Genomic DNA, 144,179 nt, shown 5'->3' on the forward strand with positions numbered 1-144,179 from the left:
TGGTCTATAACACATTATGCCGATCATGAAGGGTTAACCTCATTGGCGGGAGAAGAGGGAGCACCAGGTCCCTGGGCAAATATAATAATCTCCCCACACCCATTGCTTGGACTTCTGTGGCTACTTGAAGGAAAGGAACTTTTCACTTACAAATTATAACTGAATCAAAAAGTGGAAAACAAACAGCTCACTGAGGTCTGAGCATGCTCAGCAGTAGGAATGTCAGAGAATTCCGATAAAAATGGAAGTGGGAACAGAAATGGATGATATTTGCTTATTCATCCCATGTCCAGAAAGGAAATCAATCCAATGAATACAATCAGTCTTCACTGTTGTTGTTGTTGTTGTTGCTGCTGCTGCTGCTGCTGCTGCTGTTGTCTGTCCTCATTTGCATTGTGTTTCCTTGCATTGAAATGGATGGTAGAATAAAATAATGATAATGTAATTTATGAAATTTATACATTTACACAAGTTATGTAATTTTGCCAAGGCAGACAGTGAGACAAATAACACAGATTTCCATGGAAGATGAACTGTCTTTGAACTGAGGCTATGCTGCTGCATGCAACAAACATAGGACAGAATGGAAAATGATGCCGTCTTACATGCACTGAGAAGTCACAGAGAACTGGGGAAGGGCAGGGGAGGCAGCATCTTCAGAGAGGGCATGGCTGGCCAGCCAGCAAGATAAAACCAACAGAAGCATCTGGGGAGCAGGGAGTGAGAAGAAGTAGTAACCATTTCTTCTATTTCTTAATATTTCACTATGTATTGGCATGGTGGTTGTGCTCCACTTGTGAACCACATTGGATCAGGCCATGACCCACTAGTAAGTCCTTACACACCTGGTGAAGACCAGTTGAAGTCATCTATTTGATTGTATTGTGACTTTAAAAAACCCCACCAGTGCTTATTGTAATAATTTTACAGAAACTGCTTTGTGAAAACAGTATACAAGAACTTTACAGCTTCTTCTCCAGAGCGATCTCGGCCCTGAATGGGAAACCTGGACTTTGAAAGTCATCTAATCTTCCTTGCTGCATTATACTGTATTGTTTTAATTAGTGTTTTTATAGTTGTTCTGATTTTGAGTGGAGTGCCCTACCTGGGTGGATGGAGCAGCCAAGTAATTTCGTTGTCCCCGAGAGGGGGCAATGACAATAAAGATATTATTATTATTATTATTATTATTATTATTATTATTATTAACTCTACGCAGGAACACATTTGCTAACCAGTGAGGCTAGCAACATTTTGCCGCAGTTCTCTCTTGTGCACAACTTGAAAACTGACCGCAGAGGAGTCTACAGATAGGAACCTAGAAAACATAGGTAACATTAAAATCACAGATGACGCCCCAGTAGAAGTTACCCTTAAATTAGGAGAGAGAACACAAACCACCCCATCATGGTCCTTCAGCCCCATCCTAACCACAAATAAACAAATTAGAGAGAGTCTCACAAAAACTCTCCAAAACTACTTCAAGGAAAATGATGTAGACCATATAACAACTCCCCTCCTATGGGATGCAATGAAAGCGGTCACTAGAGGAGTTTGCATAAAAGAGAAAGCATTCCTTAAAAAACAAACCTCCTCAAAACTTAGCAAAATAGAACAAGACATCACAGCCCTCTCATCACACTACAAACAAACAGGATCTAAAAAACTCAAACTTATTGAACAAAAGAGAGAACTAGACTTCCTAGAAATCAACAAAACAATGATCAACATTCTATACTCTAAACAATGCTTCTATGAGTATGGAGGGGGAAACTCCAGACTATTAGCAAATAGGTTTAGGGAAAAAGCACTTAAAACAAGAATACACTGCATCACCCAAAAAGACGGCAACATAACATTCTTCCCCAAAGAAATAACCTCAGAATTTGCAGAATTTTACTCCAACCTATACACCTCCCATAACCCACCTGAGGAGGAAATCTGAAAATTCCTAGAGGGACTGACAATGCCTACCTTAACTGATGAGGAACAGGAATTCATGGACAGTCCTATCGTCCCAGAGAAAATAGATATGGTCCTCAAAAATCTGAAGCCCCACAAAGCCCCAGGCCCAGACGGCTTTGCAGCAGAATTCTATAGAAAATTCAAGAACCCCTTATGCCCTACATGACCCGCCTATTCAATGATATCATAAAAGGGGGAGCCCATCCCCAAAACATGGACCTACTCCAAAATAAAGTAGTCTCCATCCCAAAACCACTGAAAGACAGCCTCAGAGTAGAACCATACTGCCCAATCTCATTAATAAACCAAGACTACAAAAAAGGGGGGATGCGAGTGGTGCTGTGGGTTAAACCACAGAGCCTAGGGCTTGCCAATCAGAAGGTCAGTGGTTTGAATCCCTGTGACGGGGTGAACTCCAGTTGCTTGGTCCCTGCTCCTGCCAACCTAGCAGTTCGAAAGCACGTCAAAGTGCAAGTAGATCAATAGGGACCACTCCGGCAGGAAGGTAAACAGCGTTTCTGTGCACTGCTCTGTTTCGCCAGAAGTGGCTTAGTCATGCTGGCCACATGACCCAGAAGCTTTACGCCAACTCCCTTGGCCAGTAAAGCGAGATGAGTGCCACAACCCCAGAGTCATCTGCGACTGGACCTAACAGTCAGGGGTCCCTTTACCCTTACAAGATATTCACAGCAATCTTGGCCAACCGCCTAAAAATCTTCCTACACAAGTTAAGAGCCCCAGACCAGACTGGTTGCAATATAACAGACCCCATCAGGAAACTACTGAACCTGATTGAACACAGCAAGGCAAGTAAACTCCCACTGACAATTATGTCCCTAGACATCCTCAAAGCTTTTGAATGTTTAAAGTGGAAATAACTATTAGCAGTACTAACATGAAATTTGGCCCCAACTTCCTACAAATCCTCAAACAAATATACTCCCAAGCCTCAGCAAAATGCCAGATTAACAATATGGAGTCTAATACTATAGCAATCCAAAGAGGCACAAAACAACGATGCCCACTGTCTCCCTTCTTATTCATCCTGAATCTGGAACCTTTAGCAATCTGAATCTGAGCAGCCACAGACATCGGACTACATTTTGTACGGACTTAAATACAGCATGTCAAAAGAGTCATGTTTCCAAGCATGTCTAATAACATCCCAATTTAAACTTATTAAAATGAAATTGTGCTTAAGGTTGGAAAAAAAGTAGAGAGTAGTCCTGGGCCATCTTCAATTCCAACACAAGTTCAGCCAGAAATTATTTATTGTTAAATTTCTATTCCCCACCCCCACCCCTTTTTACCCTCAAGGAGCTCAGTGTGACCTGAATGGTTCTCCTCCTCCTCCATTGTATCCTCACAGCACCCCTGAAAAGTTCAGCGAAAATTTAGGAGGGTTAGGAGTTGAAATTGCCTTCTCTTTCTGCCTTTTGGGGGATCAAGAACCCCATTTCAAGGGGGTGGGATTCAAGAGAGCTCTGTTGCTGTGATTATTTCATTTCCTTAATTTTATTTTGTTCCATCTATGAACTACTTCCTATAAAACACTGCAGAGTGATTTAACAATAAGAAGGTCAATAACCAAAACAATTTCAAGTGTAAAATCAATTTAGGATCCAATACAGAGACAGACTGGCATAAAAAGAATTTCCAGCAAAGCAAAGGCTTGTTGAAAAAGGAAGGTCTTCAATGAGCACTGACAAGGCAATAGAGGAGCTCAAGATGGCCCATGTGGTTCTCTCCCACCTCATTCAACCCCCACAACAACCCTGTGAGGGAGGTGAGGCTGAGAGGCAGCGAATGACCCAAGGTAGCACACAGGAGCTTCATGGTCAAGGAGGGATTTGAACCCTGGTCTTCCTGGTCCTAGTCTGACACCCTAGACACAAGTGGTTTTTCCTCCTGGTGGTACTCAAGGGTACGCAGTACCGAAACCTTTATTCTAGAAGAAAAGCACTGCATAAACACTACAAATTAATTATAATCGCAACAAAATAAATTATCACAACAATTAATAATAAAACAGGAGCTTCACGGTGGGAGGAAACTCATTGGGATTAGCACCTCCTGTCCGTGTGTTTGCTTCTGCACCCCCTTAAAACTTGCTCAAACTAGGTGGTCATTTCTGTTTTTCATGCTCATTGTTGCAAAGGTACTGTAGGTGGGTCTGCGGTGTTTTCTTCTCTAAAGGACACTGGCCTTTAAAGTTGCCATGAACTCCCCGCTGCTTAGGAAAGGGGGAAGCGACCAGGAATGTAAAAGTGTTGTCCTAATTTTGACCAGGGCAATCCATTACCCACCAAGGCTGTTGCTCCTGGCTCCCCTTCCACCTCAGTGCTGAAGATGATTTCCTGCCTCCTGTGTGATGCGGGCCAGTTCCCCAGCCTAGGATTCAGGAGGGGACACAGTTTTCCCCTCAGGAAGAAGTGTTGCTTGCTTAAGTCTGGCAAGAGTATGCTGGGCCGGAGCCAATTCCCCAGTAGTCCTTGGCTGCAAAGAATTGGGGGTGGGGAACACTGCCTCCCTCCCAGATCTTCAAGTGCATTCCCAGGCTTTGGGGGACATGCTTTATGTCAGGAAATGAAAATAAATCTTCGGCATCTACTTCCTCATTCTGGCGGCAACTTGCCTACCAACTTCAGTGCAGAGGAAAGTAGCTCCTTTTTGCAAAGGTGCCAGTGCTCCAAGTGTGAGTGTCTGAAATGGGCCTGGCATGTCCACACAGGAGTGGTGGCCCTGCCAAGAGGCCAGAAGAAGAAACCATCTCAGGTGGTGGGTTGGGGAGGCAGTTAAAGATGGCCAAGTGGAAGTGTCAGGCAGCCCTGACCCACAGGGTAGGGCTGTAGCTCAACTGTAGAAGAGCATCTGCTTTGTGTGCAGAAGGTCCCGGGTTCAGTCACCTGTATCTCCGGTTTGGGCCAGGAAGGACTTCTGCTTGAAACCCTGGAAAGCTGCTGCTGCTCAGTGTAGACAGTACTGAACTAGGTGGGGCAATTGTCTGACTCAGTCCATGGCAGCTTCCTGTTGTTATAGGTCAGACAATTGTTATTTGTAAGATTTTGGCCTCAGCTGGCCAGTTATGTACCACCCTTTCCATGTCGAGAGACATGTTGCCATAGAGACAAGTGGGCGGGCCTTTCCCCACCTCACCTGACTGTCATCCTAGAATGGAGGCTAAGGGAGTGTGAGAGAGTTTTGGCTGGGGATGAAAGGTATGTCTTGCTCTGTGCTGGACCCACAGCTGTGACTTAGGTCCCTGGACCCTAATGGGGAAGGAGGATCTGTGGGAATGTTGATGCTGTGAGCCCCTCCATCCAATGCTCAGCTTGTATTTTTGTGTAAATAAGACCATACAGTCTAAAGTCTCCATAGTCTCCACTGACTTTCATTCCTAGGAAACCAAATTCTGGTGAAGCACTGGAAGCCGTGGGGTCTCTCACCACTCAGAGATTAGGGTTCATGGAACACTGTGCTGTGTTCCTGTGGAGCACGAAGAATCAACCGGGAAATGCTGCTAAGCAAGAGTATTGGAAAGGAATGGAAGCTCTTGTTCAGGACTGGCCCCAAACATCTTGCTTACTAAGAGAGAGGGTGGCACACAGGTAGCACATGAAGTGGGGGGAAGCTTGCCTAGTTGTTCTTCCCAGCACTTGATATTTAGTGGTCTAGTGCTTCTGCTCATGGAGGCTCCATTTAGCATTCATCAATAATAACCATGGATAGTTCTCCCTATATCATAGGTCCCATCTAGTTTCTAATGTAGCTTGTGGTAGAGTCTTGACACAGTTATCCTTAAGGTCAGAAACTGAGAAATGACTAGCACAAGAATTCAACAAAACAAATGTTACATGAGAGAAAGAGTGAACATTGGTGGTCAGCCCATGTCACACAGAAGTTGTTTTAATATGCCATTTCAACAATATGTTCCTGCCTGAAAGGATGCCACGCCAAACGGAAACTCACTTGATAAGCGACTGGAGCTCAGAAATAGGTCCTATCCTCATCTAAACCTTTTTTCTCTTTTTTAAAAAAGCAGCTTGTCCAGTCAGAACATATGTACAAAATAAAGCAGGGCTATTCAGAGAGATTGTGACAGGCATTTTCAGGAACCGAACGCTTCCCAAAAGCCCAAGCTCATCTGTTTTCCAAACCATGGAGACAGGGGAATATGCCACATTCTGGATTGTGCTGTTGCATTGTAAAAGAACTTTAATCACTCATGATTTATGACTTCAGGAGCCCAAGAGTTCCAAACATCATGAGTTGTACTTTTGACAACCAAATGGATTCTTTCTGGTCCTTATTCATGCCTTCTTTAAAATTCTGATTCTTGGAGGGTAACCAAACAACATTGATATAAGATGCTAAGAGAGAATCAATTAAAAAATATCTCATTAGTAATAACCATGGATAGTTCTCCCTATACCATAGGTCCCATCTAGTTTCTAATGTAGCTTGTGGTAGAGTCTTGACACAGTTATCCTTAAGGTCAGAGGCTCAAACTGCACATGACGTCAATCATGTGCAATTTTTCTTCTGTTTTCTCTCTTCTTTCTGCTAAAGTGCTGCCAGAAATCAGAGACCAGCAGAAGGACTGTAGGTGAAAGCAGCATCTTAACCTCTTCCTCTCCACTTATTTCATACCTCCCGCCCCCATCTGCTTTTCTCCCAATGAGAGAAAACAAGCAGTTACCAGCAACAGTTTTCCAAGCTCAGTTGCATTTTTGCTTCTTGGTTTTGACCACACAAAAGGTTTCCAGATCCATCCTGGTATCTCCAGGTGAGGTGATAAAGGACTCCTGTCTCTAATTTTAGGGAGACAGTACTGCCTTCAATGGATGGATGGTCTGCCTCTTCATAAGGCATCTTTTTCTTTTCCAGATGAAGGGTAGGAAGTTGGAAACAGAAAACTAGTGGAAAGGAAAGGGTTTATGAAGCCCATTCTCCCCCTGCTAACCTGTGAAGAAGGCCTTCATTTGGAGACTGTGGCCATGGGCAAAAGGTGTGGGAGACACTGCAGGGGAAAAGAATCATGAGCCAAGATCTGGTTAAGTTGTGCAAGGATGGTGTAGGGCAGGAATTTGATTAAGTTCACATTGAAAGGTCAGCCTACCTGATTTGCCATTTCCAAAACTCCTGCCCCTTCTTTTCAAACAAGAACAACTCAGAGACAAACGAAGTGCACAGCTGGCCTTCCTGCAAATAAAGAGCTTTAAGTGTAATTACAGGCTGTATAATCAGCATGAAGAAAAGAAATGCATTGTAATTGATGTCATATTTTATAAATATTCTGGCTGCTTCAGAAATTGAAAAAGCCCTTTGTTTTCAAAAGAAATACTTTAGCATAATGATTATAAGGGATTTAATGGGAGGAATCTATTCTCTGAAGCTGGATTTTCGGCCCAATCTCAGGAAGATAAGTAGGGTTTAATTGCCCTGGTTTGCCAGCAAGCTCCCCAACGAAGCACACACCCCTCCGGTGAGGTGCTGCTCCCTCCCTTAGTGAGCACGGCATATATAGAATCCCTCATTAGGTTGGCCACGTTTAATGGGCTAATCAGTTAGATCCATTGGTTTAAGGGATTTTAATCAGCTTAAACCACTGCTCCCAATTAAATCAGTCAGTGGTTGTTTTTTTAAGTATCGTTTTCAAAACAAGCACTTATAAAAGCTGCAGGTGACAGTTTTGGAAGGAAAGGCTTTTCTAAAACTTAGGAACAGAGCCTTCTTTTGGCCTGAGGGACACGGCAAAGGCAACGGGGGGGCACGATTCTTACTTTATACAGTAGGTTACATTCCAGCCACACAAAAGTCAAAGGTCTCCAGACACCTCTCTATTCTCCATCCACGCAACACACACTTCAAGGACACATGTAAGGGGTGTGGTCTGAGGGGAATCCCAAGGGCCACCTAAAGAAGACTCAAGGGCCACATTTGGTCTCTGGGCTTGCCCCCTTCTGTTCTAATATGTTGTCATCCATGGCTCATGGGAGCATCATCTTTACAAAGGGCAGTCTCGTGCTCTGGTTACTCAGAAGTTCCACTGGGTTTCATGGAGCTTACTCCAAAGTAAGTGAGCGTACTGAACACCATATAGGGTTGTACCCTAATTAATGGATTAATGGATTAGTTGATTAAATCTCATGCTATTAATTAAGTCTATAATCCTTTTTAAAAAATTGAATTTAGAAAAAGGTAAACAGAATTTATTATCAAACATCTTTTTTGTCAAAAGTAAACCATTAATCTAGATAAAAGCACAACCCACGATAAAAAAGAAAGAAAAGGAAAATAGAAAAAATGTGAAAAAGAGAGAGAAAGAGAATGAAGAAAAAGAGAAGAAATAGTGGGAGGAGGAGAAGGAAGGAAAATAAAGAACTTCCAATTCTTCATCTATCAACTATTTGTAAACATTATTGAATTTATCCACTCCAGTATTATACCTAACGAAAGCACTTTGTATAAACCAACATTCTCTTCAGTCTTCAAACCCAAATTTCATTAGTTTGTTTTCTTTTTTACACAGGTGGTAGCACATGCAAGATGAAAAGAAAGAAAAATTAATATGGAAAGAATGTGATGATCTAAAGTGGATAGGCAAGGGGATTTATAACCTCATTTTTTAAAGGGAATATGATACTGTTATGTAAATATATGAGCAGGAATTGATAAATTGATAGCTGATGGATAATGGGAAAATAAAAAAATAAAAAATAAAAATTGTAAATTGAATATAAGAAAGGAAATGTGAATTAGAGATAAATATGTAATATCAAGCAGAAAGGGGGAAAGAAGGGGTGCATCTAGGATGAAGAGCAGGAAGTCAACTTTTTGGGGGGGGAATTGTAATAAATTTGATGTAATTTGGCATTGATTTGTTAAAAAATTGGAAAAATAATAAATATTATTTGGCAAAAAAGGGGAGCGTTTTTTAAAAAAACTTCAAGAGGATCATCACCCCACATTTCACTCCTTTTCTTGGAGTGCATTTCTGGCAGCTGGGATTACTGGATTACAGCTCTCTCCTTCAGTGGGAGTCCCTAAAAGAGATGGTTAGGGTGCCGTCACCTCCCTGGAAGTCCCCTCTAAGTCTACAATCCTGTGTTCCCTGAAAGGGCATCCTGGGACCAATAGATAAATCAGATCTCCCTCCATGACAGCGGAGATTGATTACTGAAATCAGCAAGGAAGATCTGATGTCAGATCTCCCCTCCCCACGGCCACATCATCTAAGCTATGTCTGAGTTCTGACGTTGGTAGGGCCAAAAATGGAAGGATAGCTGCTTTTTGAAAGGAGATAGAACAGGGCAGAAGAACATGAAAGCATTTCTCCACCAGTAACTTCCGCCTTGCACAGCTTGGGCTTTGGGGAAGTTGGATATGGTAGCTGAACCATCTTTGGATTTCCAGAACCAAAGTTTTAGGATTACAGCCTATGCTATACTACTGTGCTATTACTTTATAGTTTGCTTTCCAAGGTGCCCTAAAATGGGCCACATCAAATTATCACAATCAACACCATTGTTTTTCTGCTGCTGCTGCTGCTGCTGCTACTTATTATTTATAAAGCAGCTAAAATCTACTAGGCACTGTTCAAAAATTAAAACAAGACTGTCCCTGCTTGCAAGTTTAGAGTACGACAGACATGACAGAGAAGGAAAAGGTGATGATGGGGAGAGAGAGAGAGAGAGAGAGAGAGAGAGAGAATTAAAACCAGGCACCATTTTTGAAAGTTACACAATTGTTTTTTCTAATGACCAGCAATAATCGGGCACCCAACATTTGTACTTTCCAGAAACAACTGAAGATATTTTTGTTTCCACAAACTTTTCCATTTGGAAGAAAAAGTTTCTCTCTGCCTTGTTCTGCATTGTTTTTAAATAAACCTTGGGTTTTGGTATTTAAGTTTTAAAAGCTGCTTTGAAATGTACATGAAAAGCGGTTAATTTGTTAATTAATCAGTCCTGGCCCAAGACATTCAGCTGTTTGAAGTCCAAAGTGGTGTGGAGGATGGTGGTGAAAAAGAAAATCAATCCTCCTGTCAGACTGGGAATATCCCCTCACTCACCCAAGTTTAGGGTATTCCACCATACTCACGTATATGCTTTAATAATAAAGAAAACGGTAACACAATAACACACTGTGAGAGAAACTGAAAGAACATCATGAGGCCAGAAGGACCTGAAATATACTCAGAGTCCTGCAGTGATTTCATGCTCTTTATTGCAGCTTGTAAAACAGTGATTGAATTTCCTCCCAAACCTCAGGCTTTTATATACATTCTTTACACAATGAGTCCCATCTGATTGGCTGATTCTGCTTCCCTCCTGGAGCCTGATTGGGCTGCTGCTGCAAGCCAATCAGTTGTTGCATTCTAGGATCCTACTTGCCTATTGTTCTAGGATCCAAGCTTAGTACATAACAGGACCCTTGGCCTCTCAAATGGAATGGGACGCCCAAAGCACAATAAAAAATCCCCGCCTACCAGATGACAGACATTCTACTAATCCCATTAGGTCCCAGTATTTTCCTAACAAAAAACACTCCCACCCCCACTGCCCCCTACATCGTCTCCCTGGTTAAGGGTCCCTTTTTAAGTGCTTTGGCTGCCCCCTTCAGACACCCTTTTGGGCCTTCCTCTATGCCCTGCCCCTCTCCTTCCCATGGTACCCCCTTCTAGCTGATCCATGTACCACTTCCACTGGCTGCCTGGGAAGGCTGCCTGGAAGGCGATGGGTGGCCCCTGCTCCCTCTGCTGCACCCCAGTCCAAGGGCAGCTCGGAGAGGAGAAGCCAAAGGACAGCTGGTGTCTGAGCCAGGAGGGCAAAGGGGCTCCAAGGTCTCGCCTTTCCCATAACTAACAGGCAGACGCTGGATTTGTGGGCAGCCCCAGCTCCCCTGATCATAGAATCATAGAATCATAGAATCATAGAATCATAGAATCATAGAGTTGGAAGAGACCACAAGGGCCATCGAGTCCAACCCCCTACCAAGCAGGAAACACCATCAGAGCACTCCTGACATATGGTTGTCAAGCCTCTGCTTAAAGACCTCCAAAGAAAGAGACTCCACCACACTCCTTGGCAGCAAATTCCACTGTCGAACACCTCTTACTGTCAGGAAGTTCTTCCTAATGTTTAGGTGGAACCTTTTTTCTTGTAGTTTGGAACCATTGCTCCGTGTCCGCTTCTCTGGAGCAGCAGAAAACAACCTTTCTCCCTCCTCTATGTGACATCCTTTTATATATTTGAACATGGCTATCATATCACCCCTTAACCTCCTCTTCTCCAGGCTAAACATGCCCAGCTCCCTTAGCCGTTCTTCATAAGGCATCGTTTCCAGGCCTTTGACCATTTTGGTTGCCCTCCTCTGGACACGTTCCAGTTTGTCAGTGTCCTTCTTGAACTGTGGTGCCCAGAACTGGACACAGTACTCCAGGTGAGGTCTGACCAAAGCAGAATACAGTGGCACTATTACTTCCCTTGATCTAGATGCAATACTCCTATTGATGCAGCCCAGAATTGCATTGGCTTTTTTAGCTGCCGCGTCACACTGTTGGCTCATGTCAAGTTTGTGGTCAACCAAGACTCCTAGATCCTTTTCACATGTACTGCTCTCAAGCCAGGTGTCACCCATCTTGTATTTGTGCCTCTCATTTTTTTTGCCCAAATGCAATACTTTACATTTCTCCCTATTAAAATTCATCTTGTTTGTTTTGGCCCAGTTCTCTAATCTGTCAAGGTCGTTTTGAAGTGTGATCCTGTCCTCTGGGGTGTTAGCCACCCCTCCCAGTTTGGTGTCATCTGCAAATTTGATCAGGATGCCCTTGAGTCCATCATCCAAGTCGTTGATAAAGATGTTGAATAAGACCGGGCCCAAGACAGAACCCTGTGGCACCCCACTAGTCACTCTTCTCCAGGATGAAGAGGAACCATTGATGAGCACCCTTTGGGTTCGGTCAGTCAGCCAGTTACAAATCCACTGAGTGGTAGCATAGTCAAGACCGCATTTTACCAGCTTCTTTACAAGAATATCATGGGGCACCTTGTCAAATGCCTTGCTGAAATCAAGGTAGGCTACATCCACTGCGTTCCCTTCATCTACCAGGCTTGTAATTCTGTCAAAAAACGAGATCAGGTTAGTCTGACATGACTTATTTTTCAGAAATCCATGCTGACTATTGGTGATCACAGCATTCCTTTCTAGGTGCTCACAGACTGTTTGCTTAATGATCTGCTCCAGAATCTTCCCTGGTATTGATGTCAGACTGACTGGGCGGTAATTATTTGGGTCCTCTCTTTTCCCCTTTTTGAAAATAGGGACAACATTTGCCCTCCTCCAGTCTGCCGGGACTTCGCCTGTTCTCCAGGAATTCTCAAAGATGACTGCCAGTGGTTCTGAGATCACATCTGCCAGTTCTTTTAATACTCTTGGATGCAGTTCATCTGGCCCTGGAGACTTGAATACATCTAAACTAGCCAAGTATTCTTGTACTATCTCCTTAGTTATTCTGGGCTGTGTTTCCTCTGCTGAATCATTTGCTCCAAATTCTTCAGGTCGGGCATTGTTTTCTTTATCGGAGAAGACTGAGGCAAAGAAGGCATTGAGGAGTTCAGCCCTTTCTGTGTCCCCTGTTTGCATTTCACCATCTTCTCCTCTGAGTGACCCCACTGTTTCTTTGTTCTTCCTTTTGCTGCGAACATACCCATAAAAGCCTTTTTTGTTGCTTTTAACCTCTCTAGCAAGCCTGAGTTCATTCTGTGCTTTAACTTTTCTGACTTTGTGTCTACACGTGCTGGCTATTTGTTTGAATTCCTCTTTGGTTGTTTCCCCCCTTTTCCATTTTTTGTACACATCCTTTTTTAATCTTAACTCAGTTAAAAGTTCTTTAGATAGCCACCCTGGCTTCTTTAGGCACCTTCCATGTTTCCGTCTCATTGGTATTGCCTGAAGTTGTGCTTTTACTATCTCCCTCTTAACAAACTCCCAGCCATCATGAACTCCCTTTCCTTTTAGTATTACTGTCCATGGGATCTCACCCAGCACTTCCCTAAGTTTTATAAAGTCGGCTTTCCTAAAGTCAAGAAATTGAGTCCTAGTATGCTTGGCTGCTCCTTTCCGCTGTATAGTAAACTTCAGAAGCGCATGATCACTTGCGCCTAATGATCCTTCCACTTCTACCCCACTAACCAGGTCATCAACATTGGTTAGGACCAGATCTAAAATGGCTGTTCCTCTTGTTGCTTCTCCCACTTTCTGGACAATGAAGTTGTCTGCAAGGCCAGTGAGGAATCTGTTTGACCTTATGCTCTTGGCTGAGTTTGACATCCAGCAAATATCCGGGTAATTGAAGTCCCCCATTACTATTATCTCCCTTCCTTTTGCATGCTTGGCCATCTGTTCCAGGAAGGCATCATCTATGTCCTCCGTTTGGCTTGGGGATCTATAGTAAACTCCCACAATGAGGTCCCTGTTATTCTTTTCTCCCTTAATTTTGACTCAAATGCTCTCACTTTGGCTCTGAGGTTCTAAATCCCTGACATATAACGCCACTCCTCCTCCTTTCTTTTCTGGTCTGTTTCTCTGAAATAGATTGTAACCCTCCATTATTACATTCCAGTCGTGGGACTTATCCCACCAGGTTTCAGTGATGCCTATTATGTCATATTTAGTTTGCTGTACCAAGAGCTCAAGCTCATCTTGTTTATTACCCATGCTTTGCGCATTAGTGTACAGACATTGAAATCCATTAATCATTCCCCCATGTCTCTTATTTAAGGATTTTTTCCTCCCACCACTAGGTCTGCGTGCTGTTTGCTCCATTTGGTCTAATGGCTTGCCCAAAGCAGAAAACAACCCTTCTCCCTCCTCTATGTGACATCCTTTTATATATTTGAACATGGCTATCTCCAGGGTAAACATGCCCAGCTCCCTTAGCCGTTCCTCATAAGGCATCGTTTCCAGGCCTTTGACCATTTTGGTTGCCCTCCTCTGGACACGTTCCAGTTTGTCAGTGTCCTTCTTGAACTGTGGTGCCCAGAACTGGACACAGTACTCCAGGTGAGGTCTGACCAGAGCAGAATACAGTGGCACTATTACTTCCCTTGATCTAGGTGCTATACTCCTATTGATGCAGCCCAGAATTGCATTGGCTTTTTTAGCTGCCGCATCACACTGTTGGCTCATGTCAAGTTTGCGGTCAACCAAGACTCCTAGATCCTTTTCACATGTACTGCTCTCAAGCCAGGTGTCACCCATCTTGTATTTGCGCCTCTCATTTTTTTTGCCCAAGTGCAATACTTTACATTTCTCCCTATTAAAATTCATCTTGTTTTTTTGGCCCAGTTCTCTAATCTGTCAAGGTCGTTTTGAAGTGTGATCCTGTCCTCTGGGGTGTTAGCCACCCCTCCCAGTTTGGTGTCATCTGCAAATTTGATCAGGATGCCCTTGAGTCCATCATCCAAGTCGTTGATAAAGATGTTGAATAAGACATCTCCTATACCCAGATCCAAGGAGTTGCTTTCAAATCCCTGTTTGCACAGGACAGCGGGCTCTCTCCAAGTGAGAGGGTTCAGTGGTTGTTGAGTGACAACAATGCATTGGCCCTTTTTTCTCTGGCAGCAAAAAAGATCAGGAAGAAGAAACTGGATAAAATAGCCATAAACTGTAAAGTAGATTCAGAGTGCAGTGGTACCTTGGTTCTCAAACGCCTTGGTTCCCAAACACTGAAAACCCGGAAGTGAGTGTTCCAGTTTTCAAACATTTTTTGGAAGCCAAACATCCAATGCAGCTGTCGACTATTGTTTCTGGGGCACCTGCACCAATCAGAAGCTGCGCCTTGGTTTTCGAAAATTTTGGAAGTCAAATGGACTTCCGGAACAGATTAAGTTTGGCACTTTTGTTTTTGCTATTTATTTTGTGTTTATGTTTTTGAGGCTTTCTCGGTTAATTTGTTTTTGTGACTGTGTGGAACCCAGTTCAGCTACTGATTGATTGATTGATTGATTGTGTGACTGCGGAAATGGATAAAAAAAAAAACTCATCCAAACAATGAGTATCATCAGTGCAAGTAAGGAAAAATAATAATTTTAATTTTTATCATCTACAATACTGTCTTATTTATTTTTATAGTACAGTACATTGATGACCTTGAGCCAGACATCCTGGAGAGTGAAGTCAATTGGGCCTTAGAAAGCACTGCAAATAACAAGGCCAGTGGAAGTGATGGTATTCCAGCTGAACTATTTAAAATTTTAAAAGATGATGCTGTTAAGGTGCTACACTCAATATGCCAGCAAGTTTGGAAAACTCAGCAGTGGCCAGAGGATTGGAGAAGATCAGTTTACATCCCAATCCCAAAGAAGGGCAGTGCCAAAGAATGCTCCAACTACCGCACAATTGCACTCATTTCACACGCTAGCAAGGTTATGCTTAAAATTCTACAAGGAAGGCTCAAGCAGTATGTGGACCGAGAACTCCCAGAAGTGCAAGCTGGATTTAGAAGAGGCAGAGGAACCAGAGACCAAATTGCAAACATGCGCTGGATTATGGAGAAAGCTAGAGAGTTCCAGAAAGACATCTACTTCTGCTTCATTGACTATGCAAAAGCCTTTGACTGTGTCGACCACAGCAAATTATGGCAAGTTCTTAAAGAAATGGAAGTGCCCGATCACCTCATCTGTCTCCTGAGAAATCTCTACATGGGACGAGAAGCTACAGTTAGAACTGGATATGGAACAAGTGATTGGTTCAAAATTGGGAAAGGAGTACAACAAGGCTGTATATTGTCTCCCTGGTTATTTAACTTATATGCAGAATTCATTATGCGAAAGGCTGGGCTGGATGAATCCCTAGCCGGAATTAAGATTGATGGAAGAAATATCAACAACCTCAGCTATGCAGATGACACAACCTTGATGGTAGAAAGTGAGAAGGAATTAAATAACCTTTTATTGAGGGTGAAAGAGGAGAGCGCAAAATATGGTCTGAAGCTCAACATCAAAAAAATGAAGATCATGGCCACTGGTCCCATCACCTCCTGGCAAATAGAAGGGGAAGAAATGGAGGCAGTGAGAGATTTTACTTTCTTGGGCTCCATGATCACTGCAGATCGTGACAGCAGCCACGAAATTAAAAGACGCCTGCTTCTTGGGAGAAAAGCAATGACAAACCTAGACAGCATCTTAAAAAGTAGAGACATCACCTTGCCAACAAAGGTCCGTATAGTTAAAGCTATGGTTTTCCCAGTAGTGATGTATGGAAGTGAGAGCTGGACCATAAAGAAGGCTGATCGCCGAAGAATTGATGCTTTTGAATTATGGTGCTGGAGGAGACTCTTGAGAGTCCCATGGACTGCAAGAAGAACAAACCTATCCATTCTTAAGGAAATCAGTCCTGAGTGCTCACTGGAAGGACAGATCGTAAAGCTGAGGCTCCAAGACTTTGGCCACCTCATGAGAAGAGAAGACTCCCTGGAAAAAAACCCTGATGTTGGGAAAGATGGAGGGCACAAGGAGAAGGGGACGACAGAGGGCGAGATGGTTGGATAGTGTTCTTGAAGCATGAGTTTGACCAAACTGCGGGAGGCAGTAGAAGATAGGAATGCCTGGCGTGCTCTAGTCCAGTGTTTCCCAACCTTGTGCCTCCAGCTGTTTTTGGACTACAATTCCCATCATCCCTTGCCACTGGTCTTGCTAGTCAGGGATGATGGGAGTTGTAGTTCAAAAACAGCTGGAGGCACAAGGTTGGGAAACACTGGGGTCACGAAGAGTCGGACACGACTAAACGACTAAACAACAACAACAACAACAACAACAACAACAACAGTACATTGATTATTGCTTTCATTTTATTGATCAATATTCTGGTTAGATAGTAAAATTCCTGTTAAATTCTTGTTTTAGGGGTTATTTTTAAAAGTCTGGAATGGATTAATCCCCTTTGCACTACTTTCTATGGGAAAGTGCACCTTGGTTTTGGAACGCTTTGGTTTCGGAATGGACTTCCAGAATGGATTATGTTTGAGAAACAAGGTAACACTGTACTAAATTGAAACTCAGTTAGTGTAGAAGCAGAAGAATCCCTGTTGTTAAGTTGTGGGTGAACATATCAGACGACACAGTGATTCTTCAAACAGCTCTTGTTTATTCAGAGGCCAGAACAGAACTGAGCTGAAGGGCTCAGTCAGCCAGCTTATATAGAGCTCCAGTACACATAATTGTAACAACTTTCTAAAACTATCCAATCACTGAACGTCCCTTATTTGCATAACTATCTACAGTATCCCCCTGCTAGCCCAGGGTGAGAACTTCAGTACACCTGTTATTGGATATCTTGCATTAAATGTCTACTGTTTTTATTTGCAGATGTCTGAGTTATATTTTGTGATTGTATGAAATTGCCATGGCCCTCCGCTAGTACAATAAGCCCCATCATCCAGCCCAGACATTGAGGTCCACCTCCAAGGGCCTTCTGGTGGTTCCCTCACTGCAAGGTTACAGGGAGCCAGGAAGAGGGCCTTTTTGGTAGTGGTGCCCACCCTGTAGAACGTCCTCCTGTCAGAAGTCAAGGAAATAAACAACACTCTGACTTTTAGAAGATATCGAAAGGGACGTTTTTAATGACTGATGTTTTATTTTGTTTTTATATTTACTGGAAGCCTCCAAGAGTGGCTGGGGCAACCCAGCCAGATGGACAGGGTATAAATAATAAAATATCATCATCATCATTATCATCATCATCATCATCATCATGATCATCATCATCCAATATTAGGTGAAGCCAGAGCCAAAGAAAAGACAAGTGGAGCCAAATAATGCTACTTTTGTCCCGTTCTTTTGGAGTCTGCCAATGACACTCCCAACTACCCACACTTGCATTATTCCATCAGGAGGCACCTCCAGTCCACCCAACCATCCACACTCCTCACACAAGCAGGTCTGGATTGCTCTTCCTGAATATCCCCAACATTTAGTCACAATAATAGCTATGGAAATGCTGCTACCCACTGATGGGAGTTGCAGTCCAAAATGTCTGGCGGGCACCAGGCTGAGGAAGCCTACATCTTATGCACAGGAAAAAGCAGCCCCCCTTTCTGGTTGCAAAATGAAGTGCCCCTCAGGCTGGGCCTTCAAGAAGACTGTTCCCTATTTTTAATATTTGTTGTAACCTGTCGGTGACATTTTTCTTCCTCCCTATGTAGCCAGGGCAGGGTCTGGATTTAATCAAGGCTGTGGTCCAAGTGTGTTTGGTTTGGGCGGGCTATTTTAGCAGAGCCATGGAAAGAGTTTCACCAAATGTATCAGCCCCTAGCAGATGGCACCTTAGTGTAAATATACATGATGAAAAGGGGCTTACACAGAGAAGCCACTCTCTGCTCTCTGCACTTAGAAGCTCCCCCATCCACTCAAGCGAGTGACAAATGATGAAGGATGATCGCAAGCGGTGGATCTTTCAGCTGATGCTAAGTAAAGCTTTCAGGATGAAATGGCACAATTTCCTTTTTGTGCCAACTGATGCTTCAGATGGTCAAAGTCTTGCTGGACCTGGTCAAAGCACAGAGTCCTTTGTAGCAGCCAAGCGACTCTGGAAGCTCATGCACAGAGCAGGAAGGAGATGGCCTCCCTTTGGGGCTCGTCCCCAACATCTGTCATTTGGGGATATACAGCAACTGCTGCATTCATTTAGCCTGGCTCATAGCAATCCTATGCAAATTGGTAGAATCATTCATTCATTCATTCATTCATTTATTATATTGACAGTCCACTTTTCTTCCAAGTTGGGATTCAAGGCAGCTTCCAACATTAAAAAATTATGACAAAATGCTAAATAAATACTGTAATAGGTTAAGATCTGGTTAACGACAACAATTTTTTGTAATGTATACAAGTCTGTTTTGTTTTCTACATGGGTTCTTTCTTTCTTTCTTTCTTTCTTTCTTTCTTTCTTTCTTTCTTTCTTTCTCTCTCTCTCTCTCCCTCCCTCCCTCCCTCCCCCTCCTCCTTGTTTAAAATAAAATAAAATGCTAAATAAAACACATGTTTTTACAATGTCATATACTTACTAAGTTTTGGGAGAAAGTAGTGGATTATATAATAGGACTGATTGAACTGCATGCCTACTATATGGAAGTTGACATCTGGACAATGTAAATGGATTTTCTGTGTCCTCACAATGGCCAAAAGACTTGATAGTGCTGCATTAAAAATATAAATGTAAGATCTGACGACACTTGCCACCTGTGAGCAGACTGCTTATAGATGCAGACTTTGCATGGACAAGTATAATGAAAGTTGGAACTCATGTATACAAAATACAGTAGTAAAAAAAAAGAGAGAGTTATATAAGTGTATTAGAAATAACTATATATCTTTTTGTATAACGTCTATATTAGATAAGGATATATGGAATTGTAACTGTTAACTGTTAACATTTACGGCAATATACTATATCCTAAAATAAATAATAATTTAAAAATGCTAAATAATAAAAACAAACTAAAAACAATAGTTAAAATACATCACAACACATTTAAAATCAGCAACTGAAATCCAGTTTGCCAGTGGTTAGCATCACCTGCTCCTTGGTTCTCAAAGGCTTGTCTGAAAAGGAAGGTCTTAGGGTACAGGCAGAAGGGGAACAAAGAGGGAGCCAGTCTAACTTCTCTTGGGAGGGAATTCCACAATGTGGGAGTTGCCACAGAAAAGGCTCTCTCTCGTGCTTCTGGATTTGATGGGACCAAGAGAAGGTGCTCACCTGAGGTTATTAGGGAGATACAAGAAGTAGATACTTCCGGGCTGCAGTAGCCCAAGCTATAGAGCTTTAGATGTCATAACTTGGGACTAATGACAGGCTAGGGATGCATTTTAATTTGCATTTCAAGGCAAAGCTTCTTACTGCAGACTTCCCAGCTCAAGGTCATATTGTTGATATCACTGCCTGAACTCTCTTAGCCAAAATGGCTGTTAGTATTTTAGAACTGATCTTCAGACTGGGGAAATGTTTTTGAGAAAATCAAAAACATCAACAAATTCACCTATGGATCTGTTCAGTCTATAGAACCACTGCCTGAATCCTGACTCTTGCCAAAGCTTGAGGTGTGTGTGAGCATGTGTGCATAATGGTGTCATTTCACTGTTTGATGGCCATAAAATTTAGTGACACAAGATAATTTAGTGTTGTGGATCAGGAAATAATATCTCTCAGAAAGTTGTAAATGTGATGGCAGCTCCTTATACCGAGGAGTATGACAATATCTTACAACATGTGAAGATTTATGGGTCTATAATAATAAATATCACCATGAAAATATCCCTCTTGGAGGCTTTGCTGAAGAGTCCTGAAAATGCTGGTGCTAGATGTGGTCTCTGCTACTTCATCACACACAATGTGTGTCAGGTTACAAGGTTAAGTCAAGAACAAGTTCAAGAATCAGACACATCACCACCAATCCATTACAATGGCAATAGGATGGTGGGACAGATGGCTTGAGTAAATAGCAAGGGTTTTTTCCAAAACAAAGAGGGCAGTTAATGCAAAACTGCTCTTTATATTCAGTATAAACACTTCCCACGTTCAGTAATGCCCTTTGACCTCATGGAAATGCCAACATTTTCTTAACAAAACCTTACAGATATTCCTCAGCCTTCTGCAGACATATGTCTGGTGGTATTTTCATTGCTTAAGAAAACAGGTTGCTTGCACAGAAAATGTTCCATATGCAACTAGGACACCCTGGAGAAACAGCCACTCAGGGGTGCCTGACTGAATGAGCCAGGCTGCCTCAAACCTTTGCTAGCAAGCTGCAGAAGAGAACACTGAACTGTACTTTTTCTAATTTAATTCCCTTTCTCAATACCTGTTTTTTTTTCTAATGAATTGATGCTCTTATATTTTGCAAATGTCTTACCTTGCTGCAAGTTTCTCATTGGCTTCTGATCTCTACCAAACAGCAATGTGGGCAAAGAAGAAGGAAAATGCCACTGAGAGAAAATATATATAAATCAGGGGAGCAAAAGAGTGATGAAGAGCACCAAACCAAGACAAACAAGATGAATATTTGCCTAGGTGGATGTAATGCTCAGTAGTTTGGCTGCATCCAATGGGCTGCTTCTGAATATCAAAACTGGAGATTTTATGGCACAGTCTTCTTGTGACTGGCTGGTCTGGTAAAGACATGTCCTGCTGGCATCAGACATCTTCACCAGCTCCCAGCAGAAATCCCAGGTGATTCACTCCTGCTTTCCTTCTCCTTCAGGTAGTTGCTTAGCAATCAAACCCCACTAAAGTAAACATTAAATTAGGACATTTTGCCCCAATATTCAACTCCAATATTCACTGAATTGCAGTTGCCATTTTACTCCCCATTTCCCAGTCTGGAGAGATCCTTTCAGAGTTCTTCACAATCCCTGCACACATATCTCAGTACAGATCCTTGGAAGACCCTGGTCTCAACATCCCTCGCTTGGGAGAATAGATCACTTACCTCCAGCTTTGGTTGCAGTCTGGCGCAGCAGCAGACTGGGGGAAGGTGTCACTTCCTCCTCCACCAGGCATGATGGGTGCTGGGGTTAGCTGCCAGGGAGGGCGGGATACAAATAAAAGTTGTTGTTGTTGTTGTTGTTGTTGTTGTTGTTGTTGTTGTCGTCGTCATCATGGTTGTAGCCAATCACGGGTGAGCTAGGAGGCGTGGCTTGGGGAGCAGACCAGAGGGATGAAGTCTTCCCTCTGATCCACTCTCTGACCATAAAAGCCAGCTGTGCCCAGGCCCTGGCTGTGCCCCCTCATTGCTGGATTCCCCACCTACCCTCCCTGCTCTTTAAGTGGTTGGGCTGCCCAAGGATAAATAGACAGCCCCTTCAGAGGACCTTGCTACAGAAGTATCGTATTTGGTTGCCATATTTGGAGACAGGGAGGAATTTGCTTTTAAACAAATTGGGCCTGTCTGGGGGTTTTACCTACCTCATAGCAATTGTCACAGCTTGATGGCAGATAAGGCATTTGGTTGCATCATTTGTGGACAGTGGGTGGATGGGGGCCCACTCCAAAGGACCAGGGTATCCCCTTAAAGGGATCCAGTGGGGTGCATTTGTCCAGATGTCTCAGATGGGGGGTGGATGGGCCATGGCACCCCAAAATCCTGTGTTTTTTTATGTACACCATAGGATAGATCCTCACCCTTGGTTAACCCTGCCAAAGTAATCAACTAGCAGATAGGTTGGTTGATTCAGGATACACACCTATTGCCTTCAACAAAACCTGCTGATACCTGTAATCAATAAAGTTGGGGTCTTGGATGTCCTGTGGTGGGTGCTTCCGGACCAGCAACATCCATGTATTCCTGCCATCTGCCTCCCTTTTCTTAAGCAGTTACTGATATACAAGAGGACTTCTGCACTTATTCCATGGCTGCTAAGCTTTCTCAAGAGTCTTTGGTGAGGCATCTAGAGGCTTGCATCTATACAGTGGTACCTTGGGTGACAGACGTTTCAGGTTACAGACGCTTCAGGTTACAGACTCCGCTAACCCAGAAATAGTACCTCGGGTTAAGAACTTTGCTTTAGGATGAGAACAGAAATTGTGCGGCAGCGGCAGCAGGAGGCCCCATTAGCTAAAGTGGTACCTCAGGTTAAGAACAGTTTCAGGTTAAGAATGGACCTCCAGAATGAATTAAGTTCTTAACCCGAGGTACCACTGTGCATACAAGTCAACTTTTTTGTTTGGATACATTTCACACGGGGGGTGAGGAAGTAGCTGCCTTACTTGCTTCTCTGGCTCAGATATATAGCATATGTAGGCTACCCCAGCAAAATGAGCAATAACTGGTTTTATTTCTTAGTTTCTGGTACCCAGCTTTTCATCCGGCATCCATCGCAGAGCCACTTCCAAGGGCAAAGGCCTCAAGCATGCTCAGTTCCAACAGTTTCCTCAAAAGAACACATTTGCCTTTTGGCCAGTGGGGGCAACCACATAAATATACGTTACAGGAGGTTCTTGGGCATCCCACCCACTGCTTTTCCTTTGCTCAAGATCCCTTAGCCTCACATCTGACTTCCAGGGCAGCCCACAGCTGTTTGGCACTCTGCAGTGACATCCCATTCAGGCACCCCAGGGCACTCCTGAAGCACAGCTGCTCCAATGCCACAAAGACTTATGGGCTGGGTGAGGGTCTGGCCAGGCTGAGGTCACAGCCACTCATATCACAACAAAAAAGTAGCAAGGCTCGGAAGACCACACATGTTCTGATTACGGTTTCTCTCCTACAGTCTTCACAGGCCAACCTCATCATCAATCTTCCTCTGAAAGTCATCCACATCTTCATAAATAAATGCCACTTAAGGGCTGCTGAGTTTCCCCTTTCTCAGCACAGTTTACATTTGGCACTTATTGGGCTGTAAAATTTTTCCAAGGAAGGAATCAAGCACTTTCTCTATTTGCTTTCTTTCTCTCTCTCTCTTTTAAAAAATACCTTTATGTAGTAGATGAAGATCCTTACATCATACATGGGGCTGCTGCTCACAATCCCATTGGTTGCCAACCCTGCCTATCCCTGGCTTCCGGCAAAGCCATTATTCTGAGGAAACAGACAAATCCCCTCATGGGGGCTGAGTTGCAAATCCAGGACCCTAATGGGGAACTACAAGCTTATGCATTTGGGAAGATAATGGAATGTGAGCTTACTTTTTAACTGCAAGAGATAAGATAAGTCACATGGCCTTATGTTCTCAAGACACAAGGTCAGTCGTGGCTAATTACCAAATGCCATGGCCAGCTCTTCAAGACCACGGCCATCAGGGTGACCAGGGGTCCCATGCTAGAAACAGCAGGGGCAGCTTGTCAACCCTCTGATGTACCTGAGAGTCCTATCCCTGGGGCTTCCCCTGGCTGACTACAGGAACAAGGTCAACCATATAAATAGGGGAATCGAAGCACTGCTGAGATCAGAGACCAGAGGCAGATGACGATCCCAACCCAGATAGAGGTTCCAGCTCAGACTTTGTGATGGCAGGAGGAGACCACCCAGCTCTAGGCATGTCCATTTGTTGTTGGGTCTGATAGCACAGACAGAACATGAGAATGAAGAAGCCTGGGAAGGCAACGCTAAATGCTTAAGAGTTTGCCCTAGGGATTGTGCGTGTGTTTTATGTGTAAAAACTTGATGAAGCTAATAAAACTTGTAAATCTTCACCCCAAAGTACGCTTATTGCCTCCGAGTCCAAAAAGAACATCTGCCCTTGAGCAGAACACCATGCAAGGCAAGGATGGCAGTGCACTTGGGATTGTCTGGCAGCCTCTGAAATGGCCAGAGCTGCCCCCACTCCCCCCACTGGAGCCAGGCATTCAGGCTGCAATGCTGCCAGCCTTGACTGATGGGGCTTAACAGCTGCCAGACAGTAACGAGAATTCAGTTCTGTGCAAGATGCTTAGCCAGCCCTCAAGAGCGTAAAAGCAACATCAATCTCAGAAACAAATTTTGGTCAGAGCCTGGAGCTGAGGCACAATGAAAGCTGGTTTTGTACCTCCTGCCAGAGATTTTGCAACCAGAGACATCTTAAGGTGGGTCGTGCACAGCCCCATCATGTGTAGGCAGGCTGCCCCGTGCCATTTTACAGATAGAAACAGAGACCCTCTTGGATGGTTGCAATATTCCTGTTCTTCCTCTCTCCAAGGCTCTCTGCCCCCATTATACATTACGGAAGACCTTTTGCTTCTTGTACTCTGTATACATTTACTTTGCCATAGCCTGTCCTGAAGTGATTTAAAAACCAAAAGGACTTTGGTTTTGGAGTAGAAGATACACCTAGAATTTTTTTATTACAGTATTATTATTATTAAATTTGTACCCCACCTTTCCTCTCCAAGAAGCGCAGGGTGCCAGATATAAAAAATTTAAAACAGCACAATTTAAAATAAAATAAAAGCATATTTAAAATATTTAAAAACAATTAAAATCATCTAAAACATTTAGAACATCTCAAAATATTTAAAAGCATTCACATTCCCTCACAATTATTTATTTCATGGTTGTCTTGGCTGGTATCTATCAGCCATCAAACGCCTGGGCAAACAGGAATGTTTTAAAGTTTCTCCTTCTGAAAATCAATAATGAGGGAGACAGATGCACCTCACCAGAGAGAGCATTCCACAGATGGGGTACCACCACCAAGAAGGCCTTGGCATGAGGCAACGCCAACTGGGCGGCACCATTATTCTTTAGGAATATGCCATCAGCTGGTTAACATGAGACACAGCTGCTGCAGAGTGTGAACTGTCAGGCTGTACATTTCATAGTGTCTGACTTATAACATTTATATCCTACCTTCCCTTCCTGAAGCTCAAGGAAGGGGGGGGGGGGGCTAGAGAAATAAGTTCAGCTTCCATGTTAATGAGAACCAGCTAAGTCACACTTTCTGAACCAAAGCGTGAGCTGAAACAACTATCCTTTGAAAGTAACAGTTCTTCAAATTTTACGAAATCCATATTTAAAGTGTATGTTAGGGGAATGCGTGCAAATCTGTGTGTATGAATAAATCTACTTTATTAGACAAGATTGAGAACACAAGTGCATGCATTAAAAGAAATGTGCACCCAATATATGCAAATGTTTGACCATCTTAGCTCAAGGTAATGTGGCCTCTTGGGCAACCTCCATCTCCCCCCACCTGCCTGACCTGTGGCCAGGACCTGCCTGCAGCTGAGCAAGTAGGGAAGGGACCAGGACCCCAGGCAGGCAGGCAGGCAGGCAGGCAGGCAGGCTGCACCAGTGGTTTTATTGGGAGTGGAGCTGTTTTAAATTGTTTTAAAATGTTATATGTGGATTTGTATTTTGTATTTGAATTTGTGAGCTAGGATATTATTTAGGGGATTATGTTGAGGAATGTATTTTTTATTAGAATCATAGAATCATAGAGTTGGAAGAGACCACAAGGGCCATCGAGTCCAACCCCCTGCCAAGCAGGAAACACCATCAGAGCACTCCTGACATATGGTTGTCAAGCCTCTGCTTAAAGACCTCCAAAGAAGGAGACTCCACCACACTCCTTGGCAGCAAATTCCACTGTCTAACAGCTCTTACTGTCAGGAAGTTCTTCCTAATGTTTAGGTGGAATCTTTTTTCTTGTAGTTTGGATCCATTGCTCCGTGTCCGCTTCTCTGGAGCAGCAGAAAACAACCTTTCTCCCTCCTCTATGTGACATCCTTTTATATATTTGAACATGGCTATCATATCACCCCTTAACCTCCTCTTCTCCAGGCTAAACATGCCCAGCTCCCTTAGCCGTTCCTCATAAGGCATCGTTTCCAGTATTAGTTTGTATACATCAGTATTGCTAACTGATTTAATTATTGTTATTGTGCACTTTGTGCTTTTTATATTGTAACTTTAAGTTGTGAACTGCCCTGAGACCTACGGGTATAGGGCGGTCTACAAATTTAATGAAGTCCAACTACCTAGGTGGTCTCCTCCCTTTTTTGCATCCCATGTGCAAAATGGCCGCCCTAGCCCCCTGTCCGTTCTAGGGCCATAGGGTCTGCCCAGAGCAGAGGCGGATTCTGCCTGCAGGCAGGGACATGTCAGGACCTCTTCCAGAAAAAGAAAGAAAAAGGACAATGCATGGGAAATGTTCCTCCTACCAAAAAACAAGGCCAACTTCGAAAAGTTGAAAGCAGACCACAGTTATAGGGGCGTATCGTCTGTAATGAAAGAAAGCTTTTTTCCTATTAATTTCCTTTCTTTCAATTTCCCATGTTACTGCTCCTGCCTAATGGAATTAATTTGTCATTGCAGCATGTTCTGGCAGTATGTTGTTAGTCTGATAGCAACTGTGACTCAAATGACCTGATTATTTTCTTGCGCCATGGAGCAAGCTTTTTGGCAAAGTTCCATAAAGTGTTGTCCAGAACATATAGGATCTGGATGGCAAAACCAATAACAGTGATGTGGCCTTTTCAATGCCTTCTGAATGCCTACATTTTGTGCAGTCAGAAACTGTGTGGGCTGAAGCAGGACTTCACCCAGCATCCATGCGATTTACCTCCAAACTTTCCCTTGTTTCTTGTGCACCAAGCAAATGAACATGTGGAGGTGAAGAACGGGCAGTGGGGGCAATACCACTCTCACCCATACATCCAGGCAATGCCTGCTCTAGGTTTCAGAGTACCTTTGGGGGAAACCTCCTCCAGGGGCCCTAGGGTTGCCACACCTTCAGTGCCAGGTAGGTGTGAGTGTCTTTTTTTAAAAAAAAAAAAAAAGGTCCGTGCAGCTTGCAAGATTCAGGATTAGGCAAATCCATGGAGCAGGCTGCAAATTATTGTATAGACGTTTTGGCAAGCTTCCCCTTATATATTCTACCCTCTCGGACACAGGGCTACAGTTAGAGATTAGGATCCTGGCACAGCTACCTCTTTGCTCATCCCTTACAGAAAATGACTGTTCTCCTGCACTGTCAAACCCTGATTTAGCATTATGAGGATTAGTTTATCTTGGGCTCTCATGTTCCCCCCCCCCCCCCCCCCACGCTAGCATGGCCACATGAAGCAAATCAGAAGCTTCCACTTACAAGCCAGCTACATAAACCACACCTTGTTTTAATCAACCAAAGTTAAGACTAACCACAGTTCATCCAGGTTTGGATGTCACAAGATACAAGGGTGAGCCTAATATGGAAAAGAAAGCTTTTGAACTCTGCCAGAAGAGCTGGAAGGAAGGGCACACCAGCCTGAGGCTTGCACAGACTCAGCCCCCCCATGAAGCCCATAATGCCAAGCCATAATAATAATAATAATAATAATAATAATAATAATTATTATTATTATTATTATTTATTATTTGGGCCTCCCCAGCCACTCTGGGCGGCCTCCAACAGAGATAAAAAATACACTAAAATGTCACATATTAAAAACTTCCCTGAACAGGGCTGCCTTCAGATGTCTTCTGAATGTCAGGTAATACATGGACATGCAAGGCTCGCTGTTCAGGAGCAAAATGGCTAACCTTGCAGTAACAAGGCCTCTGCAGCAAACTCTTTGTGGCACATTCAGCTGAGATGGATGTCTGCAGCCAGCCGAGGGGTTATCTGTCCAGTTCATCTTGTTTGTGGCCCCCTCCTCTTCCCCAGAGGAGCTGTGGGGCGAATTGTCCCCATCATAAGAGAAAGCCAGATTCTTTTCAATAGTTTTTATTTTATTTCTCTCTGTGTGTGTGTGTGTGTGACTTAAGGAGCTGTGAATTGATAAAGGCTTCCTACCAGTCTATAAAATCTGCTGATACTTTAGCTTGGCCATAAACTCATAATCGCATGCAGACTATGCTGTGCCTGTAAGTGCAAGCAGATGTATCTCATTGCTGAAATGCTAAATCAAAGCCCAAAGGCCCTCGCTGTTATCTCCAATCATCAATTTACATGAAAAGCAAAGGACAGATTTTCAAATTTTATCTTTTGCAGAGCAGAACTGAGAGATTACATTCCTGAAGAAGCAGGACATTGCAAGAAAAACAAAACAGCACAGAGAAAAATAAAGTTTTGTTACTTGGGGTTTGTTTACTTGGAAGGTTTTTATCTCTTTTTTTTAAAAAAACAACCACCACCATCACCACCCACCCACTCTGAATCCCATACCAAAAGGAATCCCTTCCCACCAATGAATTGTCTCTGTATTGTAGAAGAAAGTACTGACTCCTATGGAAAACTGCCACTGATGCAGAGTGTAAGGATGGAGGGAAACATGCTTTGTTCAGCCTTTTTCCTTTCAGTGTCTGATAGGGAATTTCTGCAGTGGGAAATTCTGCTTTTAAAAAATGCTGCCTTCCCAGGCCTGTGGCAGGTCTTCTGGGGCTGAAGTAATGCTCAGCAAAGGTTAGGTTATCAAGCTGACATCTTTTTAGCATTAGCTTTCTTGCCCTACACAATGTCTAAGCAGTGTTGGCTTTCAGATGTCTATATTAGCATGTTCCAAGCAGAAGGCTACCTCCCAATGTGCTGTGTGTGGGATTTGGGCAACCCCCAGCGCCAGGGAGCTTGCAGGCCTCTTGTTCTGTCTCCCCCAGGGCCCTCCTGCCTTTCAGCAAGGCTCTCAAAAGCCCCGGGCTTCCCTTGGGACAAAGGCGGCTGAAGAGCCTTCCAGCAAGCAGGAAGCAGGAAGCCATTCAGGGGCAGTCACCCAGCAAAAAAGCAGGAGCAGAACCTAATCTCCTCACAGTTACCCAAGGAGATTAACCATTCTGTGCAGTTTATTGTGACAGAAATTGTCTGTGTTAGTGACAAGGCAAATTGAACCCAGAAGGCTTGGGGGCCGCCAAGGTCCAGGGCATTTTCTCCATCCAAGAGAGAGAGGGAGAGAGAGGGAGAGAGAGAGAAGCTGCCCCCTTTTCAGCTTGCAGCCTGGCAGATTCTGGAGATGGATGCTCTTCTGCTATTCACAAATTTTAGGCATCTGGGGCTCCAGGCAAAGAGTCTGGCCCAATGGCCAGTTGCATTCTGCTCCCATGGACAGACAGGTGAGACTGCATTCTTGGTTCTTGAGGGAGACTTCCAAAAGTGTTTTAGTTTAGAAAAAAGCAAATAAGCAAATAACACTGGAATTCATGGACATCCAATGAAGTTGAATGCTGGAAGATGGAGGACAGATAAGAGAAAGTCCTTCCTCCTCCCCCAGGAGGAAGTGATGGCCTCCAACCTGGATGGCTTTCAAAGAGATTAGGACAAATTCATGGAGCCCAGGGCTATGGATGCTCACTGGCGATGAGGGCTTTCCTCTGCCTCTCTTCCTCCTTGTATGTCCCTTTGGCCCTGATCTGCTTTCTGTGGCTTCAGCCTTGGCTCTTTGGCCAACACCCTTATCTCAGCATCTGACCACCTAGAGCAGATCCCTGCTGAGACCAGACACAACTATACCTCTCAGATCTGATCGCTTCCACAATCAAATTCAGTTGATCCTGGCAGAGATAAGTTCCATAGGTTAACTCTGTGCAGCATGAAAAGGGACTTCTTAAAATCTCCCTTGTATCTTCCAACATTTGGCTTCATTGGATTTCTACAAGTTTTAAAGTTATGAGAGAGGGATGAAAACTCTTCTCTGTCCACTTTCTCCAGGCCAGGCATAATTTTCCTTGCTCTTCCTTGCCTTTTCCCTCCACTAAGAAGCCCCAATGCTGCAACATTTCCTCATAGAAAAGTCACTCTGCCCCCTGGATCATTGCAGTTGCCCTTTTCTGACTCTACAATGTCCTTTTTGAAGTGAGGTGACCAGAACCCATCACAGAATTCCAAGGGTGGTTGCACCATAGATTTGAATAAAGAAAGATGAGTGAGTGGAATGTCCTTTGTCAACCTTGGGCACAACAGCAAATGACCAATATCACTGCTGTCTAGAGATGGTCCTAAATTATCATCATGCCAAAGAATGGAAAGCAGTTCCATAAATGATGTTACCGGCCACCTGAATCCCTGCCGAGCCATTCACAGGATTCCAGGGGTTCTGGCCTTCAGTCAGTGTCTGTGCTCCTTTGCAGAAATGAAGACATGGCTGAGGCTGCAGTAGCTTTAAGAAATATGATGTATTAACCTATTTACTCCTGAATTTAGATGGAGGGAATCTAGATCTTACAGCATGGTCATCTCAGGAGGGGCCTGTTCCCCACAGCAGGGCAGCGCTGGAGTCCAAGGTATCTCTCCCAGGCAGCCTTCAGCCATCCTGCCCAAGATGGATCTCTGTCTTTGTTCACCCCTTTTCTTACCAGTACACATGCTAAAGACTCTCTTTTCCTGTCACCTCACACCCAGTTATACTGGCAACCTTCCAAATCTGCTGTCTCTGTTCATACCTTGGAGCAAGTGAGAAGGATGGTTCTCTTGCCTTGCCAATGGCCCTCAATGCTTTCTTAATGGTCCTAAGCTTGGCCAGGTCATCCTGCATAGGCTAGCTCAGGAATTCCTCTGCAGCTGGTATTTTCCCCTTTTGATCCCAAATAATCAGAATCCTACCATTTATTGATTTCTAGGGTTTAGTGGTGCCCCTTCTAAGCCTATAACATCAGTCTAAGAGAATGCCTTCTCCCATGGCATTGAGGTCAGAGAAGGAGGCCTGGCTGGCAGTCGTTACACAGAATGACTCATGCAGTGCCTGGTTCCACAGAAGGGCCTTTTCAGTGGTGGCTTCACATCTGTGGAGCACTCTCCCTACTTCAGGTGCATCGAGCTACACCATGGTTTTCTTTTAGGAAACTGGTGAAGGCGTCACCTTCTAGCCAGCTTTTGGGTGAGATCATCAGTGACTGAACAATTCATGAATAATTTGGCACTGCTGATTATTATGAATTGCAGTGTTTCAACTATCATCATCATTACCATCATCATCACTTCATGGGAACTGTGTTACATATTTCTAGGACTCAATTTCTTGACTTTAAGAAAGCCGACTTCACAAAACTTAGGGAAGTGGTGGGTGAGATCCCATGGACAGTAATACTAAAGGGAAAGGGAGTTCATGATGGCTGGGAGTTTGTTAAGAGGGAGATAGTAAAAGCACAACTTCAGGCAATACCAATGAGACGGAAACATGGAAGGTGCCTAAAGAAGCCAGGGTGGCTATCTAAAGAACTTTTAACTGAGTTAAGATTAAAAAAGGATGTGTACAAAAAATGGAAAAGGGGGGAAACCACCAAAGAGGAATTCAAACAAATAGCCAGCACGTGTAGACACAAAGTCAGAAAAGCTAAAGCACAGAATGAACTCAGGCTTGCTAGAGAGGTTAAAAGCAACAAAAATGGCTTTTATGGGTATGTTCGTAGCAAAAGGAAGAACAAAGAAACAGTGGGGTCACTCAGAGGAGAAGATGGTGAAATGCAAACAGGGGACACAGAAAGGGCTGAACTCCTCAATGCCTTCTTTGCCTCAGTCTTCTCCGATAAAGAAAACAATGCCCGACCTGAAGAATTTGGAGCAAATGATTCAGCAGAGGAAACACAGCCCAGAATAACTAAGGAGATAGTACAAGAATACTTGGCTAGTTTAGATGTATTCAAGTCTCCAGGGCCAGATGAACTGCATCCAAGAGTATTAAAAGAACTGGCAGATGTGATCTCAGAACCACTGGCAGTCATCTTTGAGAATTCCTGGAGAACAGGCGAAGTCCCGGCAGACTGGAGGAGGGCAAATGTTGTCCCTATTTTCAAAAAGGGGAAAAGAGAGGACCCAAATAATTACCGCCCAGTCAGTCTGACATCAATACCAGGGAAGATTCTGGAGCAGATCATTAAGCAAACAGTCTGTGAGCACCTAGAAAGGAATGCTGTGATCACCAATAGTCAGCATGGATTTCTGAAAAATAAGTCATGTCAGACTAACCTGATCTCGTTTTTTGACAGAATTACAAGCCTGGTAGATGAAGGGAACGCAGTGGATGTAGCCTACCTTGATTTCAGCAAGGCATTTGACAAGGTGCCCCATGATATTCTTGTAAAGAAGCTGGTAAAATGCGGTCTTGACTATGCTACCACTCAGTGGATTTGTAGCTGGCTGACTGACCGAACCCAAAGGGTGCTCATCAATGGTTCCTCTTCATCCTGGAGAAGAGTGACTAGTGGGGTGCCACAGGGTTCTGTCTTGGGCCCGGTCTTATTCAACATCTTTATCAACGACTTGGATGATGGACTCAAGGGCATCCTGATCAAATTTGCAAATGACACCAAACTAGGAGGGGTGGCTAACACCCCAGAGGACAGGATCAGACTTCAAAACGACCTTGACAGATTAGAGAACTTGACAGATTAGAGAAATGTAAAGTATTGCACTTGGGCAAAAAAAATGAGAGGCACAAATACAAGATGGGTGACTCCTGGCTTGAGAGCAGTACATGTGAAAAGGATCTAGGAGTCTTGGTTGACCACAAACTTGACATGAGCCAACAGTGTGACGCGGCAGCTAAAAAAGCCAATGCAAATCTGGGCTGCATCAATAGGAGTATAGCATCTAGATCAAGGGAAGTAATAGTGCCACTGTATTCTGCTCTGGTCAGACCTCACCTGGAGTATTGTGTCCAGTTCTGGGCACCACAGTTCAAGAAGGACACTGACAAACTGGAACGTGTCCAGAGGAGGGCAACCAAAATGGTCAAAGGCCTGGAAACGATGCCTTATGAGGAACGGCTAAGGGAGCTGTGCATGTTTAGCCTGGAGAAGAGGAGGTTAAGGGGTGATATGATAGCCATGTTCAAATATATAAAAGGATGTCACATAGAGTAGGGAGAAAGGTTGTTTTCTGCTGCTCCAGAGAAGCGGACACGGAGCAATGGTTCCAAACTACAAGAAAGAAGATTCCACCTAAACATTAGGAAGAACTTCCTGACAGTAAGAGCTGTTTGACAGTGGAATTTGCTGCCAAGGAGTGTGGTGGAGTCTCCTTCTTTGGAGGTCTTTAAGCAGAGGCTTGACAACCATATGTCAGGAGTGCTCTGATGGTGTTTCCTGCTTGGCAGGGGGTTGGACTCGATGGCCCTTGTGGTCTCTTCCAACTCTATGATTCTATGATTCTATATCCACGCTATGTTGCTTTTTGTGTTACTCTGTTGTAAACTACCCTGCACAGAGACTCTTGCACCGTGAAAGCCAGCAGATGACCCTTGCTGCTTGACTAGAGACAGATCTGGCCAGGCCAAATCCCTCCATTGCCCATTCATTCTATTTGAGGAGCTCACAGAGTCCCAGGCTGTGGGGCTCCTGGACCCACATTTGGGGAGGGGTGCATGTTGGGGGCAGGTCTGCCAAGGAACAAGCAGATTTCTTACCATTCCCTAAAGAACCCAAGGCTTGGACTGTCTCCCCACAGCCCGGGTCGTCTCAAGCGAAGTCGAGCTGACAGGGTGTTTAGCAAACATTTAAACCCAGGAAGCTTAATAGCTCTTTCAGGGTTATTAAATAAACATTGAGTGAGGAGGCAGGCAAAGGAAATGGTGGTGGGATTGGGGGTGGGTGGGGGCTAACATAAACTTTCCAAGGCTTGAGGCCAGGGGAGGTGGAGCAGGGCAGAATCCTGCCAAGTCACGACGGCCCTCTCATAATTTGAGAAATGCCACAAATTCGTGAAACTTTGCACTGCTGTGTCGTGTTAATTTTGGGAGGGAGAGCCATGCAAATGTTTAGTCTGGCGTTAATATTTCATTCCAGTCAAGGCCACCTTCAGGTGGGAGGCCAAGGCATCTGTTCCCAGTCCTGTTGAGGGGGCTGCGTTAAATTCAGTGACACAGCATTTTACACACAGGTGTCACGAGATCTGTGATGGCGGATGGTGACCTGGACATATCGGGATATAATGAACCTTTCAATCAGCAGCTGGGTGGGTATGCTAGAAGAGATTTGGGGGGCAGCACACACACACCCATGTTCAAAGGCAGCCAAGGAGGCTGAGCGCAGAGCCAAGCGCAGTGTGGCTTCAGTGGCTGGCTCCTTCTGCTCTTCCTGCCATGGAAGGGAAAGAGTGGGGAAGCAGTCCCCGATCAGTGGTGGCGGCAAGAGCAGCAGCAGGAGGAGCCACGGCCACTGAAATTCCATGGCCACCACATCCAGCTCCACCTACAGCTCTTTCCGCGTCGTGATATTGCACACACAACACCCCCACAATTCTCCTTCGGAAGCTGGCGCCTCTGGACCAGAGAGAGATGGGACACTTTCCTCCAAAGGTTTTCATTCTCCTTTCCATGGTGACCCACAGAGGCATAAATAAGATAATGCAGCATTTTTAACAGTCAGAAGTATGGGCACATACATTTTTTTTGTTTTGTCCTGCTGTCACTCCTGATCAAACAGGTTTTGCACCATTATCAAACCATGCAAAGAAAACCCATACAAAAACTTTTAACCAGAGATTGAAATGTGCTAAGAGCAGTCATCCCTCCTGAAAACTGTTTTCCGATTGGGGCGGGAGGGGGGAACTATTATCTGTCTCAAGCCCCAGAAAAGGCCCTTAAGTTAAAGGAAGGGCGAAAACTTAGATACAGATACAAAACCTAAATATGGATTTATTTACAGGTGATCACTCAGGTCGCTTGAAACACAACAAACTAGGGTTAGAAAACAACATTTCTTCATAAAAACACTCATAAAAACTTTAGTTAAATGAACGTGAATAGACACAGGGAAAGCACTTGAGAGGGAAACAGAAGAAGTATGAGGCTGCACATGGAAGTGAAGTGGTTCCATCAAACAGTGTGTCCAATTCTGGGCACCAGCTCCGGCCACTGATGTGCTTGAGTCTCTTCTTCCTTGAAAGCCAGATCCTCGGAAATTGGCCTATGCCCTAAAGTTGCAAGCCTGTGCCTGCTTCCTTGGCAGTGAGACCCAATCAACTCTCTTCTGTGCAGGGTCAGGCTGCATGTTTTGCAAACACCCGAGGTGGCCTCATCCTCATCCTCTCTTGACTCCATTGGTTCCACTCAACAGCAGACCTCCAAGGAAGCAGGCAAGGGGCATTCCCAGTCCTGCTAGATGATATCCCCTTAGCTGGAGATGCTGGGGATTAGACTTAGGACCTTCTGCCACTGACCTAGGAAAAGGGGGAGCTGCCATCTGCCTTGCCAGATCATGGGCCCATCTTTCCCCATATCATCAACACTGACTGACAGTGGCAGACCAGGATTTCAGGGAGAAGTCCTTCCCTTGTGCAATGACCTGCACACAGATAATCACTGGTCCCAATGTGTTGCTGATAGTGCTGATATGGGCGGGGGGGGGGAGGCCTAGTGATGGCCCCCAAGAGAATGTGCTGGAGCTTCCAGAACATCCCTGCACATTTATTACTTTGCTGATCCAATGACCTCTACTGACACTCCTTAAGAGACCCAGAGCCACTACATCGCAGGACTGAGGGAGGCAGCGTGTTAACCAAATGCAGGTGGTTTGTTTTCCCCACTCATCATTCCCCTTCACTGGGGAGGTGGGGCAGAAAATGAAACTTGCCACTTGAAAAGATAGCACAGAAAAATGTTGTGTGTGCAGAAACCAATAGGTTGCCTTCAGTATTCCGACAAACGAAGGTCACCCCAAGAACTCAGTGCAGGACAGCCTGATCCCATGCATGCTTACTCCAAAGTAAGTCCCACTGAGTTAAGCAGGGCTTACACCCAAAAGGTGTGCATAGGACTGCAGCCATTGGCAGGAAATCCAAACGTTTTATTCAACACCCTTATCAGTATTGAGCACAATCTATGTGAACAATTCTCCTGCTCAAGCCCCATTGGAAATGGGCAAGACAACAGCAAAAATAAGCATCTGAGTTGGGCCTGACTACATGGAACAAATCCGATTCTTCTGCCCAGTAGTCCCACAAAATGGAACTGGAAAAGCTTGATTCTGTGATTGGGAGGGAAATAGGAAGAGACCAGGCAAATTTGCCTCGAGCATGTCTTACCTCTCTACTCCCTGAGAGGAAATGCATTTATAGTATCCCTGCTCTTCATATTCTTGCTCTCTCCACCCCACCCCACCCCGCATTTCCCAGAATTGCCACTGGCAAAAAGCTCCCCTCATTTTTGGCTTGCCAGTTTTATGTTGGGGGGAATCTTATACACAATTTCCGTTTTTCTTTATAAAGCCACAATAAAAATGCATAACTTTTAGATGTGACTCCAATATGCAAACTGGAAATATTTGCATATATTTAGCCAATTTGTAAATGTCTCATATTGCCTCATATAACAATGAAGAAGAAGAAGAGTTTGGATTTGATATCCCGCTTTATCACTACCCAAAGGAGTCTCAAAGCGGCTCACATTCTCCTTTCCCTTCCTCCTCCACAACAAACACTCTGTGAGGTGTGTGAGGCTGAGAGGCTTCAGAGAAGTGTGAACAGCCCAAGGTCACCCAGCAGCTGCATGTGGAGGAGCGGAGACGCGAACCCGGTTCCCCAGATTACGAGTCCACTGTGGTGTGGTGTAGTGGTTAAGAGCGGTAGTCTCGTAATCTGGGGAACCGGGTTCGCGTCTCCGCTCCTCCACATGCAGCTGATGGGTGACCTTGGGCCAGTCACACTTCTTTGAAGTCTCTCAGCCCCATTCACCTCACAGAGTGTTTGTTGTGGGGGAGGAAGGGAAAGGAGAATGTTAGCCGCTTTGAGACTCCTGAAGGGGAGTGAAAGGCGGGATATCAAATCCAAACTCTTAACCACTACACCACACTGGCTCTCACAATGGATATTATGCCTGTTTCCAACCTGGTGTCCCGTCCCCCCACATGCTGTTTGACTACAACTCCTATCATCCCTGACTACTGGCCATGCTAGCTGGGGCTGATGGGAGTTAGAGTTCAAGAACACCTGGAGGGCACCAGGCTGGGGAAGTCTGGGATATTGTGGCAGCTCTGGTTTGGGGCGGGTGGTGAGTCAAGGTACCTGGGAGCCATGGTTGGGCAGAATTTGGCTGCGCTGAGTGCAGAGGCCCCAACCAGGCCACCTGCTTTCTCAGCTTTGAACAATGGATGTGTCTTCTGTCCCTTCCCAGCATCCATGAGGAACTGATACCTGATCCCATTTTAAATGGTATTGGAGAAGAGGAGGTTAAGGGGTGATATGATAGCCATGTTCAAATATATAAAAGGATGTCACATAGAGGAGGGAGAAAGGTTGTTTTCTGCTGCTCCAGAGAAGCGGACACGGAGCAATGGTTCCAAACTACAAGAAAAAAGATTCCACCTAAACATTAGGAAGAACTTCCTGACAGTAAGAGCTGTTCGACAGTGGAATTTGCTGCCAAGGAGTGTGGTGGAGTCTCCTTCTTTGGAGGTCTTTAAGCAGAGGCTTGACAACCATATGTCAGGAGTGCTCTGATGGTGTTTCCTGCTTGGCAGGGGGTTGGACTCGATGGCCCTTGTGGTCTCTTCCAACTCTAGGATTCTATGATTCTATGGAAAGAGAAGTCTGTGTTTTGTGTCAGAGACCTTGCACAGAGAATCATGGGGCTGCTGGGGTTGGGCAAATGTTGAGACTGCTTCTCTCCATAGAGCCTTTTCTGGAGTGGGGGACCTGCAGCTCCCCCAATGTTACTGGACTCCAACTCCCACCAGCTCCAGCCAGCCTGACTAATGGCCAGGGATGCCCCACATCTCTGTTTTTCAGAGTAATACAAAGATTTACAAGTAGCCTAAAAAGATTGCCATATGGCATTGGATGTATTTTTCTGCTTCTTGGGTTCTGTTATTTTTATGAAAATCAATATTAATAGAATAATGAAGAAAAAAGCACAAACTCCATTCTTAAACCTCAACATATCTCACATTTAACAACAAAATAACTGAATTTAAGAGGGGGTGGGGTTCAGGAAACAAGAAAATAGCATACTTTAAAACTAGAAAAAGCTACCAAAAACAAAATCCAAGAAAAGGGAACAGGGTTATAAACAATCATGTAACTTGTCCCTCCTGGGAAATAAAAAGGAACCCAGCAAGGTCCAAGCACATTTAAAATAACTTGACACATTAATTAGCAACAGTTCATTAGATTACACTTTTCAGTAAATAACTAGAACAGGGATGGGCCACTGTCAGCCCCCAGAGCAATGTTCATCTAGCCTCTGGTGATGCTGTCAAAACTGAAGTCAGTATGCAGTAAAAAGCTTCATTCATAAGGACAATAAAAATGTTTTCAAATTGCAATACTTATTCCATACTTGAATGCTACACATCTCTTTTGCTTCCCCTAAGCAATTTGTAAATGTAAAAATGATATTGGTATGTAATATGCTGTTCCTGAGTGCATGGTGTGCTCCATAATTGTGAGGCTGTTAATGCTGGATGGCACCTGGGACAGCTCAGTGGATAGCGCCAGTGGCGGAGGAAGGGGACAGGGGACAGTCCACACTGGGTGCCATCTCTGAGGGGGGTGACAAGAAGGTACCCCGCGGGGTGCTCGTCCTGCCGCCGTGAGCAGAAGATCCCACTGCCATACGTACGGCGCTTGAGTGTATCAGTGCCGCGCATGCACTGCCGTGCGGTTTGCCCTACCCCTCGACACCCCACACTGGGTGCCGGAGAGCCTTCCTTCGCCCCTGGATAGAGCATGAGACTTAACCTCAGGTTTCAGGGTTCAAGCCCCACATTGGGCAATGTTGGAAAAGATTCCCGCACTGGAGGGGATTCACCCTTTCCAACCCTACAATTCTATGAACATTCCAGAAGGATCTGTTTCTGCAGCAAAATGCACTTCTTTCTCCGAGCCCTCAGACCATTGTGTACAGCAGCCTCCCCAACCTAGGTGGCAAATCCAATGGTCAGAAATTAGGGGAGCTGTAGTGTAAAACAAATGGTTGGGGGAAGGCTGATTTAAAGAATCCCCCCCCCAAAAAAATAGACACCAGTCATTTCTGAACTATGGCATTATTAAACTTACTCTACCCCCATTCTGCCAATTTAACAATTAACTCTTTATCTGTTTAATCCTGTGCCTTGGCAACACACAGGACAAATGGAGTGGAACCCAGGGGTTCTCGAACTGTTTTGACCATGGTTCTCCCCTCCCTTCGTCTGCCTTGAGGAGGCAACCGGAACCCAAGTGCTTCCATTTATTCCACAGGAGAGTGTGAGGGTTGCACACAACCTTCTGCTGGTTCATGTGATGATATGTGGACTGAAATACTAGCCGAGCTGTGGAAGCAGAAGAGGAGCCAGATGGGGCATTGAACTCCATCTTTCAACAACCACCTATGTGGAAATTTTGTCAGAAGAAAGAAGCTCTTCTGAGCTTCCTTCTTTCAAAACTGAATTGATGAGCCAAAGGGGAGAGATTTCTACCAATCTAATGTGAATTAATGAGGGTCCTCTGGCAGGGGACACTGAACTATGATTAGGGGAGAAATTCAATTCAGTTCCCATTTAAAGATGAATCTATCAAATCCACACTTTCCAAAACAAAACACAATCAGACCCCTCGTTAGGAAGGACTTCCTGATGTTACAAGCTGTGGAACAGACTTGGAAGGGGGTGGACACCCCTTTGTGAGGGGTTTCTTAAGCAGAGGCTGGACGGCCTTTCAGGGAGGGACTGAACTAGGTAGTCTTCTAAGTTCACTTCCAACTCTATGATCCAATGAAATGATTTAAAACACATCAAGTAAGCATGACATATGTGGGTGGTCTTAGGGTCCTCATTACTTCCTGTTGCACCTGCAGACTAAAGCTGAGTTTTTGTTTTTTTACAGACTAAAGCTGAGTTGAAATACCTCACAGTTTTTGTCGATGTTTTTGCCTTGCCAAAAGGAAAGAAAGAAAGAAAGAAAGAAAGAAAGAAAGAAAGAAAGAAAGAAAGAAAGAAAAAGATGTGTTTCTATTCAGTTATATATTCCGTTATACTGCCCTCAGCTACCTACAGGGGCATCATCACACAGCAAACTCTAACTGGCCACCTCTTGCTATGACACTATCCCATTCACCACAGGATTCCTTGCTGGGTGGGATCATTCACACGGATGGTCACTGAAGAAATAGCCAGGAGAAATGACAGAATCAGAAAAAGGAGGTTATTCAGAAATCTTACTTTTTTAGTGAAAACTTACACTCCAGTGACACTGAAGATTTCTCCCTGAAAACTGGGAGCAGCCAGCACAGCACGGCTGAAAGTGCTTCCTTTCAAAGTCACCTCAGTCCGGGGCTTATAGAATCATAGAATTATATATAAAGTTGGAAGGAATCGAGAGGGTCATCGACTCCAACTCCCTGCATTGCAGAAAGCTCAACTAGATCATGCGTGACAGATGGCCATCCAACCTCTGCTTAAAAATTTCCAAAGAAACAACGCAACAGCAGATTTAGGGCAGTGCCCTGCACAGGGCACTGAGCTAAGGGGGCACAACATTGAGAAGATCCATCACTGAGAAGATTCATTTGGGGTGCCAAATTTTAGCCTGGCTCAAAATTACCCAAATCTGCCCCCATCCACCACCTCTCATGGGAGTCTGTTCCCCTGTTGAACAGCTCTTACTGTCAGAAGGTTATTCCTGTTTAGTCAGAATCTCCTTTCTTGTAACTCGAATCCACTGGTTTGAGCCCTACCCTCCAGAGCTCCCTCTTCCATGTGACAGCCCTTGAGATATTTGAAGACGGCTCTCATATCCCCTCAGTCTCCTCGTTTCCAGGCTGAACATACCCAGGAGGATGGCCTGGGCAGGGGTGCATGGCTGAGGAGATGTGTCCCCAATGACAGACAGAGAGGCTTGGAGGGCTGCATTTGGACCTGGGCCTGAGGTTGCCCACCCCTGCTCTAAAGGAACAAACAGAAAGAAACGACAAGGGATCAAAGTTCAGTGTCCACCAGGGCAGAAGGAGCCAAAATGTATGAGCCACCAAGTCCAAAAGAAAGTCTGTGCAAGTTCAGGGCCAGCAACAAAACAAAACAAAGAGAAGAGATGTTCCAATCCTGGCACCATCTCATCATTTGAAGACGGAGTGAAATGTGGGGCACTCGGGACTTTTCATTTTCTTCATGAACTTTTTGAACTCTTTGTTTTTCTTATCCCACTTGTGGATGGCCGTCAGAAGGTACTGGGTCTTCACTTTGCGCCCCATGATGAGAAACTGGTGACTGAGGTTGTCCAGTTGGTGGCAAGGACAGTCTGCCCCGTTCTTCAAATAGAGTACCAGCTTCTTGAGATCTTTCTTCTTGATGGTGCCCAATTTCAAGGGCTTCTTCTTCTTGGGGATGATTTTCTTGTCTCCATTTTCTTTTTTTACCTCTTTTATTTTCATCTTTAAAGCTGGAAGTCAAAAGAAATGGGAAAAGGAATTTTTAAAACTCTTACCCATCAGGCACATGTGATCATAGGGCAGGTGAAAGCAGGATCCCATTTCACTGCATGGAATGACTTCATTTCTTATACCACAAAATTAATAAGACATGAACACTGATGCAGCACGCATCAACTTGAAAAAAATAATCATGGAAAGGTCAAGAGATAAATTATTAATAGGGGTTAATAGATAGGTTGGCATTATGATTTGCAGGTCTTGGTGTCAGCAATCAGGGAGTGGAAAGGGGTCATCTGCTCTCTTCATAACAAAAGTGGGAGGAAAGATACAGTGGTGCCTCGCAAGACGAAATTAATTCGTTCCGCAAGTCTCTTCGTCTTGCGAGTTTTTCGTCTTGCGATGCACGGTTTTCCATAGGAATGCATTGAAAATCAATTAATGCGTTCCTATGGAAACCGCCTTCCCCCGACCTCTTCTGGCGGGCGGCATTTTAAAATCGCCCGGGACAGCGGAGGACTTCTCCGCTGTCCGGGCGATTTAAAAGCCCCTGGGAAGGCAAGCAGGGGGGACAAAGACTTTTGCCCCCCGCCTGCCTTCAGAAGAGGTCCAGGACAGGCTTCGCGGACCTCTCCGCAAGCAGCGGGAGCGCTCCTTGCGGAGAGTTGCCAGCGCGCCCAGGCTTCGCGGCCCCGCCGCCCGGCTTTGGGACATCGTTCTGATGCCAGGTGGCGGGGGGAGGCTTTCTCGCCCCGCCGCCCGGCATCGGGACGATGCTCCGAAGCCGGGCGGCGGGGGGAGGCGTTCCTGCCCCGCCGCCCGGCATCGGGACGATGCCCCGAAGCCGGGCGGCGGGGGGAGGCTTTCCCGCCCCGAAGCCGGGCGGCGGGGGGAGGCTTTCCCGCCCCGAAGCCGGGCGGCGGGGGGAGGCTTTCCCGCCCCGAAGCCGGGCGGCGGGGGGAGACTTTCCCGCCCCGCTGCTCGGCTTCGGGATATCGTTTCGATGCCGGGCGGTGGGGGGAGGCGTTCTCGCCTCACCGCCCGGCATCGGGGCATCCTTCCGAAGCCCGGCGGCGGGAGGAGGTGTCCCCGCCCCGCCGCCAGGCTTCGGAGGAGGTCCGAGGACAGTGGGGAAGACGAGCTGCGCTTCCCCACTGTCCCGGAGATTTCCCTATGGGCTGTCGTCTTGCGAAGCAAGCCCATAGGGAAATTCGTCTTGCGAAGCGCCTCCAAAACTGAAAACCCTTTCGTCTAGCGGGTTTTCCGTCTTGCGAGGCGTTCGTCTTGCGGGGCACCACTGTAAAATGTTATTTTCCTGTTGCAACTTCCTGTTGCAGATAGTTTTCTATTGCAAAGCTTTATAATAAAAAGAAATAAATGAGAAATAAATGAGTGCTAGCCTCTTACAGAAAACAACAATAGCCAAGTGTCCTGTGGCCAAAGATGGGGGGATATTGCATATCCCTATATGTGTGTACATACTGTATGTGTGTACATACATTTCACCCAACGGCATCTGAATTTAGCACAAACAAGCTTGTTCAAGTCTACACTCACGGTCTCTTAAGTTGTGATCTTCTGTCAATTGCACTGAGGCAGCAATCAAAAAACCAAGGTTTACCTTGATCACCCTGACTTTTGAGCAGGCCTGCATAGGATTGCACTGTGAGCGATCCTAGATATAGGAGCTTTAGTAGCACCCAATCCTTGCAGTTTTGCTTGCAACTTGAAACAGAAGAGCAATGCCACTTCCAGAACTCTGGAACCCAAGTGAACTTTTGCAGCCAGACAGGCAGGACTGCCCCTCTCCCTAGAGCCAAGCGCTGTGTGGGTTGTTTGTGCACATTTGTGTGGTGGGGCCAAAAGGTCAAATGTTCCTCTCCATCTCACTGCAGATCTCTCATTTCCAACTGTGGCTGCAATTTAGTGAAATTTTAAAGAAACAGATAGTGGCCAACCAAATGCCTGTGGGAAACCCATAAGCAGGACATGAGCACAGGATCACTCTCTCCTCTCTCCACCTGCAGCTGTCAGCAATCCAGAAGCACAAAGCAGAGCAGATATAGTCACCCCACTCTGGCTTTTGCAGGTCTGGAAGGTACACATAAAGTTAAGAAGAGTCACACTGCCTGCTCCACTCATTTTTGCCTCCGGCACCCCCCACTACCCCCCCCCGCGCGCAATGCAAGTGGTTCTTGGAAGGTTCTCTTTGAGGTCATGTGGCCCTCTGGCTGATAAGGCTTGTGCCCCACTCCTGACCTACACAGGGCCACACCTCCCCCACCACCACCACCACTTTAAATACCGGTCAAAATCCACCATTTCTGTGAAGCCCTCAGATTAACTCCTTTGTCCCTCACTCCTTTCAGAAACTAAACCTAAGTATGTGGAACTGGATGTGTCTCATGTTGGAAATGCAACAGCAGAGATCATTCAGTGTATAACTCAGGGGTTAATTCTGTTGGTGTTAAAGTCGACTAGCTAAGAAGGGGAATGATGGAGGCTTCCGGGTTAGCGCCTCCAGCAATGGCGGAGTTCCTCTGATTGGGAGGAACTTGCTCCGTGGAATTTAGGGTCTGGCCGCCACGGCGAAGGCAGAGACCCACTAAAAATCACAGGCGGGAGATGCCTGTGAACGTGGGGTTCGGCTGGCACCTTTTGCGCCTCCCCTACTTGCGGGGAGACCCAGTTTCGGGTATCCGGAGCGATGTGGGGTGAGTGGCGCGGTGCTTCGAATTGACTGCTTCTTTCACGGAGTGAAGCCGCATTGCTGTTGCCGGAGAGCGCTGACTTTTTCCTGTGGACAATTTGATCTTAAAACAACTACCTGTGAGTAGAACGGAAAATTGGATTTTTAAACGTCTTAATTTGGCACCGAAACAGGGAGGTTTCAAACAGGAAGTCCGCCTTCCCCTTTTGTAAATAGATTGAAGCAAAGAATTTGCAAGCTAAAGTCTTGGAAGTCCTATGTAAAGGATTAAACTTCCAACGGCTAAAATCATTAAACCCCCCTTGGAGGCAGGAGAAGAGGGGGGAAATTTTGGATCGCGTAAGCCTGCAGGAGAGAGTGAAGAAAGTTGGATCACCACCGCTCTGAACCTGGAAATGGACTGCTAGTAAGACTGTCGTTTTTGGGAAAGTTCATTGACTGTGACAGTTAGTTAAATAAGAGAAATGCATTGTTTTCATTGTCTCCTTCTGCGTTTAAAAAGGAGTAAAAGTAGCTGAAAATTGAAACTAATTTTACTGCTTGAACTGTGCTTAAAAGGATTGATACAAACAGAAATTGTTTCCCTCTAAAAGGGAGCCTTTGAAATTGTTACAAGAGTTGGGCTGGTGGAATCTCCAGCTGCAAGAGAAAACCGTGAGATTGACCTTGGATTGCTTGAGAATGTCGACAGAAGAAGCCTTAGTGATTGCACTGTGCAAGATAAGTGAGTCATTGGAACAGCTCCATAAAAAGATGGACGTGATGAATATTAAAATTGATATTTTGGGACAAAAAGCGACTAATTTGGGACAAAAAGTGAACATCTACACAGAAACTATTCAGGAACCGATACAGGAATCTACTTTGACATGCCAAATGGTGGAGAAAGCGAGGGAGAAAGCTGTGGTTGTTGAACCTAAAGTAATACAAGTGGAGAGGGAGAGAGCCCCAGCCTTACAGAGGCAACTTGATGATTACAAGTTGTTGCCCTCTATGATTGAATTCAGAGAAAGTCAGATTGGAACCCTGCTTGGACTGGAGAAGGAAAGTTGGATAGATCACCTCATGCAGGGATTTACTGACCTTTGGGATCTGGACCTGGGTCAGGAGGAAATTGGAGTTGTGGGGACCTGCAGATTTGGAGGGACTTTGAAGCACGTCCTGAAATATCTTTTGGATTTTAGTTTTAACCACAGAGATGTGGATGACATGTCGAGAAGGAATAAAAACATTGTTAGGTTGGAGCTCCCTCGAGACCTACTCTTCAGCATCAAAGAAAGGAAATTAAGAACAAGATCAGCAGAAGACAAAGTGCATGTATAAATATGAAGAAGACTTGCAGAAGGGACCTGGAAAATGTTGAATGGTTTCTTTAAATGTAAAGGTTCATCATTGTTCCACCTAATGTGTATGTCTTTAAGGGGCCAGAGCAAGGGCCAGAGCAAGATAACGAGACCCAGCTTTACAGCTGTGAAACATAGCAGGTGCTGCTGAGTTGCATTGATTAAGGTGTGTCAGCATTTGCATGTAGTATATAAGGAGCAGCACCTAGCTCTCCCATTACCCTGGGGGTTGGGTTGGTGGTTGGGTCTGGTTTGTTGTTAATGTATTTAGTGTATAAGGAGTTTTTGTTTTTTTGTTTTTTGTAATTAAAACCTTGTTTAAGTTATTTTTGAGTCCCTTTCTTTTTAATGCATGGTCTCCCCAGCAAGCTCTCTGCAGCGCTACCATACTGCAAATAGCCAACATCTTTGGTTATGGGCCCAGCTGCTGAGTGGATGACTGCATATTTTTGGACTCTGAGAAAGGTTTGAAAACTCCTTCTCCTGTTAGTGTAGTTTTTGTGGGTCTGGAAGATTTCCAGAATGGTTGACCGGGTTCCTGAAGCTGAGAAGGCTCTGGTCTTCCCACAGCTAACAGATGAGAACTATAGTTTATGGTCTTTTCGGGTGGAGGCGCTTTTGACCTCTAGGGAAGTATGGACCTATGTAACTGAAGACCCTCCTGACCCTGTAACTAATGCTTGGTCGAAAGGAGATGCAAAAGCCAGGGCGATAATTAATTTGGCAGTCAGCGACCAGCAAGTAGTCTATATAAGGAATAAGAAAACTGCCAAAGAAATGTGGGACAGTCTTGCAGCAGTGCATGTTAGAAAAGAGTCAGCGTCTGCATTGATGTTTTTCAAGCAGCTGTACCAGACGAAGTTGCAGCCTGGTGGTGATTTGGCAGCACACTTGAGACGTCTGGAGGCAATACGCGGCGAATTAATTCGAAGGGACATGGACATACCTGATATTCAGTATGTTTTTATCATTCTTTGTTCCCTTAACGAGGACTTTGATGGTGTAGCTAGCCAGATATCTGCCGTCCCACCAGCACAATTAACTGTGGAAGGGGTAACGGCAAGATTAATGGGCGAGTTGGATAGAAGGGAGGCTTGTGCCATAAGCACTCCTATTTCCAGAAGTAATGAGGAACGCCATATGCAAACTTGTGGTGATGCGACTGCATTTAAAGCTGCAAAGCGTTGTTGGTTCTGCAATAAGCAAGGACATTTTGCAAAGGACTGCAGAGTCAAAAGAAAGCAAAGTACTCCCAAGCCTGTTTCTGATCGTCAGTCACGGTTGTCATCTCAGCAGCCAACATCGCACCGTAAAGACAGAAACGAGCCGCGAGCTTTTCACGCTCGGACTGCAGATCATAAAAGAATTAAAGGTGCCAAGTGGAATTCTTTTATTGTGGACTCAGGAGCTTCTCACCACGTTTGCAACAATCGAAGCTTGTTTATTTCTTTCGAAGAGGAAATTGGTAATGTACATTTAGCCAATTCACAAGTCTTGCAGTCACTTGGCAGAGGTACTGTTAAACTTGACTCTTTAAACATTACAATAGCGAACTGCATTTACTGCCCATCAGTGGACAACTTATTATCAGTAAGGTGTTTTGCTCGTCAAGGCATAAGTGTGCGTTTCTTAAATTCAATGTGTGAGTTTTTTGAGGGGAACAAACGTCTATTGTATGCCCGAGACTCTGATGGTTTATATAGACTGTATTTTCGCACCTACTCCCAATTGCCTATAAATTGCAGAGCAGCACAGTCAAGCCAGGGGTTGAGGAATGCAAGGCCTCATTCCGGGTGTCTCCATGAGGCGCACAGAATTCTGGGACACTTGAATTTTGCTGATGTAATTAGGACGAAGAATATTGTTAATGGCCTCAACTTAAAACCATGTAAATTCTTTATGCAATGTTTATCCTGTTGCAAGAATAAGATTAAGGTTGCACGCAAGAGTAAGTGCTCAGATAGGAAAGTAACTGAGCCATTTGAGCGTGTACATTGTGATTTAGTTGGGCCACTCCCACCATCATTAGGAGGTTCTAAGTACTGGCTTACCCTGATAGACCAGTATAGTAGATACTGTTGGACTTATGCAATAGCTGAAAAGTCACAAGCATTTGAGAAGTACAAAGTTTTTTGCAACTGGGTAAAAACGCACTTTAACAAACCAATTAAGAACCTGTTTTCTGACCGGGGCGGAGAATTTGTTTCTGAGGATTTTGAGAAATTCCTGGAAGCGCAGGGGACTACTCATGAGTTATCTTGCCCCCGAAGTCCCTGGCAAAATGGGCTTGTTGAAGTTGTGCAGCGTGACCTGCAGGCAGGGGTTAAAACGTATCTGCACGATGCTAATCTGCCCAAAGACTTTTGGGCTGAAGCGCTTAATGCGTTTTGTTATGTCAGAAATCGCAGTTATCATTCTGGTTTAGATGTCACCCCCTATGAGAAGCTGTTTAAAAAACGCCCTAATCTGAAATACCTACGCATTTGGGGTTCAGATGTAATTATGCATTATCCCGCTAAGCAGAAATTGGGTGAGCGTAGTGTCCAGGGTAAATTGATGGGCTACCAGCAGGGGGCGTACAGAATTTACATACCAGCAACTGGCAAATTTCATATTACCAGAAGCATGATACAAACTGTAAATTGGAATGGAGTTGCTGTTTTCCAAGATACTGATGGTATAGATAATACTGAGGAAGAAGAAGAAGAAGAAGAAGAAGAAGAAGAAGAAGAAGAAGGAGGAGGAGGAGGAGGAGGAGGAGGAGGAGGAGGAGGAGGAGGAGGAGGAGGAGGAGGAGGAGGAGGAAATGGTGCTTCTGAATTAATGGAAAAAGACAAAAAGCCTGTTGAATCTGATAATTTGTTTGATGATTTAAAGTCACAGGCACCCGAGGGGAGGTTAGATTCTCTTGAGTTTTCTGACCGTGAGCTTAGCCTACAGGCATCTCTTCAATCTGACAGTGATGATTTACAACCTGAAACTAGTAATTCACTTAGTCCCATTAAGTCTGAGGAGTCTGACTCCCCTTCTGGACTAAGACGTTCAGATAGAAAGAGGCAGAAGCCACAACGATTTGCAGATGAACATTTTAATACTGTGTATGCCAATAAGGTGGTTTTTGAGCCAAAAAGCTACAGTGACATTCAGAATTTACCTAAGCACCAAGCTGCAAATTGGTATAAAGCTATGAACTCTGAGATAGCTTCTTTAAAAGAGCATAACACTTGGTCTCTTGTACCACAAACCCCAGATATGAGACTTATTGATTCAAAATGGGTTTACAGAGTTAAAATGAATGACAAAAATGAAGTTGTAAGGTACAAAGCAAGATTAGTTGCTAGGGGTTTTCAACAAATTCCAGGCGAAGATTATGATTTGTGTTATTCACCAAGTGTAAAATATGAAACAGTTAAGCTTTTGTTAAAAGATGCATCACAACGTGGACATTCTGTTTATCACCTAGATATAAAAACTGCATATTTGTTTGCAGATTTAAAAGAACAAATTTTTATGCGTGTCCCTGAAGGCATAGACGCCGCTGAAGGTTTGGTATGCAAATTAAATAAATCCCTTTATGGTCTGCACCAAAGTGGAAGGAATTGGCACCAAACTTTAGCAAAAGAATTGCTGGATATTGGTTTTTCACAAGGAAAGGCAGACAATTGTGTATTTATAAAGGAAAGGGCAAACTCTGTGACAAAAATATGTGTGTATGTAGATGACGTGTTAATTTCTACAAAAACTAAACAGGAATATGAAGAGGTAGTTTCACAGTTACAGAAGAAATTTGATGTGGTGGAATTAGGCATAGCTAAAAATTACTTATCCATGCAAATTGAGAAAGGCAAAAATGGATCTTTTCTGGTTCATCAAACTGCAAAAATTGATGACCTTGTTGAAATGCTACGTTTAGAAAATGCAAATGGGAAGGAAACGCCTATGGTGTGTGGTTTCACCTTTACAGGTGAAGATAAGCCATTTACTAACAAAACTTTGTATCGTTCTGCTATAGGCAAGCTAAATTTCATTCAAAGAATCTCAAGACCAGATATAACTTATGCTTTTCACTTTCTGGCAAAATTTGTGGAAAAACCTACTACACAATGTTTCTCTGCTCTTAAGAGAGTGGTAATGTACCTTAAACATACCAAACATTATAGGTTGCAGTTTACATCAAGTATTGACAAAGGTTTTGAAATTTTCTGCGATGCATCTCATGCAGTGGAACAAAATAATTGCAGGGGTGTGTCTGGTATGGTGTTTTGTTATAATGGTTGTCCGTTTGAATGGAAGTCCCAGACACAAACCATTATTTGTCTCTCCACAACAGAGAGTGAATTATGTGCATGCGTTCAGGCCACTCGTGATGTAGAATGGTATCTGCAAGTATTCGCAGACCTACAGATGCAAGTAACACTACCAGTAAAAGTTTACCTTGATTCCCAGAGTGGACTTGCTATCCTATGTTCAGAAACCAATACGCAGCGCACCAGAGTCTTAAGATTACGTTTGGAGTTTGTAAAGAAATTAATTGCTGACGAAATGATTGTATTTGAATATGTCCCAAGTGATAATCAAATTGCGGACATTTTTACAAAAGCACTTCCAAAGGTTACACATGAAAAACATGTACAAAGTATGCTTTATGTTTTTGTTCCACAATGATGAACCGCAGGGGAAATGTTGAATGGTTTCTTTAAATGTAAAGGTTCATCATTGTTCCACCTAATGTGTATGTCTTTAAGGGGCCAGAGCAAGATAACGAGACCCAGCTTTACAGCTGTAAAACATAGCAGGTGCTGCTGAGTTGCATTGATTAAGGTGTGTCAGCATTTGCATGTAGTATATAAGGAGCAGCACCTAGCTCTCCCATTACCCTGGGGGTTGGGTTGGGGGTTGGGTCTGGTTTGTTGTTAATGTATTTAGTGTATAAGGAGTTTTTGTTTTTTGTAATTAAAACCTTGTTTAAGTTATTTTTGAGTCCCTTTCTTTTTAATGCATGGTCTCCCCAGCAAGCTCTCTGCAGCGCTACCATACTGCAAATAGCCAACAGAAAAGAGTTAAGAGCCTCGGACAGAAGAGCACCAGGTTGATGGACTATATGGAATTGATGGAAATGACTGGCAGAATCCGAGACCAGGGAGAAGAGACGGTGGAAGAAGATTGGAAAAAGTTTAAAGTTTATTTATAGAAATATGGTAAAATTAATGAGTGTTAGAAAAATGTTGGAATGAAATTATATGGCCTTAGTAGAAGTGTTATAAGGAGTTAAGCATAAATAAGTATTATAGTATTAATGGAAAATAAGGTTAAAATAAGTTAAGATATTTATATGATAGAAAATAGTGAAAGATGGAAAGGATTTGCTGAAACAATTAATAGAAGTGGAATACAAAAAGGGAGGTGAGAGGAAGTCGATGAAACAAGGGAATGAAAGATAAGGCATTGAAATGGTATGATGTATGTTTTTAAATTGTTTTTGTTCTGTTTTGTTTAGTTTAATGCGTTAATGTTGTGTGGTGTATTGTTTATATATTGTATTTTATTGTTTTTTCTTTCTGTTTTTTCTTCTTTTTTTCTCCTTTTCTTTTTCTTCTTGTTTGTAAGGTTTAAAAGTAATAAATATTATTTTTTTTAAAAAAAAAAAAAAGAAGGGGAATGATGGAGATGTTGCTTAGCAACCAGGCAGAATGGCTTAATCTTTGCTGAAGTGCTGATTGACTGTACAGTTCTGCAAAAGCTTTTCTTCTGTATGTCTGGTTATATGTCTGCCTGCTATAAACAAGGTCTGCTCCTTTCTTCTCAAATTATACACTGTTTTTGCTCAGTTTGCTCAGTAAAGTGTTTATCGGGGCTTTTCCCTCTGGACTCTGCCTGTATTATTTAAGTGACTTTGCTAAACTCCAACCCAGTTGCCTGTTACTCCTACCTCTGTCACTTCCCACCCATCTCTGCTGTTCCTTTCTTCTGTCATCTCCCTTGCTTTGAAATTTACATTGTGAACTCTTCTCCGGGCAGGTCTTTCCCTTTGCTTCCTTTACTCTGCAAAGCACCATGTACAACCAAGAAGGTAGCACAACAAGAAAAGGGCGCACGGATGATGCACCATGTTTCAAGCGTGGTGCAATCTGCAGACTGACTAGTCCTGCTGAAGGGCCATATGTGCTTGAGCAACAAACAGAGCCAAGCGGGAGAGAGAAAGGGCATGTTTAATGCACAACACATTGACGTCCTGTTTGCCCTATTAAACTGAATTCCATCACACCGTCACCCGCAAAGGAACATTCACTCTGGGCTGAAGCTGCAATCAATAACTCAGAGAAAGCTCTGTGCCCAGCTGAGAATATTTTCCATTTAAGTCACAGCAAATTAGCTTCTCTTCCTCCCCCCCTCAACACACACAAGTCTGGGGCTGTGCCTGCAGTGGCAAGCTGTCCCGAGCACCTTCACTCTTGAAGTGCAGAGCGGGAAGGCAGAAACTGCATCTTCCCGAGAGAGCAGCACCACGGCATGCCTGGCTGTCATCCACACAGCTTTGCTGCTGACTTGTCAACAAAGCCCAGGCAAAACGGGACCCAAGAGTTGCAGCACCTTAAGCACAAACAACATTTATGGTTGCATAAGCTTTTATGGGCCAAAGCCCCCTCCATCATATGCCTGGAGAACATCAGCCACAGATTGGAACCTCCAGGGCCACATGCAACTAAAGCAACGGAAAAAGCTTAAGCGGTCGAACATCTTGTTCAGTTCATGGTACAATCTGCACTCCCAGCTGTACATATTTCTTGCCTTGACCTGGTCCTGGCTTGGTCCCTGAGGGGGAAGGTAGATGCCCAGGGCAGGGTTAAGATAGCAAAAGGCCCGTCAGGGTAGGGAGCCAAAGCAGGAAGCTGCCTTACACAGAGCCAAGGAGCTGGGCTCTTCCAATAACTAACAACTGGCCATGGGGAGCTTATGTACCTTCATAAGCCAGACTCTGTCAAGTTAAAACGGGTTAGCCCAGCCCTCTTGGCCTTTGCAGAGGGTGAATGGCAAGGCCTGGCCAGGCACAGCGGGCTCCAGCGCCCTCTGCACCCTGCCCTGGGGGCCACGGGAGCATGCTCCACCGCTGCCCCTACCTGAAAGCCACTGCCAGTCAGCGTAGAACAGGGACAGCCACATGGTGTCCTCAAGATGTTGGTGAACTCCAGCTCCCATCAGCCCCAGCCGGCAGGTCAGGGATGATGGAAGTTGTAGTCCAAAAACATTGGCTTTCCCTGGCACAGGCAATGCTGAGGTGGGTAGGCCCATCATCTGACTCAATATCAGGCAGCTTCCTATGCTCCTATTGGTGGGATTTCTGCCAGATTTCAGGGGAGGAACTTACATTTTTATTTTTATTTTTACTGAATTTATAGACCGCCCTATACCCGGAGGGACGCAGGTGGTGCTGTGGTCTAAACCACAGAGCCTAGGGCCTGCTGATCAGAAGGTCGGCGGTTCAAATCCCCGCGACGGGGTGAGCTCCTGTTGCTCGGTCCCTGCTCCTGCCAACCTAGCAGTTCGAAAGCACGTCAATGTGCAAGTAGATAAATAGGTACCGCTCTGGCGGGAAGGTAAACAGTGCTTCTGTGAGCTGCTCTGGTTTCGCCAGAAGCAGCTTAGTCATGCTGGCCAAATGACCTGGAAAAACTGTCTGCGGACAAATGGTGGCTCCCTTGGCCTATAGAGTGAGATAAGCGCCACAACCCCAGAGTCGTCTGCGACTGGAATTAACTGTCAGGGGTCCTTTACCTTTATACCCGGAGGTTTCAGGGCAGTTCACAGAATAATTTCTTTTTTAAAAGAACTGTTTGCTGCCACCCCTGCAGTGGAGGAAGGAGAGTTCCAGGCCCTTCCCAACATTTGCCCACCTAGCTTTTCTGTATTTCAAAATTTAGTTGTTTTCCACCCACTCTTGAGGCAAGTCCACTATCCTGCATGGCCCTCATCCCGCCTGGAGGTTGGTCCGGCTACTGCAAGGACTCCCTTTATCGTTTTCGCCTGCAGAAGTCATTGGGCAAACGGCCAGAGGAGAAGACTGGCTTGGAAGTCTTTACTCTCCTCTGGAAAAAAAAAAGCCTTCACCCCCTAACCCTCCACTGCAAGCACCTGAAGGAGCGTCTTCACCCCCATCGTTCAGCCCAGACACTGAGGTCCAGCTCCGAGAAGTGAGGTTACAGAGAACCAGGGTAAAACCTCAGTGCCTAGGACTTGTCAATCGTATGGTCGGCGGTTCGAATCCCCGTGGCGGGGTGAGCTCCCACCGTTCGGTCCCAGCTCCTGCCCACCTAGCAGTTCAAAAGCACCCCTAAGTGCAAGTAGATAAATAGGTACCGCTTTATAGTGGGAAGGTAAACGGCGTTTCCGTGTGTTGCGCTGGTGCTGGCTCGCCAGAGCAGCTTCGTCACGCTGGCCACGTGACCCGGAAGTGTCTTCGGACAGCGCTGGCCCCCGGCCTCTTAAGCGAGATGAGCATGCAACCCTAGAGTCGGACATGACTGGCCCGTACGGGCAGGTGTACCTTTACCTTTTATCGTGAGTATGTACTCAGTCGATAATAGCAAGTAATAAAAGCAATTTAGCCACTAGGTAGAGATGGAGCAGCCAGCCAGGAGACAGGGCTGTTACAGCCACACAAATGGAAATGAAGCAATTCCCCTGGTGACAGGATGCTGCTCTCGGGGGAATTTTCTCCAAAGAAGACTTCCCCTCAAGTGTGGCCAAGTCATTTATTTGGAATAATTGTAGAATTTATTGCTTTTCAGTGAATGAGTTTCTCATCTTTTGTATTTTATATTGTATTTTATATCCACTTTGGTAACTTTTGGTTGTGAAGTGGTTTATAAATCCACAAACTGAAGAAATTAAATAAAACTTCACATGCAATGTGTGTTAAAGATGTAAAATTCGGTTTGAGACCAATGACAGGTCACCAAGACCCCTCACCCCCAGGAGGAATTGCTACCTGGACTTCAAGATGTGCAGCCGCTGCCTCACACAATCACTGGTTGCTTTGAAGCAGCTGAAATTGCCTGGTAAAAACAAGAAAATATGGAGATAGAAAGGCAGCCCTCGGACTTCCTTGTAAGAACTCACGAGGCAGACCACTCTGTAGCATTGCTTTCCTTCATTTTTACATTAAAAACTTATGTGCAACTTATGGAGAAGTTGGCGCACAAGGTCAGAGCCAGACTTTCACAGATGACTTCAGTGCTGGTTGGAAAAGCTTCATCAATTATATTGCAACAACTGAACATGACTGTAACCCCACCCCCGACCCCAACACAGGGAGGTCTGTGGAAAGATGAACTTGGATGGCTAAAAGTCACGCTCATATTTCCTCTTGAACAATGATGTCCAGACTTTGGCCTCACTGAACTTGCTTATGCGTTTGTGACTCTCTTGATAGAATCATAGAATCATAGAGTTGGAAGAGACCACAAGGGCCATCGAGTCCAACCCCCTGCCAAGCAGGAAACACCATCAGAGCACTCCTGACATATGGTTGTCAAGCCTCTGCTTAAAGACCTCCAAAGAAGGAGACTCCACCACACTCCTTGGCAGCAAATTCCACTGTCGAACAGCTCTCACTGTCAGGAAGTACTTCCTAATGTTTAGGTGGAATCTTTTTTCTTGTAGTTTGGAACCATTGCTCCGTGTCCGCTTCTCTGGAGCAGCAGAAAACAACCTTTCTCCCTCCTCTATGTGACATCCTTTTATATATTTGAACGTGGCTATCATATCACCCCTTAACCTCCTCTTCTCCAGGCTAAACATGCCCAGCTCCCTTAGCCGTTCCTCATAAGGCATTGTTTCCAGGCCTTTGACCATTTTGGTTGCCCTCCTCTGGACACGTTCCAGTTTGTCAGTGTCCTTCTTGAACTGTGGTGCCCAGAACTGGACACAGTGCTCCAGGTGAGGTCTGACCAGAGCAGAATACAGTGGCACTATTACTTCCCTTGATCTAGATGCTATACTCCTATTGATGCAGCCCAGAATTGCATTGGCTTTTTTAGCTGCCGCATCACACTGTTGGCTCATGTCAAGCTTGTGGTCAACCAAGACTCCTAGATCCTTTTCACATGTACTGCTCTCAAGCCAGGTGTCACCCATCTTGTATTTGTGCCTCTCATTTTTTTTGCCCAAGTGCAATACTTTACATTTCTCCCTGTTAAAATTCATCTTGTTTGTTTGGGCCCAGTTCTCTAATCTGTCAAGGTCGTTTTGAAGTGTGATCCTGTCCTCTGGGGTGTTAGCCACCCCTCCCAGTTTGGTGTCATCTGCAAATTTGATCAGGATGCCCTTGAGTCCATCATCCAAGTCGTTGATAAAGATGTTGAATAAGACCGGGCCCAAGACAGAACCCTGTGGCACCCCACTAGTCACCCTTCTCCAGGATGAAGAGGAACCATTGATGAGCACCCTTTGGGTTCGGTCAGTCAGCCAGTTACAAATCCACTGAGTGGTAGCATAGTCAAGACCGCATTTTACCAGCTTCTTTACAAGAATATCATGGGGCACCTTGTCAAATGCCTTGCTGAAATCAAGGTAGACTACATCCACTGCGTTCCCTTCATCTACCAGGCTTGTAATTCTGTCAAAAAACGAGATCAGGTTAGTCTGACATGACTTATTTTTCAGAAATCCATGCTGACTATTGGTGATCACAGCATTCCTTTCTAGGTGCTCACAGACTGTTTGCTTAATGATCTGCTCCAGAATCTTCCCTGGTATTGATGTCAGACTGACTGGTCGGTAATTATTTGGGTCCTCTCTTTTCCCCTTTTTGAAAATAGGGACAACATTTGCCCTCCTCCAGTCTGCCGGGACTTCGCCTGTTCTCCAGGAATTCTCAAAGATGACTGCCAGTGGTTCTGAGATCACACCTGCCAGTTCTTTTAATACTCTTGGATGCAGTTCATCTGGCCCTGGAGACTTGAATACATCTAAACTAGCCAAGTATTCTTGTACTATGTCCTTAGTTATTCTGGGCTGTGTTTCCTCTGCTGAATCATTTGCTCCAAATTCTTCAGGTCGGGCATTGTTTTCTTTATCGGAGAAGACTGAGGCAAAGAAGGCATTGAGGAGTTCAGCCCTTTCTGTATCCCCTGTTTGCATTTCACCATCTTCTCCTCTGAGTGACCCCACTGTTTCTTTGTTCTTCCTTTTGCTACGAACATACCCATAAAAGCCTTTTTTGATGGTATACTGTTTTCTATTTAAATTTACCAAAACAACAGCAACACACAAACATACAACATAACCTGTGCAGATTTTAAAGATTTATACAGAATCATCCTCAAGAACTTGCACAGTAATGGGATGGAACTGACTTTAGTCTCATTCCATGAGGATGGGCCCAGCACAGATTTTGCCCAGGAGAAGCCACCACTCCTGGAGCACCAGCTCAGAAGAATGGGAACAGCTGGAGGATTCAGGAGAAATGACCTGGGACATCTCAGGAGGAGCAGCCAGGGCAGCAAAGGGGCCTCCACTGGAGTCCCCAAAATCTACTGCCTCGGGTGACTCCTTGGTGGGCAGCATTTTGCAAAGTTTTAAAGACAATAGCCACAGCCACGACTGTGAAAAGTAACCCCCTGCTCCTGGAACAAAATTCACCATGGTTCAGTGCACCTCAACTATGCACACACTTGTCATTCAGGCCTCTGTTGCCTCTGGTCAAACAGAGTTTGTTGCTTATTGGAACAATGCAAAAACCTAGCAAATAGTTTGGCCAGAGAGAAAAGTGGGATGAGTGAACTGAGCAAACTTCCACTGTGCAAACTATCGTCAACTAACCACAAATGAAATCTCCCCTCCACCCCAACAAATGGAAAGTCATTAACTCCCTGTAAGGACCTGACACAACAGGAACAGGATGTAATTGCTCCCCATTTTTCATGGGTTGCTCCAAAAGCATTCATTTTTCAATGCTGTGAGATCACTGCTGCTCTTGCCACCCGTGATAGATTTTCATTGCTTTAGAGGACTGCTCTCAAAATGCCTCCCAAGGGGAAAGGACAACAGATCCCACACTCCTCTGCATTGCAAGCAATGACCAGCTTGCTATGCACAGGGGCTCTGGATGCTGCAGAAATCTCAAGCTCCATCGAGTGAAGTTTCCAAAAAGCAAGATTGCTGGACCACATTCCTTCCCAAGTGAAACCTGGAGGTCTGCTTCGTTCTCACATGGAAAAAGGTTTACTTCTGTAGTGTGTGAGAAAAAAAGAATGATCCATCTTCAGAGAAGCCCATCCAGTTCCTTTGTTTCTACATGGCTCTGGATGTGCCTTATGACTGGGAAGATACAACCCCAGCACAGGGACTCATTCATAGATGCAATGGGCAAGCTCTCTGGTGGCAGGTGATTTTGCAGAAACATCTCCACAGCCCCCTCCAAGAGATGTGGGTGGTCCAACTCTACCTGATGGAGATATGCAGCAAAACTGGACACCCAGGAAGAGGTAAGGCTGGAGCCGTGAGTCATGCAGAGACACTGTGGGGACCCCCTTCAGTAAGTGGGTAGTTTGGGGCTCACAGGGGAATGTATTCATGTATTCATTTGTCAGGGCACACCAGCCATTGCAGCACAGGAGTGTGCTTTACCACACACTTGGAAATTTCTGGTTGGGGATGACCATAAGCCAGACCATCACAAAGCCCCTGCCAGGAACAGCCAAGAGCTTACCTTGGTGCATAGGCAAACATCGCCCACCACAGTGGCTTGCCAGCTCTACAGCAAAACATCGCAGTGTGGAGTTTTCTGCAAATGTGGTCAGGCAAGATTGACTTGTTGCTGTTTAGCATCCCAGCATCCACTTCACACACATCCTCCCATTTTCCATTTTTTTCTCCCCCAAAGTCAGTAAGCATCCCATGGCCTCTGAGCATGTGCAGTCCTCACTGGGCTATTGTTTGCCCCATTATGTAGCTTTCTGACATAAATTGAAATTGCAGGTTATTGCAAAAGTGTGATGTAGCAGACATACAAATGAACACATGCAAAACTGACATGGGTCAGAAACAGGCTGACCCCTTTGAACGCATGGCTTAAAATTCTCTCTGGTTTAGATTCCTGCTTGGACAAATGAACTGCCTAAACTCATCTGTACATTTAAATTAGGAATGATCTAACACCGTGGTTCCCAAAGTGGGTGGTACCACCCCTGGGAAGGGTGGGATTACCTGGGGGGGGGCTAAGAGTCAAGGGGGCAGCTGGCAGGTGCTGGAGGCACAAATGACCATCAGACTTTGAAAAGCTGGTATAACTGGATCAAGTACATCAATTCTGTTTGTTGAATGAATGAATGAATGAATGAATGAAACTAAATAGTTTTCACTGGATTCTGAATAAATGTGCAATTAATGGTTATGATTTTAAATTTAAATGTGTTATTTTCTCCCTTGGTGGGTTGTGCAAACTGCTACTCTGAATAATGTTCTTTACAGGGTAGGGTAGGGGGCACTAGGGATGAGTTTATGGAACCAAGGGGACCATGACCTGGAAAAGTTTGGGAACGCTTGAACTAACACAATCTGGGTGCAACCTCCTACCCTACTATAACTGACAGAGCCCTCCAGTCCAACAGAGCAGCGAACTTTTTGCACTCATCTCAGAGCATTCACACTGGTGTGCCTGAAGCCGTTCTGGACATGATCCCCTGCCACGGGCCCAAGTGGCCCGTGTCCTCCTGCTTTGCTCTTTTTAGTAAAATCTATGCAAAATCTTTATCAATCAGATTTATTAAATCTGCAAATGATCATCGGATGAATTTTACGACCTTTTACTGTTCTCAGTTCAAAATGCATCTATCGCTCTTGGAGGAGCCAAGCACTGAGCTACAGCAAGCAAAACCCTTCTAATATTTTTTTTCCTTTTCCCAGTTTGTACCATGACTATCACTTTTTAAAAGCTGGTGTCCATTTTATTTCATGTTCTGCTACTTTTATTTATTGCTATTATACACATCTGTAAAATATGTGCTATGGGCCTCTTGTTTTGCTTCTTTGATGCTGGTCATTAGCCATAACTTTATTTGATTTGATTCATCCATATTGTTAATATGATGGCTGGCAATGTTTTTATCTTCCCTCCCCCTTTCCTTGTCTTATATTTGAAAAATGAATCTTTAATTTAAAACAAAACAAAACCAGAAATAGGCTGATCTGCCCATCCCCCAGCTACCACCAAGAAATGGGCTCCTTTCATTGGAATCCCTTTCCTCTCAAAAGACTGTGGGGTGGAGGCTTCAAGGGGAGGAAACAAGAAAGCCCACTTCACTCTTCCATCTCGAGAGAAGGAAAGCTGCCAAGACATCCATTAGATCTGTAAAACAAGAAGGCTTTAGGCAACGACCCGCCAGTCAGAGGGGTAAGAAAACAAAATGGGGTATTGATTTAATTTTAGTTTCCACTGCATTTCATAAGGACAGTGCTTTTTTCTGGGTGGACACAGGGGTATGCATACCACTAAACATTTAGTGAATCTTTGTACAGTGGTACCTCAGGTTACATACGCTTCAGGTTACGTACGCTTCAGGTTAGTGAAATAGTGCTTCAGGTTAAGAACTTTGCTTCAGGATAAGAACAGAAATCGTGCTCTGGGGGCGCAGTGGCAGCAGGAAGCCCCATTAGCTAAAGTGGTGTTTCAGGTTAAGAACAGTTTCAAGTTAAGTACGGACCCCTGGAACGAATTAAGTACTCAACCTGAGGTACCACTGTACTTTTGTCCATTTACTGCATTTATTTTTCCCAATTTGAACTATAAAATGGTGATTTTCTTGAGTCAAAATGAGAGTACCCCTAAACATTTTTTTAGGGGGAAAAACACTGCATAAGAACATAAGAAGAGCGCTGCTGGATCAGGCCAAAGGTCCATCAAGTCCAACCTTCTCTTCTGACAGTGACCAAGCAGATAGATGCCTGTGGGAAGCTTCCAAGCAGAAAAGTGGATAGAGAGATACACTTTCCGTCAGCATCTCCCTCTCCCATCCTCTCTCTCCCTGCCTTCTTAATGACATGAGTGCAGTTGCACTCTTGTGAAACCCAGCAACTGCGTGTAGCCATATAGATGTCTAATCTGCTCTTAAAGCTGTCCAAGTTGGCAGTCATTATCATTACATCTTGTGGGAGTGAGTTCCACAATTTAACTATGTGTTGTGTGAAGAAGTACTTCGAGAATGACTTGCAGCTAATAGGGTAGCATCAAAATGAAAAGGTAGGTAAAAGGTAATGGTAAATGACGCCCTGGACCGTTAAGTCCAGTCAAAGGTGACTATTGGGCTATTTTATTTAAGATAATTATGAGAAATGTTGGGCAGAAGTGAAAAAAGATCTAGAAATATGGTCAAATTTGAAGCTTTCCTTGTTGGGTCGAATTGCAGCTATAAAGATGAATGTATTGCCAAAAATGTTATTCTTGTTTCAATCACTGCAAATTTTGGACAAGATGGACTGTTTCAAGAAGTGGCAGAAAGATATCTCTAGATTTGTCTGGCAGGGCAAGAAGCCCAGAATAAAATTTAAAATATTAACTGACGTAAAGGAAAGAGGTGGATTTGCCCTGCCAGACCTTAAACTTTATTATGAATCAGCAGCATTTTGCTGGCTGAAAGACTGGCTGCCTCTTGAGAACACAGACATTTTGGACTTAGAAGGTTTCAATAATGCTTTTGGGTGGCATGCATATTTGTGGTACGACAAGGTTAAAGCACATAAAGCATTTAAAAACCATGCTGTATTGTCAGGAAAGCATTGTTTAATGTCTGGATAAGATATAAAGACGTATTGGAAAATAAAACCCCAAGGTGGTTGTCACCAATGGAAGCAAAAGCTTTTAAAAGACTCAATATGGAGGCCAAATGGCCGAAGTATTGGGAAATATTGGAACAAGAAGGAGACAAATTGAAATTGCAGAGTTTCGAGAAATTAAAAGATAAAGTGCGAGATTGGCTTCACTATTTTCAAATAAGAGAGGCCTACAATTCGGACAAAAAAATTGGCTTCCAGGTGGAAAAATCAAAATTGGAAACAGAATTACTAGAACCCAAAACTAAGATACTATCAATAATGTATAACTTGCTGTTAAAATGGAATACGCAGGATTAAGCAAACAGTCTGTGAGCACCTAGAAAGGAATACTGTGATCACCAATTGTCAGCATGGATTTCTGAAAAATAAGTCATGTCAGACTAACCTGATCTCGTTTTTTGACAGAATTACAAGCCTGGTAGATGAAGGGAACGCAGTGGATGTAGCCTACCTTGATTTCAGCAAGGCATTTGACAAGGTGCCCCATGATATTCTTGTAAAGAAGCTGGTAAAATGCGGACTTGACTATGCTACCACTCAGTGGATTTGTAACTGGCTGTCTGACCGAACCCAAAGGGTGCTCATCAATGGTTCTTCTTCATCCTGGAGAAGAGTGACTAGTGGGGTGCCACAGGGTTCTGTCTTGGGCCCGGTCTTATTCAACATCTTTATCAACGACTTGGATGATGGACTCAAGGGCATCCTGATCAAATTTGCAGATGACACCAAACTGGGAGGGGTGGCTAACACCCCAGAGGACAGGATCACACTTCAAAACGACCTTGACAGATTAGAGAACTGGGCCCAAACAAACAAGATGAATTTTAACAGGGAGAAATGTAAAGTATTGCACTTGGGCAAAAAAAATGAGAGGCACAAATACAAGATGGGTGACACCTGGCTTGAGAGCAGTACATGTGAAAAGGATCTAGGAGTCTTGGTTGACCACAAACTTGACATGAGCCAACAGTGTGACGCGGCAGCTAAAAAAGCCAATGCAATTCTGGGCTGCATCAATAGGAGTATAGCATCTAGATCAAGGGAAGTAATAGTGCCACTGTATTCTGCTCTGGTCAGACCTCACCTGGAGTACTGTGTCCAGTTCTGGGCACCACAGTTCAAGAAGGACACTGACAAACTGGAACGTGTCCAGAGGAGGGCAACCAAAATGGTCAAAGGCCTGGAAACGATGCCTTACGAAGAACGGCTAAGGGAGCTGGGCATGTTTAGCCTGGAGAAGAGGAGGTTAAGGGGTGATATGATAGCCATGTTCAAATATATAAAAGGATGAGGAGCCAGAATCTAGTACGAAAAGGGTATTACAATTGATTCAAGAGTTTGGTCGGGTGGCGGGATTTAAATTAAACAAGCAAAAAACTAAGGTACTGGGGAAAAACTTAACAGTTACAGAGTCAGAAAGGTTTCAGAAAGAGACAGAGTTAAATGTGGTTAAAAAAGTAAAATACCTAGGGGTAAACATAACAGCAAAAAAATTGAGTTTATTTAAGGATAATTATGAGAAATGCTGGTCAGAAATTAAGAGAGATTTAGAAAGTTGGTCAAGATTGAAACTTTCCTTGTTAGGCCGGATTGCTGCTATAAAGATGAATGTACTGCCAAAAGTGCTGTTTTTGTTTCAAACTTTGCAGATTGTGGACAAAACGGAGTGCTTTGGGAAGTGGCAGAGAGATATTTCCAAATTTGTCTGGCAGGGCAAAAAGCCCAGAATCAAGTTTAAGATATTAACTGATGCGAAAGAAAGAGGGGGCTTTGCCCTGCCAGACTTAAGGCTGTATTACGAATCAGCAGCTTTCTGCTTCCTAAAAGATTGGCTGCTTCTCGAAAACACTGATGTATTGGATTTGGAAGGCTTTAACAATGCTTTTGGTTGGCATGCATATTTATGGTATGACAAGGTCAAGATTCATAGGGCTTTCAAGAACCATATTGTCAGAAAAGCAGTGTTTAATGTCTGGACAAAATACAAAGACTTATTGGAAAATAAAACTCCAAGGTGGCTTTCACCATTGGAAGCTAAGGCCCGGAAAAGACTCAATATGGAGGCCGAATGGCCGAAGTATTGGGAAATATTAGAAAAAGATGGAGATAATTGGAAATTGCAGAGTTTGGAGAAAATGAAAGACAAAGTGCGAGATTGGTTACATTACGCTCAGATTAAAGAAACTTTTAAACTTGACAAAAAGTTAGGATTCCAGGTGGAAAAATCGAAGTTGGAAACGGAATTGTTAGAGCCTAAGACTAAGGTACTTTCAAGAATGTATAACTTGCTGTTAAAATGGAACACACAAGATGAAATGGTTAAATCGGCTATGATAAAGTGGGCACAGGACATTGGGTATAATATCATGTTTGAGGACTGGGAAAGGTTGTGGACCATTGGGCTGAATTTCACTGCATGTAATGCTTTGAAAGAAAATGTTATGAAAATGATATATAGATGGTACATGACCCCAGTCAAACTTGCAAAAATATACCATTTGTCTGATAACAAATGTTGGAAATGTAAAGAAAATGAAGGAACGTTCTTTCACCTCTGGTGGACTTGCCCTAGAGTGAAGGCTTTCTGGGAAATGATATATAACGAGCTGAAAAAGGTATTTAAGTATACCTTTCCTAAGAAACCAGAGGCCTGCCTTCTGGGTATTGTCGGCCAGAGGGTGTTAAAGAAGGACCGAACATTTTTTATGTATGCAACAACAGCAGCAAGGATACTCGTCGCCAAGCACTGGAAAACCCAAGATTTACCCACACTGGAAGAATGGCAGATGCAACTGATAGACTATATGGAACTGGCCGAGATGACCGGCAGAATCCGAGACCTGGGATAGGAAACGGTAGAAGAAGACTGGAAGAAATTCAAGACTTACTTACAGAAACACTGTAAATTGTATGAATGTTAAGAAGGATGCTAGATTATAAACAACCTGGCACCATTAAGCTAGATGAAGTGAAATATGAAGATAAGTTAAATCTAAGAAAAGACAAATTTTGGATAATTATTAGGCTAAATTTAAATTTTTAAAGTTTGAATAAATGATATCTAAAATTAGAGGTACAACATTGGAAAATTAGATAACAAGAATGGAACTAAGGATTTAAACTAAATAAGCAGAAAACTAAGGTGTTGGGGAAAAATTTGACAGATATAGAGTCAGAACGGTTTCAGAGAGAAACAGAACTAATTGTGGTTAAAAAAGTAAAGTACCTAGGGGTAAATATAACAGCAAAAAATCTGAGTCTATTTAAGGATAAGTATGAAAAATGTTGGTCTGAAATTAAGAGAGACTTGGACAGTTGGACAAAATTGAAGCTTTCTTTGTTAGGCCGAATTGCTGCTATTAAGATGAATGTATTGCCAAAAATGTTGTTTTTGTTGCAAACATTACAGATTGTGGACAAGACGGAGTGCTTCCGGAAGTGGCAGAGAGATATCTCTAAATTTGTCTGGCAGGGCAAAAAGCCCAGAATCAAGTTTAAAATATTAACTGATGCGAAAGAAAGAGGGGGCTTTGCCCTGCCAGACTTAAAGCTGTACTATGAAGCCGCAGCTTTCTGCTGGCTAAAAGATTGGCTACTTCTCGAGGACACTGACGTACTGGATCTGGAAGGTTTTAACAATGCTTTTGGTTGGCATGCATACTTATGGTATGATAAGGTTAAGATCAATAAGGCCTTTAAGAACCATATTGTCAGGAAAGCAGTATTTAATGTCTGGACAAAATACAAAGACTTATTGGAGAATAAAACTCCAAGGTGGCTTTCACCCCTGGAAGCTAAGGCCCGAAAAAGACCCAATATGGAGGCCAAATGGCCAAAATATTGGGAAATACTAGAAAAAGATGGAGACAACTGGAAATTGCAGAGTTTGGAGAAAATCAAGGATAAAGTGCGAGACTGGTTACATTATGCTCAGATTAATGAAGTTTTTAAAAATGATAAAAAGCTAGGGTTCCAGGTGGAGAAATCGAAGCTAGAAACAGAATTGTTAGAACCAAAGACTAAGGTACTTTCAAGAATGTATAACCTGCTGTTAAAATGGAATACACAAGACGAAATGGTTAAATCAGCTATGATAAAGTGGGCACAGGACATTGGGTATAATATTATGTTCGAGGACTGGGAAAGGTTGTGGACCACTGGGATGAACTTCACTGCATGTAATGCTTTGAAGGAAAATGTAATGAAAATGATATATAGATGGTACATGACCCCAGTTAAACTTGCTAAGATATACCATTTGTCTGATAATAAATGTTGGAAATGTAAAGAAAAAGAAGGAACATTCTTTCACCTCTGGTGGACCTGCCCTAGAGTGAAGGCTTTCTGGGAAATGATATATAATGAGCTGAAAAAGGTATTTAAGTATACCTTCCCTAAGAAACCAGAGGCCTTCCTTCTGGGCATTGTCGGCCAGAAGGTGTTAAAGAAGGACCGAACATTTTTCATGTATGCAACAACGGCAGCAAGGGTACTTATCGCTAAGAACTGGAAGACTCAAGAACTACCCACACTGGAAGAGTGGCAGATGCAACTGATGGACTATATGGAACTAGCCGAGATGACTGGCAGAATCTGAGACCTGGGAGAGGAGAGGGTTGAAGAAGATTGGAAGAAATTCAAGATTTATTTTAAAAAATACTGTAATTTGGTTGAATGCTAAGAAAGGATGCTAGATCATAAATAATTGTGCACCATTAAATTAGTGAGAATTAAGATGATAAGTAAATTTGAGAAAAAACTATAAACCTTTTGGAGAACTTATAGATTATATTTAAATGAATTTGACATAAGAGTGTAAACAAGATGATAAATTGCTGGCAAGAATTGGCAATGATGTAAATGGGAGCGGGAGGCGCGAGGGAGTCCGAAGATGTTGTGAAAAGATGTTATGATATATGTTATACTGTTTTTTTTTTTATTTTTGCATTTATGTTTGAAAAATCCAAATAAAATATTATAAAAAAGAATGGAACTAAGGTGATAATTTGCTGGTTAGATATTTATAAACTAGGAACGCAGGAGCGGGAGATGCGAGGGAGTCCAAAGAAGTTAAGAAAATATGTTATGATATGTGTTATTTTGTTTCTTTATTTGTATTGTAATTAAAAAAAAAACTTTCAATAAATATTTATTTAAAAAAAAAACAAATATATAAAAGGATGTCACATAGAGGAGGGAGAAAGGTTGTTTTCTGCTGCTCCAGAGAAGCAGACACGGAGCAATGGTTCCAAACTACAAGAAAAAAGATTCCACCTAAACATTAGGAAGAACTTCCTGACAGTAAGAGCTGTTTGACAGTGGAATTTGCTGCCAAGGAGTGTGGTGGAGTCTCCTTCTTTGGAGGTCTTTAAGCAGAGGCTTGACAACCATATGTCAGGAGTGCTCTGATGGTGTTTCCTGCTTGGCAGGGGGTTGGACTCGATGGCCCTTGTGGTCTCTTCCAACTCTATGATTCTATGATTCTATGATTCTAGGATGAAACGGTTAAATCAGCTATGATTAAATGGGCACAAGATATTGGTCATAATATTATGTTTGCGGACTGGGAACAGTTCTGGACCACCAGTATGAAATTTACGGCATGTAATGCCTTAAGAGAGAATATTATGAAAATGATGTACAGGTGGTACATGACCCCAGTCAAGCTTGCAAAAATTTATCATTTGCCCAAAAATAAATGTTGGAAATGTAAGGAGACTGAAGGTACATTCTTTCACCTTTGGTCGACGTGCCCAAAGATTAAGGTTTTCTGGAAATGATCTATAATGAAATGAAAAAGGTGTTTAAGTACACCTTCCTGAAGAAACCAGAGGCCTTTCTCATGGGCATGGTTGGCCAATCGGTGCCAAAGAAGGACAGAACTTTCTTTATGTATGCAACAACAGCAGCAAGAATACTCATCGCGAAGTATTGGAAGACACAAGATTTACCCACCCTGGAGGAATGGCAGATGAAAGTAATGCACTATATGGAATTGGCGGAAATGACTGGCAGAATCCGAGACCTGGAAGAAGAGCTGGTGGAAGAGGACTGGAAGAAATTTAAAGACTATCTACAGAAACAGTGTAAAATTTATGAATGTTAAAATGATGTTGGATTAAAAATAAGTAGTATTAGTGACAAAGTTATAAAGAGTATGCAAAAATGAACTTATAGATGAAAACATTGGAGTTGTGATATGTTAAGATATAAAGTTAAAGATGATAAATGGAAAGAGGGTAAGGATTTGCTGATTTGATTATGTAAATGGGAATACAAAAAGGGGAGGTGTGAGGAGGTCAAGAAAATAAGGATATGAGCTTCAAAGTTAGAAAATGGATTTTTTTTCTTTCTTTTTTCTATTTTTATCTATTTTTTGTGTTTTCTGTATTTTTCTGTTTTGTGTTTTTTCTTTTTTCATTGTATTTTGTTAAAATCTTAATAAATATTTATTTAAAAAAAAAAAAAGACTATTGGGCTATGGTGCTCATCTCGCTTTCAGGCCGAGGGAGCCAGTGTTTGTCCACAGACAGCTTTCTGGGTCATGTGGCCAGCAGGACTAAACCGCTTCTGGCACAATGGGACACTGCGACAGAAACCAGAGCGCATGGAAATGCCGTTTACCTTCCCGTCGCATTGGTACCTATTTATCTACTTGCACTGGTGTGATTTCAAACTGCTAGGTTGGCAGGAGCAGGGACAGAGCAACGGGAGCTCACCCAATCACGCAGATTCAAACCACCGACCTTCTGAGGTAAAAGCAGAAGGAGTGAATTCTGAAAGTTGTAGAAATGGACTGAACATATGAGAAAGTGTTTAGTAGGTTTCTTGATATTCTGAAGGAGAACCAAGATGCAGAAAAGATGAAGGTGGCAGACCTGGGGCATTGCTTGTGGCAGCAGAATAACAGGCAAATGAAATACAACCCCCATTGAAACAAGCAGGGCCCCCAGCACCACCCCTGCCGGGACCTTATCATGTCAATTTAGTAGTTTTTTTGCCACTAGAACAAAATATCTCAAGCTGGTTCTGACAGATGAGCTGCCGCAGAATATTTCCTTTCATTTCTTCCCATGAGTTGCGCAGTCCAGCACCACAGAGCCCAGAGCAGCAAGGACCCTCAGTCTGTGTCCACACTGAATACACAAGGTGTTATGTACTGAGTTGAATAGGATCCAAACTGCAGCAGTCTGATTGGTCCTAGAACAATAGGCTCCAAAAGGCAGCAGTCTGATTGGTCCTAGAACAATAGGATTCAGAATGCAGCAGTCTGATTGGTCCTAGAACAATGCAGCAGTATGATTGGTTAGCAGGAACCACCCAATCATGCTCCAGATAGAAGTGAATCCACAACCTGATTGGCCTACAGTAGAATCCTGGAATTAGCCAATCATGTGCAGCCCATTGTGTAAATAATGTATATAAAGCAGATACTTTGAGGGGACATTCTTTCATTCCTCCTCACCACTATGAGCTGAATAAAGAGCATGAAATCACTTTGCGACTCTGAGTATATTTCACTGGCGACGAAGGTGGGATCCCGCTGAGCTGACTGCCACACACAGCACCGCAGCACCGCCACCTGCCGCACCGCTGCCTCGCACCGTGTATCCAGGCTTCAGCTCCGGGACACAAGGAACTCAGAATGGCAACTGACAGCAGCTTCTCGCCATTCAACCCAGCATCTGGAGACTGGGAAGCGTACGCCTCCCGTTTCACCTTCCTCCTAGAAGCCAAAGGGGTCACCGATGAAGAAGACGCCAAGAAGAGGGCAATATTCTTCAGCGTCTGCGGAGAGGAGACATTTGAAATCGCCCGGGCTCTCCTTGCGCCTGAAGACGTCGCTACTGTTCCATACAAAACAATAATGGAACAGCTGAAGGGGCACTTTTCGCCACAGCCCTCAGTGGTGGCTTGTCGAAATGCCTTCTACGCAAAGCGGCAAGCCCCTGGGGAAACCATAACTGGGTTTGTGACCTCTCTCCGCCAAGCTGCCCGGTTCTGCAACTTCTCAGAGCTGGAGAACATGCTTCGTGACCGCCTCGTCGGTGGCCTGAAGGATGAGAAGCTGCAACGACGCCTCTACGCTAAGAAGAACCTAACGTTCCAGGTCGCTCTGGAGGAGGCCCTGGCAACGGAAGCTGCTGAGAGGTCGACGCAAGAGGCACGGCTGAGCCAGCCGTCCCAACCGAGGGTCCACCACGAAGACCTCACCAACGACTCGGGATCCGACAGGGAGGAGGTGCACCGAGTACAGCAGCGCACTCAAGCAGCCCACATACCACAGCTGCCTCGACGAGAAGGAGGGAACTGCGCAAGCTGTGGAGAAAGTCACGAGAGGAGGACCTGCCGTTTCCGCAACGCAGAGTGCAGGCAGTGCAGAAAATTGGGACACATCGCCCGGGTGTGTCGGGCTCGGCCCACCCGAAGCCAGGCATCAGATGACCAATCCAAGAGCCCCAGGTCCCGGGGCCCAACGCACCAAGGCAACTCGACGGAGCTCACAGACTTCCAGGTATACCAGTTGCCCCACCCCAACGTAGAGAAAATTTATGTAGAGGTACAGATAGAGGGGGCCCCATGCCGCATGGAGCTTGACACGGGTTCAACTCTATCCATAATCTCGGCAAGGACCTTAAGGAAACTGTGTCCTACTGGGGGTCCCAAACTCAGGCCGGCCCCATTCACCCTCCGGGACTTCCAGAAACGTAAGGTCCCCACAATGGGGGTGGGGACCTTCAGGGTGCAATACCGAGGGCGGACGCGGCAACTGGACTTGCTTGTGGTCAAGGGCCCCTACATTAGCTTACTGGGGTTGGCATGGTTTGGACCACTGGGACTAGCCATCACCGGGGTGAACCACATGAGCTTACAAGTGGACGTGGACGCCATATGCAAGGAGTTTCCGGGGGTTTTCGATGGGAAATTGGGACAGTATACGGGCCCCCCCATTGCTCTACAGCTTGACCCCGCAGTACGACCAGTCAGGCTCAAGGCCCGCCGGGTCCCATTCGCCCTGAAACCCCGTATAGACGAGGAATTGGACCGACTCGTGGAGCAAGGAGTGCTGGAGCCGGTGCCTAATGCCCCCTGGGAAACCCCAATCGTCACACCCGTCAAGCCTAATGGTTCGGTCCGCATCTGCGCAGACTACAAATGTACCATAAACAAGGCCCTCATGGCCCATGCATACCCAGTGCCAGTGGTCAGCCATGTCCTTGCCACCCTGGCTGGGTCGAAATTTTTTGGCAAGCTGGACTTGGCCCAAGCATATCAACAGCTGCCAGTAGATGAGGCCACAGCAGAGGCACAGACGATTGTGACGCACAGAGGAGCGTTCAGGGTAAAGCGGCTGCAATTCGGGGTCAGCGTGGCACCAGGCATATTCCAGAATCTAATGGACTCTCTCCTTAAAGGGATTCCTGGTGTCACCCCCTTCTTTGATGATGTGTTGATTGCCGGGCCCACACCAGAGGAGTTTGAGGACCGCCTCCGCACTGTTCTGCACCGTTTCCAGATGGCGGGTCTCAAGGTGAAGCGGGAAAAATGTCTACTAGGAGTGCCTCAAGTGGACTTTCTGGGATTTATGGTGGATGCAGAAGGGGTTCACCCGACTGGGGACAAGGTACGGGCCATTTGTGATGCCCCAGCGCCCAAGAACAAGACTGAACTTCAGGCCTTCTTGGGATTATTGAACTTTTACCATTCCTTCCTTCCCCACAAGGCGGCGGTAGCGGAGCCCCTACACAGACTCCTGGACAAGCGGGCCCCTTGGGTGTGGGGCCAGCGCCAGGAGGCCGCATTCCAGGCAGTCAAGGACTTGCTTGTCTCAAACTCGGTCTTGGCACACTTCGACGAGAGGCTGCCGGTGGTGCTAGCATGCGACGCCTCGCCCTATGGCATCGGCGCTGTCCTGGGACACCAACTCCCGGATGGAAGAGAGGTACCGGTAGCATACTTTCCCCAGACACTCAACGAAACCGAGCGGAACTACTCGCAAATCGACAAGGAGGGTCTGGCAATCGTGAAGGGAGTAAAAAAATTCCATGATTTCTTGTACGGGCGGCCCTTCACCGTGGTGACTGACCACAAGCCGTTGCTTGGCTTGTTTGCCCCCGAAAAGCAGACCCCCCAAGTGCTGTCTCCTCGCGTCCTCAGGTGGTCAATTTTCCTTGCCAGCTACCAGTATGCACTGATTCACCGCCCTGGAAAGGCGATGGGCCATGCAGACGCCCTCAGCAGGCTACCACTACCGGAAACAGGCCCCGACCCAGCACCTGCACAAGAGGTTATGAGCCTGGAGCTGCTTCCTGACCGCCCCATTCAGGCACAAGAAGTTGCACACCATTCCAAGAAAGATAGGGTCATCTCCCGGGTCCTGGACTGGGTGTGGAGGGGATGGCCCAGCCGCAGCCCCGGGCCAGAATTCGCCGGCTACACAACCCGCAAACATGAACTGTCAGCCCACAAGGGGTGCCTGTTATGGGGAAGCAGGGTCGTTGTTCCCCAGCCCCTCCGCAAAAGGGTCCTCACAGCCCTACACGAGACACACCCAGGGGTAGTAAGAATGAAGGCCCTTGCCAGGAGTTATGTGTGGTGGCCGGGGATCGACGGAGAGATAGAGGCCTGGGTCAAACACTGCCAGGCCTGCCAGGAATCCCGCCCAGATCCCCCAAGGGCCCCAGTCCAGTCCTGGGAGTCCGCCCGAGCACCATGGTCACGCCTGCATGTGGACTTCGCTGGCCCCTTTCAGGGGAAAACATTCTTCATAGTGGTGGACTCCTACACCAAATGGCTGGAAGTCGCACTGGTACCGTCCACTTCTACGTCCGCAGCCATCCGGGTACTACGCAGGCTGTTTGCAACCCACGGGCTCCCTGACACTCTCGTCTCAGACAACGGGACTGCATTTACATCAGGAGAATTTCAAACCTTCACAGTGCAGAACGCCATCCGCCACATCCGTTCGGCGCCATTCCACCCTGCCACCAATGGCCAAGCAGAACGCATGGTGCGGACCACCAAGGACACCCTTCGCCGCATGACGCAAGGGGATTGGGAGTACCGCCTTGCCACATTCCTTCTAGCACAGCACAGCACCCCCAGCTCAACGACTGGCCGGAGCCCCGCTGAACTACTAATGGGTCGGCGCCTTGCAATCAGATTGGACCGCCTTCACCCCGATAGAGCTCAGGATGAGGTAGTGGGGGGGGAAGGCAGGAACCCCCGGACCTTCGAGGCCCAGGACCCAGTGTACGCAAAGAATTTTGGGGCAGGCCCTGCATGGGTACCTGCCACAGTCACCAGGGTCACGGGCCCCGTGTCGTACGAGGTGCTAACAGATGGGGGGCAATGCTGGCGCCGCCACTGCGACCAGATACGGCGACGATTCCCGGGAGAAAACCAGGAGGAGGAGGACAGGTCAGAGGAGTCCCAAGGGAACAGTGGGGCAGTGAGGCCCATAGAGCAGCAGGGGCAAGCAGGAGAGGCAGAATCAGTAAATACAGAGAGGACCCGCGAGGCCGAAAGGACACCGGAACCAGAACCACGACTGAGCGAGCCGGTTGCGCCAGACCAAACAGCCCCATCCTTGGAACACGAGCCAGAACCTGAACCCCGGACCAGGGAACACCCCAGGCCGCAACGCACACGTAGGCCACCGGCGTACCTTGAGGACTATGAATGCGACCTTCCGGGCAGGACTGGAACTTAGAGGGGAGGGGTGTTATGTACTGAGTTGAATAGGATCCAAACTGCAGCAGTCTGATTGGTCCTAGAACAATAGGCTCCAAAAGGCAGCAGTCTGATTGGTCCTAGAACAATAGGATTCAGAATGCAGCAGTCCGATTGGTCCTAGAACAATGCAGCAGTATGATTGGTTAGCAGGAACCACCCAATCATGCTCCAGATAGAAGTGAATCCACAACCTGATTGGCCTACAGTAGAATCCTGGAATTAGCCAATCATGTGCAGCCCATTGTGTAAATAATGTATATAAAGCAGATACTTTGAGGGGACATTCTTTCATTCCTCCTCACCACTATGAGCTGAATAAAGAGCATGAAATCACTTTGCGACTCTGAGTATATTTCACAAGGGCAGACTAGTGAATCGGGGGAAAGTTGTGGATGGAGTGTATCTTTGTTTCAGTAAGGCTTTTGACAAGGTTCCCCACAATATTATCGCGAATAAGCTGGTAAAATATAGGTTGAACAAGGTAACTGTTAGGTGGTTGACTGACCGAACCCAAAGAGTACTCATTAATGGTTCCTCGTCATCCTGGGGAAAAGTGACAAGTGGGGTGCTGCAGGGTTTTGTCCTGGGCCTGTTGCTGTTCAACATCTTTATAAATGACTTGGATGAAGGAATTGGGGTGCCCAGGCCCCCAGGAGTTGGTGCCAGGGCTCAGAGTTCTTCCAGCTTTACACTTCTATGGTTCTATGATTAGCTGACTTGGCAAACAAACATCTTCTGCTTGCACTGCTTGGCTGCCGTTTCCCCTTGAGTCTTTATTAGATCAGCAGCCTGAGTCACTGCACTTCCTCCCTGGTGCCCAGAGTATTATAGGCACCAGGAACCCTGGGGCATGTAGTTTCCAGGGCCTGCAACATCCATACTAAGGACTTAGTTGTCCTGGAAATGTCCTGCTTGCCCTTCTCCACTCGAGACAAGGCAAAGGCACGGCAACATTCAGTCTGGAAGATGCCTCTGCACAATCAACAAACACCCAGGGCACCACCCAGTGCAAACCTTGGTGGAAGGCAGAGCTCAAATGGAAGGGTTCAGAGGATGCCAAGCCCATCTCCTCCCCCTGCTGGGGTCATATTCCAAAGTGTGTGTGTGTGTGTGTGTGTGTGTGTGTGTGTGAGAGAGAGAGAGAGAGAGAGAGAGAGAGAGAGAGAGAGAGAGAGTGTAAGACAAACTGAACACACACACCCCTCAATTCACATATCATAACAATGCAAGCTTTCATTGTATAGACCTGGCTTTCTCCCCAGAAACTGTTACCTGCCAGTTAACAGTGTTTACCTTGGTGGAAATTCATGAGAATTTTGAGTCTGACTAGATTAGGGTTTGTGTTAAGTGCCAGGCATATGTTTTGCCTGATAAGACACCCACTGGGGAACGCTTTCCTTCCGAAGAGCTAGCCAGGCTTCTCCAAGCGCTTTCCAAATGTGGAGCCTGTCCTGGGAGATAGTATTCTTCATGTCCCTTTCTTGGCAATCTGCAAGTTGACAGGTGCTGAGGGTTTCATTGGTATATGTTTAATACCTTCTCCTTGTCCATTCTATTTTCCTTTCTCTGTCTCACACTCAGAGGCCCACTATTTGCCATTTGCTATAAGGTTGACTGACACTTCCAAATAATCTTTTTTTGGCATTTGAGAGGCAGTGGGGATGAAGTGAGCCTGCACCTATGTCTGCACTCTGAGCAGCAGCAAGGGTGTCCTGGGACTGGGCCTTCTCTGTGGCAGCCCCCAAGGGGTGGACTCCCCTCCTCACACAGCTGCATCTGCTAGGCAGCTCTGCGCAGAAGAAACCTCTCTTGACCCTGGCCTGCAACACTGAAGCTGTGCGCTTTCAGAGGCCACCATATTGTGAATGTAATATGTTTTAACTGCTCTTAATTGTGAATTTTACATTGTTGTAACCTGCCCCAGGGCCTGCTGGTAATGAAGAGCAGGTAATGTATTCAAATTATTGTTATTATTATTAATGTTTCTAGTAACATTGGGTAAATCTGTCAATTTCTGTTTCCCTCATTTTCTCATTTTTCCAGTCTTTAGCTCAATGCTCCACATTGCCACAGCTTGGGATCATTATTTTTTTAAAGTCCTCATAAAAATTCACCAGCATTCCAGTGTGATTTTCTTCTAAGATGCACATGTATCTATGCAATTTCCCCTAAAAGAATGCATTTTGTATGTCATCCTTACAAATATATGAATTTTTAAGCAGGCACGTGCCTTTTAGCTCACATTACCTGGCTGGAGAACTGCATTGCGGGATTTTGAAAAGTGTGAACTGCGAAGGACGGCTGTGTTTTGGTTCTTGCATGGTTCCATAATGTGTGTGTTAGGTAGGTTCACCTTTAAATGCTACCTAAATCAAAATTCTCCCCTGCCTCTATCTACACAACCTGCAGATGAGCTGCCTATACTTTACAAGGGTGGATCTGGTGACATAATCCCAGGATTACAAACTAGCCACATTTAGGTGCTGTAAATCAATTAAAAACGCATTTCCAGAGTTGTAGTCAGGTTGGTGTGCCTGAGGCAAGATATGACTCCTGGCCAACAGCTAAGGGAAGAAAGTCTGTTGACTGAGGCCTGACTTGGCAGGGGTCTTTTGATTCCCCCTTCCAAAAATCAATAGAAGCTATCAAAAGAAAAACAATACGCATAATTGCCAAATAATTCCTAACAGCCCTGTCTGGAAGAGGCCTGAGCCAAGTGCAATTAGGAACGGAAGACAGGGAAAGCAGCAGCAGCAGCAGCAGACTCTGCCAAGCAAAGGGACTCATAATTTGGTTGCAAACACCCCGGCTGCTCACCCTAAAGTCATCCCACTGCAGCAGGACTACTCTAGAGGAGCTGCTCTCCCGACCATGGCATTCAAAGCAGCTGTTCTAAAACATTGCCTTTGGGCCAAACAAGACATGATATGGGACATCTCTCGAGAAACAGCCAGAGTGGGGGGGGGGTTATCTGGTTCACGCAGCAGCACTGGGGGAGGGGGGACTAACCTGGATCCCCCACATTGATTCTCCCACGGAAAATTTCTCTGACACTTCTATTAGCCCCAGAGGGGAAAACACACAGGCACCATTTCCTCCCTAAGGCTTCCTCAGGTGTAATAGCAGCTTCAGGAAGGAGTGACTTGGATCAGGGCTGCAACCAGGTGGGGGGGGATTACACCCCTCGAGCCATGAGGCCATCTCAAATTGACCCTCCCCCCAGTTTTTTTGTTTTGGGGGTTTTAAAGCGAGAAAAATCATAAATGTGGGAACATTGGAAGCTGCCTTAGACAGAGACTGAAGGTGGCTCCAGCTAGCTCAGCATTGTCTACACTGACTGGCAGCAACTCTCTGGAGTTTTCAGCCAGGAGTCTCTCCCAGCCTGACCTAGAGATGCTGGGGGTGGAAACTGGGACCTTCTGCATGGAGAGCAGGTGCTCTACTACTGAGCTATGGCCCTCTGCATTGCAGGGGGTTGGACTAAGTGACCCTTAGGGTCCCTTCCCACTTCACAATTCCATGATAAAGCACCTTTTTCTTTTTTTCTTTTTGCATGAAGAAGGTTCCAGGAGCAATCCAGCAGGGCTCTCCTTATTGTTCTTAAAAAGCAGAGCATGTGCCTGTTTCATATCTTTTTGAATACGCATTTATTTTATTTTTATTTGCATTACTTTTTATCACACCAGTGTTTGCCACCCTGTGTTCCTTTGGGCAGAAGTATGGGAGATAAATTTAAATAAATAAAATCTGTGCCATCTCCAGCAATTTTTTTTAAAAAAGGATTTGGAAATAAGTGATATGAAAGCCCTTTCTCAGGATCTGTGAAGTGCTGCCCCAGGTGGCAAGCTACTGAACTGCAGGGGGCAGACTCTCAGGGAAGGGCCTTCAGGCGCTGGTCTGGCTCTGGACTTGGCCCCACCTTTGCAGTGTGGTTCCGCATTTGCCCTGCCGCTTCCCCCCAGAAAACCCACTCTTTAGTGCTAAACCAGACCAAACAGCAGTCTGTGGAAAACCCAGTTGCTGTTTGTTCCAACCCAGCATTGAAGATTGGGTTTCCCTGGGGGAAAATGGAGGTGTGGAAAAGCCCTCTCTCTGCCGATCCAGAGTGGGAAGGAGACTGAGAGGGCTTCCTTCCCCAGCTGACTCCTGAGGTGCACCTGTATCCTTACGTCTTCCCAAGGTGCTGGCCTCCCAAGGCTTTGTCTTGGTTTGTTCTCTCAGCCCCACTCACCCCTTTGGTTCTGGCTCCTGGCTTTGGACACATGTGTGCCACACAACAAAAGTGCTATAATCACACCTTAACCAGCCACGGCTTCCCCCCTCAAAAACTTCTGGGAGCTGCAGTTTGTTCAGGATGCTGAGAGTTGTTAGGAGGCCCTCATCCCCCCCCCCTATATACACACTGAGCTACAGTTCCCAGAGTGGTTTAACAGTCCATCCCTCTTCATGGCAAGCTCTGGACACTGTAGCTTTGGGAGGAGAGCACCAATTCCTCCTTGCAAATGAGCTTCCCCTGACCGCCCGCCCCCACTCCCAGTCAGACTTATGTCTAGTCTCTAGAAAAGTTTTCCCCAACCAGGTGCCCTCTAGATGTTTTGGACTACAACCCCCACCAGCTGGGGTTGGTGGGAGTCCTAGTCCAAAACCCTTGCATTCAGCTGGCAGAAGAGGGCGCTCTTCACTGGTGGATGCTGGCAGGGCTGTCCCCACCACCCTGGCTTGGAGCAAAGGGAGCTTGGTTTGCACATTTAGCCTCCTCAGCGCACTCTTAAAGGGGAGGATGACAAGATGTTGGTAAGTAATCAAAGACTTGAGCCATGAAATCTCAAGGTCTGAGGTTGGTTACCCAGAGCTATGGGTTCAAGAAAATCCATAGAACATTGGAAGGGCTGTTCTGGATCAGGTCAAAGGCCCCACTTGTCCAGCATCTTCCTGTTTAGCACAGTGGCTGACCGGGACAGGAGAGCAGCAGCACTCTCTCATTCATGCTGCCTCTAGCAGGAAGTCATGCACAAACAGCATGACTAGGTGTCAAGGGCTGGGCAAAGGAGGAGGAATGGTGAAGACCGCCTCCCCGCCTGACCCTTCCAGGGAGGAGGAAGAGCAAGACAATATACAGGGGTCTGCAGGAGGTTGCAGCTCAGAGGCAGATGAGGGGGAAAGTTGGGAAATCATGGGAGAGCCAGAGCATCACCCTGCTGACACATTGTCATTGGAAAGTATTCCAGACCCTCCATCTCCCAAAACCCGGCAAGCCTTCAAAGTAGGAGAGCAAAGAGTTCAAAGACATGGCAACATCTGTAGAGGAGGTGATGAAGATGACGAATGAGGAAGTGGGAGAGATTCACTTGGGACAACGCCACTATCCAAGAGGCTGGGTTCTATAGCCTCTCTCTGTAAAGACTGAAATAAAAAAGGACTTAAGAAACTTTTCCTTGTCTTTATACTTTCCTGGGCAACCAGCCGGGAGCCGCTGACAGGATCCTGACACTAGTAGCCATTGATGAATCCATCATGAATGTTTATCGTCTCTTTTTAAAGCCATTCAAGGGGCTGGCCATCCCTACCTCTTATACTTCTGCTTTATACTGTGTGAAGAACCTGGCTGCTGGAAGCCTCTGATCCAGCATCTCTTCTCCTGGTGGCAGAATCTGAACCCAGCAGCAACACTCTCCCCACTTGGGCTCCCTAGCAACTGCTGTACAATAAATGTGCCTTAAAAAAAGAAACAAAACCCAACAACACTTGAAGAACTCAACAAAACTAGTTCAGCAAAGCCAGGGAACCAGTCACAGCAATATTCAGGGATTTATTTTAGCCCTTCTTTAAGTGCGTTGTGAGCCTTGGGAAATCCTCAGAAATCAATCACAGAGCCACCACTGAGAAGATTCTTCTCCTTGTCATTGCTCATCTCATTGCTTGAGCAAGGTTTTAAACTGCGGCTGCAGCAACCTTCTGCAGGAATCTTATTGCCCTGTTTAAAGACTTGTATTTCTGGAGCAGGAGCTCTGCCCACCAGTGACAGCTCAGCCTTGTTCCAATGATCGTAAAGACTTCTTAAGCCCCAAGTACAGCAAGCACACATGGAGAGGAGAGCATTCAAAGATAGTGGTTCCTGGGCGTCATTGTCTCTTTAGAAGGCAAGTACTGGGGACCTGCAATAGCCCCAAGTGTCCTGGTCCCTTCTTGCTCCTCTCTTCACATACAGACAGGAGCCATTGTGTGCAGGGGCTCCATTTCCAGACCTTGCACGCATCAGTGGAATGTATAAAAGAACAGCCCACCCCGTTCCTCATTCCGCCCCTGCTCAGCCTCTTTCCGGTCCAAAAGGACCCATGTGTCAACAGACACACCTAAAACAGTTGCTGCCTGTACTTAGTTACTCAGAAGTGTGGGGGGGGGGGTTTCCTCTCAGTTCCCACTGGCCGAGGGAACTCATCACAAGAATTGTTGCTTTTCTCCCAAAAAGCACATCCTGTGCCAAAGACCTCCAACGCTTTCAAATCGGGGGCAGGAAAACACACAGATAGATATTTGCAGCATCCTTATTCTACAACTAGAAGCCAGACTCCAGGCCAAGGATTGCCAGCATTTTGGGGCCGCCCATGGGCACATTTGCAAACCGAGAAAACTTGTTGGCACCACACAGACGTCCCAGCTAAACTCACCTCTCCAACAAGAGCTATAAGACAGTGCTTCTTTCAAGCCTGATTTCAGTGGTGGAAGGGCAGAGAAATGGCACCCTGGGGTGCACCCACTGGAGCCATGTTGGTGACCCAGGCTCTGAGTTAAGAGATTTACAAAGCTCTATCCTTTTTCCAAGAGAGCTAAAGCTCTTCCACAATGATAGACAGGCTTGTAAGTGGATATTGGCCTTGTCACTGGAGGTGAACAAGCATTGCTTCCAGCCAACTGGAAAGTTGGGAAGAACAAGGTTTCCAAGGTCCAGCCTGTGTGGTGCCGTGGTTCACATGTCAAGCACTCCAATCTCCACTCAGCTCTAAAGCTCACTGGGTGCCCTTGAGCCAGACATTCACTCTCATGGCCTGGTTGCTGTGAGGAGAAGGGGGCTCCTTGAAGGAAAGGTGAGGTAATAGTATAATAAATAGGATAGGATGGGATGGGATGGGATGGGATGGGATGGGATGGGATGGGATGGGATGGGATGATCTACTTCTTCTGGCCACCATTATGTGAGACTATGGCTGCATCAATGGGTTCTTAGTCTAGCATGTACCACTTAAAAGCCGACATCTCATACGACAAACTTGGAAAGGCAGGAACCTCCAGCATCATCTCTGAAATGTTAACCATTTTACTTTCGTGTATACCCCACCATTCTTCCTTCCATGGAGATCAGTGCAATAGACCCAAGGGAGCCCCAGCAATCTCCCATCCAGGAACGGACCAGACCTGGACCTGCTTAGTTTCAGCAAGGCTCTTGCCTCACATGCCTTCAGTCTGTGCCCCAGGAAATAGGAACCTGCATGGTCAGGATGAGGAATTTGGCTAAGGATCAGAATGTTTACAAAGGAGTCAGCCTTGACAAACATTTTTTAGTGGAAGTGAGGAATCTGGAATATATATTTTCTCTACTGATGAACCTGACTATGTATTTCTTTTAGTCTCTCTGGTTCTCACTTTCCCATGTATATATTTCCTTATGTCTCAATGATCCCAATTAGAAAACTACCACCTTGCGCACGGGGTGGGGGGAATGACCTCAGGCCTGGGAGCCATGTGGCCCTCCAGTCCTCTCTCCTTGGCCCTTGGGACTCTCCCCAGGCCATACCTCCTCTCCTCAGGTGACATCCCAATTTCTGCTTGTCTTCTGCTCTATCAGTCCCAATGGGCACCAGCCACCACTGCCAGCAACTAGAGGGAACCATCTTGGCAATCCCTAGAATAAAGGAATCCACTGAAGGTGCTGCCCTGAGGGGCTTGGAGAGAGATATACTTCACAACTGGGGATAACTTTTCATGCATCTGATGAAGAGGACTTGAGTTCACAAAAGCACCGGCCACATTGAATCTCCTTGTTTCTGCACCAAGACTTTATTATTCATACTGCAGCAAACTATCAGTGAGGGGACAATATTTATAACATCCCTCCCCGACCTGTTGCACCTCAGATGTTTTGGACTACAACTCCCAATGACTTGAATTTTGAATATTTGCAAATGTGTGCTTCTATCCTAGCCTGCACTCAGATGTTGGAAGCTGGGCTGCCATTTTGAACAAAAAGTTGGATGTTCGCCTCCACATCTGTTTTGCCATCCAGGCTGAACCAGGAATGCCCTGGCCAAGCCAGGACTCAGGAGTGGCTGTTGATATTATTTTCCTGGTATAAAAATGTTCCCAATAACCACTCTGGACTTGGAAAGATTTGGCAAAGCAGCTGCCCTGGAGAGTCAAGAATTTGTTAAAAAGAGAGTTCCACTCCCTGCTTTGACAAAACGTGGCACACCCAAGAACTAATCCCAGAGGAATGCCCACCTTCTTCAATAGGCCTTTCATTTCCTTCCTGGAAAATTAAGCTTTGCCAAAAAGGCATAAACGTCACTCATTTGAACTGAACTTGTGCTGGCCAAATACCAGAGCTGGTCTTGGCTCCAGGGGCATCCTAGCTGGCTACTCCCTGCCACAGCCCGCCATACAGATATAGCGCTTACAGACTGCTTTTATTCCAGCATGCAACTCAAGGCACTGTCTATGGCCTCTGCATCATAAGAAGATGAGAGCAGTGGAAACACACCACCGGGGGGGGGGGGCGGATTAGGTCAGCTACTGTCTTGACACCTCACTGACCTTGCCACTTCTCCCCTGCAGCATTGACTCACCTGCTGGGAAGTCAGGTAACTGTCTGCCCTCCACCCCACTGTTTCTAAGTGCTGGTAGTTCCAAATGTAGCGGGCAGGGAGGGAGCCATCAAAGACTGCAAAATCTTCCACACCAAACTATGGATTACTTCCTACCAGCCCAGCCCACCCATTCCATAGGTGAGAAGCCCCTTCCTGTAAGCCAATGCCGCCGTCACTTTTGAGCTGGAAGAGGAGGGTTGGGTTGTTCTGGTTCCTGATAAAACAAGTGTCCTCCATCCCTGGCCTAGGGCAGTTAAGCTCAGACAAAGGAGGATCTCCTTACCAAATTCACTCGCACACAGGTGCTCCAGGATGGCGTCTGACTTCATCTCATTGTCGCAAGGAGGACATACTGCAGTGCCTGCCAAGAAAGGGGACAGCAGAGGATTAGTATGAAGGGCAAAATAATTATTTGGGGAGACTACCACTATAAGGGCCGCAATGCTGCCCCTGGGATGCTAGAGGGTTCTGTGGTGGAGCATCAGCTTTGAATGCAGAAGGTCCCAGGTGCTAGGAGATTTAGACTACCTGACCCCTGGAGGGGTCAATGCTGGGTGTGCTCCTTCAGCACAGCCAGAATTTTTTTCAGGCTCATTGGCAAACCTGGAGAAAGCATGATGGCTATATTCTGCCTCTCTGGTTGGAGGCTGTGATGCTTCTGAATGCCAGTTGCTGGAAACCACAGGAGGGGCTTGTGCTCTTGCACTCAAGTCCTGCTTGCAGGTTTCCCATGGGCATCTGGTTGGCCCTGTGAGAACAGGATGCTAGACTAAAGGGGCCATTGGCCTGATTCTGCAGGCACATCTTATGTTCCTATGAGAAGCAAAAGCCCTGATCGAGACCTTTGCTTATAGAATCATAGAATCATAGAGTTGGAAGAGACCACAAGGGCCATCGAGTCCAACCCCCTGCCAAGCAGGAAACACCATCAGAGCACTCCTGACATATGGTTGTCAAGCCTCTGCTTAATGGGCTTCAGACCTAAAACCAGAGAGCCCTTTCCCATCTAAACAGACTGTCAGTATCAGCAATCAGAGCCTCCAAAGCTGAACCTGTCTTGTTATTCCCTGTCATTATCTTTACAGTGGAGTTGCTTTCTCTTCTCTCCCCCCCCCCCCCTCACATTTCACTTGCCTCTTCGCTCATTTCTCCTAAGATGTCTACACAGGCCCTGAAGTCAGCCATGAAAAATATGGAGGAGAGCTACAAGATTTCCAGAGCGATATGTATCCAAAGAAAACTCCAGCTAGGATGACAGAAGTTCCCAGAACGCAGCCATACCTGAATCCCTCTGTATGTGTAGGTTTGCAGGTGTCTATGCAACAAATGAAATCAGATTCCATTTTGTATCTCTACCATGGACCTCAGCCAAGTGAAGACTGAGCTGATGGTCCCCAACAGAGGATTCGCAGTCTGTTCACAAAAGAACAGTTACAGACAGGGATGGGGGAGGAATTTGTTTCAATTCACATTTGAAAACTAATCTATGTGACTGGTACTTCACAAAAGCAAAATGCAGCCATTCAAATTTATCTGAAATTTGCAATGCATTTCTCCAACCAAGGAATGGGTACAGAAGACGGTGGAAAAGAAAGGCATAATTGGTAGAAATAACATACAAAAAGGCATCATCTTCGAGGAAATGTGACTATAAGGCAAAATTGCATACAAAAATGAGCATATTATAACAAATTAGCACTATAAAATGCTGATGAATTTTCAGGAGGACTTAAAAAATAAAAATAAATTACCAAACGTGGAAATGTAGAGAATGGAAGGCTAGGGGGGAAATGAGAAACAGAAAAATGGTAATTGTCAACTCAGAGATGGTTGGGAGGACCAAGCCTGAGTTTAGAGTTGAAAGTGATGTGACCTAGAGGTAAAGTAGCAAGTGGAGAGAGAGGCGAAGCCATCTCTGCTGTCTGTTTGAATTCAAGGCTACGGCTGTGGGAGATACAAGACCCTTGGCGGGGGGGTTAATACTCTGAACTCCACCATCGCAGGCTCAGGTGGTATAGATGTGTCAATGAACTATATCTCATAAAGGCACCTCAGTCTCCGCTGTGCCTTATTTCCAAAAGGAAACACAAACCCTTGGTAAGGAATCCCAGGAATCTGGCCCCCAGCAGAGACTGGGGTGGGGGGCAACAGTTGTAACTAATACAAGGTGTGCCGGAAGTGGATATTGCTCGCCGTACCAAAACTTGGGGTCATCCATTGAAGCTGAATGGTGGGAGATTCAGGACAGACTGGAGAAATCACTTTTCACACAGCACACAAGGGATTTGCCACCAGAAGACGAGCTGATGGCAGAATTTTTTGGCCCTGCTTTTTTCAGTGAGGAGAATGAGGGGAAGGGAAATAAATTAGGTTCAAAAATCACACAAAGCTCACTGTGTGATCTTGGGCCAGCCAGTATCTGTCAGCCTAGTCTGTCTCACAGAGTTGTTGTGAGGATAAAATGGGGTGGGCAGAAAAAAACATGTAGAGCACCCTGACCTCTTTGGAGAAACATAAATGTAATAACAAGTGAATGCATAATATGAAGCCAATCCAAAACTGCAGTGTAGAGATGTTCTTGGACTTGCCCAGCTAAGCCTGTGTTTCATAAGGTTTTCTTCCCATCTCTTTGCAGCAGCAGCATCCCTCCTCTGACCCTTTGCGCAGCACAGTGCTGCTCAAAGCAAAACCTTACTCCAGGGCGAGGGAGAGGAATGTGCAACGCTCTACTAATCGGCAGCTCCCACCCAGTGCATCCAGCAGGTCTGCAGGCTTTGCCATCGCCGTGCCTAAAGCAAAAGGAATTCAGGCAAGTCAGCATTTCAGAGGCTAGAGGGAAAACTGGAAATGGTTTTGAATGTCTATATAGGATCTTCTGGAGGAACACCAAGAAACTTACACAAACACAAGTCACCTTTGTGGGTTAGATATACAGTCATACCTCGGGTTAAATTTGCTTCAAGTTGAGCGCATTCGAGTTGTGCTCCGCAGCAACCCAGAAGTAACGGAAGGCGTTACTTCCGGGTTTCACCGCTTGCGCATGCGCAGACGCTCAAAATGACGTCACTCGCATGCACAGAAGCGGCGAAAAGTGACGTGTGCGTGCGCAGACGTGCCATCACTAGATACGTTTACCTCTAGATGCGAACAGGGCTCCAGAACAGATCCCGTTCGTATCTAGAGGTACCACTGTATTACAATACTTTTAAATGTGTTGGAACAGGGGTGGGGAATCTCAGCTCCGGGGACTTAATACAGCCCTCTAGGCCTCCGTACACATCCCTCACAACTTTTCCCAGACCACCCCCTCTCTGTATAGGTCATACCACTCCACACAGTTTGCACCCACCTCGGGCCAGAATGGAAGAGGGGCACCCAGGCTCAGCTGACAGCTGAGGAGAAGGAGAGGAGCAACAAAAGGTGGGTGATGTCTGGACTGGGGAAGGGCAGGGCACTCTGCAAGCATAAGCCAATCCAAGGCTGATAAATTTCCGCTGCCAGGAAACACAAAATCCCAGCTATTCTGCGAGATCCAAGAGGTACAACAGACCATGTAGGATGGACCTCCCAAAGAACCCTTGCACTCCAAACCCACCTTGGCCTTGCTCTTCAAAATGGGACCAAAGGGGCAGTCAGATGTGGACACATCCTAGCTTGTGCCCAGTCATGTATATCTTAAAGTCCTGCTTCAGGTTCTGTATCTTGGTCTGTGTTTAAATGGTGTCCTAACTTTTGGAATAAAGCTTTTGGGGATTCTCTAGCCAGGAGTCCATGTACTTTGTCTGAGAATGAGAGCCAGGACACTCACAGGCCAACCAGGGACAGAGAATAAATTCATTTCAGTTCATATTTAAAGGCAAACTTACTGAATTCACACTTTCCAAAATAATGCATACCCTTCAACTCTCTTGGGAAAACCGGGATACCCCATTTTCTCACGTGAGAGTATGGCAGCCATTTTGGACACCACAACCTTTCCCCCCAAAAGTGCTTTTGTCGTACAGCACCACAAAATGCATGTTTTTGAGCACCATGCTCTCATGGGAGAGCACACCCCCAGATAAAAGTGTATTTTGGGGGCCGCACTCTCGTGTTGGTCATGTGACTTGCCTGGGAGATGCATGTCCCAGTTTTTGGCCTGGACATGTTGAAGGGCATAATAATATGCAAACTGAAGTACAAGCCCTCCTTTAAAATTGCAGTTCTATCACTATGTAACATTTACCAAAAAAAGCATATAATAGGGTAAAGTGTCCATCTAAATGTATATGTTGATGAAAATAACATACAAAAGCACATTAAAGTGGTACCTCGGGTTACATACTCTTCAGGTTACATACGCTTCAGGTTACAGACTCTGCTAACCCAGAAATAGTGTTTCAGGTTAAGAACTTTGCTTCAGGATGAGAACAGAAATCGTGCTCTGGCGGCACGGCAGCAGCAGGAGGTCCCATTAGCTAAAGTGGTGCTTCAGGTTAAGAACAGTTTCAGGTTAAGAACGGACCTCCGGAACGAATTAAGTACTTCACCCGAGGTACCACTGTATATTAGAGGAAATTCCTTTCAGAAGTGTCTATATTGGGAGAACTTTGCACTAAGATGTTGATAAAATTTCAAGACAGCTTTTTACAAAAAGAATTGCTAATCATTGTAAAAATGTGGAGAACAAAACTTAATACCAGAAAAATGAGAAACTCCTGTTTCAAAAGCCAACGAATTGAGGCCACGCACTATAGCTTCAGTCCAGCTTCCACTCTGGTCATGGGACCGAGATGGCTCTGGTCGCCCTAACAGACGATTTCCGTAGGCAGCTGGATCGAGGTGGGTTGGGGCTGTTAATTCTCTTAGATCTGCCAGCAGCCTTTGACATGGTCAATCACGAACTTTTAGACCACCGCCTCGCCGACGTGGGGATTCAGGGCACAGTCCTATAATGGCTGCGCTCGTTCCTTTCTGGTCGGGGACAGAGGGTGGTGCTGGGGGGGGGGGAGCTAGCGTCATGCTACTCCTTGGTGTGTGGAGTACCGCGGGGCACAATTCTCTCCCTTATGCTTTTCAACATCTTTATGCGCCCCCTCGCCCAGCTTGTCCGGAGTTTTGGGTTGGGCTGCCATCAGTATGCTGATGACACCCAGCTTTATCTGTTGATGGATGGCCATCCTGACTCGGCCCGAGACACACTGATCAAATGTCTGGAAGCTGTGGCTGGATAGCTATGTGGGAGCCGGTTGAAGTTAAATCCTTCAAAGACAGGGGTCCTTTGGCTGGGTCGGGACGATATAGGGTTGGGGGGCGAACTCCCATCCCTTGCAGGGGCACAATTAGTGCCAGCGCCTTCTGTCTAGAGTTTGGGTGTAATCTTCGACACCTCGCTTTCTATGGAGGCGCAGGTTACAGCTATAACAAAGGTGGCATTTTTTCATCTCCGCCAAGCTAAGCAGTTGCTCCCTGACCTCTCTCGACCTGAACTCACCACTGTGATCCATGTGACAGTCACCTACAGACTTAATTATTGTAACTCACTGTGCACGGGGCTGCCCTTGAAACTGACCCAGAAACTCCAGCGGATGCAGAATAATAATAATAATAATAATAAATTTTATTTATATCCCGCCCTCCCCAGCCGAAGCTGGGCTCAGGGCGGCTAACAACAATCAAAATAATCCAACGATTCTAAAAACATTTCATTATAAAAATTAATTAAAATCAAATTTATGGCAACCAATAAGCAAAATTCTGCGCCCTGACCAAAGGCCTGGTGGAACAGGTCTGTTTTGCAGGCCCTGCGTAAAGATGTCAAGTCCCGCAGGGCCCTGGTCTCTTGTGACAGAGCGTTCCACCAGATTGGAGCTGCGGCCGAAAAGGCCCTGGCTCTAGTTGAGGCCAGCCTAACCTCTCTGTGGCCTGGGATCTTCAAGATGCTTTTATTTGCAGACCGTAAGTTCCTCTGTGGGACATACCAGGAGAGGCAGTCCTGTAGGTACGAGAATGCCGCAGTGAGGCTCCTTACGGGCTCCTTGCCACGGGACCACATTCATCCAGTGCTTTACCAGCTGCGCTGGCTCCTGGTGAAGTACAGGGTCAGGTTTAAGGTGCTGGTTTTAACCTTTAAAGCCCTATGTGGCCTAGGACTCTCGTACCTATGGGACCGCCTCTTCTGGTATGCCCCATAGAGGACCTTACGGTCTGCTAATAACAACACCTTGAAGATCCCGGGCCCCAGGGAAATTAGACTGGCCTTGACTTGAGCCAGGGACTTTTCGGCCGTGGCCCCGGCCTGGTGGAATGCTCTCCCACAACAGACCAGGGCCCTGTGGGATTTGACATCTTTCCGCAGGGTCTACGAGACGGAGCTGTTCCACCAGGCCTTTGGGCAGGATGCAGTTTGACTTACTTTCAATTGCAGTTTTATAAAACAAGCCCAAAGGAGGCCCCCAACCCGCTCACAGGTCCTTGTATGATCAGTGGAAACAGTTGGTCCTGGCAATTATTAACCACTCTCAATTCCACCCTGATAATTGCCACCTGCCCAGATTTAACTTGTCTGAATTAATTTTAAGATGTATTTTAATGAATTGATGTCTATTTTTATGCATATTGTGTTGTTCTTATGATGTTAGCTGCTCTGAGCCTGGCCTTGGCCGGAGAGATACAAATAAAAAAATATTATTATTCTTATTATTCTTATTCTTATTATTATTATTATTATTATTATTATCATCATCATCATCTGAGAAAGTAGCCCAGCCTTCTCCACATTTACTCAGAGGTATGATCCATTGAGTGAAATGGGACTCCCTCTCAGGAAACTGTGCAAGATTGAAAAAGCTCATGGGATGCTTTGTTTTCCCTAAATCAACAGCAATGAAGAATATATCAGCTACCCTGGGATCCTTTGGCAAGTAGAGCAAGATATAAATTTAATAAATAGATAAAGATTCCACTAGCACCAAAATGATTAGGAGGGTTGGCGCAACTCCTAAAACAGGGACAAGAAACTTTCAGCTCTCCAGTTGTTGTTGGACTATGATTCCCATAATCCCTGACTGTTGTCCATGCTGGCTGCTGGTGGGATTTGGAGTCCAACATCTGGAGGGCCACAAATTCCCTGTCATTACCCTGCAAGGAAAGCTTACAACATTTGGGGATTTTTTAGTTCAGAGAAAAAGACGAGTAGGGAGCATGTATAAAATTATGACTGCGGTGGAGAAAATGGGTAGGCCTTTTTCACGAGACTAGAATACAGTGTGTTTGGTCACCCAGTGTAGCCGAATGTTGGGGAGATTTAGGATGGACAAGAGAGGAAGCAATTCTTCACACAGCATAGAGTTGCAAAGCCATGGATTTTGCTGTTCATGATAGCCAGGCTACAAAAGGCCCCTTGTGATAATGGCCACCTTACCTCCAGAAAGGGTGCCTCAGAATACCAGTGGCAAAGAAGCATCACCTGGAGACGGCCATTGCCCTCCTGTCCCGATGGCAGGCTTCCCAGAGGCATTGGGTTGGCCAGGTAGGAAACCAGATGTTGGAGAAGGTTTCTTTGCCTCACGGAAGAGCTTCTATTGTTGAGTTTGGGACGGGAGCCAAGACAGGCAGGGTAACCCCTGGATTGGATGTAAGTGCAAAGGCCGGCAGGTGGAGGTTGGCTGAGAGCAGAGAGAGGTTGGTGGGGCAGAGCAGCGTCTGCTGTGCCAATCCCAGGAGAACATCAGAACCGTCACAACAGTTTGACTGTCCAGAGGTCCAGTGGGAAGGGAAAGGTGCACATGGCTGGCTAGCACAGATTGCCTCTCTCACACACATGGATTGCTTTGTGAATCAACCCAAAAGATGTCCCTGATTACTCAGGCAGCTTCTTTGAGGCATACATATATATCCCTCAAATATCATGCCTGTTGTGACATATGCATGCCCACGATCTGCAGCAGGGATGAGAGTCATGAAGACTTCCAGATGTTGTTGGACTCTCACCAGCCCCAGCCAGCAAGGCCAATGGCCAGCTGTGGGGACAGAGGATAAATTTAATTCAGCTCACATTTAAAGGCAAATATACCAAATTTGTACTTTCTGAAGTAATACATGAAACACCTTTTGAAATTCGCACGCATAGAGCAGAGTGCATTTACTAGTGAAAATAACATACAAAAATTGAATTGAGGAAATTGCTTTGCAGAAATGTGTGCATTGAGCCAAAATGCATATAAAATTTGTATATTACAAGAAATTTGCACTAAAATGCTGGTGAATGTCATCATTGCATGCGGTCTCCACACTTATTTCTTTTGTCCTATTGTATTATTGAAGCGCTTAAGAAACTCTGTCAAACCAGCGTTTGACCAGGGATGGGAGTAGTGGTGGGGAATGAATTGGAAGGAAACATTTCCTATGCAAATCCCACCCCCCACCCCACCCCCCGCAATCGCCAGCAACTGGTTCTGAGGCAAACTTCCCAGGCCTACTGGAACCTGAACCTTAGGCCTTCTGGATTCAGCACACACTCTAACATTGATCTCCTCTGACCATGTCCTCATGAGCCAGCCTGCTCCCTCCATTGCTCTTGGAAAGGCCTTGTGTCCATTCCCCGTAATCTGATCCAGGTGCAAGGAATCTTTTTCAGCTGGAGGGACACATTCCCTTCTGAGCAACTTTCTAGGGACCCCGTGCCAGCGCTGGCTGAGGCCAGAGGCAAAAGTGGGCTGAGCAAGGACTGACACTTTTGCACAGAAGTCTCATTTCTACACACACTCCCACCTCCCTCTCTATCCCCTGTGAAGTGAAGCCAGAACCATGGATGCCAAAAACACTCAAAGAGGTGTGAATTGGAGCAGCGAGAAGGCTACTCTGGGAAGGGGAGGTGTGGCCTGGGCAGAGTCCAGGGGCCAGACAGCGAGGACAAAAGGGTCAAGCTCAACTGCTGGGCCTGAGGTTCCCCAACCACAACCTGAGGTAAGGTGGGCCATCTCAGTGGAACAACCTCCCAAGGGAGCTTCTCTAGGCTTCCTGTAGGTGGGTTTCAGAACAGACCTGTGAAGTCTGTTAAAACCTTCCTTTGTGATAGGTTTTTTGGAGAGGCACACCTCTTGCAGATGTTGTTCTTGCATTTTCTTACTCAAGTTAAGGTTTCGTCGCTATTCTGTGCCATCACATGACTGTGCTGGGTTTTGATGCAGCTGTTTTTACTTCAATGCGAGTTCCTTTTCACTGGGAAAACAGAACGCACAGCAAAGCCCCAAACGACTCAACCACACTGGCTCCAGGGCCAGATCAAGGTAGCTTGAGGAGGAAAAACCAAATGGTTTTGCAAGTTCTGCACTCTCTCTGCATTGGAAGAGGCCTGAGCAGAAGCAATCAAGGCCTTTTCCAAGGGGCTTGCACAAGAGAACAAGGCACTCCTTGGCAGTTCCAAAGTGCTCCAGGTGCTTCAAACACACTACCCTGGCAAACTTCACAACAACCCTGCATGGTGGCTTATTATTATTATTAGTAGTATCCCTAACATGTAGGGATTAAAGACAGCAGCTTGCTTAAGTCTGAGTACTTACCATACATTTAAAGCACATGTCTTCCCACAAAGAATCCTCAGAACTGTAGTTTGCCCCCTCACAGAGCTACAGTCCCCAGCAGCCTTAAACTACAGTTTCCAGGGTTCTCTAGGAGAAGTTTTATGCTTTAAATGTATGGTGTGGATCTGCCTTCAGTGTGTCTTAAGGGTCACACCCCTACATTCCTCATGGCAGAGGCGAGATTTGGACCAGGATGCCCTCCTCTGTGTACCAGCTCTTGATAGACCTGCCCACCCAACCTGCTAAGGCCTGCTGGCTTTACTTTATGAAGGGGGATTGGGCAAGCTCAACGGGGAGGAGAGGGTTCTCACCAGCAACAATTATTGGTGGGTTTCCCAGAAGCATCTGGCTGGCCACTGTGGGAAACAGGATGTTGAGATACCTCAGCCTTCGCCAACCCAACATCAGTCCCAGTCAGCAGCCTATCAAGTTGGCAAAGTCTGGTCTAGATGAATCTTGGATTTGATCCCCCACAGCTCTTAGCAAGCCACATTATACCATGTTAAACCACTGATCCATGTATTTTAATTTTCTCCCATGATTGGCAGCTGCTCTCCAGAATCTTTCCCACCCCAACCTAGATGCCAGGGATTGAACCTGGGATCCTTTGCCTACAAGGCAGGTGCCTCTGCCATGGAGCTGGAGCCCTTCCCTCTTATGTCCTCCTTAACGTCACACAGGAGCCTGCCTTCTACAGGTTCCTCTATCCCAGGATCGTCTGTTCCGGGGGGGGGGGGGCAACATGATGCTCTACAGGATCAAGGATGATGGGAACTGGTGTCCAACAACATCTTCAGGGCAGCCCATTGCCAGCCCCAGATCTGCTCCAACTGGAAGAAGCTTTCCACCATAAAGGGTTCTTTCTCAGCCCAACTACCAAAGATCCTTAACAGAAAAAGGAGGGGGATTAGGCTGGGACCTTCTGTGTGGAAGCTAAGGACCCTCTTCCTGAACATCCACAAGACCTTCCCAAGAGAACATGCCCCAGGCGGGCCTGAAGTGCCTGTGTCCCCACCCCGCCATCCCTAATCTGCCACCTGAAGCAACCATCTCACCTGGCTTCACAGCAGGGCCATCACAGACTGGCTTGACCCTAAGGTGGTCATAGGCACCTCTCCCAACTTTGCCTGCCTGCTTATCACCAAAAGAGAAGGGTGCTACTCATGGCAGACCCTTACCTTGAGGTTTGGACGCCTCCGTGGCATTTGGGGCGGTCATAGCAATGCACACGTCATCCTGCGGGAACTGGTCACACTTGAGCATCTCGGGCCAGTAGAAGCCAAAGAACTGCATGACGGGCTCACAGGAGTCGCGGACGGCCTCGCAGAGCCAGCGGCAGGGGTAAATGGGCCTGTCCAGGCAGACCGGGGCAAAGAGGGAGCAGAGGAAGACCTGGGTGCCCATGTGGCAGTTCTTGTTGAGCAGAGGCACCCAGCTGCTGGCTTGCTGCTTCACCTCTGCCATGGTCTCGTGGTCCAGGAGGTTGGGCAAGACCATCTTGTCGTAGCCCACGCTGTGGCACAGGCGGAGGTCAGCCGGGATGGCCACGCACTGAGGGGGCTTGGTGTAGAAGCGCCCGCTCTGGTAGGCACTGATGTCGGACTGGAAGCTGACGTAGTCATACTCGTTGCCCTTGGCCAGGCCAGGCAGGAGAAGAAGCCCAAAGGCCACCAGGATCAGCACCCGGGGCCCCTTCCGCGAGGGGCCTCTGGAGCACCAGCCTGCGCCCATTCTGGCAAGGAAGCCGGCGCCTTGCGAGCGGCTGGGCATCAGCCGCCTGCTCTTTGCCCCGAGCTCTGGAGGTTGGCAAATAAGGACGGGGGGAGCCCGAAGGTGGTCGCGACTCCCTGCCCCGGGCGAGACCCCCATCAGCTCCTGCCCCGGCTGCGGCTGCTGCGCAGCTCTTCCCCCGCTTGCTCCACCGGGTCGGGACGCTTCTCTGCTGCGCGGCTCCCCTTCCCGATCTCAGCCAGCAGCGGGACCCGAGGGGACCACCGAAGAGCACTTTCTGGCCGAGAGTTGCGGAGCCCCTTTCCCCCCGCAGCCAATCAGTGCCGGCCTGCGCCCCTCCCCTTTCCCCTGCCCCCTCCCTCCCCCAGCTGTCGCTCAGGGGCTGCCTTGGCCAATGGCGTCGCGGGCCGGGGCTGCTTTCCAGGCTGCGCGGGTCGCCTCCCCTCTCCGCGCGGCGCGGGCGCGGATCTCGGGCGCCTTTCCTGGCGCGCATCTGGCTCGCCCGCTCGCTCGCTCGCGCCGGCCGCCGGCTAGCGCCATCCTGGGCACGGTTTCGAAAGGGGTTTCGTTTCGCACAGAATCGCAGCTGGAAGTTGCGCGCGCTTCTTGGCCAGGATGGGCAGCGCCTCAGCCCAACGGGATTTTCCTCCAGACCCCGTAATGGGTGCAAAAGGTGCGCAACGCGGCTTCAGTAAGCGCTCTCTCACGGAAGTAAAGCCCCGCTGGTTTTCCACATGGCTTACTTCCTAGTAAGTACTCTCCAGGTGGGGGGTGTATTTGTGCCGCCCGGGATTGTGTAGGTTTACCCCAAAGTTAATTAACAGCGCAAGCCTAGCCACGTCTACTCAGAAGTAAGTCCTGTGGAATTCAAGGGGGCTTGCTCCAAGGTAAGTGGGGTTAGGATTGCAGCCTACGTTCCGCGGTGTTCAAGAGAACATCGGGTTTTCCGGAGAGGACACCCCACCCCGGACCCCCTTGGGCGTGGCCCCTCTTGGAGTCCTCGACGTGTTTAGGGATGCAGCCTTCAAGCCCAGCTGACCCGCAGTCTTACTCTGCAGGTCTGCAAGAGATCAAGCGCTGCTTTTGCCTTTTACCAGGGTCACAGCGTGGCCTCCCCAAAAAAGCAAGGACACCTAGTTAGCTGGTAGTTGCGAAGAGCCAGACTGCGGGGCACCTCCTGGACCACGAGACTAGAGTGTGGCGCTGAGAACGCCAAGGTTGCAGGTTTGATCCCCATATGGGTCAGCTACATATGCCTGCATTGCAGGGGGTTGGACTAGATGATCCTCAGGGTCCCTTCCAGCTCTATGATTCTATATGTAAGAGACTCATTTATAATTATATTTTGGGAATGATGCATGCTCTTATGTATCTTCATTGCATTATACTTTCTGCATGTCCCATGATCGTATTATAAAGTAATTGTGCTCTGTGTCATAAATAAAGAACAGCTATGAGTTGTTTCTTTTTGTTTTCCAATGTATTTCTTATCAAGAAAAAAAAATTGATGTGGCGTGAGCAAATTTTTATTCTGAAAGTGTGGCCCAGGCCCCAGAGAAGAAAGTATAAGACCCACTGGCTTATAGGATTGCAGCCTAAAAGGAATTACGAGATATCAGTCAATCTTCCCATTTTTCAGAATAGGCACAGCGGGGTTTTATTTTTTGGGGGGGGGGATACCAGTCCCAGAAAAATGATGCTAAGAGGGCCACTGGATTCAGAAACCATTTTATAATCACAGCAGCACACCCTCCTGGAAGTATTTTTAGTCTGTCTTTTTGGAGGGGAGGCACAAGACGTCAACACCTGATGAATGCTGCCTCCTACCAGCTTTCAACAAATTTCTGCCTCTGCTTCTTTAGTGGGCAATAATACAATCATAAGCTATCACATTCAACATTGTTGAAATGAGTTTATTACAATCATATGTACACTTGATTTTTTTTTTTTAAAGGATGTACATTTTAAGAATTAGTACATTTTGAGAACAAGTAAAAATATCTATCCACCCTTACTACAACAGCACTTTAAAAAATAAAAATGCTTAGACATCCTCACAGGGTGGGGGGGGGTGCAATGGGCTCTGCCCCAGTTGCTCCAAGGGTCCCTGCAGAGGAAGGGGGTTGTGTCGTTCCTGCTCTCAGAGACATCAATTGTTCCAGGGTTGGGTTCCGACCCTGACAAGTTGGCTGTTCCGGGCTCTGGTGTTTTTCCTTCACTTGTTTTGATGCATATTAACCAGAGTTTATATGAGAAGGAAAAGTACACACCTGCCTGACAGGTAAAAAGAGGAGACAGGCACTCCACGTCCCTAGCTGGGCGTCCAGTTCACTAACCAAGACAAGCTGGAGGAGGGGCTCCACCCCACCCATTTGCCCCTTTCCTTTGTTTCCCTTAACGGCCCATCACCTCAACACAGGAAACAAGCCTGGCTTCAGTGCTTTTTTTCTAGAAAAACTCACAGTGAAGTTGTTAAAGTAAGTGCCACACTTTTTAACAACAACAACAAAAGGTGCCCGTACTGCCCTCCCTTGAGTATCCCTGGGGGGAATATACTGCCTGGCTTATATTTTAACACTTGCTGGATCCAGGGGTTAGAAGGGTCTCACAGACAGCCTACTTCCACCCAGCCCAAACTCATAACCATATTGTTTCTTCATTGCCACTGGGCTGGGTTCCTGCATTCAAACAACTTAGATGTAAATGATTTTTCTTCCCCTGGTGGCATTTTCAAAGTTGACAGTGCCTTTGAGGCTTACATAGATGCCCTAAGTGACCTCTCCTCAAGGCTTATCAGAGCGGAAGATGAGCTGCCCCAATGATGGTTGCTGTGTGGAGCAGCAGATTCAAAGGATGCATCATGGTTTAAACTCAATCTTTCCCAAACTGATGCCCCCCAGAGGCTTGAGCTACAACTCCCAGGCTTGTTCATGCTGAAGTGAAACACATCATTTTAAACTGGGTGGCAAGTAATATTGAACAGGCTTGGCACAGTTTCATGTAAATGTGTGCTAATCCCACAAGACACGCTAGATTTACAGATCTCTTTTCTGAACCTAAGCTATTGTAGTCCGGCTGGATCTCCTTCCTTCAAAAATATATGGGACTATATATGTATTTTCCTCACAGTTGCACTGCATCATGGACATTGTAGTCTCAAGTCCTCCGCAAATAGATTCTTGTACATTATGTTTCACAAATGGTGACGCTGTGTCCATGAATTTCATAGTTTTAAATATATTTAGTTGTATGTACACAAATGCACTCAAATGCTAAGTGTGAACTGGCATAGCACACTGGCTAAGACCTGAGTCAGATGCCCCCAGTTCAGATCTCTTGATATTTTTATCTCCTTATTCTCAAGAAAGAAGCAAGAAAACGAGTGCACAGAGAGACCCATGTACTTTAAATCCCACAGTATTAAAAATATTAAAAACACAGTACAGCAGTAAACATTAAAAACTTCCCTAAACAGGACTGCCTTCAGAGCCAGTGTGGTGTAGTGGTTGAGAGCGGTGGACTCTAGTCTGGGTGACCTTGGGCCAGTCCCACTTCTCTGAAGTCTCTCAGCCCCACTCACCTCCCAGAGTGTTTGTTGCGGGGGAGGAAGGGAGAGGAGAATGTGAGCCGCTTTGAGACTCCTGAAGGGGAGTGATAAAGAGGGATATCAAATCCAAACTCTTCTTCTTCATTTTTCTTTAATATAATTTTTTATTAGTTTTTTTTAACATATAATTTTCAACAGTAATTAAACATACTTTTTCATCTTATTCAATTTTTTGACTTCCATCAATCCTGTCTGAAAATTTTCCAATCTAATCTCTCAGTATGCATTTCTTATCTTCCCTATTACATTTCAAACTCATAACCAATATCTCTATCTTTTTCTACTTTGTAACACTTCATATATTTCTCCTTACAAAACTTCTTGTAATCCTACTAGCGTAATTTGTTGATTACAGTTGCTCTTCAAATAATTCATATACTTCTTCCAATCTTCTGTAAATCTCTGGTCCCACAGGTTTCGAATCCTTCCTGTCCTTTTGTCCAATTCTGCATAGTCCATTAATTTCGTCTGCCATTCTTCTTTCGTCAGAATTTTTTCTTGTTTCCATTTCTGGGCTAACAATACTCTTGCCGCGGTTGTTGCATATAAAAACAATTTAACATCTTGCCTGTTAATGTCCTGACCTATAATACCAAGTACGGTAAAAATGCTTCTGGTTTTTTAAAAAATGTATATTTCAACATCTTTTTCATCTCATTATATATCATTTCCCAGAAGTTCTTTACTTTTTTACATTCCCACCACATATGATAAAATCTTCCTTCTTTTTCTTTACATTTCCAACATTTATTATTTGTCTTATACGTTTTACCTAATTTCACTGGTGTAATATACCATCTATACATCATTTTCATGATATTCTCTTTCAAAGCATTACAGGCTGTAAATTTTATCCTTTCATTCCACAACCTTTCCCATTCTTCAAGCTGTATAATATATCCAAAGTCTTTTGCCCAATGTATCATTACCGATTTCATTTCCTCATCTTTCAAATGCCATTCCAACAGTATTTTATACATTTTAGACATTGTTTTACATTCATTGTTTAATATATCTATTTCAAATTTAGATTTTTTTATCATCAAATCCTTTTCCCTTTAAATCCTCTTTATATATTTCATTGACTTGGTGATAGTGCAAACAATCATTTACATATTCTTTAACCTCTTCATATGGTCAAACTCTTCTTCTTCAGATGTCTTTTAAAAGTAGGATAGTTGCTTATTTCCTTGACATTTGATGGGATGGCGTTCCACAGGGCAGGGGCCACTACTGAGAAGGTCCTCTGCCTGGTTCCCTGCAACCTCACTTCTCACAGTGAGGGAACCACCAGAAGGCCCTCAGTACTGGACCTCAGTGTCCAGGCTGAACAATGGGGATGGAGACACTCCTTCAGGTATACTGGGCCGAGGCCATTTAGGGCTTTAAAGGTCAGCACCAACACTTTGAATCGTGCTCGGCAATGTACTGGGAGCCAATGCAGGTCCCTCAGGACGGGTGTTATATGGTCCCGGTGGCTACTCCTGGTCACCAGTCTTGCTGCCGCATTCTGGATTAATTGTGATTTCTGAGTCACCTTCAAAGTTAGCCCAATGTAGAGCACATTGCAGTAGTCCAAGCGGGAGATAACCAGAGCATGCACCACTCTGGCAAGATAGTCTCTGGGCAGGTAGGGTCTCAGCCTGCATACCAGCTGGAGCTGGTAGACAGCTGCCCTGGACACAGAATTGACCTGCACCTCCAAGGACAGCTGTGAGTCCAAAATGACTCCCAAGCTGTGCACCTGGTCCTTCAGGGGCACAGTTACCCCATTCAGGACCAGGGAGTCTCCACACCTGCCCGCCCCCTGTCCCCCCAAAACAGTACTTCTGTCTTGTCAGGATTCAACCTCAATCTGTTAGCTGCCATCCATCCTCCAACTGCCTCCAGACACTCACACAGGACCTTCACCACCTTCACTGGTTCTGATTTAAAAGAGAGATAGAGCTGAGTATCATCCGCATACTGATGAACACCCAGCCCTAACCCCCTGGTGATCTCTCCCAGCGGCTTCATATAGATGTTAAAAAGCATGGGGCAGAGGACGGAACCCTAAGGCACCCCACAAGTGAGAGCCCAGGGGTCTGAACACTCATCCCCCCAACAGCACTTTCTGGACACAGCCCAGGAGAAAGGAGCAGAACGACTGTATGACAGTGCCCCCAGCTCCCAGCCCATTTAGACAGTCCAGAAGGATGTCAGGATCAAAGGCCGCTGAGAGATCCAGCAGAACTAGGAAACAGCTCTCACCTTTGTCCCTAGCCCGCTGGAGATCATCGACCAGTGCGACCAAGGCAGTTTCAGTCCCATGAGGAGGCCTGAATCCCAGTTGGAAAGGATCCAAATGGTCCGCATCTTCCAGGCGTGCTTGGAGTTGTTCAGCAACCACCCACTCAATCACCTTGCCCAAGAATAGAAGATTTGAGACTGGGCGATAGTTGGCCAAATTGGCCAGGTCTAAAGATGTTTTATTAAGAAGCGGTTTAATGACCACTTCTTTCAGCGGGTCTGGGAAAGCTCCCTCGCAGAGGGAAGCATTCACCACCCTGCAGAGCCCATCGCCCAGCCCTTCCCGGCTCGCTTTTATCAGCCAGGATGGACATGGATCAAGGAGACAGGTGGCTGGTTTCATTCATCCAAGCAGCCTGTCAACATCCTCGGAGGTAACAGATTGGAATTGATCCCATATAGCACGACTAGACAGGAGTCCAGCACTCTCCCACCCTGGCCCTGCTCCCACGGTGGAGTCTACCTTCTTCCAAATCGGAGCGACTTTATCTGAAAAAATACTTTGCAAAATCATTGCAGGAGATCTTGGGGTCCCTACCAGGCCCCAGTGACGAAAGTGGTTCTGATAGATTGCGAACCACCTGAGTCTCCTGCTGCTGTTTTCTGCAGGTGCAATAGAGGCAGTGAAGAACATCCTTTTTGTCGTCGCTATCGCCACTTGGTAGGCTTGACATTGAGCTCTAACCAGTGTCCGGTCCGATTCAGAATGAGTTTTCCGCCACCGGCACTCTAGCTGCCTCAGCAATTGTTTCATCGCCCTCAGCTCCAAGGGAAACCACGGGGCTGTCTGGGCTCCATGTAATTGGAGAGGGCGCTTCGGAGCCACACATTCAATAGCCCTGGTTAACTCCGCATTCCAGCAGGTCACCAGGGAATCGGGACTGCTGGGTACCTCCTTAGGAAATCCACCTGTCTCACCAAGGTTTGTTTGTGCTAGTTAGCTGGATCCCCTCCCTCTCTCTCCATCTGTGATAAATGTTTTGTTTGTTTGCTTGGAGAAAAAGAAGATCCATTTCCAGCTCTGCCTGCACCACCTTCCCAAAACCCTCTGTGAGGTCCTGAATCTCAGCCAGGCTATGGAACATTATGAAGAGTCTCTTGTTAAGCCTACCGGGAGGTCCTTCCCCCCCAGCCCCCGCCACTCAGCATTTCTGCTCTGCTCCTGCACTGAGCACTGATATAGAACACAGCTGGGAAAGTTGGCTTCTGTGGACATGCATTCAAAATCTGAGCATTGGCTGGGTCTACAGAGCACACCGGCTGTTGTTCATAAGACAGAAGCAGAATCCCAAGTGAGATGGCAGGAAGGGAACTCTCCATCCCCAGTTAGACCTTGAAGTGCCCTCTGCAGAAATTCAATCCAGGGCAGGGGCTGTTCATCGGCATGTGCTATCTGCAGGCAACGTCTAGAACAGGGGAGGACAACCTGGTGCCCTCTAGATGTTGAGAGCTATGGCTCCCATTGTCTCTGACCATTGGCCATGCTAGTTGGGGCTCCTGGGCATGTGGCCCATGACATCTTGGTCCAGAGCACACACATGCTGTTTGACTGTTGAACAGTCTCCCTCGGGAGGTGATGGACTCTCCTTCTTTAGAGATTTTTAAGTAGAGGCTGGATGGCCATCTGTCATGGATGCTTCGGCTGAGATTCCTGCATTGCAGAAGGTTGGACTAGATGAGCCTCTGGATCCCCTCCAACTCTACAGTTCTGTGATACTATGCCCTGGGTCCTGCTGCAGCTGAGTCAGAGCTGCCATTTTTATTTCCCACAATGTCCCTCATATAAGTTGCTCTGGGACATTGTGGGAAACTTCAATGTAAATGGGGGCCACTAGTGGGGACTCGGCAGCTGCCATTTTAATTTCCCTTGATGCCTTGGAGCTGCACCACATCAGGGGCATTGTGGGAAATGAGCATGGCAGCCTCCAGACATGCCTATGTCCACACAAACACACAGGTCATGTCTGCACCATACATGTGCAGCACTCTTGTGCCACTTTCCGAGTCATGGCTTCTTTCAAGGAATCCTGGGAACTGCAGTTTGTGAAGAGTGCTAAAAGTTGTTTGGAGACCCCTAGTCCCCTCACCAGCATCCCCTGTGAAGAGAGAAACTGCAGCTCTGTGAAGGGAATGAGGCCTTCTAACAACCCTCAGCACTTTTGATGAACTATAGTTCCCAGGATTATTTGGGGGGAAACGCGACTATGAAAATAATAGGGTTTAAGTTTAGTGTCGAAGCAGCCAAAATGAAGTCGCCTGGCAAGGTGGTAAAATTCTGGACTGGACTACTGCAAGCTGGGGGGGGGGGGGAGGATGGCTTTTTTTTTTAATGCTCACAGACATGCATGTAGAAAATGAGTCCAGCAAGATGTTTTTGTTTGTTGCTTTCTAACCTGGGGAAACATTATCAAATATTGCTCACCCTCCCACCTCTGTAGGTGGTGCAGTCCACAATTCTGCCACTTCATTCTGCTTCATGAACAGCCATTAAAATAAACCCAGGATCCATATTTTCCTTGCTCCTGGCTCTCTGAATCTACACTTTGCAGAGCCTCCAACAGACCCAACCCCAAACGATAAAACCTAGTTGCACATGAAAGAGGGAGAGTGGGAAGAGAGAGGCAAAATGAATAGCTTCTCCAATACAAATGCCATTCAACCTTTGTTTACAGAGCCCTGTGTCCCCTTCCCCTCCCCACCCCAGCCTGTACCAGAGCCCCAAGAGGAATGTGCAGGGGCTCTCTCCCAGGCCTGCTGCACAGCTCCCCCATTGAGAGCACTGTTACACCAAATATTACCCTTAATTTGAAACAGATGAGGGAAAGGCTCCAACACTATAGAGCTAGTATCGCAGAATGACCTGACCTTTCCAACTTGCTGAAAGTCCTGCTGAAATTCACAAGAACACATTGCAACTTCTGCAAAGAGTTATTTATTGCAAGCCCATAAATAATATTTGTGATGGATTTTCCCTGCTAATCTAGAAAATGAATTAGATTGGAGGGATCTGTGGAATTGCTTGAACATCAGGCAGATGTGTTGGCTTAGACCTGTTTAGTGATTGCTCATTTCTTCTTCAGTTGGCTAGATAGATTAAGTTTCATCTGCAGGGAAGGAGAGATTTTTAATCAAACCCTTTCTAACTCTTTCTAGTTAGGATCTGTGTGGATTGGAAAGCAAAGACCTCTCCCCTCTGCTTAAACATTCAGACTTAGATATTAAGAATGCAATACTGGTTTCTAGAAAATGCAGAATCACTAATCCGTTTTGGCCTCTCTAAAACACACACACAGAGAGAGAGAGAGAGAAAGAGAGAGCATTCTTTGGTTTGTTCAAAAGCAACTGATCTCCAAGAGGAGTCATGGAATTATGCAGTCAGTGATGAGTGGATTCCCCAAATTCACTCTGGAAATAATCTGGGAAAAGCAGAATAATTTTCTGAATGCCTAGGAAATTAATCTGGACCACAGACTGAAGTCACTACCAGATGGTCTGCTCTTTGAGTATTCATTCTGATTTGCTTGTGGGGAAGTTGGAGGGGGGAGCATCAAGTGTTTTTCCACACTTTCCACAGCATTTCCTCATCACAGACCCTCCAAGTGTCCCTATTTTCCAGGGATGCCCCTGATTTAGAGAAGCTGTCCCAATTTCTCATTTGATCCGGGAATGTCCCACTTTTCCTTAGGATGTCCCTATTTTAATTGGAGAAATGTTGGAGGGTATGAAATTATCTGATCCTTGAGCCATCTGAAGGCAATCCTATTTAAGGAAGGTTTTTTAAAAAATGTTTAATGTTTTATTATGGTTTTATATATGTTGGAAGCCACCCAGAGTGGCTGGGGCAACCCAGTCAGATGCGTGGGATATAAATAGTAAAATTATCATTATGGAATGGGATGTCCCTATTTTCATTGGAGAAATCTTGGAAGGCATGCCATCACTCACCTTATCACAAAACGTTCAGTTGGCGTGGGGCATGGCTTTGTTGCCAAATCCACTTTAATTTTATTGACATCAAGCAGGCATCTTCACTGCACTCTTTTCGGCACCTGCTTAAAGCATTTTAGGGAAGCCTACCCAGACACATAAAGCTTGAAAGAAAAAGAAGAAAGCTTTTTCTTCTTTTACTCTTAATTATTTTTAAATGTTTGCAACTGTTTTTACTGAAAACATTTCTTGTAAAGTGGCTAGAGGCTTTTAATACAGCCAAGCAGTATATACATTTTGTTAAAATAGGTTGCAGAATGTGAATGTGTCCGCATGCGGCACAACCCCACCCCAAGATGGCAAAGGTTTGCCTAGGAGCGCCCACTGTCTTGGGTTCATGGCCATCTTTACCCGGGGGTGCAAGGGGTGAGGGCACCCAGGTGCCAAATTCTGGGGGGCTCACTGCTGAAGCTGCCTAAGCTAACTATCTACCTGTTATGAAATAATAAATAATTTTGATCGAGCTAGAAAAACAAAATGCATATATACCTAGGTATTACTGAAATGTATAACTACTGTTTCACTAAAGGACTTTTGACTTTGTGCGCTCATTTAGCAAAGACGCTCTGCGCCAGCGGCGGCACGTGTCATTCACAACAGTGCTGTGCACGCGAAAGGAACTTTTACATCAAAATATCATGTTACGTATTGCATTGAGCTGCGCTGCTATGTGGCAGCAGGGTCAGCAGCACCTTTGACACGACTGATGTTTCTCCTAAGTAGGTGCCTAAACAATACTTAAAAGTTTAAGTGTGGTGGTTGAGCAAATAAAAAAGTTTCTTTCTCCCCCCCCCTTCTTTCATAAACAAGAGATAAGGCGTAAGCGTGGTGTCTGACATAAGCATAATAAAAGTTAGTTTGAGGGCTAAACTAAATTTGGGGGCGCTGGGCGGATCTTTATTTTTTATTTTTTATTAAATAATATTTATTACTTTTAAACCTTACAAACAAGAAGAAAAAGAAAAGGAGGGAAAAAAGAAGAAAAAACATAAGAAAGAAAAAACAATACAATACAATATATAAACAATACACCACACAACATTAACGCATTAAACTAAACAAAACAGAACAAAAACAATTTAAAAACATACATCATACCATTTCAATGCCTTATCTTTCATTCCCTTGTTTCATCGACTTCCTCTCACCTCCCTTTTTGTATTCCACTTCTATTAATTGTTTCAGCAAATCCTTTCCATTTTCACTATTTTCTATCATATAAATATCTTAACTTATATTAACCTTATTTTCCATTAATACTATAATACTTATTAATGCTTAACTCCTTATAACACTTCTACTAAGGCCATATAATTTCATTCCAACATTTTTCTAACACTCATTAATTTTACCATATTTCTATAAATAAACTTTAAACTTTTTCCAATCTTCTTCCACCGTCTCGTCTCGGATTCTGCCAGTCATTTCCATCAATTCCATATAGTCCATCAACCTGGTGCTCTTCTGTCCGAGGCTCTTAACTCTTTTCCAGGTCCCTTCTGCAAGTCTTCTTCGCATTTATACATGCACTTTACTTTGTCTTCTGCTGATCTTGTTCTTAATTTCCTTTCTTTGATGCTGAAGAGTAGGTCTCGAGGGAGCTCCAACCTAACAATGTTTTTATTCCTTCTCGACATGTCATCCACATCTCCGTGGTTAAAACTAAAATCCAAAAGATATTTCAGGACATGTTTCAAAGTCCCTCCAAAACTGCAGGTCCCCACAACTCCAATTTCCTCCTGACCCAGGTCCAGATCCCAAAGGTCAGTAAATCCCTGCATGAGGTGATCTATCCAACTTTCCTTCTCCAGTCCAAGCAGGGTTCCAATCTGACTTTCTCTGAATTCAATCATAGAGGGCAACAACTTGTAATCATCAAGTAGCCTCTGTAAGGCTGCGGCTCTCTCCCTCTCCACTTGTATTACTTTAGGTTCAACAACCACAGCTTTCTCCCTCGCTTTCTCCACCATTTGGCATGTCAAAGTAGATTCCTGTATCGGTTCCTGAATAGTTTCTGTGTAGATGTTCACTTTTTGTCCCAAATTAGTCGCTTTTTGTCCCAAAATATCAATTTTAATATTCATCACGTCCATCTTTTTATGGAGCTGTTCCAATGACTCACTTATCTTACATAGTGCAATCACTAAGGCTTCTTCTGTCGACATTCTCAAGCAATCCAAGGTCAATCTCACAGTTTTCTCTTGCAGCTGGAGATTCCACCAGCCCAACTCTTGTAACAATTTCAAAGGCTCCCTCTAGAGGGAAACAATTTCTGTTTGTATCAATCCTTTTAAGCACAGTTCAAGCAGTAAAATTAGTTTCAATTTTCAGCTACTTTTACTCCTTTTTAAACGCAGAAGGAGACAATGAAAACAATGTATTTCTCTTATTTAACTAACTGTCACAGTCAGTGAACTTTCCCAAAAACGTCAGTCTTACTAGCAGTCCATTTCCAGGTTCAGAGTGGTGGTGATCCAACTTTCTTCACTCTCTCCTACAGGCTTACGTGATCCAAAATTTTCCCCCTCTTCTCCTGCCTCCAAGGGGGGTTTAATGATTTTAGCCATTGGAAGTTTAATCCTTTACATAGGACTTCCAAGACTTTAGCTTGCAAATTCTTTGCTTCAATCTATTTACAAAAGGGGAAGGCGGACGTCCTGTTTGAAACCTCCCCGTTTCAGTGCCAAATTAAGACGTTTAAAAATCCAATTTTCCGTTCTACTCACGGGTAGTTGTTTAGAATCAAGTTGTCCACAGGAAAAAGTCAGCGCTCTCCGGCAACAGCAATGCGGCTTCACTCCGTGAAAGAAGCAGTCAATTCGAAGCACCGCACCGCTCACCCCACATCGCTCCGGATACCCGAAACCGGGTCTCCCCGCGAGTAGGGGAGGCGCAAAAGGTGCCAGCCGAATCCCACGTTCACAGGCTTCTCCCGCCTGCGATTTTTAGTGGGTCTCTGCCTTCGCCGTGGCGGCCAGACCCTAAATTCCACGGAGCAAGTTCCTCCCGATCAGAGGAACTCCGTCATTGCCGGAGGCGCTAACCCGGAAGTCCCGCGCTGGGCGGATCTTTACACCCCGGCGGCGCATATGCTAAAGACTGTGCTGCTTGGGTTGTGGCATCATGTGACAATGACACTGCCCACATGTTCCTGTTCAAGGCATTGGTTTCAGATGGAACTGCCCAAGCAGGGGTTGTGGCAGACAAGCCAGTGGAGAAGCTGAAAGCTGCAGGGGATGTCATTGGCCCTGTCGTGCATTCAAAGTTGTCATTTTATTGCCAAGAAGTTAGTTCTTCATTTCAGAAGTTGCCTGTAAAGGGAAGGAGGCTTGACTGGCTAGAATCATGAACAGGAGTATGGCAAACTTCAAGATTTCATTGCAGGGCTGCATACACACCACACATATAAAGCGCATGGCTTTCCCCAAAGACCCCTGGGACTGTACTTTATTTCTCTTAGAGCTACAACCCCAAGGACCCTTAAACAACAGTCTTTCCCTGATTCTTGGGGGAAGCCATATGCTTTAAATGTGCTTCAAATGTTTGGTGTGTACACAGCCTAACTCATATTTGCAAAACATTAAAGATCTACTGCAGAAAATTGGTTGCACTAAAGCTGAGAAGTTTTAGTGATGGTAAAAGTCACATTATGAGCCACTATAGGAAATGAAGCCTTTCCTATTTTGGAAAGTTGGAAACCATCTTTGCTGTATTGAAATCCTTTTGAAACATATCATGAAGATTGTCCTGAAATATTAAATAAGATCCAATACAGTGGTACCTTGGGTTACAGACGCTTCAGGTTACAGACGCTTCAGGTTACAGACTCCGGTAACCCAGAAATAGTACTTTGGGTTAAGAACTTTGCTTCAGGATGAGAACAGAAATCGTGCTCTGGTGGCACAGCAGCAGCGGGAGGCCCCATTAGCTAAAGTGGTACCTCAGGTTAAGAACAGTTTCAGGTTAAGAACAAACCTCCAGAACGAATTAAGTTCTTAACCCAAGGTACCACTGTATTAGTCAAACCCATTCAGATCCTGGTGATCCCTTCCATCTCTTCTGCAATTATATGATTCTTTGAAGTAAATGGAATCAAGTAGCTCATACCCAGAGGGTCTTAGTCACCTAAGTTCTGCACATAGGTGGACTGAGGGCAGCCCAACCGATTCCCCTGCACAGGGCATAGGGGCCAAGGGGCCTTCTTCTCAAAGTCTAGTAAGTGCTGGGCTTTGGGAAGGAGGCTTGAGATTCTGACAGGATCCTAGAGTCCTCCTTCCCAAAGCTTTGGGAAATAGGAGGGAGGGCTCTAGGACCCTGTCAGAACCTCACGCCTCCTTCCCAAAGCCCGGCGCCTTGCTTACCTGGCTTTGGAAAGGTAGCAGAAGGGCTGGGGGCAGGTGTCCAATTTTAGCCTCGGACAGGATGCCATATTACCAAGGTCCACCCCCATCCTACTCAGAGTAGACCCACTGAAATTAATAAACCTAAATTAGTCATGTCCATTAATTTATATGGATCTATTCTGAGTAGGACTAGCATTGGATGCAACCCATTGATAGATTTACTTAAGATTTACTTAAGATTTACTTAAGATTTACTTAAGATTTACTTAAGTGTGACATTGCCTAGAGTTCCCTGACCACGAATGGACCCTCCAATCTGGATTGTCTATAGAATATTTGTGGTACTTTTATTTCTATATTTTTATGCAAATAAGTATTACTAAATATAAATTTTAAGAGAATGTGTGTGAGAGAGGGGGTGGGGAGAAAAGTCAGTGTGCTCCTTTCTACCTGGAGACAGTCTCCCACTGAAGATTAAAGTCTAGGATGCAGCTCTAAGTAATGAGAGGTGGGTTGGGGGACTAGTCCAGGGGTCTGCAACCCGCGGCTCCGGAGCCACATGTGGCTCTTTTACACCTTTGCCGCGGCTCCGGGGCGGATACTAGCGAGGGGAGGAGGCGCATTGTGGACCCCGACACTCCCCACTGTGGCGGGCGCTGTACTGGCTGTGACGTCGCATGGGGGCGGTGCGTGCGTTAGTCACGCACCGTCCCGACGTCACCTGCCCGCCTGCCCGCCACACTGTAAGGGGCATGTACGCTGGTCACTGTTTTGAAGGGGAGTGAAGAACACACACACACAAAGGTAACTTGTTAATTTAACGTTTATTTCTATGAGGAGGAGTAATTCTGAGGGGTCAAACAAAGAAATAATAAAAAAGTGACAAAAAAGTTATTTTTATAATGACGAGTTTTGCGGCTCCCAGTTTTTTTTTCTTCGGAAATGGGTCCAAGTGGCCCTTTTTGTCTTAAAGGTTGCAGACCCCTGATCTAGTGGATTAATGCCCTGCATATTAATGCCATATAAGAACATAAGAAGAGTCTTCTGGGTCAGTCCAATGGCCCATCTAGTCCAGCCTTCTGTTCTCACAGTGGTCACCCAGATGCCTATGGGAAACCCACAAACAGGATTCAAATGGTTTTCAGAAACCTTAGTGTCAGAATCGCCACTCGGCCAAGCTGATAAAGCTCATCTTCCGGCTGAGCCTTCAGAATCGCCCTCCGACGAATAATTAACAACCTGAGCCTTTGATAAGGCCTCAGGCATGCTCCCCCATTCAGCAGAGAATCCAGCACAGGGAAGTGATGAGATTTATGGCTACATCTCTATGCTTTATTTCTTACTACGCAGACAACAAAGAAATATACATCCTCTCTCTATGAAAGCAGAGAGCAACTGAACAACAAAGGAACAAAGGAAACAGGAAACCAGTACGTCACATCCGTCTCTAGTCTCCCGTGAGACTTCCAATAGCCTGGACTGTCTCTGGAATGTAAACAGAGCCTTGTGACTCTAAGCAGCTGCTCAGTGCCAAACAGAAACTAACACTTAGCACCTCCAACTCTGGAGGCAGAACATGGCCTTCATAGCTGGCAGCCATTGATAGCCATTGATAGCCATCTCTTCCATGAATTTGTCCAGTCCTCTTTGAAAGCCCTCCAAGTTGGTGGCCCTCACCGCCTCCTGTGGGAGGGAGAGCCATACTTTAACTCTGTGCTGTCTGTATTGAATCTTCCAACAAGATGCCATAAGTAGTTTGAGCCTGGCAGTGCCCAGCCAAAGAGCCCACAAGATCCTGCCACCTGCCCTGAAAAGCAGCCTCCGTTTCATTATTTTCTACAATCCTTGAGTCCATCCGCTTATCCTTACTGGTTTTCATCATCCTTGACTGATTCTGCCCACCCTCAATGGCATCTTCATGCAACTAAAGCTGGTTGCCTTCATAGCATTTTGATATCTTCCTGTTCAGTGCATGGTGCCTGGTTGGCTGGGACTGCCCAGGTGACTGATGCAGGAGGTATTGTCATTAAACTCAGTTATCTGCCGGTCGACTTCTGGGTTAGCGCCTCCGGCAATGGCTGAATTCCTCTGATCGGGAGAAACTTGCTCCGTGGATTTTAGGGTCTGACCGCCACAGCGAAGGTGGAGACCCACTAAAAACCACAGGCGGGAGAAGCCTGTGGACGTGGGATTCGGCTGGCACCTTTTGCGCCTCCCCTACTCACGGGGAAACCCGATTTCGGGGATCCGGAGCGACGTGGGGTGAGTGGCGCGGTGCTTTGAATCGACTGCTTTTTTCATGGAGTGAAGCCGCATTGCTGTTGCCGGAGAGCGCTGACGTTTTCCTGTGGACAATTTGATCTTGAAACAACTACCCGTGAGTAGAACGGAAAATTGGGTTTTTAAATGTCTTAATTTGGCATCGAACGGGGGAGGTTTTAAACAGGAAGTCCGCATCCCCTTTTTGTAAATAGACTAAAGCAAAGAGGTTGCAAGCTAAAGTCTTGGAAAGTCTTTTGTAAAGAATTAAATTTCCATCGGCTAAAATTGTTAAACCCCCCTTGGAAGCAGGAGAAGAGGGGGGAAATTTTAGATCGACTAAGCCTGCAGGAGAGAGAGCGAAGAAAGATAAATGATCACCATTTTGAACCTGGAAAAGGGCTGCCAATAAAATTGACGTTTTGGGAAAGTTCATTGACTGTGAATAAAACCTATGTGGACAGATAGCTAAACAAGAGAAATATATTGTTTCCATTGTTTCCTTCTGCGCTCAAAAAGGAGCAAAAGTAACTGAAATTTGAAACTAATTTTGTTGCTGGATCTGTGTTTAAAAGGATTGATACAAATAGAAATTGTTTCCTCTAGAGGAAGTCTTTGAAACTGTTACAGGAGTGGATCTAGGGAATTTCCCAGCTGCAGAGATAAAAGACCGTGAGAATCAGGGATTGACCTTGAATGGGTAAGAATGTCGACAGAAGAAGCTTTAGTGACTGCATTTTGTAAGATAAGTGCTTTATTGGATCAGCTTCATAAGGAGACAGATGTTATGATTATTAAAATTGATAATCTGGGACAAAATGTGACTGACTTGGAACAAAAAGTGAACATCTATACAGAAACTACGACATGGCAAGTTGTGGAGAAGGCGAGGGAGGAAGTGGTTGTTGAACCTCAAGTAATACAAGTGGAGAGAGCCCTAGCCTTACAGAGGCAATTTGATGAATATAAGTTGTTGCCTTCTATGACTGAATTTAGAGAAAGTCAGATTTTGAGGATTGGAGCCTCGCTTGGACTGGAGAAGGAAAGATGGACAGATCCCCTTATACAGGGATGTTCTGGCTTTGGGGATTTGGATTTGGGTCAGGAGGAGATCGGAGTTGTGGGGGCTTCCAGCTTTGGAGGGATTTTGAAACATGTCCTGAAATATCTTTTGGACTTTAATTTTGACTACGGAGAATGGGCTGACCTGTCGAGAAGGAATAAATACATTGTTAGGTTGGAGCTTCCCCGAGATCTACTCCTCAGCGCCAAAGGAAGGAAATTTAGAACAAGATCAGCAGAAGATAAAGTAAAGCGTATGTATAAATATGAAGAAGATCCGCAGAAGGGACATGGAAAAGAGTTAAGAGCCTCGGACAGAAGATCACCAGGTTGATGGACCATATGGAATTGACGGAAAGGACTGGCAGAATCCGAGACCAGGGAGAAGAGACGGTGGAAGAAGATTGGAAAAAAAGTTTAAAAGTTATTTATAGAAATATTGTAAAATTAATGAGTGTTAGAAAAATGTTGGAATGAAATTACATGGCTTTAGTAGAAATGATATAAGGAGTTAAGTACAAATATGTTTTATGGTATTAATGGTAAGATAAGGTTAAAATAAATTAAGATAAGAATGGATTTGCTGAAATAATTAATAACTAGAATACAAAAAAAGGAGGTGTGAGGAGGTCGATGAAACAAGTAAATGAAAGACAAAGAAATGGAAAAATTAGATGTGTTTTTAACTGTTTTTGCTTTTATTTTTGTTTTGGATGTATTGTTTGTTTGTTTTTGTGTATTGTAATGTATTGATATGTTTTGCTTAATTTTTATTTTTTATTTTTTTTCTTCTTCTTTCTGTAATCTTTAAACTTTTAATAAATATCATTTTAAAAATAAATAAATAAATAAACTCAGTTATCTGCCTACCCTCAGTGATGTTATCACGAGGCCCAAAGTGATTGGGAATGCAGGATTATGAAATCCTCCCTTTCACAATGAGATCCCTGATTGTTTGGGGTGTGACTGATCCAGGAACAAGAAAGAAGGAACAGTCCATGAGAAAATGGCACAAAAGCAGCAGTGGCAGTCAGAGAAAACAATGGCCCTGGTTGGTTGGCATCCACCTGCCTTGAGAGACAGTGGAAGACTGCGCCTTGGAGGTGAAGTCAAAGCGTCGGAGAATTACGCCTGTTGCAGCTGCAGAGACGGATATGGGAGAGACATGTTCTGTTGCAGCTGGGCCAGATGAATAATCAAAAAATAATATTTGCCCACAATGTAGCTTGGGAAATATTAGCACCCCGCTGAAACTGCAATTTTTGAACAAGAAAATCACACCTTAAAAATATTCATCTCAGCCCTTTATTGGGGTGTAAAGGCCTGTGAGGGAGCCCTGAAGCCAGAGGCAGCATTGACTGCACTTTGCACCAGGCTTCCAGGAAGCTGTGGAGGTCAGTGGCAAAGCCGTTGGGCACATAGCCAATGGTACCCACTCTCCATGTTGTAAACTGGGCCCCAGCAAATGTATGGAAAGTGTCAGACGTGGGCTATCTAATAAAAGTGAAGTCAGCTTTACCAAAAGCAGCAGTCTGGGACACCACTATTGTTTGCAGGAGTTGATCAGAGGGAGTTTGCCAATGGGTTATTTAATTTGAGCTTGTATCTTGTTGCAGTTAAGGAAGCGTTCCCAGTAGAATAAGCCCTAATCAATATTAAAAAATTAAAAATGGCAGCAGGTGGGTTGAAGCCACTTGGATTTTCCATGGGGGCACAGAATGCCTTCAGCCAGCTCCTCCGGTTTTCTAGTTGCATGTGTGACAAAGGCAAGCAGGCAGCTGATCCATACATGCCTGAACAATTGACACTGCTCTTCTGCGTCTTTCCTTCCAGGCCTGGAGTGCTCCTGGAAAAAAACTTGACATGAATGATTTGATGTGGCTCTCTTCTGTTATCAGACCTTGCCCTTTCCCCTCTGGCCTTTGCACTGCTCCAAGGGCAGCAGAGCAGAGCTCTGGCCACAGTGCAGGCTCAGCTCCCATGGGAACAGAAGCATCTTTCTGAGCTATCTTCCACTGGGAAGCAGAATCTGGACTGACTCAATTTCCCCAGACCAGCAGCTGGAACAGGCAGAGTGTCCTCTCCAGAGAATTCTGACACTAATACCAGCATCCTCTCAGGAGCTCTTCCTGTGAGGATGCTTCCCTGCATCGCTTTCTCCTGTTCTAGGTGGTAAAGCAGCCTGCAAAGAAACAGTGAGCTACAGAGCAGGGCAGAAATTCACATGTGTATTAATGCAAAACTTCCTGAAACTATATGCTAACCAAACTACCGTACATTTCTCCTTTGAAATTTGCATTCTCCAAATTTTACAGTACAGTTCAGGGGGGGTGAGAGTACAAACATGAATGTTTTATGGGAAAATGTGCATTAAAATGCATACCGTATTTTTCGCTCTATAAGACGCACCAGACCACAAGACGCACCTAGTTTTTGGAGGAGGAAAACAAGAAAAAAAATATTCTGAATCTCAGAAGCCAGAACAGCAAGAGGGATCGCTGTGCAGTGAAAGCAGCAATCCCTCTTGCTGTTGTGGCTTCTGGGATAGCTGCGCAGCCTGCATTCGCTCCATAAGACGCACACACATTTCCCCTTACTTTTTAGGAGGGGAAAAGTGAGTCTTATAGAGCAAAAAATACGGTATATTAGTGAAAGTAGTAGACAAAATACATTATATTAGAGAAAATTGCTTTGCAAAAATATGCAACAAAATTGCAGACAAAAATGTGTATATTAGGAGAAATGTGTGCTAAAAATAAATGATTTTGTTATGAGGACTTTGAAAAACCTGATGTGAAAATGTGGCAAACAGAATTTATGATTGGGAAAATTTGAAACTTGCTGCCTTTCATCTCCTATTTTAGCACAGTCCTAGCCTGGGTTTACCAAAACTAAGAACCAAAACCTATTTTCACTACTTGGCTCATTCATCTCTTTAACATCTCAAGTAATAGTAAAGAAACACACCAACGAGCATGTACAAAGTGTCTTTTCCTTACCACTGAGTAAATACAAAGTCCCCACAAATTCATTAACTTTGTTAAAGAAAACTTATTACTCCCCTTTTAACTGATGAACAGCCATCTATGTTCACCAGCTGCCTTTGTTGGGTGCCCCGTTTGAAACAGCAGTGGACTACTATCTTGATTCCACAGCAGTAATTTAACCCTAAAGTCTTCCTTTGCTGCCTTAGACCCTATAGAAACCTTACAGGAGAATGTAGACACCCAGCAATTGGCTTAAATGTAAACTACCAGGCAAAGACTCACCAACAGTGAGGAGTTATTAGCTCCCTCCTTCACTGCTCTGAACTCCCAAGATGCCAAAGCATTTTGCCTAAAGTGAAACATGGAGGTGAAATTGGAGAGCTCTGCTCCAGCAAAACATCTCAGGAATTCCGAGGAGAGAGCCAGCCTTGTTTCTATAAGAACACTGTTCTGATGTTAGCTTGACCATTGGGGTCCTTCCTTGCTAATCTTTCAAAGGAAGTAAAACAAAACCTGTTAGCCATTTCTCTCCTGCTGGAGGGAGGGGTCCCCACGGTGTCCAGCCCTTAGCCCCAATGGCACACACGGCAGATTGGGTATGCTAGCCCCCAGGTGTGTTTGCATGCAGAGGGAGGCCTGGCTCTGATCTGTACCTGGAGAATAATACTCTGGTCAGAACAAGGCAGCGGTGACAGCAGAGAACAACATTCATCCATTTTAGTCATTACATATCTACACACTACACACAATACAACCCAACTAGGGAGGACAGGGACTACAGACTAATTTTTGCAGTCACTTCAAATTAAAAACCGAGAGGCATCATGATATATAGAACATTCTCAAATCCTTAGAAAAGCCATGTTTCACACACTGCTAAAGCCATTGAGTCCTAAGGCTATTTGCAGCAGTGTAAGAAATGAAGTCCCTCCACAGAGCATAGAAATGTTCTGGAGTTTCCAGTCCCCCAGAAACATTCAAATTAGGCACTATTTTGTCATATTCACAATGGTCCATGTGTTTTTTAAACTACAGGGAAAATTGTCACTCTTGCAATGTCTTCCATTTTTGTGCAATACATATTCTATCTGCTGCCAACAACCTGTCATGAATTCTTTTAAATGCCATTGTTGACTCTGATCATTCTGTTGATTTAACAGCAAAAGAGCTGTAGAGTCATTTGAGCGGGAGCCCTACAGATAGCAGAAAACCTCAAACCAAAAGTTTTGTACAAGCGCTGCCAACATAAATGGGGGGGGCATGGGGGGGCACCCACCCTTGTACTTCACAGCCATGCTAACAACATAATGTCATTTGTGAAGTTGTCTCTAAAAGCTGGATCAGTGCACGATACCGTCTGTGGGAGATTTTCAGTTAACCTTGCCATATATATTAACTGATGCACATTGATACGGCTTTTACGTCCGTCATTTCTTCCACTTACAGTCTGAGATGACTGTCCTCATATGCAAGCCCCAGAGCATCTTAAGTGTAGGAGAAGCACTGAAGCCGAATTTGATTGATGGGATACCTGGCACCTGGCCTCTAGTGGGCAGGGCTTTCATGTGGTGCTCTAGAATCGGCCTCTCCCTTCAGTTAAAAAGAGGCTAAATGCCCCTTGCCCCAAGATGTGCCATTTTTCTCAGTCAATGTGTCACATTAGTAATTAAAGCTTTGTTTCATAAATATACATGTTATGTACTGAGTTGAATAGGATCCAAACTGCAGCAGTCTGGTTGGTCCTAGAACAATGCAGCAGTATGATTGGTTGGCAGGAGCCACCCAATCCAGCTCCAGATAGAAGTGAATCCACAACCTGATTGGACTACAGGAGAATTCCGGAATTAGCCAATCACGTGCAGCCCATTGTGTAAATAATGTATATAAAGCTGATACTTTGAGGGGACTTTCATTCTCACTACCCCTGGGTGTGTCTCGTGTAGGGCTGTGAGGACCCTTTTGTGGAGGGGCTGGGGAACAACGACCATGCTTCCCCATAACAGGCACCCCTTGTGGGCCGACAGTTCATGTTTGCAGGTTGTGTAGCCAGCGAATTCTGGCCCGGGGCTGCTGCTGGGCCATCTCCTGCACATCCAGTCCAGGACCCGGGAGATGACCCTATCTTTCTTGGAATGGTGTGCAACTTCTTGTGCCTGAATGGGGCGGTCAGGAAGCAGCTCCAGGGTCATAACCTCTTGTGCAGGTGCTGGGTCGGGGCCTGTTTCCGGTAGTGGTAGCCTGCTGAGGGCGTCCGCATGGCCCATCGCCTTCCCAGGGCGGTGAATCAGTGCATACTGGTAGCTGGCAAGGAAAATTGACCACCTGAGGACGCGAGGAGACAGCACTTGGGGGGTCTGCTTTTCGGGGGCAAAGAAGCCAAGCAACGGCTTGTGGTCAGTCACCACGGTAAAGAAATCATGGAATTTTTTTACTCCCTTCATGATTGCCAGACCCTCCTTGTCGATTTGTGAGTAGTTCCGCTTGGTTGCGTTGAGTGTCTGGGAAAAGTATGCCACCGGTACCTCTCTTCCATCCGGGAGTTGGTGTCTCATGACAGCGCCGATGCCATAGGGCGAGGCGTCACATTCTAGCACCACCGGCAGCCTCTCGTCGAAGTGTGCCAAGACCGAGTTTGAGACAAGCAAGTCCTTGACTGCCTGGAATACGGCCTCCTGGCGCTGGCCCCACACCCAAGGGGCCCGCTTGTCCAGGAGTCTGTGTAGGGGCTCCGCTACCGCCGCCTTGTGGGGAAGGAAGGAATGGTAAAAGTTCAATAGTCCCAAGAAGGCCTGAAGTTCAGTCTTGCTCTTGGGCGCTGGGGCATTACAAATGGCCTGTACCTTGTCCCCAGTCGGGTGGACCCCCTTCTGCGTCCACCATAAATCCCAGAAAGTCCACCTGAGGCACTCCTAGTAGACATTTTTCCCGCTTCACCTTGAGACCCGCCGTCTGGAAACGGTGCAGAACGGTGTGGAGGCGGTCCTCAAACTCCTCTGGTGTGGGCCCAGCAATCAACACATCATCAAAGAAGGGGGTGACACCAGGAATCCCTTTAAGGAGAGAGTCCATTAGATTCTGGAATATGCCTGGTGCCACGCTGACCCCGAATTGCAGCCGCTTTACCCTGAACGCTCCTCTGTGCGTCACAATTGTCTGTGCCTCTGCTGTGGCCTCATCTACTGGCAGCTGTTGATATGCTTGGGCCAAGTCCAGCTTGCCAAAAATTTTTGACCCAGCCAGGGTGGCAAGGACATGGCTGACCACTGGCACTGGGTATGCGTGGGCCATGAGGGCCTTGTTTATGGTACATTTGTAGTCTGCATAGATGTGGACCGAACCGTTAGGCTTGACAGGTGTGACGATCGGGGTTTCCCAGGGGGCATTAGGCACCGGCTCCAGCACTCGGGGCTCCACGAGCCGGTCCAATTCCTCGTCTATACGGGAGGAGGAACGGCACCCAGCAGGCTTTGAGCCTGACAGGTTGTACTGCGGGGTCAAGCTGTAGAGCAATGGGGGGGCGTATACTGTCCCAATTTTCCATCGAAAACCCCCAGAAATTCCTTGCATATGGTGTCCACGTCCACTTGTAAGCTAGTGTGGTTCACCCCGGTGATGGCTAGCCCCAGTGGTCCAAACCATGCCAATCCCAGTAAGCTAATGTAGGGGCCCTTGACCACAAGCAAGTCCAGTTGCCGCATCCACCCTCGATATTGCACCCTGAAGGTCCCCACCCCCATTGTGGTGACCTTACGTTTCTGGAAGTCCCGGAGGGTGAATGGGGCCGGCCTGAGTTTGGGACCGCCACTAGGACACAGTTTCCTTAAGGTCCTTGCCGAGATTATGGATAGAGTTGAACCCGTGTCAAGCTCCATGCGGCACAGGGCCCCCTCTATCTGTACCTCTACATAAATTTTCTCTACGTTGGGGTGGGGCAACTGGTATACCTGGAAGTCTGTGACCTCCGTCGAGTTGCCTTGGTGCGTTGGGCCCTGGGGCTCTTGGATCGGTCATCTGATGCCTGGCGTCGGGTGGGCCGAGCCCGACACACCCGGCCAATGTGTCCCAATGTTCTGCACTGCCTGCACTCTGCGTTGCGGAAATGGCAGGTCCTCCTCTCATGACTCTCCCCGCAGCTTGCGCAGTTCCCTCCTTCTCGTCGAGGCAGCTGTGGTCTGTGCACTGCTTGAGTGCGCTGCTGTACTCGGTGCACCTCCTCGCTGTCAGATCCTGAGTCGTCGGTGAGGTCTTCGTGGTCAACCCTTGGTTGGGACGGCAGGCTCGGTCATGTCTCTTGCATCAACCTCTTGGCAGCTTCTGTTGCCAGGGCCTCCTCCAGGGCGACCTGGAATGTTAGGTCCTTCTTAGCGTAGCAGCGTCGTTGCAGCTTCTCATCCTTCAGGCCACCGACGAGGCGGTCATGAAGCATGTTCTCCAATTCTGAGAAGTTGCAGAACCGGGCGGCTTGGGGGAGAGAGGTCACAAACCCAGTTATGGTTTCCCCAGGGGCTTGCCGCTTTGCGTAGAAGGCATTTCGACGAGCCACCACTGAGGGCTGCGGCAAAAAGTGCCCCTTCAGCCATTCCATTATTGTTTTGTATGGAACAGTAGTGACGTCTTCAGGCGCAAGGAGAGCCCGGGTGATTTCAAACGTCTCCTCTCCGCAGATGCTGAAGAATATCGCCCTCTTCTTGGCATCTTCTTCGTCGGTGACCCCTTTGGCTTCTAGGAGGAAGGTGAAACAGGAGGCATACGCTTCCCAGTCTCAGGATGCTGGATTGAATGGCAAGAAGCTGCTGTCGGTTGCCATTCTGAGTTCCTTAGGTCCCGGAGCTGAAGCCTGGATACACGGTGCGAGGCAGCGGTGCGGCAGGTGGCAGTGCTGAGCTGCTGAGTGTGGTGGTCAGCTCAGCGGGATCCCATCCTCGTCGCCAGTGAAATATACTCAGAGTCGAGAGTGGATTTCATGCTCTTTATTCAGCTCATAGTGGTGAGGAGGGAATGAAAGTCCCCTTATGTGTGGTGGCCGGGGATCGACGGATAGAGGCCTGGGTCAAACACTGCCAGGCCTTCCAAGAATCCCGCCCAGATCCCCCAAGGGCCCCAGTCCAGTCCTGGGAGTCCGCCTGAGCACCATGGTCACGCCTGCATGTCGACTTCGCTGGCCCCTTTCAGGGGAAAACATTCTTCATAGTGGTGGACTCCTACACCAAATGGCTGGAAGTCGCACTGGCACCGTCCACTTCCACGTCTGCACCCATCCGGGTAGTATGCAGGCTGTTTGCAACCCACGGGCTCCCTGACACTCTCGTCTCAGACAACGGGACCGCATTTACATCAGGAGAATTCCAAACCTTCACAGCGCAGAATGCCATCTGCCACATCCGTTTGGCGCCATTCCACCCTGCCACCAATGGCCAAGCAGAACGCATGGTGTGGACCACCAAGGACACCCTCCGCCGCATGATGCAAGGGGATTTGGAGTACCGCCTTGCCACATTCCTTCTAGCACAACACAGCACCCCCAGCTCAACGACTGGCCGGAGCCCCGCTGAACTACTAATGGGTCGGTGCCTTCACCCCAATAGAGCTTAGGATGAGGTAGTGGTGGGGGAAGGCAGGAACCCCCGGACCTTCGTGGCCCAGGACCCAGTGTACGCAAATAATTTTGGGGCAGGCCCAGCATGGGTACCCGCCACAGTCACCAGGATCACTGGCCCTGTGTCGTATGAGGTGCTAACGGATGGGGGGCAATGCTGGCACCGCCACTGCGACCAGATACAGCGACGATTCCCGGGAGAAAACCAGGAGGAGGACAGGTCAGAGGAGTCCCATGGGAACAGTGGGGCAGTGAGGGCCATAGAACAGGAGGGGACAGCAGGAGAGGCAGAATCAGTAAATACAGAGAGGACCCGCGAGGCCGAAAGGACACCGGAACCAGAACCACAACTGAGCAAGCTGGTTGCACCAGACCAAACGGCCCTATCACAGCCAGCATCCTTGGAACCTGAACCCCGGACCAGGGAACACGCCAGGCCGCAACGCACATGTAGGCCACCGGTACCTTGAGGACTATGAATGCGACCTCCCGGGCAGGACTGGAACTTAGAGGAGAGGGGTGTTATGTACTGAGTTGACTAGGATCCAAAATGCAGCAGTCTGATTGGTCCTAGAACAATAGGATTCAGAATGCAGCAGTCTGATTGGTCCTAGAACAATGCAGCAGTATGATTGGTTGGCAGGAGCCACCCAATCCAGCTCCAGATAGAAGTGAATCCACAACCTGATTGGCCTACAGGAGAATTCCGGAATTAGCCAATCACGTGCAGCCCATTTTGTAAATAATGTATATAAAGCTGATACTTTGAGGGGACTTTCATTCCCTCCTCACCACTATGAGCTGAATAAAGAGCATGAAATCCACTCTCGACTCTGAGTATATTTCAATACATAAGCTGTTTGCTTCACTGGATAAAGAGACAAAACTCTGCTAAAGAAGGAGAAGGTGGCATCTCTTACACTGGGTGAGTGAGGAGTTAGTTCCCTGACAGGAGGACTGAGTTTTAGTCACCCCCCTCCATCAAGCCCTATAAGGGGTCCAGATCTAAACATTCCCTATCCGCTGAGGAGGCAAGCTCTTTTCCAAACAACGCTGGCAATGCACAGGGTGATAATCTGCTCCTCCAGTGATTTACCAGATAAGTGCACACAGGGACTAATGGTTTCTAAACATTTTCTAATGACTGTCATAAAACCCCTCTCTAGCTGCTCCAGGATGACACTGGAACACCAGAACAAAGCCAGGAAAGCCCCTTCTTTCCTAGATTCAAACTCCATGTAAATTACAGCACAAATATATATCCTGGGGTCAAAAAAGATTTAAACACCGGAAGTGAAATTAAAAGAGGGACAATATTCTTCTCTCTCTCTCTTCCATTGTGGGTTCCCTGCATTTTCTTATATTTAGTAAAAATTTGGCTCCAGAACATTTGATTTCCATCTGAGTGCCCCCAAAGTGGGTGCCTGTGTTTTCCTCACGGTCCTGGGAGCTTCTTTTGTAAATCACTGGAGCAGAGCATCATTAGTGAGAAGTGCAGAGACGTTGTACAAAGAGGAACTTGCCAAATTACTAATAAGCAAAAACCCTCATCCATCTTAATGAGACAGGGTTAAGAAAATAGCAACCTAAGCTGCACACAATGAGGGCCTTCCCAAGCTGTTCATTTATTGTGTTCAAAAGTAGTTCAGAGCTGGGATGATGTGCTTGTGTGAGATGGTTGTGGGATCTCCCAGTGGTGCCCTTGCAAGCCACAACATTCACATAATGTGCAGACCATCATGGCTAAAATCTGGAGGTTCGGGGATAAATCATTTGGGAACTCTGTGCAAGTTTGTAGAAAATGCCACAAGTGGGATATAAGCATGATGCACAATGCATACTTTCTACCAGGAGATGCATGACAAGAATGGTCTGTCTCAGGATAGACAAGTATCCAGTGTTCAACATCGTCAAGCAAATGCAATAACCATCTCCTACCCAATTATTTGTAAGTGTTATTTGGACACTTACGGCTGATGGTCGCTGACAGATGTATCCATATCCATAAACATGCCCAAACCAGTAGGCATTAGGCACGGGGAATGGGTAATGATTTTGTTCGCACTGTGATGCAAAACTACCTAATCTGCACTTTCTGAAACTATATACACACAAAAACTTACACTTTCCCAACTTTTGTGAAACAGTCATTCAACCAAAGGTTCGGGGATCGTACCTAAAGCAAAATCGCATACGGTCAAACCACACTGGGTTCAATGGCAGGTGGAACTGTCAAGGTCTTTTTTCCTGGACACCTGCCCCCTTTCTGCCCCCTGTTAAAAATTTTTTTTAATTGCCAAATGCCTAAAGCTGAATGTAGACAAGTTAAATGCACATAAGTTGTGGGTTCCCTGTATAGCAAAATTGGAAGCGGATTGAAAGTGCAGTATGCAAGAAGGTTGTGCTATCTCAACAACTGACAGGACTAAACTCAAAGACTAAGCTGAGTAAGAATAAAAAGGCACAACTTCCCATCCCATGTAAAGATATAAAAAGGCAAGTGTAGTCAAAACAGATAGTACAGTCTTGGGAAGATAATACAATAACAAACTGACTCCTCTATTCAGGACAAAGCCTGATCAAAATCTTTATATTGCCAATAAACAACAACAAAATTTGTGAAAGGCCAATAGTCAAAATGAATAAAATCACAAAGACAAATATATGTGTCATAACAAATATGGAATGATATGACCAGAGTTCAGATCCTTGCTGAGCTCACCAGGAGGCCTTGAGTCATTTGCATAAAATGGGGAGAAAGAGAACCAAATGCACCAGCGGGAGGGAGCACCTCGGAGGAAAGAGGCAATCTCAATGCAATAACTAAAATAATAAATAAGAAGATGGAACTATGCACAAATGGCCAGTGAACATTTTCCACTGAGAAATTGGGAAGGGGGTGTGAAAACCAAATTTCTCCAGGGGGTGGATAAATTCCCGAAGGGTTGCCTGCTGCTCCCCATGAGCTGTGGCAGAGGCGGAGCTGCTCTGTTTTTTCTTGCTGGGGCAGAGCTGCGTTGCGCACTTCCTAGCATGAGGGGTTGCTGCTGCTCCCCAGGAGGCCGAAGCAAAGGGCCCAGGCAGTGGGGAGTTTGGTGTGGGTCCACCAGCCACACTTTGACACCACGCAACCTCTCCACCTTTCTCTCCCGTTAAGCAGCAGGGACACTGCTGCTGGGAAGGAGAAACTTGTGCCTGGCTCTGCTCCACTGGGCAAGGGGGGGGGGGACTCGTTTGTGAGTGGCAGCTACTTTTTGATAGCACAACAGCTCCATTTTGTATCCTCTGCAATGTCCTGGACTTGGAGTCATTCTGAGGCATTGGGAGGGGGAGAATAGCAGCCACCTCCAAAAATGGTGGATAATATTTGGAGAAAATTCTGCAAAGTGGCCCCCTTTTTCTTGGAGGGTGAGAAAAAGAAACCTATCAGAGAAAAGTATTCTGATCAATTTCAGCTGTGGTCTACTTCAAGAACTGGATGCCCCCCCCCCCCAGCTCTTGCATTCCCCCCACCCCTGTTTCCCTTCTGCCTTCCATGCAGACAGCTGTGGTGTAAACCCTTCTGGGAAATTCCAATGTTTGGGGAACCTCTACATCATTGAAGATCATTATGGAAAAGAATGCCTTGTAATGCAGCTGTTTCATTGGAATAAATATTTATAATTACAAGGCATCTATTTGTCATAGGTTTCCATCTGCTTTAGGTGACAAGGAGAAGCATTCTCCAGTAACTTTTGATGACGATGACAATGTTAAAAGGCCCACTCCCTGGCAGTTGAGACCAGAAGGAAGAAAACGCCGAGGGAGCTAGCAGGGCATGCCTTCTATTTTACAGAGAACAGTCCTCAACTTAAAGGACCATCTAGTCCCACCCCATGTTAAAGAGAAAGAATCCTAAGAGACGGGGGGTGGGGGGGCTTAAAGTAGGCCATCAACAGTGAGCACCTGGGAAGCCGGCTGAAGAGGCACACAGCTCACCTGCTTACAGTCTCCCCCATTGTGACAAGATGCACGATGTCTATTACTTATTTATTTGTTATATCTGTTGGCTGTTTTCCTCACAAAGGGGACCCAAAGCAACATTACAACCATTTAAAACAAACACAACCAATCAAAGCCTAAAAGCACATATATCCAGAGAAAAGACAGGTCTTACAGATCCCGCTCCGCTGAATGAGGCCACAAATGCCCCAAACCCTTCAAAGACTGAACAAGTTAAATCCGTAATGATACACTGGGCAAGGGATTTGGGGCATAATATTCAGCTTTCAGATTGGGAAAGGTTATGGAAAACAGACTTGACATTCACGGCATGTTGTACGCTAAAAGAAAACTATACAAAAATGATGTACTGGTGGTATTTGACTCCTAGTAAGTTAGTAAAAATGTATAAAACAAGTACAAATACCTGCTGGAAATGTAAAGAAAAAGAAGGTACCTTTTATCATATGTGGTGGTCATGTAAGGTAATAAAAGCTTTCTGGGAAATGATATATAATGAACTGAAAAAAAGTTTTAAATAACTTTTGTAAAAAAAAACCCAAAAACCAGAAGTTTTTTTTATTAGGAATTGTGGGTACCGACATCCCGAAGGAGCAGAAATGACTAGTTACTAGCCCAGAGATGGAAAGATGAGTCCCTGCCATAGAGAAACGGCAAACCAAGCTGTTAGTCTACGCCGAAATGGCAAAGCTGGCTGGAAAGCTCAGGAACCAAGAGAACGAAAACTTTATTTAGGACCCACCACTGTAAACAGATGAAAACATTAGCAGGATTTTAATTTCACTTGTAATGTAACAAACATTATGAACAATATGGACAGATAAAAAATATAGATTATGAATTAATATGCAGTTGAAAATGTTGACAATAGGTCCCATGGAGGGAATGGGGGGAAGTCTTGAGATTCAGATAAATCTCTATATATGGATATGTTTTTGTTACTGTTATAAATTTACATTTGTAAAATCAAATAAAAATGATTTTTTAAAAAAAGGCCCAAAGACTGGGTAAAGAGAAAAGTATTTGCTGGTGCCTAAAAACAGATAGAAAATGCACCAGAATGCATGCCTCCCTGGGGAAAGCGTTCCACCAAGTGAAAAGACCTATTCTCTTGCTGCCACCCTCAGGACCTCCCATGGAGGGAGCACACAAAGAAGGGCTTCAGATGTCAATCACAGGGTCTGGATTGGTTCATGTAGGGAGAGGTGATCCATCAGGTATTGAGCTTTATAGGTCAAAATCAGCACTTTGAATTGAGTCAGTAACCAGTGCAGTCATGCCAAAATTTGTGTTCTATGCTCCGACAGTCCTGCCCCAGTCAACAATCCAACTGCAGTTTGTGAACATCTTCAAAGACAGCCCCATGTATTGCAGTAGCCCAACCTAGAAGCCACCAGAGTGCAGGAAACAAAAATTAACCTCTCCTTCCCAGGATTGGGGCACAGATGGGCCACCAGTCAAGGCTGATGGAAGGCCACACATAGACTACTTGAGCCTCAAGTGACTGATGGATCCAGAAGTACCCTGAGTACATCTCTGCTCCTTCAGAGGAAGTGCCGTTCCATCCAGAGCAGGGCACATCTGGGTTGGGAAGCACATGCTAAGAGCGCTGTGGTCCTGTTTGAATTAAGCTTCAGTTTATTGACTCTTATTCAGTTCGTTTCCAAGGCAAGACATTAATCTGGCACATCCACCACATTCCCATCAGCAGCTGAATTATAGTACTTTTTTCCCTAATTTTGCATACATTCATATATACTAGGCATACCCCAGTTTTAGGCAAATGAGTGTCCTCTTTTTTGATCATTCAGAAGTGGCCACCTGAGAGGGAGCAAGAGGCAAAGACTGGCGTTGGAAGAGAGCAAGACAACTGCTTAGACCAGAGCATCTGTTTGACTAAGAAGCTGTTATAAAATTCAGGGAGTATCACCTGACTTGGCCTGGCTTATCAATGCAAGACAGTTCCTTAGCTGGCCCAATCATTCCTCCTGCCCTTAGTCCTTTTGAATAGCACAAGAAGTGTGGGCACCTGGGAAGGTTGCAGAATGATATGTGGAATGAAAGGAAGAACTTTGGGGGGGGGACCCTAGACTACCTTGGAATGTGGTAAGTACAACAAAATCCTGCATCCTGCCCATGAGAATATCACTGACGTTATCTCCCCTTTGACAATTTTGAAAGGCAACTTCTTTTCTCATTAATTGAGGCAGAATAGTTTTTTTAAAATAATAATAATAATAATAACAATAATAATAATAACAACAATAATAATAATAATAATGCAGAAGTCATTTTCAGCACAGCACTACTTTCAACTAATCCAACAGACACTCCTTGCATTCAGAAAATGAAAGGATGCTTTGTGCCTTGCCACTGCTTCCTCCAGGACTGCCTGGTTTAGACCAACAAAGATCAGCTTGGAGTCTGGTAGCATCTCTATGCAGATGGAATGTGATGAGTTGGCACACCTGTCAAGACTGAAGGCTGCCGTGTGTTTGAAAACAGTAATCAGAGGGATGTCAATCAAGGATCCCATCTCACGTGCCGTCAGCCAAGGATGCTCATAGCATTAATTTGCTAGAGTGGCTCTGGCATGGTGTTTTAAGGAATAGGACAGTCAGCCATTCTGTACTAGGTCTTGGTTATCAAACTTAGGTTGTAAAAGGTTGCTTCTTGCTTTCAAGGCTTCCAGCATGCTGCTCCTGAAACCTGAAGAGGTTGCGCTGCATTTCCCCGCTTTCGTATGGAAACTTGGGGAGGTCAGGGTACCCCAGTACCAGCGGCTGCAGAGTGAAGGCCATTGATCTGCCTCAGTTGCTGCGCCTGAGAGAGGACAGCAGGACGCCAGAGGCCACCTAGAGATTTGAGCCTCCACCTGGCAAACCTGGAAACTACTTCTGCCTCCCGTCTGACTTATCAGAATTGCAACACCAGGATCACACCACGGGCGCAGACCCTGCTGTCCAAATGGCACATCTGTCTTCCTTTTGACGCATCAGAATTGCAGCCGGGGCTGGGAAACAGAGTTTATTGGAAAGCGACTTTGTGGGCCTGTTAGCAGGAGATGTTGCGCCAAGTGTTTTCTGTGAGAGCTGAAACTCTGCCTGGGTGCGGGTGGGGAGGGAGGGGGCTCTTCTTCTCAATATTCTTTAGCTCTTAATCATGAGAATGGGAAAAGGAGTCCATGTCACACTCTGGGCTCCCGGACTCGGGTTCCATTCAGGTCTTTCAGAAAACAGGGTCAGACGTGTCTTCTGACCTCCGACCTCTCGCTTCCCTCCTCACCATAATTATCTTATACTGCGCTCCCCCTGTCAACTACAATGAAACAATTTGTCAGTTCAATTGTCTGTCAGTCAACAGTGAGCCCCTTTTCAACAGGCCCAACACATGTTTTTTTGAGAGCTTGTCAGCAAGGCCTGTCTAGCCAGACACCATAAGCACAGAAAATAGGACCTTTGTTAATTCTGGTTCTTAGAAAAGTAAATCCTTTCACTCCCCCCTCTTCCCCCCAGAGCCTCTCTCTCTCCCTCTGCGCCCCCCCCCCAAGCCTTCAATTGGGTGTTTCCACCAGAAGCTTGAATTGCTCCTGATCCTTAAATGATTGGTCAAAGGATTTGCATGAGGAAGCAGAAAATAATTATTCTTTTCTTTGGCTTGTTTTATTTTCTTTGCTTTCTTTTTCTTTTTCTTTTTTAAAAAAATCTGTAATTGTGTGTTTAGAAATGAGATTACATTATGGAGCAGTGCAAAGGGTCTTGGAGGAATTACTTTGCATTTATTTAGCTCCTTAGAGTTAAGATCCCCCTAATCATTTAAAGCATTTCCTAAGAGTCTCTCTGCTTTTACTCTCGACATTAATGACTAAACAAAGATTGGGCTGTGTTTCCCCAGAGTTTTTTGGCAGCTCTTTTGGGCTTGGGAGAGTAGGGGAACCTGGGCTCTTAAATCTCCAGTGAATTTTTGGATTATGTTGGCAACGTTTTGCTACCAAAAGATCTTTGCCACTCAAATCAAAGATTTTGGAAGATATTAAATGTCACCTGTGCTGTTGGAATGGATCTGGGTGTCCTTTTAAGCATCTGAGCTTCAGCCTGGAGCAAAATGACCCAAACGTTTTCATAATCGCTGCTGGGCTTTTGTTCATTTCACAGAGCCAGTTCCAAATCAGCTCTGTCACATCATGAGTCAGTCTCAGATGGGGACCCAGACATAATCTACTACTAGGACAGCCAAAAATGAAAAAGGACAGAATATCACTTGCCACCTCCAGCTAAAACCATTGCTAGGACAGAAATTCTATTCAGTTCACACTGACAGGCAAACTTACCTAATTATCACTTCCCAAAACAATACAGGAAGAAAAACACAACCATCTTTCAAAATTTGCACACCCACAGTCCCCCAGCCATGTGTACAAAATGCATATACTAAGGCAAAGAGTACATATAAATGCATATATTAGTGAAAATAACATACAAAATGCATGATATTAAGAGAAATTGCATGTACATATTCTGCAAAGTTGTTTACAAAAATTTGCATATTAGGAGAATTTTTTTAAAAAGTATAAGAATTGCAGACTAATATGCAAATATGGAAAACTTCAGAGCATCAAAATGAGAAATAGAGAAAAGGCAAAACTGACAGTTTTTCCCATTCCTATTACAAACCGTCCTGAACAACTATCTTTCCCTTTCATGGGCTTGGACTGCGCTCGATACATAAAGTGCCCTAACCTAAAGGAGCTCCCCACCAAGAACAAGAGGCTACACAAGTGTGGTGGAGTCTCCTTCTTTGGAGGTCTTTAAGCAGAGGCTTGACAACCATATGTCAGGAGTGCTCTGATGGTGTTTCCTGCTTGGCAGGGGGTTGGACTCGATGGCCCTTGTGGTCTCTTCCAACTCTATGATTCTATGATTCTATGATTCACAACAGAGACTCAAACACAGCATCAGAGCCACTGCCATGTGCACAGATGCTGGCCCTCTCCATGCAACTGACACAGAAAGGGGGCTTTGGCCTCAGCTGATGTCAGTCCCAACGAGTCTGGCCAGAGCTCTGTATGAGCCAGGTGTATCTTCTAGAATGGGTTCCAGAGTCCTCTGTAATTGGTAGGATGGGGAGAGTGGGGTTGCCCTTGTCCTCCTTGTGGGCTTCCCATCAGCTTCTGTTTGGGCACAAGGAAAACAGAATGCTGGACTGGAAGGGCCACTGGTCTGATCCAGCACGGCTCTTCTTGTGTGATATCTACACAGAATAGGCTCAAGGGAGGTAAGAAGTCTGGAAACTGCTAATTTACTAAAGTCTATAGCAGCCACGTTCTCCTGCCAACCTAGCAGTTCGAAAGCACGAAGTGCAAGTAAATAAATAGGTACTCCCGCTCCGGCGGGAAGGTAAAACGGCGTTTCCATGCGCTGCTCTATTTCACCAGAAGCAGCTTGGTCATGCTGGCCACATGACCCAAAAGCTGTACGCCGGCTCCCTCGGCCAGTAAAGTGAGATGAGCACCGCAACCCCAGAGTCGTCTGCGACTGGACCTAACGGTTAGGGGTCCCTTTACCTTTATAGCAGCCAGGTTAGAGCATGGACATCTTAAAGCAAAATTCAGCATTTAGGGCTGCTGCTGTCATAAATGCTCTGCCTTGGATAGAAAGACTGTGATGGACAATGAGAAGGAAGAAGACGGTGAGATGGCAGAGTGAGACCAGGGAATGGAAGTACTCCCCTTTCCTGAAATCTGGCATCTTTGAATGGGGAGACAGGGATTCTGACTCACCTCTTCCCTACTGGGGAGAGGAGAACATCCATGGGGTTTGGAGAAGGTATTGACTAGCCACTGGTGGTGGAGGAACCAGAGTCAGAAGGGGAAGGCAGAGGACGAAGCAGCAGTTCCACTTCTGGAAACAGACCCATCCTCCTTGACACAGTGCACGTCTTCATGCTTGACATTTCCACAAAGCACAGGAGTCACCTGAGTAAGCTTGCCTCTCCTTTAAAGGACAACTGTCAGGACACCTCCGTTGCTTCCACAAGGTTCTGAACTTCTTGCCCTGATCTTGGACTCCTTAAACTGCTACATCTAGCCCAGTAGATTCCACAGTTCCCATCAACTAGTTCAAGCCATGAGGCTGTTGTGATTCAGTTCCTTTTGCTGAGCCTGGACCTTAAAGACGCCTCAATAAATATATCTTCCTTACTGTCACATGATGGCTTTTGTTGTCATGGTCTGAGCAGGAGCCAGGACAGCTGCTGTGCTCAGGATGCTCTTTCAGTTTCAGCACAGTGACCAAAGCTGGACTCTTAGCCAGCCTGTCATCCCAGGGTCACCTCAACAACCTTTCTTCCAGCCAATGTTTCCTCCATCCAGACATTCAGACTCCAGTCAATGAAACTCCGGGGAATATGATGAGAGGGCAAAGTTATACAAAAGGTTTGCCTCATGTTACATGGCTGATCTTTGGGAGGCAAAGGAATATGGACTGTGTTTCTTCCATTACACCAAGATGATGGAAAATGTAAGGCTTGGGTCTCTCCCAGACACATGAGACAACTTCAGCAGTTACCGTAATTAAGATTTATTGGTTCAACAAAAGCCCCGGTTGGAGCTCCGCTAATTTCAGTCTTCCTCCGATGCCACTGTTGCCGGGACTGAGCTTTGCCCCCTTCTCCCCAAACAGGAGAAACCCCACCTCCTCTTCCTGTAATTTTCACACTTCTCGCCTAATCTGTGAGTCTTCAAGATCGGGGTGATTGCACTCTCTCTATTTCTGTGTCTGTATCACTATCTGAGCCTTGCAGCTGAATTCCTGCTCTCTGTATCTCTCCCGTTTCTCTCTCTGTGTGTACAAAGGCCGAATTCTCCCCCCTCTTCCTCTGTGCATGTTCTTTCGCTGCTTGTCAGAAAGTCCAGTTCTCTGACACCACCACCTCCACTAAGCCCCCCTTCCTCCTCCTCCTTGGCTTCACTGCCTGCCACAGAGGGCTCTCTTGCTGCAGGTTCCCACCATGCCTCACTCTCCTCAGCTTCTTCTTTGCTGAGGTCAACCTCCTCCCTCCACCCTCTGGGTTTGGGTTTGTGGGGGTACCTACGGTGGAACTGCCGCTGCAATGCTGGGGCATGCAAATCCTGGCTTCGTACCCAGGAGTTTTCCTCAGGACCCTAACCTTTCCAGGACACCAAATACTGCAGCTGCATTCTACAAAACCTCGAATCCAAAATTTGTTGGATCTCATACACCTCTTGGTCTTCCACCATAACTGGAGAAGGAGGTGCCTGCTTAGGTTCCTGGAAATGGTGCGCTGGAACAGATGGCGACAGAAGAGCCCTATGGAATACAGGATGTATCTTCATTGAGGCAGGCAATTTAAGTTTGAACGATACAGGATTTACCTGTTCTGCAACTTCAAATGGCCCCAACCGCCTTGGCTCTAGCTTCCTGCACCTCCCCTTAGTTGGTAAGTCTTTAGTCGACAGCCACACCTTATCCCCCACTCTGGTCTCCTCTCCCTGTTGCCTATGCTCATCAGCACTTCTCTTGTACGCGGCCTTAGCGTCAAGTTTCTCCTTTAGCAGTTCCTGTAGAGCCTGTATTTCACCCATGAACTGCTCTGCCGCTGGCACCAACAAGGTGCTCCATGGCTCTGGAAACGCTCTTGGGTGTCTTCCATAGTTGGCCAGAAATGGAGTTTGCTGGGTAGACACATGCACTGTGTTATTATATGCGAACTCTACTAGTCTCAGTTTGTCTACTCAGTCCTCTTGCTGGTAGTTCACATAGCAACGAAGGTATTGTTGCAAAGTAGTGTTGGTTCTCTCAGACTCCCCATTGGTTTGTGGGTGTCTCACTGAGGTCAGGCACACTTCTACCTCTAAAAGCTGCATCAGCTTTCTCCAAAATTGTGCCCCTCTGTCTGAAATCACTCTCAACAGCAGCTTAAACACATGGTCCACAAACATCTGTGCCGTCTCCTGGGCCAATGGCAGCTTTTGGCATGGCACAAAGTATGCCATTTTTGTGAACAAATCTGCCACTACCCAGACTACTGTCTGTTTCTGAGAAGCCAGCAAGTCCATGATAAAGTCCATCGCAATCATCTCCCAAGGTCCTTGCAGGGTCAGAAGTGGTTGCTCCAGTCCTGCAGGCACTACCTGAGGCATTTTTACCCGTTGGCAAGTTTCACATGCCCTCACATACTCCTTAGTCCCTTCCTGTATTCTTGGCCACCAAAATCATCTCGTTAGTTGATGCAGGGTCTTGTAATGTCCAAAATGGCCCTCCATCAGGTTATCGTGACACTGCCGCAGCACTAGTGTCCGCAAGTGGGATTCCACAGAAGGTAATGGGATCTTCTAAGATGGCAACGGCTTAGCAAGCAGGCTTCGGAGCTCCACAGATAACAGGACTGTAATTCACACTGATTTTTCCTTTTTTTACTTCTCTACTTTTAAACTTTTTAGTTCCCGCAAGTCCCCTTCTGGCACGTAGAGCACCTCTCCCTTAAACAAAAGACCTTCCTTTTCTGTGAAACTCTTGGTGCTGTTCTCACCTCTCCACACCGCTGCCAGTTTCTGCCACACGAATTCATCCCCTTCCATCGGTCGTTTAAACCCCTCAGCCCCAACAATAGGCACCGCCACCAGTTGCAACTGTTCCAGCTTCAGAATGTGTCTCAACTCTTGTTTCTGCTCACCTTCCATGTACTCAGGTTTCCGGGACAAGGTATCTGCCCTCTGGTTTAGATGCCCCGGCACGTATTGTATGCTGAAGTTGAAACATGCAAAGAACTGTGCCCACCTGATTTGCCTCTGGTTCAGTTGCCTCACTGTTTGCCAGTATTCTTGTGATCTGTGAGCACCTCCACTTGGTGTTGCTCTCCCTCTAGGAAATGTCTCCAGATGGCTAAAGCTTCTTTTATAGCCAGAAGCTCTCCCAAATCATGTAGTTCTGCTCCGAGGTGTTCAGCTTCCGGGAGTGGAATACGCACGGCCTTAGATCCCCATTGTGGTCCTCCTGAAGCAGCACAGCTCCTACTGCCCTTTCAGAAGCATCTGTCTCCACCACCACCAGCCTCTGCTGCGAACATCTCCTTGAGTCTCTCAAACGCACGTTACGCCTCCTCTGTCCAGATGAACAGCTTCTTGCCCCTCAAACAGTCAAGATAAGACAAAACTGTATTGTCTAACAAGCCCGCCAACACATGATTGATGAAGGCCTGGAAGGTGGCTGTGCATGTATTGCCTAGGATGCTGTTTTTGTTTCAAACACTGCAAATTCTGGACAAGATGGACTGTTTCAAGAAATGGCAGAGAGATATTTCTAGATTTGTCTGGCAGGGCAAGAAACCTCGAATAAAATCTAAGATTTTAACTGATGCTAAAGAAAGAGGTGGATTTGCCCTGCCAGATCTTAAACTTTATTATGAATCAGCTGCATTTTGCTGGCTGAAAGAATGGCTGCTTCTTGAAAACACGGACATTTTGGATCTAGAAGGTTTTAATAATGTTTTTGGATGGCATGCATACTTGTGGTATGATAAGGTCAAAGCACATAAAGCGTTTAAAAACCATATTGTCAGAAAAGCACTGTTTAATGTTTGGATGAGATATAAGGATTTGCTTGAAAGTAAAACGCCAAGGTGGTTGTCACCAATGGAGGCTAAGGCTCTGAAAAAACTCAATATGGAGGCAAATTGGCCGAAATATTGGGAAATTTTGGAACAAGAAGGAGATAGATTAAAACTACAGAGCTTTGACAGACTGAAAAAATAAAGTACGAGATTGGCTTCATTATTATCAAATAAGGGAGGTTTATAACTTGGACAAGAAAATTGGTTTTCAGGTGGAAAAATCAAATTTGGAAACAGAATTGTTAGATCCTAAAACTAAGAATTTGTCAAGAATGTATAACTTGCTGTTGAAATGGAATACACAAGATGAAGTGGTTAAATCTGTTATGATTAAATGGGCACAAGATGTTGGACATAACATTATGATGGCTGACTGGGAAAAGTTATGGACCACAGGTATGAAGTTTACGGCATGTAATGCCTTAAGAGAGAATATAATGAAAATGATTTACAGGTGGTACTTGACACCAGTCAAGCTTGCAAAAATTTATCATTTGCCCGATAATAAATGTTGGAAATGTAAAGAGATTGAGGGCACATTCTTTCACCTTTGGTGGACATGCCCAAAGATTAAGACCTTCTGGGAGATGATCTATAATGAAATGAAAAAGGTATTTAAATATACCTTCCAGAAGAAACCAGAGGCATTTCTCTTGGGCATGGTCGGCCAATTGGTGAGAAAGGAGGATAGAACTTTTTTTATGTACGCCACAACAGCAGCAAGAATACTTATTGCAAAGTATTGGAAAACACAAGATCTACCCACCCGGGAAGAATGGCAGATGAAGGTGATGGAATACATGGAACTGGCTGAGATGACTGGCAGAATCCGGGACCAAGGGGAGGAGTCGGTGGAAGAAGATTGGAAAAAATTTAAAGCTTATCTTCAAAAATATTGTAAGATTAAGGATTGTTAGAAAGATGTTGGAAAAAGAAAATTATGTGGTTTTGGCAGAAATGACAAAGGATTAAGTAAAAATGTATTGATGAAAGAGAGAACGTAAAATTACAGTATATTAAGACAGATTATTAAGATAAAAACAAGGTTGGAAGGATTTGCTGAAATAACAATTTGAATTGGAATACAAAAATGGGAGGTGTGAGGAGGTCAAGGAGATAAGTAAAGGAAAGAAAGTGTGCTGGACCCGGGGGAAAGGTACCGTGAGCGTAGTCTGAGTCCACACGAAGAGGGGCGAGGTCCGAGGCGGAGAGCCGGGCGGGGAACAGGAACGCTGGAACAGGAGGCCGAGCAGGGAACAGGAGCACCGGATGGTCAGGAACAGGAGGCCGAGCAGGGATCAGGAACACAGGAAGGTCCAAAGCCAACAACGACGTTGCTCCCGCAACCTGGGGCCGGGCTGACTGGGCTTTTATCCTCTTCTAAGGCCAGGGGCGGTCCCGGCCCCCAGGAGCCCCGCCTCCTCTGGCCTTAAGGCGAGCACTCCTCCTGGGAGCAACCAGTTCCCTTCGCCTCTCTGCCCTAAGCCTCTGCAGATCAGGAGAGGCCGAAGGGTTACTGGGCCCTGGAGGAGGCTCACCTGTAGCCACTGAGTCCTCAAGCCCCTCTGGGGCCTGAAGGGTTTCACCTGGGACCAGCTCCTGGTGCTCTGCCACAGGTGCAGGCTCTTCAGCATCTAGGCCTTGCCCCAGTTCAGCCGGCCCTGGAGGCGGGGACTCCTGTGCAGGCTGGGATTCCTCTGGTTCATCCTCTGAATCGGAATCCCAGGCCATCACACCATCCCCCCTCCCAGGCCCCCCCCTCAACCGAGGGTCCGGACCCGGCTTGCCGGGGTACGTCGCATGGAACTCTCGGAGGCAGGCAGGTGCGTGGACGTTGGCCGCTGGTTCCCAGGAACGGTCCTCCGGTCCGTACCCCTTCCAGTCAATGAGATACTGCAGCTTTCCCCTGCGGTATCGGGAGTCCAGGATGCGTTCCACCTCGTACTCAGGCTCTCCCTGAACCAACACTGGCTGCGGTCGGGGACGGTTCGGGTGGGGAACTCGTCGGGTGGGGCCACTGGACTCAGAAGGGACCTGTGGAAGACCGGGTGAACCTTCAGGGTTGCGGGTAACCGGAGACGGAATGCCACAGGAGAGACTTGGTCCACGATAGGGAACGGGCCGGTGAATCGGGCGTCCAACTTCCGCGAAGGTCGAGAGGGGTGGAGGTGGCGAGTGGAGAGCCAAACCAGGTCACCGACGCGAAGTTCCGGCCCCACCTGGCGGTGGCGGTCGGCCTGGGCTTTGTACGCTTCCTTGGCCTGGTGCAGTTGCTCCACCAAAAGCTGTTGCTGGGACTGGAGCTCTTGAAGCCACTCCGTCACCGCAGGGACCGCGGATGCCGGCAGCACATCTGGAAACAGCCGTGGATGATAACCGTAACTGGCCTGGAACGGGGTCTGCTGGGTGGACGCATTCACCGCGTTGTTGTAGGCGAACTCCGCCAATGCCAGGTGGTCGACCCAGTCATCCTGCTGGTAGCTGCAGTAACACCGGAGGTACTGCTCCAGCACCGCGTTCGCCCGTTCCGTCTGGCCATCGGTCTGTGGGTGGTAGGCTGACGAGAGGCAGACCTCTGTCCCGAGGGTCTGGTGTAATGCTCGCCAGAACCGGGATGTGAACTGAACGCCCCGGTCGGACACCACGCGCTCAGGTAGGCCATGCAGGCGGAAGACATGCTGAAGGTACAGCTGAGCGGTTTCCTTGGCTGTGGGTACAGATGGGCAGGGGGCGCAGTGCACCATCTTGGTGAAATGGTCGGAGAAAACTAGGAGGCAGGTACAACCACGAGACGGGGGTAAGTCCACTACAAAGTCCAACGAAACCGTGTGCCAAGGGCGCGGTGGAACTGGCAATGGCTGAAGTAGGCCGGGGGGTCGCCCGGTAGGGCCCTTGGCGCGCCGGCAGACATCACAACCAGCAACGTATCGAGCCACGTCAGCCTTCAGGCGGGGCCACCAAAACTCACGACTGACCAGATGGGTGGTCCGATACCGTCCAAAGTGCCCCGCTGCTGGGGCATCATGGGCCATCCGGAGAACCTCCAGCCGCAGTGGCCCTGGCGGGATGTACAGACGACCGTGGTGCAGCAGAAGGCCCTGATGCAGGACCAGCCCCGGATACTGTGGGCTGGACCCTTCAGCCAGCTCCTGGAGTCGTTCCTGGGCCCAAGCGTCGACCCGCTGCTGTTTCCGCACCCGAGCCTGCAGTGGCTCCGCCTCCTGGGTGGCCAGGAATGCAGCTGGAGGTAGGATCGTGGTGGGTTCTGCTTGCTGTACCGTGTCTGAGTTGTCTTCAGGTTTCCGGGACAGGGCATCCGCCTTCTGGTTCTGAGAGCTAGGGATGTAGCGGATCCGGAACTGGAACCGGGAAAAGAACAACGCCCACCGGATCTGTCTTTGGTTCAGCTTGCGGGTGGTCTGGAGGTACTCCAGGTTCCGGTGGTCGGTTCTCACCTCCACCGGATGTCGTGCCCCCTCAAGATGGTGGCGCCAGACCTCAAAGGCCACCTTGATGGCCAGTAGTTCCCGCTCCCACACAGTATAGTTACGCTCCGCTGGTAGGAGCTGGCGGGAATAGAAGGCACAGGGTAAGAGTGGCGCTTCAGGTCCATTCTGTTGAGACAAGACGGCACCGAGAGCCGTACTGGAGGCGTCGGTCTCCACCACAAAGTGTCGAGAGGGGTCAGGATGTTGTAAGATTGGCGCCCTCTGGAAACAGGCCTTCAACCCCTGAAACGCCTCCTCTGCCTCCTTGTCCCAGGAAAACGGCGTCTTTGGGCGCAGTAGCCGGGTCAACGGGGTGGTGCGATGAGCATAATCTGCGATGAAGGTCCGGTAGTAGTTGGCGAACCCCAGGAAACGCTGTAGGTCCTTGCGGTTCCGGGGTGCCGCCCATTCTCGAACCGCTGCCACCTTCCCAGGGTCCATCTGCACCCCATCTGGAGAGAGCCGGTGTCCAAGGAAGTCCACAGTCCGCTGATGGAACTCGCACTTGCTGAGCTTTGCGTACAAACGGTGCTCACGCAAGCGCTGCAGCACGGTCCGGACATGTCCCTCATGGCGAGCCGGGTCACGGGAGTAAACCAGTATGTCATCCAAGTACACCACCACGTACTTGTCTAACAAGTCCTGGAACACGTGGTTGATGTAGCGTTGGAACACAGCAGGCGCGTTGCACAAACCGAAAGGCATAACCAAGTATTCGAACTGCCCGTACCGGGTCCCAAATGCTGTCTTCCACTCATCCCCGGCTCGGATCCGAATCAAGTTGTAGGCCCCCCGGAGGTCCAGCTTGGTGAACACCTGTGCCCCTTGCACCCGCTCCAGCAACTCTGAGATAAGGGGCAAGGGGTACCGGTCTGGGATGGTAATTTTGTTCAGGGCTCGGTAATCATGGCAAGGGCGAAGTTCCCCACATTTCTTCTTAACAAAGAGCACTGGTGCCGCGGTAGGCGAGGTGGAAGGCCTAATGAACCCACGCTCCAGGTTCTTGCGCAAGAAGTCCTGCAAAGCCTCGCGCTCTGGCTCTGTTAGAGAATATAAGCGACTCACTGGTAAGGGCGCTCCGGGCTGGAGGTCTATGCCGCAGTCAAAAGGCCGATGCGGCGGCAGCTGGTCTGCCCCCCGTTCCTCGAACACGTCCTGGTAGTCCTGGTACACGGCTGGGAGCGTGGGTGCTGCCTCCTCCGTGGGCGCGGCCGCCAGCGTCTCGGATTGAGCATGGGAACATGGGTCTGGGAAGTGCACAGTCCGTTTGACCCAGTCAATCTGAACGTTGTGAGCTTCCAGCCAGTCCATCCCGAGCACGAGGGGGAACCGGGGCATAGAGGCAATGTCCAAAGTTCGCAACTCCCGGTGCTGCTGGAGACACAGGACCAGGGGCTGGATCTCCTGAGTAACGGCTCCTGAACGTAGAAGCCGTCCGTCAATTGCTTCCACCTGGACCGGTTCTGGCTTGTTCCGAAGTGGCACCTGATGATGGGCAGCAAAAGCAGCGTCCATATAAGAACGGGTTGCTCCTGAATCCACCAAAGCATGGGTAAGAATCCAGGGCCCACCTGGAGGGTATAAACGTACCGGAACCATAAGATGTTGCAAGTCCATTGGTGCGGGCCCATTCTGCGCTGTTTGGGACCCCCGGTAGCTAGGGCCATCAGCTACTGGGGGTTGGCGGTTTCCCTGCGGCTGGCGTTTCTCAGGGCAGGACCGAGCGTAGTGTCCACTTCCGCCACAGTAGAGACATAGATTCCCCTCCCGACGCCGCACCTTCTCTGCGGGGGAAAGGCGTGGCCGCACTGCCCCGAGCTGCATAGGCTCCTCCGATAACTCAGTTGTGACCGTGGGGCTGCCGGAAGAAACTGGTGCCGAGAACTGGAGGTGTCGTCGGCCCCGGGCCTGGCGACGATCCTCCAGCCGGTCGTCTATCTGTAGACTCCGTTGAATGAGAGTGTCTAGCGTGGTGGGGCGTTCCATTGTGGCCAGCTGGTCCAGTATCTCGTCCGAAAGCCCTTCGAGATACTGGTCCCGCAATGCCGAGTCGTTCCAGGTCAAGTCCTGTGCCAACAGCCGAAACTCCGTGGTATATGCGGCCACCGTGGACTCGCCCTGTTTCAACTGCCGAATCGCCCGGTTGGCTTGACTCCCTTTCTGGGGGTTGCCGAACGCGGCCTCCAAAAGATTGCAAAACCCCGTATAGTCTGCCAGCAAGGGGGAGTCTTGCCTGAGTAGCGGCAACGCCCACTTGGCCGCCTGGTCCTTTAACAAACTAATCAAAAAGTGCACCTTGGTGCGGTCGTCAGGGAAGTTCCGGGCTCGCCCCCGAATATACAGCTTGGCTTGGGCGAGGAACATGGGAAAGCTGGCCGGGGCTCCATCAAATTTCTCGGGCAAAGCCACTGGGTACTTGCCAGGAGCCGGGGCGTCGGCCCCAGGAGCCGGTAGGGCTTCCAAGCGCTGCTGAAGTGCCGTAACGGCGTCGCTGAGCTGCTGCACGGTGTGAGTCAAGGCCTGGTTCTTCTGGGCCAAAGCCACCAGCGCAGCCGCCTGGTCAGCCATGGCCTCTGGCTCTTCCCGAACGCACCCCAACGAAGGGGGAGTGCGGGTGTGGCGGGAGCAAACTGTGCTGGACCCGGGGGAAAGGTACCGTGAGCGTAGTCTGAGTCCACACGAAGAGGGGCGAGGTCCGAGGCGGAGAGCCGGGCGGGGAACAGGAACGCTGGAACAGGAGGCCGAGCAGGGAACAGGAGCACCGGATGGTCAGGAACAGGAGGCCGAGCAGGGATCAGGAACACAGGAAGGTCCAAAGCCAACAACGACGTTGCTCCCGCAACCTGGGGCCGGGCTGACTGGGCTTTTATCCTCTTCTAAGGCCAGGGGCGGTCCCGGCCCCCAGGAGCCCCGCCTCCTCTGGCCTTAAGGCGAGCACTCCTCCTGGGAGCAACCAGTTCCCTTCGCCTCTCTGCCCTAAGCCTCTGCAGATCAGGAGAGGCCGAAGGGTTACTGGGCCCTGGAGGAGGCTCACCTGTAGCCACTGAGTCCTCAAGCCCCTCTGGGGCCTGAAGGGTTTCACCTGGGACCAGCTCCTGGTGCTCTGCCACAGGTGCAGGCTCTTCAGCATCTAGGCCTTGCCCCAGTTCAGCCGGCCCTGGAGGCGGGGACTCCTGTGCAGGCTGGGATTCCTCTGGTTCATCCTCTGAATCGGAATCCCAGGCCATCACAGAAAGCTATGTAAAGGTTTGATTTGTTCTTTTTTATTTTTAATTGAGTGTATTTTTTCTGTCTTTTTTATTTTTATTTTTTCACTTTTTTCTTTTTGTAACCTTTAAAATTTTGAATAAATATTATTTTTTTTAAAAAAAGGAAGGTGGCTGTGCTCAATTGTAATCCAAATGGCATGACTAAGTACCCAAAATTTCCATATCTGGTATTAAAAGCCATCTTCCACTCATCACCTTTTCTCACACGTATCAGATTGTACGTCCCCCTCAGGTCCAGCTTGGTGAAAATTTTTGTTGACCTCAACAGGTCACCAATCCGTGGCAAGGGGTACCAGCTGGGAATCATGAGTTGGTTGTGTGAGTAAAGATGGCGCCCAGGACACTTCTGCTGCGCCACTGGCCGTCCGTGCCGATCAAAAACTTCTCTTAGCTCTCTTAGCATAGTCCTAGCAGAGTTCAGCAGCGGGAGAAAACTGTTGCCGTGTGTGGATAATAAATCAGACTGAATGCAGGCTTCTCTCTTATCTCCAACAGTCTTTTAATGCGTAGAAAAACATCGTAAATTAGCCCGGCGAAAGAGCGCACATCCTTTCGCCTCTCAGTCAAAACCGAAAGAGGACACACACACAAAGAAAGATTCCCGTATGTGAACATAACCACGCCTCAGAATGTGAGACGTCACACAGAACTGTTTAACCCTGTAAGTTCTGATTCTCCTCACAGGTTGGTCCTTCTGTAGTCCACGATGAGCCTCTTTCCCGGGGGGTCCTTCTTGCTCACAAAGAAGACTACACCCCCCGGTGCCTTAGTCAGTCGAATAAACCCCATTCCAAATTCTTCTGCAAAAACTCCCTCAAATTGGCTAGTTCCGCTTCTGACATGGAATATAGGCGACTGGTGGGTATTTTGGCTCCTGGCACCAGGTCTATTTTGCAATCATAAGGTCTGGGGGGGGGGTAGCCTATCTGCCTCTTTCTCACAGAACACATCCCTATAAGCTTTATACTGTGGGGTTATGGAACTCTCTTATAATAATAATAATATTTTTTTATTTATACCCCGCCCTCCCCAGCCAAGGCCGGGCTCAGAGCGGCTTACAAGCAATAATAAAAACAAGATGAATGATTACAACTTAAAAACAAAAAATACAACATTAAAATAATGGAACATTAAAATATTAAAATGTAGCCTCATCGCAGGAGGAGAAGGAAAAGAAAAAAAGAAAGAGAGGGAGGGAATGAAATTGGCTCCAAGCCAAAGGCCAGGCGGAACCACTCTGTCTTACAGGCCCTGCGGAAAGAAATCAGATCCCACAGGGCCCTGGTCTCATGAGGCAGAGCGTTCCACCAGGCCGGAGCCAGAGTTGAAAAGGCCCTGGCTCTGGTCGAAGCCAATCTAACTTCCTTAGGGCCAGAGACCACTAGGGTGTTGTTATTTATGGGCCTTGAGGCTCTCCGTGGGGCATACCAGGAGAGGGGGTCCCGTAGGTACGAGGGTCCTAGGCCATGAAGGGCTTTAAAGGTCAAAACCAGCACCTTAAATCTGACCCTGTACTCCACCGGGAGCCAGTGTAGCTGGAAAAGCACTGCGTGAATATGCTCCCATGGCAGAGACCCCGTGAGGAGCCTCGCTGCAGCATTCTGCACCCGCTGGAGTTTCAGGGACAGCTTCAAGGGCAGCCCCGCGTAGAGCGAATTACAGTAGTCAAGCCTGGAGATGACCATCGCATGGATCACTGTGGCCAAGTCGGGGCGGGAAAGGTAAGGTAACTCTTCTCCCATGAGTTTCCCTCCTACCTCTGCCCCCTTTGCTCCCCCCCCCCCCTTCTCGGCGCTTCAAGCCCCAGGCAGTTCACTTGGCAATAAGCTGAAGCAAACATTAAGAAACATTGCCCCCACACTATTACTGGGTCATGCTTCATGAGCCACGTCATTCCCAGGACTAGGGGGTAAGTAGCTTACTTGGTGACGTGCAACCTCATTGTCTCCTTGTGGCCAGTTATCTCCACCCCCACCGGCTGTGTGGTATGGGCAACTTCCCCCCCACCAATGGTCGGCCATCAATTGTTTGCACCTCCAATCTAATCGCTGCGTCCCCAGCTTCTGTTAATAATAATAGTAATATTTTTTTATTTATACCCCACCCTTCCCGGTTCAGAAACCGGGTTCAGGGCAGCTAACAACAAATTTAAAATACTTAATTGTAAAAGCAGCATAAAATACAGTATAAAAACTTGAATAACAATAAAATTCAAAGTTCAGAAATCAATTTAGGGGAAATCCATCTAATAAGCATTAGATAATCAACAGGGCTAGCTGGCTGCATTAGTCCTACTTGGGCCAGCGAGGAGGCCAGGGGAGAATTAGCTGTGGGGTCCCAGAGCAGATAATCTTCATAAAAGGGGAGGGGGAAGGTAAGAGAAGGGAAATAAAAGATCAAGCTGAATTCAAATTAAAGGCTGGGTGGAATAGCTCTCTTACAGGCCCGACAGAAGGAGGTTAAATCCTGAAGGGCCCTGGTCTCCTGGGACAGAGCATTCCACAAGGTCGGAGCCATCACTGAAAAGGCCCTGGCCCTGATGGAGGATAGACTTCCTTAGGGCCCAGGACCTCTAAACTATGGTTATTCATGGACCTTTAGATCCTCTGTGAGGCATATCAGGAGAGGCGGTCCTGTAAATACGATGCTTTGAGTTTCCAGACTCTCTGGAATGGGGAATATAGGACCATCCTCTACTGTTGTTCCACAGTCTACATCTCTAAAGTCTAGAGAGGCCTCTGAGTCTACCAACCCCTGCATTTGCACCCTACAACCGTCTGGGAGTTGTAGTGTCATGGGCAGAGCTATCCCAGGGACTGCTGATTCCATCTGAGGCCCTTTTACTGACTTGCCTCCCAGCCCTTGGCCTCTTTGGTGGGCTGGGACCTGCCGTTTCCCACCTGTGCCTCTTGAGGTTTGAACCTTTCCTCTACACCGGCCCCCAACAGGGATCCCTCTGTCTTCCTATCAGGACACTGCTTTGCCAAATGCCCCTGTCAACCACACACAAAGCAACTGCGCGTCTCCCTATGGCATTGACTCCCTTCTTGCCATGCCATTCTAGTCTTCCTCCTTCCTGCCTTAACCCCAGCTGTAGGGAAGCCCTGACTATCTCCTCCAGTGACTGCATTGGCTGCATCTTTGCCATTTCATCCAGGATCAATGCATTCAATCCTGCCCTATACATGGCCTCAAGAGGCCCATTGTTCCGTTGTCAGTCAACCTTCCGCACTAACGAATTGAAGGCAGTCCAGTAAGAGGCCACAGATCCACCCCCTTGTCGCAGATTCAACAGTTGCTCAGCTGCAGCATTCTTCAATGGACTTTGGAACATGGCATCCATCAACTCCCAGAACTCCCGCAGGTTTCCCAGTGCACTGTGCTGGGCCTCCATTAAAGGAATCGTCCAGTCTTTAGCTGGCCTCTCCAGCCAACTGATCAGATAAGCTGTGTGATGTTTATCTGAGCTGAATTCTGCTGCTCTCATGTCCAAAATGTATCTGGCTTCCGTTTTAAAGGCAGCATAACGTTCTGGGTCCCCATTGTGTTTGGAAAGGTGAACCTGAGGTTCCTTTCAGGCTCTGTGTTCAATCTTTGTTCATTTAGGGCCCCCGTGAGGGTATCCAACTGGGACTGTAGCTGCCACGTGTAGTGTTTCAGCTCCATTATGGGGCCTGTGGGCCCCTCCCCCTGCTCCCCCAGCTTGTACTTGCCCTTGCATCTTGCTCCCTGTTTTCCTCCAGCGTGAGAGAGATGTCAGTCCTGGCAATCTGTAAGGCTTGGGTCTCTCACACAAGATGACTCCAGCAGTTAATTAATTAAGATTTATTGGTTCAACAAAAATCCCCAGTTGGAGCTCCGCTAATTTCAGTCTTCGTCCGATGCCACAGTTGCCGGGACTGAGCTCTGCCCTCTTCTCCCCAAACAGGAGAAACCCCACCTCCTCTTCCTGTAATTTTCGCGCTTCTTGTCTAATCTCGTGAGTCTATGCAATCAGGGTGATTGCACTCTCTCTATTTCTGTGTCTGTGTCACTATCTGAGCCTTGCAGCTGAATTCCTGTGGCTAACTCCTTCTCCCTGCTCTTCCTCTGTGCCTGTTCTTTCGCTGCTTGTCAGAAAGTCCAGTTCTCTGACAGAAAAGATGCAAAACTCAGCCATTACGGGACCATACCTGAACACTGAGTTTTTCTGCTTTTTTG

General features: G+C 46.4%; 1 protein-coding gene across 1 annotated transcript; it reads right to left on the reverse strand.

Moving 5' to 3' along the window:
* Positions 1–38,203: 38,203 nt before the first annotated feature.
* On the reverse strand, positions 38,204–93,764 carry SFRP1 (secreted frizzled related protein 1). Its single transcript, XM_081870055.1, has 3 exons — positions 92,908–93,764; positions 82,450–82,527; positions 38,204–41,696 (listed from the first exon to the last, which is right to left on the reverse strand). The coding sequence occupies exons 1-3, from the start codon at positions 93,596–93,598 to the stop codon at positions 41,374–41,376; spliced, it is 1,092 nt and encodes a 363-aa protein (XP_081726181.1). The 5' UTR covers positions 93,599–93,764; the 3' UTR covers positions 38,204–41,373.
* Between the last annotated feature and the right edge of the window lie 50,415 nt (positions 93,765–144,179).

Source organism: Podarcis erhardii, assembly GCF_964252035.2.
Source record: "Podarcis erhardii genome assembly, chromosome: 7".
Taxonomy (NCBI): domain Eukaryota; kingdom Metazoa; phylum Chordata; class Lepidosauria; order Squamata; family Lacertidae; genus Podarcis; species Podarcis erhardii.

What these genes read in the sequence shown, in the direction of transcription:
- SFRP1 (XM_081870055.1), bottom strand. Translation starts at nt 93,598, where the DNA reads ATGGGGGTCTCGCCCGGGGCAGGGAGTCGCGACCACCTTCGGGCTCCC. An exon ending in GGAGGCGTCCAAACCTCAAG is followed by an intron (nt 82,528 to 92,907) that starts GTAAGGGTCTGC and finishes CTTTCTTGGCAG; the next exon opens with GCACTGCAGTATGTCCTCCT. An exon ending in CCTGTGTGCGAGTGAATTTG is followed by an intron (nt 41,697 to 82,449) that starts GTAAGGAGATCC and finishes TTTGACTTCCAG; the next exon opens with CTTTAAAGATGAAAATAAAA.